We start from the raw sequence: 116,373 nt of genomic DNA on the forward strand, positions 1-116,373 counted from the left end.
GGGGCGTGGCCAACGAGAAGGGGCGGGGCCGGTGAGTAAAGGGGCGTGGTCTGAGCGCAAAGGGGCGTGGCCAGTGGGGAGGGGATGAGCGCAAAGGGGCGTGGCCAAGCGGGGATGGGCGTGGTCAACGAGTAAAGGGGCGTGGCCAAGCGAGGATGGGCGTGGTCAACGAGTGAAGGGGCGTGGCCAAAGGGGGTCCGCGTGTGATTTTGGGGAGGGGTCCCAAATCCAATTTGGGGTCCCAACCTCCATTTTGGGGAGGGGTCTCCGTGTGATTTTGGGGAGGGGTCCCAAACCCCATTTGGGATCCCAACCTCCATTTTGGGGAGGGGTCTCAGTGTGATTTTGGGGAGGGGTCCCGAACCCCATTCGGGGTCCCAAACCCCATTTGGGGAGGGGTCCCAAATCCAATTTGGGCTCCCAACCTCCATTTTGGGGAGGGGTCCCGGTGTGATTTTGGGGAGGGGTCCCAAACCCCATTCGGGGTCCCAAACCCCATTTGGGGAGGGGTCCCAATCCCAATTTGGGATCCCAAACCCCATTTTGTGAGGGGTCCCGGTGTGATTTTGGGGAGGGGTCCCAAATCCAATTTGGGGAGGGGTCCCAAAACCAATTTGGGATCCCAAACCCCATTTTGGGGAGGGGTCCCTGTGTGATTTTGGGGAGGGGTCCCAAACCCCATTCGATGTCCCAAACCCCATTTGGGGAGGGGTCCCAATCCCAATTTGGGATCCCAACCTCCATTTTGGGCAGGGGTCCCGGTGTGATTTTGGGGAGGGGTCCTAAACCCCATTTGGGAGGGGTCTCAAACCCCATTTGGGAGGGGTCTCAAATCCAATTTGGGGTCCCAAACCCCATTTTGGGGTCCCAAACCCCATTTTGGGGAGGGGTCCCGGTGTGATTTTGGGGAGGGGTCCCAAACCCCATTTGGGGTCCCTAACCCCATTTGGGGAGGGGTTCCCGTTTGATTTTGGAGAGGGGTCTCCGGGTGATTTTGGGGAGGGGTCCCAAACCCATTTTGGGAACTCAAACCCCATTTGGGGAGGGGTCCAGAACCCATTTTGGGGAGGGGTCCCGGTGTGATTTTGGGGAGGGGTCCCAAACCCCATTCGGAGTCCCAAACCCCATTTGGGGAGGGGTCCCAAACCCCATTCGAGGTCCCAAACCTCATTTTGGGAAGGGGTCCCTGTGTGATTTTGGGGAGGGGTCCCAAACCCCATTCAAGGTCCCAAACCCCATTTTGGGGAGGGGTCCCAAATCCAATTTGGGGTCCCAAACCCCATTTTGGGGAGGGGTCCCTGTGTAATTTTGGGGAGGGGTCCCAAACCCCATTCAAGGTCCCAAACCCCATTTTGGGGAGGGGTCCCCATGTGATTTTGGGGAGGGGTCCCAAACCCCATTTGGGAGGGGTCCCAAACCAAATTTGGGATCCCAACCTTCATTTTGGGGAGGGGTCCCTGTGTGATTTTGGGGAGGGGTCCCAAACCCCATTCGAGGTCCCAAACCTCATTTTGGGGAGGGGTCCCGGTGTAATTTTGGGGAGGGGTCCCAAATCCAATTTGGGATCCCAAACCCCATTTTGGGGAGGGGTCCTCACCCCTTTCCCCCCCTCCCCCTCCCCCGCCGCCCCCTCCCCAAAAACCGCAGTCCTGCTGACGTTGCAGTTTTTTTAATCTCGGCGCCATTTCCGGGCGGTTTCACCCCAAAATCCGCCCCCCCCTCCCCGAGCCGCCCGCGGCCCCCCCAAACCCCCCCGGGGGACCCCCAAAATGGGGGGGCGTGGGGACCCCCCCCCAAAAACGGGACCCCCAAAATGGGGGGGAGGGGGCGTGGGGACCACCCCCAAATACAGCCATGGGGGGGGGGGGCAAGGAGAGGTGGGGACCCCCAAAATTTGGGGGACAAAGACCCCCAAAATGGGGGGTCAAGGACACCCCAAGACCCCCAAATCCCCCCAAAACCCCTCGGGACCCCCAAAAACCCCCCGGGGACCCCAAAATCCCCCGGGGACCCCCAAAAAACCCTCGGGACCCCCAAATCCCCCCCAAAACCCCTCGGGACCCCCAAAAACCCCCCGGGGACCCCAAAATCCCCCGGGGACCCCCAAATCCCCCCCAAAACCCCTCGGGACCCCCCAAAACCCCTCAGGACCCCCAAAACCCCCCCGGGGACCCCCAAATCCTCACAAAGGCACTTCGGGACCCCCCAAAAAACCCAGGGACCCCCAAATTCTCCCAAAGGCACCTCGGAACCCCCAAAAACCCCTCGAGACCCCCAAAAACCCCCCGGGGATCCCCAAATCTTCACAAAGGCACTTCGGGACCCCCAAAAACACCTCGGGACCCCCAAAAACCCATCGAGACCCCCAAAAACACCACGGGGACCCCCAAAATCCCTCAAAGGTACCTCGGGACCCCCAAAAACCCCTCAGGACCCCCCAAATCCTCACAAAGGCACCTCGGGACCCCCAAAACCCCCTCGGGGACCCCCAAAAAACCACCGGGGACCCCCAAAACCCCCCAAAAACCCATCGGGACCCCCAAAAACCCCTCGGAGACCCCCAAAAACCCATCGGGACCCCCAAAAACACCACGGGGACCCCCAAATCCCCCCAAAGGCACCTCGGGACCCCCAAAAAAACACCGGGGACCCCCAAAAACCCCTCGGAGACCCCCAAAAACCCCTCAGGACCCCAAAATCCCCACAAAGGCACCACGGGACCCCCCAAAACCACAACACAAGGGGGGGACACCCCAAAACCCCCCCGGGACATCGGGGTGACCCCAAAACCCCCCGGGACATCGAGGTGACCCCAAAACTCCCCTGAACCCCGAGATTGGGGACAGGGACACCCCAAAACCACCCGGGACATCGGGGTGACCCCAAAACTCCCCTGAACCCCGAGACTGGGGACAGGGACACCCCAAAACCCCCCTGAGATATCGAGGTGACCCCAAAACCCCCTGAACCCCGAGATTGAGGACAGGGACACCCCAAAACCCCCCTGAGATATCGGGGTGACCCCAAAACCTCTCAGAGCTGCTCTGGGGGGGTTTTGGGGAGCACTGGGGAGGCAGGGGGGGATTTTGGGGGGCACTGGGAGATTTTGGGGGTGCTAGGGGGGATTTTGGGGGTCACAGGTGGATTTTGGGGGCCGCTAGGGGGGCACGGGGATTTCGGGGGGCACTGGGGAAATTTTGGGGGTCACAGGCAGATTTTGGGGGGTTTTAGGGGGGCAGGACCTGCTCCAGCAGCGCCCGCGAGGCCGGCAGGAGCACAGGGGGATTTCGGGGGGTTTTGGGGTCACAGGCAGATTTTGGGGGTCCCAGGCAGATTTCGGTGGTCCCTGGCTGGATTTCGGGGGTCCCTGGGTGGATTTCGGAGGTCCCTGGGTGGATTTTGGGGGTCCCTGGGTGGATTTTGGTGGTCCCTGGCTGGATTTCGGGGGTCCCTGGGGGGATTTTGGGGGTCACAGGCAGATTTCGGGGGTCCCTGGGTGGATTTCGGGGGTCCCTGGGTGGATTTCGGGGGTCCCTGGGTGGATTTTTGGGGGTCACAGGCAGATTTCGGGGCTCACAGGTGGATTTTTGGGGGTCACAGGCAGATTTTGGGGGTTTTAGGGGGGCAGGACCTGCTCCAGCAGCGCCTGCGAGGCCGGCGGGAGCACAGGGGGATTTTGGTGGTCCCTGGGTGGATTTTGGAGGTCACCAGGCAGATTTCGGGGCTCACAGGCAGATTTTTGGGGATCACAGGCAGATTTTGGGGATCACAGGCAGATTTTGGGGATCACAGGCAGATTTTGGGGGTTTTAGGGGGGCAGGACCTGCTCCAGCAGCGCCCGCGCGGCCGGCGGCAGCCGCTCGGGGAAGGCCACCTCGAACTCCAGCACCAGGTCCCCGCGGCGCTCCGGCGAGCGCGGCAGCGGCAGCCCCTGGCCCGGCACGCGGCGCCGCGCGCCCGGCCGCAGCACGTCCTGGAACTGCACGGGCACCGAGCGGCCGTCCAGCGTGGGCACGGACAGCGAGCAGCCGCACAGGGCCTGGAACACGCCAAGGACATGGGAGTGACATGGGAGTGACATGGGACATGTGATGGACACGGGGACATGGGGATGTGTCACGGGCACCAAGCGGCCGTCCAGCGTGGGCACGGACAGCGAGCAGCCGCAGAGAGCCTGGAACACGCCAAGGACATGGCAGTGACATGGGAGTGACATGGGAGTGACATGGGACATGTTAGTGACATGGGACACGTTAGTGACATGGGACATGTGATGGACATGGGGATGTGCCACGTCCTGGAACTGCATGGGCACCGAGCAGCCACACAGGGCCTGGAACACGCCAAGGACATGGGAGTGACATGGGAGTGACATGGGAGTGACATGGGACACGTTAGTGACATGGGACATGTGATGGACACAGGGACATGGGGATGTGCCACGGGCACCGAGCGGCTGTCCAGCGTGGGCACGGACAGCGAGCAGCCGCACAGGGCCTGGAACACGCCAAGGACATGGGAGTGACATGGGAGTGACATGTTAGTGACATGGGACATGTGATGGACACGGGGACATGGGGATGTTCCATGGGCACCGAGTGGCCGTCCAGCGTGGGCACGGACAGCGAGCAGCCGCACAGGGCCTGGAACACGCCAAGGACATGGGAGTGACATGGGAGTGACATGGGACATGTCAGTGACATGGGGATACACGGATGTGCCACGTCCTGGAACCGCACGGGCACCGAGCGGCCGCACAGAGCCTGGGGACACGGCAGGGACACGTCAAGGACATGGGAGTGACATGGGAGTGACATGGGAGTGACATGGGACATGGGGACATGGGGATATGTCAGTGACATGGGGATACACGGATGTACCACGTCCTGGAACTGCACGGGCACCGAGCGGCCACAGAGCCTGGAACACGCCAAGGACATGGGAGTGACATGGGAGTGACATGGGACACGTTAGTGACATGGGACACATTAGTGACACGGGGACATGGGGATGTGCCATGGGCACCGAGCGGCCGTCCAGCGTGGGCACGGACAGCGAGCAGCCACACAGGGCCTGGAACACGCCAAGGACATGGGAGTGACATGGGAGTGACATGGGAGTGACATAGGACATGTGATGGACACGGGGACATGGGGATGTGCCACGGGCACCGAGCGGCCGTCCAGCGTGGGCACGGACAGCGAGCAGCCACACAGGGCCTGGAACACGCCAAGGACATGGGAGTGACATGGGAGTGACATGGCACATGTCAGTGACATGGGGATACACGGATGTGCCACGTCCTGGAACCGCACGGGCACCGAGCGGCCGCACAGAGCCTGGGGACACGGCAGGGACACGTCAAGGACATGGGACACGTGATGAACACGGGACACGTCAGGGACACGGGGACATGTCAGGGACACATCAGGGACAGGGACAGGTCAGTGACCCCAGAGTGACCCACCCATCCTGATGTCCCCAACCCATCCCTGATGTCCCCAAGACGATCCATCTGTGATATCCCCATGAAGCCCACCCATCCTGATGTCCCCACCAAACCCACCCATCCCTGATGTCCCCCCACCCACCCTGATGTCCCCTCACCCATCCCTGACGTCCCCCAGCCCACCCAGCCCTGATGTTCCCACCAAGACCACCCCATCTCCAACATCCTCACCAAGCCCACCCACCCTGATGTCCCCCCAACCCATCCTGATGTCCCCAAGATGATCCATCTGTGATGTCCCCATGATGCCCACCCACCCTGATGTCCCCCACCCATCCTGATGTCCCCAAGCCCACCCACTCAGCTATCCCCAAGCCCACCCATCTTGATGTCACCATGATGCCCACCAGGCCCTGATGTCCCCATGAAGTCCACCCACCCTGATGTCCCCCACCCACCCTGATGTCCCCAACCCATCCTGATGTCCTCAAGCCCACCCATCCTGATGTCCCCATGAAGCCCACCCATCCTAACGTCCCCCCACCCATCCTGATGTCCCCACACCCATCCTGATGTCCCCAACCCATCCTGACGTCCCCAACCCATCCCTGATGTCCCCAAGACGATCCATCTGTGATGTCCCCATGATGCCCACCCATCCTAATGTCCCCAACCCATCCTGATGTCCCCAAGATGATCCATCTGTGATGTCCCCATGATGCCCACCCATCCTGATGTCCCCAACCCATCCTGATGTCCCCAAGCCCACCCACTCAGCTATCCCCAAGCCCACCCATCTTGATGTCACCATGATGCCCAGCAAGACCTGATGTCCTCAAGCCCACCCATCCCTGATGTCCCCAATCCACCCTGATGTCCCCAAGCCCATCCCTGATGTCCCCAAGACGATCCATCTGTGATGTCCCCATGATGCCCACCCATCCTGATGTCCCCATGAAGCCCACCCATCCTAACGTCCCCCCACCCATCCTGATGTCCCCACACCCATCCTGATGTCCCCCCACCCATCCTGATGTCCCCAACCCATCCTGACGTCCCCAACCCATCCCTGATGTCCCCAAGACGATCCATCTGTGATGTCCCCATGATGCCCACCCATCCTGATGTCCCCAAGCCCACCCACCCTGACCTCTCACCACCCCCATCCCACCACCACCACCACCACCACCGACCTGCCTCAGGCTGATCTTGGCCGGGTAGACGATGTCGGAGCCGTCGCGGCGGAAGACGTCGTGCGGCTTGTCCTTCAGCACGAACACCACGTCGGCCGGGATGTTGGTGGCCGTCTGGTCGCCCTCTTTGGGGAAGGTGATCTTGGTGCCCTCCTTCCACCCTCGCTTCACCTCGATGGTCAAGATCTTGTCCTCGTTCCTCACCGTCTTCCCGTCGGGGCCCAGGCGCTTGTGGGAGATCTTCATCTTCTTGGTGCAACCGCTGTAGATCTCCTCCAAGGAGACGCGCAGCTCGTAGAGCACCGGCGGGTCCTGCCGGCGACCCTCGGCGCCCCGGGCCCGCGGGAAGCTGACGCTGCCGAAGCCGCCCAGGTGGAAGGTGCTGAAGGCCTCGTCTCCATCCTCGTCGTCGCCGTTGCGTTGCGCGAAGAAGGTGTCGAAGGGGTTGCGCCCGTCGAAGAACTCGGCGAACATGGCGTGCGGGTCGCCGCGGAAGGTGTAGGTGAACGTCGGACCGGTGCCGCCACCCGGTCCGGGGGTCGGGGCTCCCCCTTTCAGCCCTGAAGGTTTTTGGGGGGTGATGGGTTGGAGGGTGGTGAGGGATGGATGAAGGCACCCCAGGCACCCATCAGACCCCACCCCGGGGTGAGCCGCGGGCAGGGCGTGGAGCGGACGAGGGCGTGGGGGAACCGGTTCTGCCCGCGCCGCCGACGCCGCTGACGGGTCCCGGACGGGCTCCGACAGGCCCGGCCGGCTCGGCTCCCCCCGGCACGCCCCGGCGCCCCGGCGGCCACCCCCGGGCGGCTGGCCCGGCGCCGGGGCCGCCACGCGGGACACCGAGCCCGGAGACCCCGGGGACACCGAGCCCGGAGACCCCGGGGACACCGAGCCCGGAGACCCCGGGGACACCGAGCCCGGAGACCCCGGGGGATACCGAGCCCGGAGACCCCAGGGGATACCGAGCCCGGAGACCCCCACGGGATACACCGAGCCTGGAGACCCCGGGGACACCGAGCCCGGAGACCCCGGGGACACCGAGCCCCGGAGCTCCCCCCGTGGGACACCGAGCCCGGAGTCCCCCGTGGGACACCGAGCCCGGAGACCCCGGGGACACCAAGCCTGGAGACCCCGGGGGATACCGAGCCCGGAGACCCCGGGGGATACCGAGCCCAGAGACCCCCGGGGGATACTGAGCCCGAAGCCCCCCCCACGGGATACACCGAGCCCGGAGACCCCCGGGGGATCCACCGAGCCCGGAGACCCCCGTGGGATACACCGATCCCGGAGCCCCCCCCACGGGATACACCGAGCCCGGAGACCCCGGGGGATACCGAGCCCGGAGATCCCGGGGACACCAAGCCCGGAGCCCCCCGTGGGACACCGAGCCCGGAGACCCCGGGGGATACCGAGCCCGGAGATCCCGGGGACACCAAGCCCGGAGCCCCCCGTGGGACACCGAGCCCGGATACCCCCGTGGGATACACCGAGCCAGGAGCCCCCCGTGGGACACCGAGCCCGGAGCCCCCCCCGTGGGATACACCGAGCCCGGAGACCCCGGGGACACCGAGCCCGGAGACCCCGGGGACACCGAGCCCGGAGACCCCGGGGACACCGAGCCCGGAGACCCCCGTGGGACACCGAGCCCGGAGACCCCGGGGACACCGAGCCCAGAGACCCCGGGGACACCGAGCCCGGAGACCCCGGGGACACCGAGCCCGGAGACCCCGGGGGATACTGAGCCCGGAGACCCCGGGGGATACCGGCCCCGGAGACCTCGGGGACACCGAGCCCCGAGCCCCCCGTAGGATACACCGAGCCCGGAGACCCCGGGGGATACCGGCCCCGGAGACCCCCGTGGGATACCGGCCCCGGAGCCCCCCGCCCGCCCGGTGCGTGTCACACCTGCCCTGGCCATGCCCGCGCCCCCCGACCCACGGGCCCGGCCCTGGCACCTGGCCCTGGCACCTGTCCCCTCACCTGTCCCCTCACCTGTCCCCTCACCTGTCCCCCTCACCTGTCCCCCTCACCTGTCCCCCTTACCTGTCCTTGTCACCTGTCCTTGTCACCTGTCCCCCTCACCTGTCCCCATCACCTGTCCCTTTCCGATCCCCCAAATCCCCTCCCATGTCCCCCAGCCCCCCGACCCGAACCCCCGCCGACCCTCTGACCCCCCAAATTCCCTCCCGTGCCCGGACCCCCCGACCCCCTGACCCCCCAAATCCCCTCCGGTGTCCCCCAACCCCCTGGCCGGGACCTCCCCCGACCCTCCGACCCCCCAAATCCCTTCCCGTGCCCGGACCCCCCGACCCCCTGACCCCCCAAATCCCCTCCGGTGTCCCCCAACCCCCCGGTCCGGACCCCCCCCGACCCTCCGACCCCCCAAATCCCCTCCGGTGTCCCCCAGCCCCCCGGCCCGGACCTCCCCAGACCCCCCAAATCCCCTCCGGTCCCGGACCCCCCGAGCCCCGCTCCCCTCCCCGCCCCTGCCGTGCCCCCCGTCCCGGCCGCCCCCGTCCCGCCGGTGCCGCCGCTCACCCTCCTCCCCGTACTTGTCGAAGATCTCCCGTTTTTTGGGGTCGCTGAGCACGTCGTAGGCCTCGGCCACCTCCTTGAAGCGCTGCTCGGCGCCGGGCGAGCGGTCCTTGTCGGGGTGGCAGCGCAGCGCCTGCCGCCGGTAGGCGCGGCGGATGTCGGCGGCGGAGGCGCCCCGGGACAGCCCCAGCGTGCGGTAATAATCCTTGCCCATGGCCGGCCCCGCTGCTCTGGCACCGGGCACGGCGAGAGACTCCGCGGGACGGGCACGGCGAGGGAGCCCCGAGGGGCGGGGGGGCGGGGAGGGACCGGGAGGGAACGGGGAGGGATGGGGGAGGGATGGGGAGGGACCGGGAGGGACCAGGTGGGACCGGGGAGGGATGGGGAGGGACGGGGAGGGACCAGGTGGGACCGGGGAGGGATGGGGGAGGGATGGGGAGGGAACGGGAGGGACCGGGAGGGATGGGGAGGGACGGGGAGGGACCAGGTGGGAACGGGAGGGATGGGGGAGGGATGGGGAGGGACCGGGAGGGATGGGGGAGGGATGGGGAGGGACCGGGAGGGACCAGGTGGGACCGGGGAGGGACCGGGAGGGACGGGGAGGGAACGGGAGGGATGGGGAGGGATGGGGAGGGATGGGGGAGGGATGGGGAGGGAACGGGAGGGATGGGGGAGGGATGGGGAGGGATGGGGACGGACGGGGAGGGACCGGGAGGGACGGGGAGGGAACGGGGAGGGATGGAAATGGAGCGGGGAGGGACCAGGAGGGACGGGGAGGGATGGGGAGGGACCGGGGAGGGATGGGGAGGGACGGGGAGGGACCAGGTGGGACCGGGGAGGGACGGGGAGGGACCAGGTGGGACCGGGGAGGAACAGGGAGGGAACGGGAGGGACGGGGATGGATGGGGAGGGACCGGGGGTAGACCGGGGAGAGACCGAGGAATGGATGGGGATGGGGTTGGGACCGGGAATGGACCGAGGGATGGAGCGGGAATGGAACGGGAATGGACCGAGGGATGGAGCGGGAATGGAACGGGAATGGACCGAGGGATGGAGCGGGAATGGAACGGGAATGGACCGAGGGATGGAGTGCGAGAGAGCTGGACCGGGAATAGACCGGGAATGGACCGGGGAGGGAGCGGGGAGGGACCAGGGAAGGACCGAGGGATGGAGAGTCCGAGGGCTGGACCGGGGAGGGACCGCGAATGGACCGGGGAGAGACCGGGGAAGGACCGAGGGATGGAGAGACCGAGGGCTGGACCAGGAATGGACCGGGGAAGGACCGAGGGATGGAGCAGGAGAGGGCTGGACCGGGAATGGACCGGGGAAGGACCGAGGGATGGAGGAGAACAGAGCTGGACCGGGAATGGACCGGGAATGGAAGTGAACCGGAGGAAGGACCGGGGATGGGTCGAGGAGGGGCTGGACCGGAGACGGGACCGGGGAAGGAGCGGGGGGGACGAGGAGGGGTCGGGAAAGGGGCGGGAGAGGGAGCGGGGAGAGATCGGCGGAGGAACCGGGAGAGGGAACGGGGCGGGAGCCGGGGAGGGACCGGCGGAGGTGCCGGGAGGGACCGGGACGGGAACGGGACGGGAACGGGAACGGGGATGGGAACGGGGAGGATATGAGGACATGGGGACATTGGGGACATTGGGGACATTGGGGACACTGGGGACAGGGACACGGGCACACGGGGACACAGGGAGGGACAGGTCCCTCCACGCCGTTGTCCCCGTGGCCCCGCGGTCACCGTGTCCCAGAGTGTCCCCATGGTGTCCCCACGGTGTCCCCACGGTGTCCCCACGGTGTCCCCACGGTGTCCCCGCGTGTCCTCGGGACCCCCCAGCCTGCCACGACCACCCCAGCTCCCCCAGCCCCCCTGTGACCCTTCGGACCCCTGGAACCCCCCAGACCCCTCAGATCCCCCAAAACCCGCAGCCCCCCCAGTTCCCTCGGACCCCCCAGTCCCTGAGACCCCCCCAGTTCCTGAGACCCCCCCAGACCACCCCAAACCTCTCGGACCCCCCCAAGCCCCGCAGCCCCCCAGTCCCTGTGAACCCCCAGTCCCCATGACCCCCCCAGTCCCTGAGACCCCCCCAGACCCCCCCAAACCTCTCGGACCCCCCCAAGCCCCGCAGCCCCCCAGTCCCTGTGAACCCCCAGTCCCCATGACCCCCCCAGAACCCCCATGGCCCCCCAGACCCTTCAGGCCTCCCAGCCCCCCCAAACCTCTCAGATCTCCCAGATCCCCCCAGTCCCTGTGACCCTTCCCCTCCCCATGGCCCCCCAGACCCCCCAAAACCTCTCGGACCCCGCCAAACCTCTCGGACCCCCCCAAACCCCGCAGCCCCCCAGTCCCTGAGACCCCCCCAGCCCCTCTGACCCCTCCATTCCCCATGGCCACCCTGACCCCCCATGACCCCCCAGACCCCCCATGACCCCCCAGACCCCTCAGACCCCTCTAGACCCGCCCCCATGCGCTGCTTGCCCCTCCCACTCCCCGCCCCTCCCGCGAGCCCATTGGCCGAGCAGGCCATCACTCCACCCTCAGCCCCACCCCCTCCGCGATCCCATTGGCTGCCGCGGCCGTCACTCCACGCCCCGCCCCCGCCTCCCATTGGCGGAGTCCCCCTCGGGCGTTCGCGTCGCCCCGGCAACCGCCGAGGCGGGAAGGGGCGAGCGCGCGGGCGGGGCCGCTGCCTCCTGATTGGCCGCGCCCAGCCACGCGAGCGCCGCCGATTGGCCGAGCCGCGGGCCCCGCCCCCCCGCCGGCGTGAGGGGCGGGTCACGTGGGGGCGGCGGGGGCGGCGGGAGCGGCGGAGCGCAGCGGCCATGAAGCACTACGAGGTGAGGCGGCCGCGCCGCCCGCGGCCCGGCCCGGACACCGCCACCGGAGCGGCCCCCAGCGCCGCCGCCGCCGGCCCCGCACGGCGGCAGCGCGGCGGCGCCGCGGAACCCGCGCGTTCCACCCCGGGGCGCCCGGGACGCGCTGCGCGCATGTGCGGTGGGCGTCGTGATGTGCGCATGCGCGGCGGGAGGGCGAGCTGGCTATGGGCGGGGCTATGGAGGGCGTGGCGTTTGTCAAGGGGGCGTGGCTATTAAGGGGGCGTGGCTTGGGCTCCCGGGACTCCCGGTGGTCCCGGAGGGTCCCGGAAGGTCCCGGAGGGTCCCGGAAGGTTCTGGAAGGTCCCGGAGGGTCCCGGGCAGGTGCAGAGCCCGGAGGGGCCGCGGTGACCCCGGGACGGGTCCCGCTGTCCCCCCTCACTGAGCGCCACCGGCGCTGCCACCGTCACCGCTCCGGTGGCTCCTCCAGGGCCACCCCGGGGTCACCTCCAGGGCCACCCCGGGGTCACCTCGGAGCCACCTCCAGGGCCGCCTTGGGGCCACCACGAGGCCACCTCCAGGGACACCCCGGGGCCACCTCCAGGGCCATCTCCAGGGCTACCCCAGGGCCACCTCCAAGGACACCTTGGGGCCACCTCCAGGGCCACCCCATGGCCACCTCCAGGGCCACCTCAGGGCCACCTCGGGACCACCACGGGGCCACCTCCAGGGCCACCTCCAGGGCCACCACGGGGCCACCTCCAGGGCCACCCCGGGGCCACCACGGGGCCACTTCCAGGGCCACCCTGGGACCACCACGGGGCCTGCCCGGGGCCACCTCCAGGGCCACCACAGGGCCAGCCCGGGACCACCTCCGGGGCCACCTCGGAGCCACCTCGTGGCCATTTCCAGGGCCACCTCAGAGCCAATTCCAGGGCCAGCCCGGGGCCACCTCCAGGGCCACCTCCAGGACCACCCCGGGGCCACCTCCAGGGCCACCTCGGGGCCACCACGGGGCCACCTCCAGGGCCACCCCGGGACCACCACGGGGCCTGCCCGGGGCCACCTCCAGGGCCACCACAGGGCCAGCCCGGGGCCACCTCGGAGCCACCTCGTGGCCATTTCCAGGGCCACCTCAGAGCCAATTCCAGGGCCAGCCCGGGGCCACCTCCAGGGCCACCTCGGAGCCAATTCCAGGGCCACCTCATGGCCACCTCGGGGCCACCTCGGGCCACCTTGGGGCCACCAAGGGGGGGCGGGTTATATTTAGCGCTGGCGGGGCCGCTCGGGTTTCGGTGGCATGGAGGTGGCGGTGGCACCCGAGGGTGGCCCGGCGCTGTGGCCGGCGGTGGCCCCCGGCAAGCGGCCCAAGAAATCGGCCGTGCTCTTCTTCGAGGTGGAGATCCTGGACGCCCGCAGCCGGGAGAAGCTCTGCTTCCTCGACAAGGTGAGGGGACAGCGGGGGACAGGGGGACATGGGGGGATATTGGGGACATGGGGGGACAGGAGGACATGGGGACATCGGGGATATTGGGGACATGGGGGGACAGGGGGACATGGGGACATGGGGGGATATTGGGGACATGGGGGGACATTGGGACAGGAGGGGACATGGGGACATGGGGGGATATGGGGACATGGGGGGACAGGAGGACATGGGGACATCGGGGATATTGGGGACATGGGGGGACACGGGGGGACAGGAGGACATGGGGACATGGGGGGATATTGGGGACATGGGGGGACATTGGGACAGGAGGGGACATGGGGGGATATGGGGACATGGGGGGACATTGAGACATGGGGGACACAGGGACATGGGGGGATATTGGGGACATGGGGGGACAGGAGGACATGGGGACATGGGGACATGAGGGGACATTGGGACATGAGCGGGTATGGGGGGACAGGGGGACACAGGGACATGGGGGGACAGGGGGACATGGGGGGATATGGGGGGACAGGAGGACGGGGGGACACAGGGACATGCGGGGACAGGGGGACATGGAGGGACAGGGGGAAATGGGGGGATATGGAGGGACAGGAGGACATGGGGACATGAGGGAACATGGGGACATGAGCGGGTATGGGGGGACAGGGGGACATGGGGGGACAGGGGGATGTGGGGGGACAGGGGGACATGGGGACATGGGGACACAGGGGGATGTGGGGACATGGGGACATGGAGGGACATGGGGGGACAGGAGGACATGGGGACATGGGGGGACATTGGGACATGAGAGGACAGGGGGACATGGGGACATGAGGGGACATGGGGACACAGGGGGACTTGGGGACATGGGGACATGGAGGGACACGCAGCGACATGGAAGGACAGGAGGGGACATGGGGACATGGGTGAACATGAGGGGACATTGGGACATGAGGGGACAGGGGGACATGGGGACATGAGGGGACATGGGGACACTGGGGGACATGGGGACATGGAGGGACATGCAGCGACATGGGGGGACAGGGGGACATGGGGACATGAGGACAGCATGGGGGGACATGGGGATATGGGGGGACATGGGGACATGAGGAGATTTGGGGACAAGGGGGTGCAGAAGGACATGGGGACATGGGGGGATGTGGAGAGGCTCGGGGACACGGGGGGACATGGGGACAGCACAGGGGGACATGGGGACATGGGGGGACACGCAGTGACATTGGGACATGGGGGGACATGAGGGGATATGGGGGGACATGAGGACAGGGGGACATGGGGACACAGGGTACATGGGGACATGAGGGGACTTTGGGACATGAGCGGGTATGAGGGGACATGGGAACATGGGGACACGGGGACAGTGTGTGAGGGGACAGGGGTGGCCTGGGAGGGGACACAGGGACAGGGTGGCCTGGGAGGGGACAGGGGGACAGGGGGGTGGCCTGGCGCTGTCCCCGTGTCCCCTGACCGCCCTCGCTGTCCCCAGGTGGAGCCTCAGGCCACGGTGGCCGACATCAAAAACCTGTTCAGCAAAAGCCGTGAGTGGGGACAGGGACACGAGGACATTGGGGACAGGGGGACATTGGGGACACGGGGACATTGGGGACACTGGGGACAGGGGGACATTGGGGACATGGGGACATTGGGGACACTGGGGACAGGGGGACATTGGGGACACGGGGACATTGGGGACAGGGGGACATTGGGGACACGGGGACATTGGGGACACTGGGGACAGTGGGGACACTGGGGACACTGGGGACATTGGGGACATGGGGGACATTGGGGACACTGGGGACAGGGGGACATTGGGGACACTGGGGACAGGGGGACACTGGGGACACTGGGGACATTGGGACATTGGGGACATTGGGGGGACATTGGGGACATGGGGACATGGGGACATTGGGGACACTGGGGACACTGGGGACATGGGGGACATTGGGGACATTGGGGACAGTGGGGACATTGGGGACACTGGGGACACTGGGGACAGTGGGGACACTGGGGACACTGGGGACATTGGGACATTGGGGACATTGGGGGGACACTGGGGACAGGGGGACAGGGACACTGGGGACATTGGGGACACTGGGGACAGGGGGACAGGGGGACAGGGACAGGGACAGAGAGGACAAGGGAGGGACAGGGGTGGGGACTCTCCATGGGGCCTTGGGGACCTTCATGTGGCTGGCACGTGTCACCAAACCATGGGAAGTGTCACCAAACCATGGGGACGTGTCACCAAACCGTGGGGGCATGTCCCCACAGTGCCACCACCGCTGTCCCCTCTGTGGCCGTGTCCCCGCAGTGCCACCACCACCGTCCCCACAGTGTCACTGTCACTGTCCCCACAGTGCCACCGTCCCTGTCCCCACAGTGTCACCACTGCTGTCCCCATGGGGCCTTGTCCCTGTGGTGCCACCACCGCTGTCCCCACAATGCCACCACAGTTGTCCCCACAGTGCCACCATCCGTGTCCCCACAGTGCCACCACAGCTGTGCCCTCTGTGGCCGTGTCCCCACAGTGCCACTGTCACTGTCCCCACAGTGCCACCACCACCGTCCCCACAGTGTCACCATCCCTGTCCTGGCAGTGCCACCATCCCTGTCCCCACAGTGCCACCACCACTGTCCCCACAGTGTCACCACCACTGTCCCCTCAGTGCCACCATCCCTGTCCCCACAGTGCCACCACCGCTGTCCCCGCAGTGCCACCACCACTGTCCCCACAGTGCCACCATCCCTGTCCCCTCAGTGCCACCATCCCTGTCCCCACAGTGCCACCATCCCTGTCCCCTCTGTCCCACAGATCCCCAGTGGTACCCGGCGAGGCAGTCCCTGCGCCTGGACCCCAGTGAGTGCCACCACTGTCCCCAAAGTGTCCCCAGGGTGTCCCCAGGGTGTCCCCAGCTGTCCCCAGGGTGTCCCCAGCTGTCCCCAGCTGTCCCCAGGGTGTCCCCAGCTGTCCCCAGGGTGTCCCCAGCTGTCCCCAGGGTGTCCCCAGGGTGTCCCCAGCTGTCCCCAGCTGTCCCCAGGGTGTCCCCAGCTGTCCCCAGGGTGTCCCCAGGGTGTCCCCAGGGTGTCCCCAGCTGTCCCCAGGGTGTCCCCAGCTGTCCCCAGGGTGTCCCCAGGGTGTCCCCAGCTGTCCCCAGCTGTCCCCAGGGTGTCCCCAGGGTGTCCCCAGCTGTCCCCAGCTGTCCCCAGGGTGTCCCCAGCTGTCCCCAGGGTGTCCCCAGGGTGTCCCCAGGGTGTCCCCAGGGTGTCCCCAGCTGTCCCCAGGTTGTCCCCAGCTGTCCCCAGGGTGTCCCCAGGGTGTCCCCAGCTGTCCCCAGGGTGTCCCCAGCTGTCCCCAGCTGTCCCCAGGGTGTCCCCAGCTGTCCCCAGGGTGTCCCCAGGGTGTCCCCAGCTGTCCCCAGGGTGTCCCCAAGATGTCCCCAGGGTGTCCCCAGGGTGTCCCCAGCTGTCCCCAGGGTGTCCCCAGGGTGTCCCCAGGGTGTCCCCAGCTGTCCCCAGGGTGTCCCCAGGGTGTCCCCAGCTGTCCCCAGGGTGTCCCCAAGATGTCCCCAGGGTGTCCCCAGGGTGTCCCCAGCTGTCCCCAGGGTGTCCCCAGGGTGTTCCCAGGTGTCCCCGAGGTGTCCCCAGGTGTCCCCAGGGATGTCCCCAGGTAACCCCCAGCTGTGCCAGCTGTGTGCTGGCCGTGCCAGGTGTGTGTCAGGTGTGCCCAGACACCCCCCTAGGTGTGTGCCAGGTGTGTACCAGGTGTGTGTGAGCCGTGCCAGCTGTGTGTGAGCTGTGCCAGGTGTGTGTGAGCTGTGCCAGGTGTGTGTGAGCTGTGCCAGGTGTGTACCAGGTGTGTGTGAACTGTGCCAGGTGTGTGTGAGCTGTGCCAGGTGTGTACCAGGTGTGTGTGAACTGTGCCAGGTGTGTGTGAGCCGTGCCAGGTGTGTGTGAGCCGTGCCAGGTGTGTGCCAGGTGTGTGCCACATGATTCCAGGTATGCCCAGGTGTGTGCCAGGTGTGTGTGAGCCGTGCCAGGTGTGTGCCAGGTGTGTGTGAGCTGTGCCAGGTGTGTGTGAGCCGTGCCAGCCGTGCACCAGCCGTGTGCCAGCCATGCCAGGCACGCGCCAGGCATGTGTCGTGCACCAGCCGTGTGCCAGGCGTGTGCCAGGCGTGTGCCAGGCGTGTGCCAGGCGTGTGCCAGGCGTGCCGCTGCCCGCAGAGGGGCGCTCGCTGCGGGACGAGGACGCGCTGCAGGCGCTGCCCGTGGGCACCACGGCCACGCTCTACTTCCGGGACCTGGGGGCGCAGATCAGCTGGGTCACGGTGAGGGCACGCGTGTGTCATACGTGTGTGGCACGCGTGTGTCACCTGTGTGTCATTCCTGTGTCACCTGTGTGTCACCTTTGTGTCATACGTGTGTCATATGTGTGTCACCTGTGCCACCTGTGTCACCTGTGTGTCACCTGTGTCATTCCTGTGTCACCTGTGTCAGGTGCGTCATACGTGTGTCATGTGTGTCATATGTGTGTCACCAGTGTCAGGTGTGTCAGACATGTGTCATTTGTGTGTCACCTGTGTGTCACCTGTGTCACCTGTGTGTCATACGTGTGTCATATATGTGCCACCTGTGTCACCTGTGTGTCACCTGTCCCTGCTGTGTCTCTCCCATGTCCCTGACGTGTCGCTGGCGTGTCCCTGTCTCGTGTCTCTCCCATGTCCCTGACATGTTCTTGGCGTGTTCCTGGCGTGTTGCAGGTGTTCCTGACGGAGTACGCGGGGCCCTGCCGTATCCCTGTCCCGTGTCCCTGTCCCGTGTCCCTCCCATGTCCCTAACATGTCCCTGGCGTGTTCCTGGCGTGTTGCAGGTGTTCCTGACGGAGTACGCGGGGCCCTGCCGTGTCCCTGCCATGTCCCTGCCGTGTCTCTCCCATGTCCCTGTCCCATGTCCCTGTCCCGTGTCCCTCCCGTGTCCCTGACGTGTCCTTGGCGTGTTCCTGGCGTGTTGCAGGTGTTCCTGACGGAGTACGTGGGGCCCTGCCGTGTCCCTGTCCCGTGTCCCTGTCCCGTGTCCCTCCCATGTCCCTGACGTGTCCTTGGCGTGTTCCTGGCGTGTTGCAGGTGTTCCTGACGGAGTACACGGGGCCCTGCCGTGTCCCTGTCCCGTGTCCCTCCCATGTCCCTGACGTGTCCTTGGCGTGTTCCTGGCGTGTTGCAGGTGTTCCTGACGGAGTACGCGGGGCCCTGCCGTGTCCCTGTCCCGTGTCCCTGTCCCGTGTCCCTGTCCCGTGTCCCTGACATGTTCTTGGCGTGTTCCTGGCGTGTTGCAGGTGTTCCTGACGGAGTACGCGGGGCCCTGCCGTGTCCCTGTCCCGTGTCCCTGTCCCGTGTCCCTCCCACGTCCCTGACATGTTCTTGGCGTGTTCCTGGCGTGTTGCAGGTGTTCCTGATGGAGTACGCGGGGCCCTGCCATGTCCCTGCCATGTCCCTGCCGTGTCTCTCCCATGTCCCTGTCCCGTGTCCCTGTCCCGTGTCCCTGTCCCGTGTCCCTGACATGTTCTTGGCGTGTTCCTGGCGTGTTGCAGGTGTTCCTGACGGAGTACGCGGGGCCCCTGCTCATTTACCTGCTCTTCTACTTCCGGGTTCCCTTCCTGTACGGGCCCCGCTACGACTTCACGGCGAGCCGGCACCGCGTGGTGCAGTGAGAACACGGGACGGGGAACACGGGACACGGGACACGGGACATGGGACATGGGACATGGGATACGGGACAGGGACACGGGACATGGGAGAGGGACATGGGATATGGGACATGGGACAGGGAACAGGGGACACGGGAGAGAGACACGGGACACGGGACATGGGACATGGGAGAGGGACACGGAACATGGGACACAGACACGGGACAGGGACACGGACACGGGACACGGGACATGGGAGTGGGACACGGACACGGGACAGGGACACGGACGCGGGAGAGGGACACGGGACATGGGAGAGGGGAGAGGGACATGGGAGGGGGACATGGGACATGGGACAGGGACACGGAACATGGGACATGGGAGAGGGACATGGACACGGGACACGGAACACAGGACAGGGACATGGGACACGGGACACGGGATATGGGACATGGGACACGGGAGAGGGACACGGGTCATGGGACACTGGGGACACTGGGGGGACATTGGGGGGATTGGGGACATGGGGGGCTATGGGGGGACAACGGTGGGGGAGGTGTCCCCACCGCTGTCCCCGTGTCCCCAATGATGTCCCCGTGTCCCCATGTCCCTGTGTCCCCATGTCCCCACCGCTGTCCCCATGTCCCCACCGTGTCCCCATGTCCCCATGTCCCCGTGTCCCCGTGTCCCCATGTCCCCACGTCCCCGTGTCCCCGTGTCCCCATGTCCCCATGTCCCCGTGTCCCCGTGTCCCCATGTCCCTGTGTCCCCGTGTCCCCGTGTCCCCATGTCCCCATGTCCCCGTGTCCCCCCCGTGTCCCCATGTCCCCGTGTCCCCGTGTCCCCATGTCCCTGTGTCCCCGTGTCCCCCCCGTGTCCCCATGTCCCCGTGTCCCCGTGTCCCCATGTCCCTGTGTCCCCGTGTCCCCGTGTCCCCATGTCCCCGTGTCCCCGTGTCCCCATGTCCCTGTGTCCCCGTGTCCCCGTGTCCCCATGTCCCCACGTCCCCGTGTCCCCACGTCCCCGTGTCCCCGTGTCCCCGTGTCCCCGTGTTCCCGTGTCCCCACGTCCCCGTGTCCCCGTGTCCCCGTGTCCCCGTGTCCCCAGCCTGGCGTGCTGCTGTCACTCGTTCCACTACGTCAAGCGCCTGCTGGAGACGCTCTTCGTGCACCGCTTCTCGCACGGCACCATGCCCCTGCGCAACATCTTCAAGGTGACACTGCCACCTGTGCCACCACCCTGCCACCTGTGCCACCACCCTGTCACCTGTGTGTCACCTGTGTCACCTGTGTGTCACCTGTCACCTGTGTCACACCCCCAGCACCGCCCTGTCCCCTCCTGTCCCCTCCCTGTCCCCTCCCTTCTCGCACGGCACCGTGCCCCTGCGCAACATCTTCAAGGTGACACTGCCACCTGTGCCACCACCCTGTCACCTGTGCCACCTGAGTGTCACCTGTGCCACCTCTGCACCGCCCCGGTATCAGTGTCACCGCCCTGTCCCCTCCCTGTCCCCTCCCTTCTCGCATGGCACCGTGCCGCTGCGCAACATCTTCAAGGTGACACTGCCACCTGTGTGCCACCACCCTGTCACCTGTGTGTCACCTGTGCCACCTGAGTGTCACCTGTGTCACCTCTGCACCGCCCTGGCACCGGTGTCACTGCCCTGTCCCCTCCCTGTCCCTTCCCTGGCAGCGGCCGCACACTCGGCTGTCCCCAGGTGTCCCCTGCCGGCCACTGCTGCGTCCCCAACGTGTCCCCAACTGTCCCCAACTGTCCCCAAATGTCCCCAATGTCCCCAACTGTCCCAAATGTCCCCAACCCCCCCAATGTCCTCAATGTCCCCAATGTCCCCAACCCCCCAATGTCCTCAATGTCCCCAGTGTCCCCAATGTCCCCTGGTGTCCCCATTGTCCCCAATGTCCCCACTGTCCCCAATGTCCCCAATGTCCCCAATGTCCCCAGAACTGCACCTACTACTGGGGCTTCGCTGCCTGGATGGCGTACTACATCAACCACCCGCTGTACACCCCGCCAGGTGAGTGTCACCGTCACTGTCACTGTGTCACTGTCATTGTGTCACTGTGTCACTGTCACTGTCACTGTGTCACTGTCGCTGTCACTGTGTCACTGTCACTGTGTCACTGTCACTGTGTCACTGTCCCTGTGTCCCCCTGATGTCCCTGTCCCCATCCCTGTCCCCTCTGCTGGGGACACTGGGGCTGTCCCTGTCCCTGTGTCCCTGTCCCCATGTCCCTGTCCCCATGTCCCTGTCCCCATGTCCCCCTGTGTCCCCCTGTCCCCATGTCCCCATGTCCCCATGTCCTCCTGTCCCTGTGTCCCTGTCCCCCTGTCCCCATCCCTGTCGCCATGTCCCCCTGTCCCTGTCCCCAATGTCCCCAATGTCCCCCTGTCCCTGTCCCCATGTCCCCAGTGTCCCCAGTGTCCCCATGTCCCCAATGTCCCCAATGTCCCCTGTCCCTGTCCCCATCCCTGACCCCGGTGTCCCCCCAGCCTACGGTGACGAGCAGGTGAAGCTGGCGCTGGCCGTGTTCCTGGTGGGTGCCCACGGGGGGGACACGGGGGGATTTGGGGGGGTCTTGGGGGGTCTTGGGGGGCTGGGATGGGGATTTGGGGCATTTGGAAGGGTTTGGGGGGGTCTTGAGGGGATCTTGGGGGGTTTGGGGGGGTCCATGGGGGTTTGGGGGGCTGGAATGGGGGGTTTGGGGGGATTTGGGAGGGTTTGGGGGGGGTCTTGAGGGGGTTTGGGGGGGTTTGGGGGGAGGGAATGGGGGAATTGGGGGGGTTTGGGGGGATTTGGGGGGTTTGGGGGGGTCTTGAGGGGATCTTGGGGGGTTTGGGGGGAGGGAATGGAGGGATTGGGGGATTTGGGAGGGGTCTTGGGGGGGTTTGGGGGTGTCCCAGTGGGGGCTGGGGGTGTTTGGGGGGCTGGAATGGGGGGATTTGGGGGGTTTGGGGGGGTCTTGAGGGGGTCTTGGGGGGGTTTGGGGGAATCCCAGTGGGGGTTTGGGGGGGGGGGGGGCTGGGGTGGGGAATTTGGGGGGGGTCTTTGGGGGAATTTGGGGGGTCCCAGTGGGGGCTGAGGGGGTTTGAGAGGCTTTGGGGGGGTCTTTGGGGGTTTGGGGGGTCCCAGTGGGGGTTTGGGGGGGGGTGGTGAGAAGGTTGAGGGGGTTTGGGGGAATTTGGGGGGTCCCAGTGGGGGCTGAGGGGGTTTGGGGGAATTTGGGGGGTCCTGGGGGGGGGGTTGAGGAGGTTTGAGGGGGCTGGAGGGGTTTGGGGGGTTCCCAGGGGGGGGTTGGGGGGCTGGGAAGGTTTGGGGGGTCCCTGGGGGGGTCCCTGGGGGTCCCTGTGACCCCTCCCCCCCAGTTCTGCCAGCTCGGGAACTTCTCCATCCACGTGGCCCTGAGGAACCTGCGGCCAGCGGGTGAGGGACAGGGGACAGAGATGGGGACAGCGGGGACACTGGGGACACTGGGGACATTGGGGACAGTGGGGACAGTGGGGACAGTGGGGACAGTGGGGACATTGGGGGACACTGGGGACACTGGGGACACTGGGGGCACTGGGGACACTGGGGACAGTGGGGACACTGGGGACAGTGGGGACACTGGGGACACTGGGGACAGTGGGGACAGTGGGGACACTGGGGACATTGGGGACACTGGGGACAGTGGGGACATTGGGGACATTGGGGACACTGGGGACAGTGGGGACAGTGGGGACACTGGGGACATTGGGGACACTGGGGACACTGGGGACACTGGGGACACTGGGGACACTGGGGGGATTGGGGACACTGGGGACATTGGGGGAACACTGGGGACATTGGGGACATTGGGGGACACTGGGGACATTGGGGACACTGGGGACACTGGGGACACTGGGGGGATTGGGGACACTGGGGACATTGGGGACACTGGGGACATTGGGGACACTGGGGGAACACTGGGGACATTGGGGACATTGGGGATACTGGGGACATTGGGGACACTGGGGACACTGGGGACACTGGGGACATTTGGGACATTGGGGACACTGGGGACATTTGGGACAATGGGGTCAATGGGGTCAATGGGGACATTGGGGACACTGGGGACAGGTGGGGACAGGAGGGTGGCACCTGTCCGGGGGGTGGCCTCGGGGGTGACGCTTGTCCTGAGGGTGTCACCAGTGTGTGAGCCGTGTCACCCATGTGTCCCCATGTCCTCCCATGTGTCACCATGTCCCTGGTGTGTCCCCATGTCCCCATGTGTCCTGGTGTCCCTGTGTGTCCCTGTGTGTCCCCGTGTGTCTCTGTGTCACTGTGTCCCCCCGTGTGTCCACATGTGTCCCGGTGTCCCCGTGTGTCCCCGCGTGTCCTGTGTGTCCCTGTGTGTGTCCTGGTGTGTCTCAGCGTCCCCACGTGTGTCCCCGTGTGTGTCCCCGCATGTCTCAGTGTCCCCGTTTGTCCCTGCGTGTCCCCGTGTGTCACCATGTCCCTGTGTCCCGGTGCCCCTGTGTGTCACCGTGTCTCCCCGGTGTGTCACCATGTCACGGTGTCCCTGCGTGTCCCCGTGTGTAAGCGTGTGTGGTGTCCTGGTGTGTCCCTGCGTGTCCCCGCGTGTCCCTGTGTCCCGGTGTCCCCGTGTGTCACTGTGTGTCCTTGTGTGTTCCTGTGTGTGCTGGTGTGTCCCCATGGGTCCTGGTGTCCCCGCGTGTCCCCGTGTGTCAGCGCATGCGGTGTCCCTGTGAGTCCCTGTGTGTCACCGTGTCCCCGCGTGTCCCTGTGTGTGTCCCCGTGTCCTGTGTCCCTGTATCCCGTGTCCTGATGTCCCCGTGTGTCCCACGTGTCCCGGTGTCGTGCATGTCCCTGTGTCCCATGTCCCCATGTGTCCCCGCGTGTGTCCCCGCGTGTCCGTGGTGTGTCACACGTGTCCCATGTCCCGGTGTCACGCGTGTTGCCCGCAGGCTCGAAGGCGCGCAAGATCCCGTACCCGACACGGAACCCGTTCACCTGGCTGTTCCTGCTGGTGTCCTGCCCCAACTACACCTACGAGGTCACCGGGACACTGGGGACACTGGGGACACTGGGGACACTGGGGACATTGGGGACATTGGGGACACTGGGGACAGTGGGGACAGTGGGTACATTGGGGACACTGGGGACATTGGGGACATTGGGGACATTGGGGACACTGGGGACATTGGGGACACTGGGGGACATTGGGGACACTGGGGACATTGGGGACACTGGGGACATTGGGGACATTGGGGACACTGGGGACACTGGGGACACTGGGGGACATTGGGGACACTGGGGACACTGGGGACACTGGGGACATTGGGGACACTGGGGGACACTGGGGACATTGGGGACACTGGGGGACATTGGGGACACTGGGGACACTGGGGACACTGGGGACATTGGGGACACTGGGGGACATTGGGGACACTGGGGACAGTGGGGACAGTGGGGACATTGGGGACACTGGGGACACTGGGGACATTGGGGACACTGGGGGACATTGGGGACACTGGGGACAGTGGGGACAGTGGGGACATTGGGGACACTGGGGACACTGGGGGACATTGGGGACACTGGGGACACTGGGGACACTGGGGACATTGGGGACACTGGGGGACACTGGGGACACTGGGGGACATTGGGGACACTGGGGACATTGGGGACACTGGGGGACATTGGGGACACTGGGGACAGTGGGGACAGTGGGGACATTGGGGACACTGGGGACATTGGGGACACTGGGGGACATTGGGGACACTGGGGACAGTGGGGACAGTGGGGACATTGGGGACACTGGGGACACTGGGGGACATTGGGGACACTGGGGACACTGGGGACACTGGGGACATTGGGGACACTGGGGGACACTGGGGACACTGGGGGACATTGGGGACACTGGGGACATTGGGGACACTGGGGGACATTGGGGACACTGGGGACAGTGGGGACACTGGGGACACTGGGGACATTGGGGACACTGGGGGACATTGGGGACACTGGGGACATTGGGGACATTGGGGACACCCGGGGACACATGGGGACAGTTGGGGACAGATGGGGACAGAAGGGGACAGTGGGGGCAAATGGGGACACTTGGGGACACCTGGGCACAGCTGGCACAGCTGGGGACACTTGGGGACATTGGGGACAGCTGGGGACACACCTGGGACACCTGGGGACATTTTGGGGATACTTTGGGGACACCCTGGGGACACCTGGGGACATCGGGGCCACCTGGGGAGAGCTGGGGATACCCCTGGGGACAGTTGGGGACACTTTGGGGACACTCTGGGGACACCCTGGGACATTCTGGGGACACACCTGGGGACATCGGGGACAGCTGGGGACACTTGGGGACACCTGGGGACATTGGGGACAGATGGGGACACCTGGGGATACCTGGGAACACACCTGGGGACACTTTGGGGACAGCTGGGGACACTCTGGGGACACTTTGGGGACAGTTGGGGACACTGAGGCTGTGCCAGCCCTGGGGACACCGGGAGGGGGGTGGGCACCTGTGGGACGTCACCGAGCCGGGTGTCACCACAGGGGAGGAGGGCGGCACCCATGGGTGACACCCCCAAAGTGACACCCCATGGGTGACACCCCCATGGTGACACCCCAAAAGTGACACCCCGAAAGTGACACCCCAAATGTGACACCTCTAAAGTGACACCTCCATGGGTGACACCCCATGGGTGACACCCCAGAAGTGGCACCCATGGGTGACACCCCTGTCCCCGGCTGCCCCCCAGGTCGGCTCCTGGATCGGTTTCACCATCATGACCCAGTGCCTGCCCGGTGAGGGGACAGGGGACATTGGGGACATTGGGGACACCGGATTTTGGGGGGATTTGGGGGGGATTTGGGGGGATTTGGGTGGATTTTGGGTAGATTTGGGTGGATTTTGGGTAGATTTGGGGTGGATTTTGGGGGGTTTCAGGTGGTTTAGGTGGATTTGGGGTGAATTTAGGAGTAATTTGGGTGGATTTTGGGGGGATTTGGGATGGATTTTGGGAGGATTTGGGTGTATTTTGGGGGGATTTGGGTGGATTTGGGTTGGATTTTGGGGTGATATGGGTTGGATTTTAGGGGGATTTAGGAAGGATTTTGGGGGGATTTGGGTGGATTTTGGGGTGACTTGGGGGGATTTGGGGTGGATTTTGGGGGGATTTGGGGGATTTTGGGTGGAGTTTTGGGGATTCAGGTGGATTTGGGGTGGAATTTGGGGGGATTTCAGGTGGTTTAGGTGGATTTGGGGTGAATTTAGGAGTAATTTGGGTGGATTTTGGGGGGATTTGGTTGGATTTTGGGGTGATATGGGTTGGATTTTGGGGGGATTTAGGAAGGATTTTGGGGGGATTTGGGTCGGATTTTGGGGTGATTTGGGTGGATTTTGGGTAGATTTGGGGTGGATTTTGGGATTTGGGTGGATTTTGGGGGGATTTCAGGTGGTTTAGGTGGATTTGGGATGAATTTAGGAGTAATTTGGGTGGATTTTGGGAGGATTTCACTTGGATTTGGGGTGGATTTGGATGGATTTTGGGGGGATTTGGGGTGACTTGGGGGGATTTGGGGGGGATTTTGGGGGGATTTGGGGGATTTTGGGTGGAGTTTTGGGGATTCAGGTGGATTTGGGGTGGAATTTGGGGGGATTTCAGGTGGTTTAGGTGGATTTGGGGTGAATTTAGGAGTAATTTGGGTGGATTTTGGGAGGATTTCACTTGGATTTGGGGTGGATTTTGGGGAGATTTGGGTGGATTTTAGGGTGGATTTTGGGGGGATTTGGGGTGATTTTGGATGGATTTGGGGTGGATTTGGGATGGATTTTGGGGGGATTTTGGGGAGATTTGGGGTGGATTTTGGGGGGATTTGGATGGATTTGGGGGGGATTTTGGGGGATTTCAAGTGGAGTTTTGGGGATTCAGGTGGATTTGGGGTGGATTTTGGGAGGATTTAGGGGTGATTTAGAATGGATTTTGGGGGCATTTGGTGTGGATTTTGGGGGGATTTGGGTGGATTTTGGGATTTTGGGGTGATTTGGGTGGATTTGGGTGGATTCGGGGTTGTTTTGGGGGGATTCGGGGTAGATTTTGGGGGGATTTCGGGTGGATTTGGGATGGATTTTGGGGTTGATTTTGGGGTGGATTTGGGTGAATTTAGGGGTGATTTGGGGTGAATTTTAGGGGGATTTTTGGTCTCCCCGCCGTGTCCCCGCTGTCCCTGTTGTGTCCCCACTGTCCCTGCTGTCCCCTGAGTGCCACCCTGTCCCACAGTGGCACTGTCCCCACTGTGTCCCCGCTGTGTCCCCACTGTGTTCCCGCTGTCTCCTGAGTGCCACCGTGTCCCGCAGTGGCACTGTCCCCATTTTGTCCCCGCTGTGTCCCCACTGTCCCCTGAGTGCCACCGTGTCCCGCAGTGGCACTGTCCCCACTGTGTCCCCACTGTGTCCCCGCTGTCCCCTGAGTGCCACCGTGTCCCGCAGTGGCACTGTCCCCACTGTGTCCCCACTGTGTCCCCGCTGTCCCCTGAGTGCCACCGTGTCCCGCAGTGGCGCTCTTCTCGCTGGTGGGCTTCGTGCAGATGGCGATCTGGGCCCAGGGCAAGCACCGCAGTTACCTGCGCGAGTTCCGCGACTACCCGCCGCTGCGCTCGCCCATCGTGCCCTTCCTGCTGTGACACCCTGGGGACACCCCTGGGACATCCCCTGGGACACCCCCCAGTGTCCCCTTCCTGCTGTGACACCCTGGGGACACCCCCCCGGTGTCCCCTTCCTGCTGGGACACCGCAGGGACATCCCGGGGACATCCCCTGGGACATCCCCCATCGTGCCCTTCCTGCTGTGACACCGCGGGGACACCGTGGGGACATCCCCTGGGACACCCCCCAGTGTCCCCTTCCTGCTGGGACACCCTGGGGACATCCCTGGGACATCCCCTGGTGTCCCCTTCCTGCTGTGACACCCTGGGGACATCCCTGGGACATCCCCTGGTGTCACCTTCCTGCTGGGACACCGTGGGGACACCGTGGGGACATCCCGGGGACATCCCCTGGGACACCCCCCAGCGTCCCCTTCCTGCTGTGACACCGCGGGGACACCCCCCCGGTGTCACCTTCCTGCTGTGACACTGCGGGGACGTCCCCCCGGTGTCCCCTTCCTGCTGTGACACCACGGGGACATCCCTGGACACAGCCATCCCCGGTGTCCCCTCCCTGGTGATAGTGTCACCTCCCTGGTGCCAGTGTCACCTGCAGGGTGCCATCCCCGGTGTCCCCTCCCTGGTGCTGGTGTCCCCTCCATGGTGGCAGTGTCCCCTCCCTGCTGGCAGTGTCACCACTGTGGTGGCAGTGTCACCTCCCCTGTGCCATCCCCAGTGTCCCCTCTGTGGTGGCAGTGTCACCTCCAGGGTGTCATTCCCGGTGGCAGTGTCACCTCCCTGCTGGCAGTGTCACCTCCAGGTGCCATCCCCGGTGTCCCCTCCCCGCCGGCAGTGTCCCCAGCAGCGCTGTCACCCGCGGCCACCCCGGGTGTCACCGCGGTGCCACCCCCACCTGGCCCTGCCCGGTGCCACCCCTCGCCCTGTCCCCGCGGGTGACAATAAATGCCATCCCCCCCCCGGCGCGTGGCCTGTCCTTGTCCCCTCGCGGGGACACCGGGGGTCACTCACAGCCACCCCTGGGGACAATCCCGGTGGCGTCACAATGTCCCCAGGAGCAGTGACGGGCCAGCGCCGCTCATGTCACTCGGGGCTTTACTGAGTGGGGGGCTCGTGTCACCGTCACCACGGTGTCACCGGTGTCACTCGGGGGTCCTCGTGTCACCGTCACCGCGGTGTCACTCGGGGGTCCTCGTGTCACCGTCACCGCGGTGTCACCGGTGTCACTCGGGGCTTTATTGAGCAGGGGGGCTCGTGTCACCGTCACCGCGGTGTCACTCGGGGGTCCTCGTGTCACCGTCACCGCGGTGTCACCAGTGTCACTCGTTGTCACCGGGTGTCACTCGGGGCTTTATTGAGCGGGGGTCTCATGTCACCATCACCGCGGTGTCACCGGTGTCACTCGGGGCTTTATTGAGCGGGAGTCTTCATGTCACCGTCACTGCGGTGTCACTCGGGGGTCCTCATGTCACTGTCACCACGGTGTCACTGGTGTCACCAGTGTCACTCTGTGTCACCGGTGTCACTTGGGGCTTTATTGTGCGGGGGTCCTTGTGTCACTGTCACCGCAGTGTCACCGGTGTCACTCGGGGGTCCTCGTGTCATTGTCACTGCGGTGTCACCGGGTGTCACTTGATGTCACTCTGTCACTGGGTGTCACTCGGGGGCTTTATTGAGCGGGGGTCCTTGTGTCACCGTCACCGCAGTGTCACTCGGTGTCACCACAGTGTCCCCAGTGTCACTCGGGGTCACCACGGTGTCCTCAGTGTCACTCAGGTGTCACCGTGGTGTTCTGGGTGTCACCCAGTGTCACTCAGTGTTGCTGGGTGTCACCCAGTGTCACTCGCTGTTCCTGCAGTGTCACCAGGTGTCACTGGGTGTCACCGGGTGTCCCTCGCTGTCCCCGTCACCGTCCCCGCGGTGTCACCGGGTGTCACTGGGTGTCACCGGGTGTCCCTCGCTGTCACTCGCTGTCCCCGTCACCGTCCCCGTGGTGTCACCGGGTGTCCCTCGCTGTCACTTGCTGCCCCTGTCACCGTCCCCGTGGTGTCACCGGGTGTCACTCGCTGTCCCCGTCACCGTCCCCGCGCCGTCTCAGCCGTTGTTGCCGCAGCCGCAGGCGCCGCTCGCGCTCGAACTCCTTCATGCGCATCACGTAGCTGGGGACACGGGGGACACGTGTGTCACCGTGTGACACCATGGGACACCACTGTGTCACCGTATGTCACCACTGTGTGACACCATGGGACCCCACTGTGTCCCTGTGTCACTCATTGTGTCACTGTGTGTCACCACCATGTCCCTGTGTCACTGTCGCCATCTCCACGGTGTCACCGTGTGTCACCACCGTGTCCCTGTGTCACCGTGTGTCACCACAGTGCTCCTGTGTCACTCATTGTCACCACGTCTCACCATGTGTCACCACACGTCACCACGTGTCACTGTGTCACCGTGTAACTGCGCGTCACCACCGTGTCACCACCGTGTCACTGTGTCACCCTGCCACGGTGTCGCCATGTGTCACCATGTCACTGTGTCATGGTCACTGTGTGTCACCGTGTCACCGTGTCATTGTCACGGTGTGTCACTGTGTCATTGTCACCACAGCCACCGCGGGGTCACAGGCGGGTGGGGGCGGCACCGGGGTGGCCGTGGTGTCCCCGTCACCCCCCGGCACGTCCCCAGTGTCCCTGTGTCCCCCCCTGATGTCCCCAATGTCCCCAGTGTCCCCATGATGTCCCCAATGTCCCCAGTGTCCCCAGTGTCCCCAATGTCCCCAATGTCCCCACTGTCCCCATTGTCCCCAATCCCCCCAATGTCCCCAATGTCCCCAGTGTCCCCAATATCCCCAATATCCCCAGTGTCCCCAATGTCCCCACTGTCCCCAATGTCCCCACTGTCCCCAATGTCCCCAATATCCCCAGTGTCCCCAATATCCCCAGTGTCCCCAAATGTCCCCATGTCCCCAATGTCCCCATGATGTCCCCACTGTCCCCATTGTCCCCAATCCCCCCAATGTCCCCAATGTCCCCAGTGTCCCCATGTCCCCAATCCCCCCAGTGTCCCCATGTCCCCGTGTCCTTACTCCTCGTGCTGGCAGCCGTCCCAGGCGTGGCGCAGCGCGTGGCACCGCCATGGCACGGGGAAGTTGTCGCGCTGGCAGCGCAGCAGCCGCAGCAGGTGGTGCCCACAGAAGTCGCGCTGCTCCAGCGGCACGCGGGCCTGCGCCAGCTGCGCCGCCGAGGCCACCATGGCTGTGACAGGGGACAAAAAGGGACAAAGGGACAGAGGGGACAGTGAGGGACACTCAGGGACAGAGGGGACACTCAGGGACAGAGGGGACACAGGCCTGCGCCAGCTGCACCACCGAGGCCACCATGGCTGTCACCAAAAGGGACAAAAAGGGACAGAGGGGACACTCAGGGACAGAGGGGACACCCAGGGACAGAGGGGACACAGGCCTGTGCCAGCTGCACCGCCGAGGCCACCATGGCTGTGACAGGGGACAAAAAGGGACAAAGGGACAGTCAGGGACAGAGGGGACACCCAGGGACAGAGGGGACACTCAGGGACAGAGGGAACACTCAGGGACACGCAGGCCTGCGCCAGCTCCGCCGCTGAGGCCACCATGGCTGTGACAGGGGACAAAAAGGGACACTCAGGGACAGAGGGGACACAGGCCTGCACCAGCTGCACCGCCGAGGCCACCATGGCTGTCACCAAAAGGGACAAAAAGGGACAGAGGGGACAGTGAGGGACACTCAGGGACAGAGGGGACAAAGGGACAGTGAAGGACAGAGGGGACACTTGAGGAGAGAAGGGACAGAGAGGACACAGACATTTGGGGACACTCAGGGACACGCGGGCCTGCGCCAGCTGTGCTGCCGAGGCCACCATGGCTGTGACAGTGGACAAAAAGGGACAGTCAGGGACACTCAGGGACAGAGGGGACACGCAGCCCTGTGCCAGCTGTGCTGCTGAGGCCACCGTGGCTGTGACACGGGGCACAAAAAGGGACAGAGGGGACAATGAGGGACAGAGGGGACACTCAGGGACAGAGGGGACACAGGCCTGCGCCAGCTGCGCCGCCGAGGCCACCATGGCTGTCACCAAAAGGGACAAAAAGGGACAAAGGGACAGTGAGGGACACTCAGGGACAGAGGGGACAAAGGGACAGTGAAGGACAGAGGGGACACTTGAGGAGAGAAGGGACAGAGAGGACACAGACATTTGGGGACACTCAGGGACACGCGGCCCTGCGCCAGCTGCGCCGCCGAGGCCACCATGGCTGTGACATGGGGGACAAAAAGGGACAGAGGGGACAGTGAGGGACACTCAGGGACAGAGGGGACACGCGGACCTGTGCCACCATGGCTGTGACATGGAGAACAAAGGGACAGTCTGGGACAGAGGGGACACTCAGCCTTGTGCCAGCTGTGCCACCGAGGCCACCGCAGCTGTGACAGGGGACAAAGGGACAGTCAGGGACAGAGGGGACATGCGGCCCTGTGCCAGCTGTGCCACCGAGGCCACCATGGCTGTCACCAAAAGGGACAAAAAGGGACAAAGGGACACTTGGCGACAGAGGGGACACTTGGGGACAGAGAAGACACTCAAGGACACTCAGGGACACTGAGGAACACTCAGGGACACTCGGGGACACTCAAGGACACTTGGGGACACCCAGGGAACACTTGGGGACCCCCAGGGACACTCGGGGACACCCAGGGAACACTTGGGGACCCTCGGGGACACTCAACGACACTTGGGGACCCCCAGGGACACTCGGGGTGGCAACTGCAGAGACAGCGACACACGGGTGGCACCTGGGGACACGCGGCGGGGGAGGGGACAGGGGAGGGGACACCGGAGGGGACAGGGGGTGGCACCGACGGGGGGAGGGAGGGGCGCTGCGGGAGGTCACCGGGGTCACGCGAGGGCGGGGACGCCCCAAAGCCACCGCGCCCCGCCATCCCCGTGTCCCCTCCCGTGTCCCCTCCCATGTCCCCGTGTCCCCTCCGGTGTCCCCGTCTCCCCTCCCGTGTCCCCTCCCGGTGTCCCCTCCCTGTCCCCGTGTCCCCTCCCGGTGTCCCCGTGTCCCCTCCCGGTGTCCCCTCCCTGTCCCCGAGTCCCCTCCCGTGTCCCTCCCGTGTCCCCTCCCGTGTCCCCTCCCGTGTCCCTCCCGTGTCCCCTCCCGGTGTCCCCTCCCGTGTCCCCTCCCTGTCCCCGTGTCCCCGGCGCTGTCCCCGCACTGACCGCGCGGCTGGCGGCGCGGCAGGCCCAGCTCGGCGGGGAAGGACGGCATGCGCAGCGGGTCGGGCTCGGCCTCGGCGTCCCACAGGTAGCGGCGGCCCAGGTGAGCGCCCATGGCGGCGGCGGGACGGCGGCGCCGGAAGCGGAAGTGGCGGGGCGGCGGAAGCGGAAGTGGCGGAGGAGCTGCGGAGGGTGTGAGGGGGGAGCTGTCAGAGCGCCCCCTGGCGGAGGGGAGGAGCAGAAAGGAGCGCCACGAAAACGCAAAAAAACGGGGGAAAAAAAATATAAAACGAAACAAAACAAAAAAGCAGCCAAAAACTCCTCAAACAAACAAAATACCAAATTTAAAAAATTAAATTAAAAAAAAAAAACGCAAAAAAAGCTGCCATCAAAAAAACCTAAAAAAGTCCCAAAAACGACAAAGAAACATCAGAATCAACCAAAACTCGTCCAAAAATACCCCAAAAAACCCTAAAAAAAGCCCCAAAAACAACAATATAAAACACCCCAAGCCAATCAACCAAAATACACCCAAAAATACCCCAAAAAACCCTAAAAAAGACCCAAAACCAATAAAAAACATCCCAAACCAACCAAAACTCATCCAAAAATACCCCAAAAACCCCTAAAAAAGCCCCCAAACCAACAATTAAAAACCACCCCAAACCGATCAACCAAAACACATTCAAAAATGCCCAAAAAACCCTAAAAAAGCCCCCAAAACAACAATAAAAAATACCCCAAACCAACCAACCAAAACTCATCCAAAAATACCCCAAAAAACCCTAAAAAAAGCCCCAAAACCCAGCCAACCAAAAACATCAAAAAACCCCTAAAAAACCCAGAACCAAAAAAGCCCCCCAAAAAACCCAAAAAAACCAAATAAAACCAAAAAAAACCCAAAAAACCCCCAAAAAAGCACAAAAATCCCACAAAAAAACCCAAACAACGAAATAAAACCCAAAAAAACAAACAAAAAAAAAACAAAAAAAAAGAACAAAAAACCACAAAAAAACAAAAAAAACCAAATAAAAACCAGAAAAAAACAAAAAAAAAGAATCTGTAAAAAAGAACAAAAAACCCACCAAGAAAAAACAAAAAAAAAACCCAAATAAACCCCCCAAAAAAACCCCAAAAAAGAACAAAAAACCCACCCAAAAAAACCCCCAAAAAAACCCAAAAAAACCCCAAATTAAAAAAAAAAAAACAAAAAAAGAACAAAAACCCCACAAAAAAACCCAAAACCCCCAGATATTAAAAAAAAAACCAAACAAAAAAACAAACAAAAACCAAAAAAACATCAAGGCCACCCCGATGTCCCCAAGGCCACCCCAAAATGTCCCCAAGGCGAAGAAGAGCCGAGGCCACGGGAGGGACAAAGACGTTTATGGTGACACCGATGTCCCCAAGGCCACCCTGGGGACAGTGAGGGACACGGGACTGTGATGTCCCCAAGGCCACCTTGTCACATGTGGTGACACTGGATGTGGCCCTGAGGGAGGTGACAATGTCCTCTGGTGGCCTCGTCACACACGGTGACACCGAGCAGGGACACGGAGGACATCCTGCGAGGGATGGCGAGTGACACACGGCCAGGCTGTCCCCATCCCTGTCCCTGTCCCGTGTCCCTGTCCCATGTCCCTGTCCCATGTCCCCGTGTGACACGTCCCTGTCCCTCTCCAGGCTGTCCCCACCCCGTGTCCCCATGTCCCCCCGCGTCTCATCGCCCCTCCAGGCTCTTGTCCCCGTGTCCCCATGTCCCCGCCACCCCTCCAGCCTGTCCCCACCCCTTGTCACCATGTCCCCAACCTTTTCCAGCCTGTCCCCACCCCATGTCCCCTCATCTCCATGTCCCCACCCATTTCCAGGCCGCGTCCCAGTGCCCCTCCAGGCTCTTGTCCCTGTGTCCCCATGTCCCCACTCTTTTCCAACCTGTCCCCACCCCGTGTCCCCATGTCCCTGTGTCTCATCACCCCTCCAGGCTCTTGTCCCCGTGTCCCCACGCCCTGTCCCCATGTCCCCCCCCTTTTCCAGCCTGTCCCCACCCCATGTCCCCTTCTCCCCGTGCCTCATCGCCCCTCCAGGCTCTTGTCCCCATGTCCCCACCCTTTTCCAGGCTGTCCCCAGCCTGTGTCCCCGTGTCCCCACCCGTTTCCAGGCTTCGTCTCAATGCCCCTCCAGGCTCTTGTCCCAATGTCCCCACCCTGTGTCCCCATGTCCCCACCCCATGTCCTCGTGTCCCCAACCCTTTTCCAGCCCCTGTCTCATCACCCCTCCAGGCTCTTGTCCCTGTGTCCCCATGTCCCCACCCTTTTCCAGCCTGTCCCCACCCCGTGTCCTTCTCCCCGCGTCTCATCGCCCCTCCAGGCTCTTGTCCCCATGTCCCCACTCTTTTCCAACCTGTCCCCACCCTGTGTCCCCCTGTCCCCCCACGTCTCATCGCCCCTCCAGGCTCTTGTCCCTGTGTCCCCGTGTCCCCACCCCATGTCCCCATGTCCCCCGGCGCCTCATCGCCCTCCAGGCTCTTGTCCCTGTGTCCCCATGTCCCCACCCTTTTCCAGCCTGTCCCCTTCTCCCCGCGCCTCATCGCCCCTCCAGGCTCTTGTCCCCATGTCCCCACCCTTTTCCAGCCTGTCCCCATGTCCCCGTGCCCCTCCAGCCTGTCCCCACCCTTTTCCAGCCTGTCCCCACCCCGTGTCCCCATGTCCCCACATCTCATCGCCCCTCCAGGCTCTTGTCCCCATGTCTCCCCCCTTTTCCAGCCTGTCCCCACCCCGTGTCCCCTTCTCCCCGCGTCTCATCGCCCCTCCAGGCTCTTGTGCCCATGTCCCCCCCCTTTTCCAGCCTGTCCCCACCCTGTGTCCCCATGTCCCCACGTCTCATCGCCCCTCCAGGCTCTTGTGCCCATGTCCCCACCCTTTTCCAGCCTGTCCCCACCCCGTGTCCCCATGTCCCCATGTCTCATCGCCCCTCCAGGCTCTTGTCCCCATGTCCCCACCCTTTTCCAGCCTGTCCCCTTCTCCCCGCGCCTCATCGCCCCTCCAGGCTCTTGTCGCGGGCGATGACGGCCTCGTCGAACTTGATCATGAGGGTGGTGCCCTTGTGCCAGTGGGCGCTGACGCGGGCGGGGAAGCCGGCGGCGCCCAGCACGGCCTCCAGCAGGCCGGCGGCGAAGGCGGCGCAGTTCAGGGAGCTGTTCTCGCGCGGCACCGACACGAAGGTGTTCACCAGCGGCTCCCGCTCGATCACGTAAAACGTGCGCTCGTCGTCGTTGGCCTGCTCCAGCTTGTCGGCCTCGCGCCCGAACAGCGCCCGCCACAGCGGCCCCTTGACGAACAGCAGCACCCCCAGCACCTTGGTCTCGCGCCTCCCGGGCCTCTCGCGGGCCACCAGAGCGTCCAGGGCCCGCAGCCCCACGTGCTGGCCCAGCTGGGCCAGCCGGGCCTGCAGCTCGGCCACCGAGGCCACGCGGCGCTGGCAGTACTGCACCAGCTCCGAGAAGAGCAGCGCGAAGGCGGCCAGGGAGAGCTCGGAGCGCGGCCGGCCCAGCGCCCGCTCCAGCACCGGGGACTTGCCGCGGGTGAAACGGGAGTCCATGGCGGCCTGGGGGGGACAGGAGGGGACACGGGGGTCAGGGGGACACAGGAGACACGGGGGACATGGATGGGACACGGGGGATTTTGGGGATTTTGGGCAGGGAGAGCTCGGAGTGCAGCCGGCCCAGCGCCCGCTCCAGCACCGGGGACTTGCCGCGGGTGAAACGGGAGTCCATGGCGGCCTGGGGGGGACAGGAGGGGACACGGGGGTCAGGGGGCCACGGGGGATTTTGGGGATTTTGGGGATTTTGGGCAGGGAGAGCTCGGAGCGCGGCCGGCCCAGCGCCCGCTCCAGCACCGGGGACTTGCCGCGGGTGAAACGGGAGTCCATGGCGGCCTGGGGTGGACAGGAGGGGACACGGGGGTCAGGGGGACACGGGGGGACATTGGGGGACACCAAGGATTTTGGGCCAGCCCAGCGCCCGCTCCAGCACCAGGGACTTGCCGCGGGTGAAACGGGAGTCCGTGGCGGCCTGGGGGGAGGTTTGAGGGGGATTGAAGGAGCTGAGGGGGTTTTGGGAGGGTCTGAGGGGGTTTAGGGAGGGTCTGAGGGGGTTTTGAGAGAGTTTAGAGAGGGTTTGGGGAGGGTCTGAGGGGGTTTGAGAGAGTTTAGAGAGGGTTTTGGGAGGGTCTGAGGGGGTTTGAGAGAGTTTAGAGAGGGTTTTGGGAGGGTCTGAGGGGGTTTGAGAGACTTTAGAGAGGGTTTTGGGAGGGTCTGAGGGGGTTTGAGAGAGTTTAGAGAGGGTTTTGGGAGGGTCTGAGGGAGTTTTGGGAGGGTCTGAGGGGGTTTGAGAGAGTTTAGAGAGGGTTTTGGGAGGGTCTGAGGGGGTTTTGGGAGGGTCTGAGGGGGTTTTGGGAGGGTCTGAGGGGGTTTGAGAGAGTTTAGAGAGGGTTTTGGGAGGGTCTGAGGGGGTTTTGGGAGGGTCTGAGGGGGTTTTGGGAGGGTCTGAGGGGGTTTGAGAGAGTTTAGAGAGGGTTTTGGGAGGGTCTGAGGGGGTTTTGGGAAGGTCTGAGGGGGTTTGAGAGAGTTTAGAGAGGGTTTTGGGAGGGATCTGAGGGAGTTTTGGGAGGGTCTGAGGGGGTTTAGGAAGGGTCTCAGGGGGTTTAAGGAGGGTTTTGGGGGGGTCTGGGGGAGTTCTGGTGAGGCCTGAGGGTTTTAGGAAAGGTCTGAGGGATCTGAGGGGGTTTAGGGAGGGTCTGAGGAGGTTTAAGGAGGGTCTGGGGGAATCTGGGGGGGTTTAGGGAGGGTCTGAGAGGGATTTGAGGGGGTTTTGAGAGGGTCTCAAGGGTTTAAGGCATGTCTGGAGGGATCTGAGGGAATTTTGGGGAGGCCTGAGGGGGTTTAGGAAGGGTCTCAGGGGGTTTAAGGAGGGTTTTGGGGGGTCTGGGGGAGTTCTGGTGAGGCCTGAGGGGTTTAGGAAAGGTCTGAGGGATTTGAGGGCGTTTAGGAAGGGTCTGAGGAGGTTTAAGGAGGGTCTGGGGGAACCTGGGGGGATTTAGGGAGGGTCTGAGGGGGTTTAGGGAGGGTCCGAGAGGGATTTGAGGGGGTTTTGAGAGGGTCTCAAGGGTTTAAGGCATGTCTGGAAGGATCTGAGGGAATTTTGGGGAGGCCTGAGGGGGTTTAGGAAGGGTCTCAGGGGGTTTAAGGAGGGGTTTGGGGGGTCTGGGGGAGTTCTGGTGAGGCCTGAGGGGTTTAGGAAAGGTCTGAGGGATCTGAGGGGGTTTAGGAAGGGTCTGAGGAGGTTTAAGGAGGGTCTGGGGGTTTAGGCAGGGTCTGGGGGGGGATTTGGGGAGGGTCTGAGGGGGTTTTGGAAGGGTCTGAGGGGGTCTGAGGGTGTTTGGGGAAGGTGTTGGGGGGTCTCTGATGGGACCCGGGTATTTGGGGGGGGTCTCTGAGGTGTCCCGGGTATTTAGGGGGGGTCCCTGAGGGGTCCCGGGTATTTGGGGGGGTCCCGGGGGGTCTCTGACGGGTCCCGGGTATTTGGGGGGGGTCCCTGAGGGGTCCCGGGTATTTGGGGGGTCTCAGGGTTCCCGGGCATTTGGGGGGGTCCCGGGGGGTCGCTGAGGGGTCCCGGGTATTTGGGGGGGTCCCGGGGGGGTCTCTGAGGGGTCCCGGGTATCTGGGGGGGGTCCCGGGGGGTCTCTGAGGGGTCCCGGGTATTTGGGGGGGGTCTCTGACGGGTCCCGGGTATTTGGGGGGGTCTCAGGGTTCCCGGGCATTTGGGGGGGTCCCGGGGGGTCTCTGAGGGGTCCCGGGTATTGGGGGGGGTCCCGGGGGGTCTCTGACGGGTCCCGGGTATTTAGGGGGGGTCCCTGAGGGGTCCCGGGTATTGGGGGGGGTCCCGGGGGGTCTCTGACGGGTCCCGGGTATTTGGGGGGGGGTCCCTGAGGGGTCCCGGGTATTGGGGGGGGTCCCGGGGGTCTCTGAGGGGTCCCGGCCCCTCCGCAGCGCTGGGGCGGCGCGGGCCCGCGGCAGCGCCCTGAGGAGCAGCGGGAGGCGGCGGGACGGGCCCGGGAGCACAGAGGGAGGGACGGGAGGGACGGGAGCCCCAAAAACCCTCCCGGGACCCCCCCGGGACCCCCGGGACCGACCTGGCAGCCACCGGCCCGCTCTGCCGTAAAGCGCCGCCGGACGCCGCAAAGCGCCGCGAGGCGGCCGCAAAGCGCGGCGGGGGGCGGGGCTGGGTGTGTGACCACGCCCCTTCCATGGCAGGCCACGCCCATCTCCGCGAGACCACGCCCCTCGCCAGCTTCTCAATGAGGCCACGCCCCTTACCCGTGGGGCCACGCCCCCGGGACACGGGGGGGACATTGGGGGGGACACGGGGGGACACGGGGGGATATTTGGGGACAGTGGGGACATTTGGGGACACTGGGGACACTGAGGGGATTGGGGACATTGGGGACACTGGAGACAGTGGGGACACTGGGGGGATTTGGGACATTGGGGACATTGGGGACACTGGGGACATTTGGGGACACTGGGGACACTGGGGACATTGGGGACATTGGGGACATTGGGGACACTGGGGACATTTGGGGACATTGGGGACACTGGGGACACTGGGGACACTGGGGACACTGGGGACATTGGGGACACTGGGGATACTGGGGGATTGGGGACATCAGGGACATTGGGCACATGGGGACATTGGGGACATTGGGGACACTGGGGACACGGGGGACATTGGGGACATTGGGGACATTGGAGACACGGGGGGACATAGGAGACAGTGGGGACATCGGAGACATTGGGGACACTGGGGACACTGGGGGGATTGGGGACATTGGGGACACTGGGGACACGGGGGACATTGGGGACACTGGGGACACTGGGGACACTGGGGACATTGGGGACACTGGGGACATTTGGGGACACTGGGGACACTGGGGACACTGGGGACACTGGGGACATTGGGGACAGGGGGACACTGGGGACACGGGGGGACATAGGAGACAGTGGGGACATCGGAGACATTGGGGACACTGGGGACACTGGGGGGATTGGGGACATTGGGGACACGGGGGACATTGGGGACACTGGGGACACTGGGGACACTGGGGACATTGGGGACAGTGGGGACACTGGGGACACTGGGGGATTGGGGACACTGGGGACACGGGGGGACATTTGGGGACATTTGGGGACATCTGGTGGCACCAGGGCCCCCCGCCCCTCCCCCCCCGGGGCCAGCTGGGCTGGGGGAGGGGCGCGGGCCAGCGGTGACGTCACGGCCGTCGCTGACGTCACTGCCGTGCCACCCCCCCACCCCCCTTCCCAGGGGGACACCCGGGACAAGGGGGGGGACAGAGGGACAGGGCCACCCGTGATGTCCCCCAGTGTCCCCCCAGTGTCCCCAATGTCCCCTAGTGTCCCTCAGTGTCCCCAAATGTCCCCTAGTGTCCCTCCAATGTCCCTAATGTCCCCTCAGTGTCCCCAGTGCCACCCCAGTGTCCCCCCAATGTCCCCCAGTGTCTGCTCAGTGTCCCCTCAGTGTCACCCAGTGTCACCCCAGTGCCCCCAGTGTCTCCCAGTGTCACCCAGTGCCACCCCAGTGCCACCCCAATGTCCCAAATGTCCCCCAGTGTCCCCAGTGTCCCGTCAGTGTCCCCCAGTGTCACCTCAGTGCCCCCAGTGTCCCCTCAGTGTCACCCAGTGCCACCCCAGTGTCCCCAGTGCCACCCCAGTACCACCCAGTGTCCCTCCAGTGTCCCCAACTGTCCCCCCAGTGCCACCCCAGTGTCCCCCCCAATGTCCCCAGGGTGCCCCCAATGTCCCCAATGCCCCCAGTGTCCCAAGTGTCCCCTCAGTGTCACCCAGTGCCACCCCAGTGCCCCCAGTGTCCCCCAGTGTCCCCTCAGTGTCACCCCAGTGTCCCCTCAGTGTCACCCAGTGCCACCCCAGTGCCCCCAGTGTCCCCCAGTGTCCCCTCAGTGTCACCCCAGTGTCCCCTCAGTGTCACCCAGTGCCACCCCAGTGCCACCCCAGTGTCACCCACTGCGCCCCCAGTGTCCCCTCAGTGTCACCCAATGCCACCGCAGTGCCACCCCAATGTCCCTCAGTGTCCCCCCAGTGTCTCCCAGTGCCACCCCAGTGTCCCCAGTGTCCCTCAGTGTCCCCTCAGTGTCACCCAGTGCCACTCCAGTGTCCCCCAGTGTCCCCCAATGTCCCCCAGTGTCCCCCAGTGTCACCCAGTGTCCCCAGTGTCCCCTCAGTGTCCCCCAGTGTCACCCAATGCCACCTCAGTGCCACCCCAATGTCCCCCAGTGTCCCCTCAGTGTCACCCAGTGCCACCCCAGTGTCCCCAGTGTCCCCCCAGTGTCCCCAGTGTCCCCTCAGTGTCCCCCAGTGTCACCCATTGCCACCGCAGTGCCACCCCAATGTCCCTCAGTGTCCCCTCAGTGTCACCCAGTGCCACCCCAGTGTCCCCAGTGTCCCCCCAGTGTCCCCCAGTGTCACCCATTGCCACCGCAGTGCCACCCCAATGTCCCTCAGTGTCCCCTCAGTGTCACCCAGTGCCACCCCAGTGTCCCCAGTGTCCCCTCAGTGTCACCCCAGTGTCCCCAGTGTCCCCCCAGTGTCCCCTCAGTGTCACCCAATGCCACCGCAGTGCCACCCCAATGTCCCCCAGTTTCCCCTCAATGTCACCCAGTGCCACCCCAGTGTCCCCAGTGTCCCCAGTGTCCCCCCAATGTCCCCAGTGTCCCCAGTGTCCCCCCAGTGTCCCCAGTGTCCCCAGTGTCCCCAGTGTCCCCCCAGTGTCCCCAGTGTCCCCAGTGTCCCCCGGTGCCACCAATGTCCTTCTCAATGTCCCCCCGATGTCCCCAATGTCCTCGCGGGGGGGGGGGGGGGTTGATGGGTGTAATTAATTAACGGCCGTGGTGGATGGGTGTAATTAATTAACGGCCGTGGTGGATGGGTGTAATTAATTAAGAGCTACCGTTGATGGGTGTAATTCGTTAATGGGCACCGCTGACGCGTGTAATTCATTAAGAGCCATTTCGTTAATTGCGCGCGGCTGCCAGGGAGGATTGGGGACACGGGGGGGACACGGGGGGGACACGGGGGGGACACGGGGGGCCCACAGCACCCACGGGAACCTCGTGGAGACCCCACAGCACCCACGGGGACCCCACAGAACCCACAGCACCCACGGGGACCCCACAGCACCCACGGGAACCCCATAGCACCCATGGTGACCCCACAGAACCCACGGGAACCCCACAGCACCCACGGGAACCGTACATCACCCACAGCACCCATGGAGACCCCACAGCACCCACGGGGACCCCACAGCACCCACGGGAACCCCATAGCACCCACGGGGACCCATAGCACCCACGGGGACCCCACAGAACCCACAGCACCCACGGGGACCCCACAGCACCCACGGGAACCCCACAGCACCCACGGAGACCCCACAGCACCTATGGGAACCCTACAGCACCCACAGCATCCACGGGAACCTCATAGCACCCACGGAGACCCCACAGCACCCACGGGAACCCCAGCACCCACGGGGACCCCACAGCACCCACGGGAACCTCACAGCCCCTATGGAGACTCCACAGCACCCACGGGGTCCCTAGAGCACCCACAGCACCCACGGGAACCTCATAGCACCCACGGGGACCCCACAGCACCCACGGGAACCCCATAGCACCCATGGTGACCCCACAGAACCCACGGGAACCTCACAGAACCCACAGCACCCACGGGAACCCCACAGCACCCACGGGAACCGTACAGCACCCACAGCACCCATGGAGACCCCACAGTACCCACGGGAACCCCACAGCACCCACGGGAAGCTCACAGCCCCTATGGAGACCCCACAGCACCCACGGGAACCCCACAGCACCCACAGAGACCCCACAGCACCCACGGGAACCCCATGGAGACCCCACAGCACCCACGGGAACCTCATAGAACCCACGGGAACCCCACAGCACCCACGGGAACCCCGTGGAGACCCCACAGCACCCATGGTGACCCCACTGCACCCACGGGAACCTTAGAGAACCCACGGGAAGCTCACAGCCCCTATGGAGACCCCACAGCACCCATGGAGACCCCACAGTACCCACGGGAACCCCCAGCACCCACGGGGACCCCACAGCACCCACGGGGTCCCTATAGCACCCACAGCACCCACGGGAACCTCATAGCACCTACGGAGACCCCACAGCACCCACGGGGTCCCTATAGCACCCACAGCACCCATGGGAACCTCATAGCACCCACGTAGACCCCACAGCACCCACGGGAATGCTACACCACCCACAGCACCCACGGGAACCCTACAGCACCCACAGCACCCACGGGAACCCCATGGAGACCCCACAGCACCCATGGTGACCCCACTGCACCCACGGGAACCTCATAGAACCCACGGGAACCCCACAGCACCCACGGGGTCCCCATGGCGACCCCACAGCACCCACGGGGACCCCACAGCACCCACAGCCCCTATGGAGACCCCACAGCGCCCACGGGAACCCCACAGCACCCACGGGGTCCCCGTGGAGACCCCACAGCACCCACGGTGACCCCACAGCACCCACGGGGACCCCACAGCACCCACGGGGACCCCACAGCACCCACAGCCCCTATGGAGACCCCACAGCACCCACGGGGTCCCTAGAGCACCCACAGCACCCGTGGAACCCCACAGCACCCACGGGAACCTCAAAGCCCCTATGAAGACACCACAGCACCCACAGGAACCTCATAGAACCCACGGGAACCCCACAGCACCCACGGGAACCCCGTGGAGACCCCACAGCACCCACGCGAACCCCATGGAGACCCCACAGCACCCATGGTGACCCCACAGCACCCACGGGAACCTCATAGAACCCACGGGAACCCCACAGCACCCACGGGGTCCCCATGGTGACCCCACAGCACCCACGGGGACCCCACAGCACCCACGGGGTCCCCATGGTGACCCCACAGCACCCACGGGGACCCCACAGCACCCACAGCCCCTATGGAGACCCCACAGCACCCACGGGGTCCCTAGAGCACCCACAGCACCCGTGGAACCCCACAGCACCACGGGAACCCCACAGCACCCACGGGAACACCACGGGGACACCACAGCACCCATGGAGACCCACAGCACCCACGGGAACCCCGTGGAGACCCCACAGCACCCACGGGAACCTCATGGACACCACACAGCACCCACGGAACCCCCTCCCTCCCCGGCCGCTGTTGCACACACGCAGCACCCATGGGTGCCCTCCCCGTGCTCCCATCATCCCTGTGTCCCCACCCGTGTCCCCTCCCCAAAATCCCCGGGCCCCGTGTCCCCCCCGTGTCACCGAATGTCCATTTCGTGTCCCCCCTTGTCCCCACCCGTGTCCCCCCCGTGTCCCCCCCTGTCCCCGTGTCCCCCAATGTCCCCCTCGTGTCTCTCCCCGTGTCCCCCCCGCCCACCCGTGTCCATCCCCGTGTCCCCTTCCCGTGTCCCCCTCCAAAATCCCCCGTGACCCCTCCTCGAAACTCCCCTGTCCCCGTGTCCCCCCGTGTCCCCCCCGTGTCTCCCCCCGTGTCTCTCCCGTGTCCCCCCGTGTCCCCTCCCGTGTCCCCTCCCGTGTCCCCTCCCGTGTCCCCTCCCGTGTCCCCCCGTGTCCCCTCCCTGTCCGTGTCCCCCCGTGTCCCCCCCGTGTCCCCCCGTGTCCCCCCCGTGTCCCCATCCCTGTCTCTCCCGTGTCCCCCCGTGTCCCCCCCCGTGTCTCTCCCGTGTCCCCCCCCGTGTCCCCCCCCGTGCCCCCCCGTGTCCCCCCCGTGTCCCCTCCCGTGTCCCCTCCCGTGTCCCCTCCCGTGTCCCCTCCCGTGTCCCCCGTGTCCCCTCCCTGTCCGTGTCCCCCCGTGTCCCCCCCGTGTCCCCCCGTGTCCCCCCCGTGTCCCCATCCCTGTCTCTCCCGTGTCCCCCCGTGTCCCCCCCCGTGTCTCTCCCGTGTCCCCCCCCGTGTCCCCCCGTGCCCCCCCGTGTCCCCCCCGTGTCCGTGTCCCCGCCGGGATAAGAAGCCCCGCGTGGCCGCTGCCCCCACCCGCCATGGCGGCCCCGGGGGGCACCGAGCCCGAGCGCGCCGCGGTGAGGGGGGGACACGGGTGGGGCGCGGGGGCACCCACGGGTGGGGCGCGGGGGGACCCCCGGGTGGGGTTTCGGGGTCCGGGGGGGCACAGGGGGACCCACGGGTGGGGTTTGGGGGGGCACAGGGGGGCACAGGGGGACCCACGGGTGGGGTTTGGGGGGTCAGGGGGACCCACGGGTGGGGTTTGGGGGATCCGGGGGAGCACAGGGGGACCCACGGGTGGGGTTTGGGGGGTCCGGGGGGACCCCTGGGGGGGTTTGGGGGGTTCGGGGGTATCCCCGGGGGATTTTTGGGGTATCCCGTGGGGGTTTTGGGGGTCCCGGGAGGGTTTTGGGGTACCCTGGAGAGGTTTTGGGGTACCCCGGGGGGGTTTTGGGGGTATCCCGGGGGGATTTTTGGGGCCGGGGGGATTTTTGGGGTATCCCGGGGGGGTTTTGGGGTATCTCCGCGGGGTTTTCGGGGTGCAGGGGGGGCCCTTGGGGGTGGGGGTCCCCCGAGCAGGGGGGGACCCCCGAGCAGGAGGGGTTCCCCGTTTTTGGGGGGGTTCTCAGTTTTGGGGGGCTTCCCTGTTTTGGGGGGGTTTTACAGTTTCGGGGGTTTCTCTGTTTCGGGGTTCCCCGTTTTCGGGGTTCCCCGTTTTTGGGGTCCCTGTTTTTGGGGTGTCCCTGACCCTGTGTCCCGCAGGGGGGGTCCCCAGAGGGGGGGTCCCCAGAGGGGGGGTCCCCACAGGGGGGGTTCCCCGAAAAGGAGGGGTTCCCCGTTTTTGGGGGGGTTCCCCGTTTTGGGGGGATTTTCAGTTTCGGGGGTTTCTCTGTTTCGGGGTTCCCCGTTTTGGGGTCCCTGTTTTTGGGGGGTCCTTGACCCTGTGTCCCGCAGGGGGGGTCCCCACAGGGGGTGTCCCCCGAACAGGAGGGGTTCCCCGTTTTGGGGTCCCCGTTTTGGGGGGGTTTATCAGTTTCGGGGGTTTCTCTGTTTCGGGGTTCCCCGTTTTGGGGTCCCTGTTTTTGGGGTGTCCCTGACCCTGTGTCCCGCAGGGGGGGTCCCCAGAGGGGGGGTCCCCAGAGGGGGGGTCCCCACAGGGGGGGTTCCCCGAAAAGGAGGGGTTCCCCGTTTTTGGGGGGGTTCCCCGTTTTGGGGGGATTTTCAGTTTCGGGGGTTTCTCTGTTTCGGGGTTCCCCGTTTTGGGGTCCCTGTTTTTGGGGGGTCCTTGACCCTGTGTCCCGCAGGGGGGGTCCCCACAGGGGGTGTCCCCCGAACAGGAGGGGTTCCCCGTTTTGGGGTCCCCGTTTTGGGGGGGTTTATCAGTTTCGGGGGTTTCTCCGTTTCGGGGTTCCCCGTTTTGGGGTCCCTGTTTTTGGGGTGTCCCTGACCCTGTGTCCCGCAGGGGGGGTCCCCTGAGGGGGGGTCCCCACAGGGGGGGTCCCCCGAGCAGGAGGGGTTCCCCGTTTTTGGGGGGGATTCTCAGTTTTGGGGGCTTCCCTGTTTTGGGGGGGTTTTACAGTTTCGGGGGTTTCTCTGTTTCGGGGTTCCCCGTTTTTGGGGGGTTCCTCGTTTTGGGGTTCCCCGTTTTGGGGGGGTTCTCAGTTTTGGGGGGGTTCTCTGTTTCGGGGTTCCCCGTTTTGGGGGGGTTCCTCGTTTTGGGGTTCCCCGTTTTTGGGGGGGATTCTCAGTTTTGGGGGGCTTCCCTGTTTTGGGGGGGTTTTACAGTTTCGGGGGTTTCTCTGTTTCGGGGTTCCCCGTTTTGGGGTTCCCCGTTTTTGGGGAGATTCTCAGTTTCGGGGGTTTCTCCGTTTCGGGGTTCCCCGTTTTTGGGGTCCCTGTTTCTGGGGTGTCCCTGACCCTGTGTCCCGCAGGGGGGGTCCCCACAGGGGGGGTCCCCCGAACAGGAGGGGTTCTTCTCGCTGCTGAGCTCCGTGCAGGGCACGCGCATGGACGAGCAGCGCTGCAGCCTCGGCGGGGGCGGCGGTGAGCGGCACCGGGACACCGGGACACCGGGGGGACACCGGGACACCGGGACACCGGGGGGACAGCGGGACACCGGGACACCGGGGGGACAGTGGGATACGGGGGGGACACCGGGGGGACACCGGGACACCAGGGGGACACAGGGACAGCGGGGGGACAGCGGGACACCGGGGGGACACCCGGACACCGGGACACCGGGGGGACACCGGGGGGACACCCGGACACCGGGACACCGGGGGGACACCGGGACACGGGGGGGACACGGGGGGACACGGGGACAGCGGGGGGACACAGGGACAGCGGGGGGACAGCGGGACACTGGGGGGACAGCGGGACACCGGGGGGCACCGGGGGGACACCCGGACACCGGGACACCGGGGGGACACGGGGGGACACCGGGACACCGGGGGACACCGGGACACCGGGACACCGGGGGGACACCCGGACACCGGGACACCGGGGGGACACCGGGGGACACCGGGACACCGGGGGGACAGCGGGACACCGGGACACCGGGGGGACACGGGGGGACACCGGGACACCAGGGGGACACCAGGACACCGGGACACCGGGGGGACAGTGGGACACGGGGGGGACACGGGGACAGCGGGGGGACAGCGGGACACCGGGGGGACACCGGGACACCGGGGGGACAGCGGGGGACACCGGGACACTGGGGGGACACCGGGACACCGGGACACCGGGGGGACACGGGGGGACACCGGGACACCGGGGGGACACCGGGACACCGGGGGGACAGTGGGACACGGGGGGGACACGGGGGGACACGGGGACAGCGGGGGGACACAGGGACAGCGGGGGGACAGCGGGACACTGGGGGGACAGCGGGACACCGGGGGGACACGGGGGGACACCGGGGGGACACCGGGGGGACATCGGGACAGCGGGACACCGGGGGACACCGGGACAGGGGGGACACTGGGACACCGGGACACCGGGACACGGGGGGGACAGCCGGACACCGGGGGGTGGCACGGGTGAGGGACACGGGGGGAAATGCGGGCACGGGGGGGACACGAGGCACGGGTGGCACGGGTGGCACGGGGGACACGAGTTTGGGAACACGAGGGGGGCGGGGCAGGGGCTGGGTGGGTGCTGGGGACACCCTCGGTGCCCCCGGTGACCCGAGGTGCCCCCGGCGATCCCCCGGTGCCCATGGGTGCCCCTGGCACCCCCGGTACCCCCGGTGCCCATGGGTGCCCCCGGCACCCCAATGCCCCCCGGCACCCCAATGCCCCTGTCACCTCCGTCACCCCTGGTGCCCCCGGCGCCCATGGGTGCCCCTGTCACCCCCGGTGCCCCGGCACCTCGGTGACCGCGGCGCCCATGGGTGCCCCTGTCACCCCGGCACCCCGGTGCCCCTGTCTCCCCTGTCACCCCGATGCCCCCGTCTCCCCTGTCACCCCCGGTGCCCCTGGTGTCCCCGATGCCCCCGGTGCCCATAGGTGCCCCCGGCACCCCCGTCACCCCCGGTGCCCATGGGTGCCCCCATCACCCCCGGTGCCCCTGTCACCCCCGGTGCCCCCGGTGACCGCGGTGCCCATGGGTGCCCTGTCACCCCCGGTGCCCCTGTCACCCCCGGTGCCCATGGGTGCCCTGTCACCCCCGGTGCCCCTGTCACCCCCGGTACCCATGGGTGCCCCCATCACCCCCGGTGCCCCTGTCACCCCCGGTGCCCCTGTCACCCCCGGTGCCCATGGGTGCCCCTGTCACCCCCGGTGCCCGCGGTGCCCATGGGTGCCCTGTCACCCCCGGTGCCCCCGGTGCCCATGGGTGCCCTGTCACCCCCGGAGCCCCCGGTGACGGCGGTGCCCGCAGGCGCGGGGGGCACGGTGCCGCCCCCCGAGCTGGCCTCGCTGCTGGACATGGTGGCCAGCTCGCAGGGCCGCAGGATGGACGAGCAGCGGCTGCCGGTGCCCCGCCTGCCCGGCTTCGGCTCGGGGGGCACGCAGGTGGGCACCGGGCACCGGGGGTACCGGGGTACCGGGATACCGGGGGGTACAGGGACACCGGGGTATCGGGGGGCTTCGGCTCGGGGGGCACGCAGGTGGGCACCGGGCACCGGGGGCACCGGGGGGTACAGGGATACTGGGGGGCTTGAGCTCGGGGGGCACGCAGGTGGGCACCGGTAAGGTACCGGGGGTTACTGGGGGGCACCGGGCGGGTACCGGGGGGGCTTCGTCTCGAGGGGGGCATTGGGCACCGGGGGTACCGGGGGGCACCGGGAGGGCACTGGGGGGGTTTCGGCTCGGGGCGGGGGGCACGCAGGTGGGCTTTGGTCAGGGGGGGCACAGGGTGGGCACGGGGGTGGGCACCGGGTGCTCTGTGAGACCCCCCAGGAGTTTGGGGAGGGGGCTCAGGGGGGCACCCAGGGTGGGCACCGGGGGCACCCCCAGGGCTGGGAGCACCCCGCGAGTGCCCCTCCCCCCTCTGCCCGCAGGACTGAAAGTCCCGGGACCACCCTGGACCCCCTGGCACCCCCCCAGGACCCCCTGGCACCCCCAAATACACCCCAGACCCCCTGGCACCCCCCCAGGACCCCCAAATACCCCCCGGGATCCCCTGGCACCCCCCCAGGACTCCCCCCAGGACCCCCTGGCACCCCCAAATACACCCCAGGACCCCCTGGCACCTCCAAATACCCCCCAGGACCCCCTGGCACTCCCAAATACCCCCTGGGACCCCCAAATACCCCCCGGGATCCCCTGGCACCCCCCCAGGCCCCCTTGGCACCCCCTCGGGACCCCCAAATACCCCCCGGACCCCCAAATACCCCCCGGACCCCCTGGCACCCTCCTGGACCCCCTGGCACCCCCAAATACCCCCCGGACCCCCTGGCACCCTCCTGGACCCCCTGGCACCCCCAAATACCCCCCGGACCCCCTGGCACCCTCCCGGACCCCCCTGGCACCCCGTGCCCGCCCCTCGCCCGCTGTGTCCCCAATAAACCCCGAGCAATGGGCCTGGCACAGCGTGGGGACACGGGGGGACACCGGGGGGGACCTTGGGGACACGGAGGTGGCACCGAGGGTGGCACCAGGCAGGGGGTGACACTGGGGATGGCACCAGGGTGACACTGACACATCTCGGGGTGATACTAAGGGTGGCACCAGGCAGGGGAGGTGACACCAACACCTCTGGGGGTGGCACCGGGCAGGAGGTGACACTGGGGGTGGCACTGACACCTCTGGGGGTGGCACCAAGGGTGGCACTGGGCAGGGGAGGTGGCACTGACACCTCTGGGGGTGGCACTGAGGGTGGCACCAGGCAGGGGGGTGACACCGGGGGTGGCACCGACACCTCTGGGGGTGGCACCAGGGGTGGCACCTCTGGGGACCTTGGGTACACGGGGGTGGCACTGGGCAGGGGGTGACACTGGGGATGGCACCAGGGTGACACTGACACCTCTGGGGGTGGCACTGAGGGTGGCACAGGGCAGGGGGTGACACTGGGGGTGGCACCGACACCTCTGGGGGTGGCATCAGGGGGCACCTGTGGGGACCTTGGGGACATGGGGGTGGCACTGAGGGTGGCACCGGGCGGGGGGGGTGACACGGACATCTCTGGGGGTGGCACTGAGGGTGGCACCGAGAGACGCTGGCAGCACTCAGGTGACATTAAAGGACACTGGACGCCCGTGGGGGTGGCACCAGGGGACACCGAGAGACACAGGGGTGGCACTGAGGGGTGGCACTGAGGGGTGGCAGTGCCCCCCTGGGGACACCCCGGGAACACTTTGGGGACACCCCGGGGACACTTTGGGGACACCCTGGGGACACCCCGGGGACACTTTGGGGACACCCCGGGGACACTTTGGGGACACCTTGGGGACACCCCGTGGGCGGTGCCAGCGCTGTTTATTGGGGTGGGGACAGCTGGGAGTGCCACGTGTCCCCTGGCACGTCACACACGTGTCACACACACGTGTCACGCGTGTCACCGACGGTCACAGTGGTGACACCGGGGCTGTCACTGTCACTGAGGTCACAGCGGTGACACCAGGGCTGTCACTGTCACCAAAGTCACAGCAGTGACACCAGTGCTGTCACCATCACCGAGGTCACAGCGGTGACACCAGGGCTGTCACTGTCACCAACAATCACAGCGGTGACACCGGGGCTGTCACTGTCCCCTCTGTCACCAGCGCGTGCCTGGCACCGGTGTCACCGTGTGCCCACGGTGACAGGGTAGCGCCAGGCGTGTCCCGTGTCACCGCCACGGCGCCGGTGTCACAGCAATGCCACGTCCCTGCTGCCGCCGCCGTGTCCTCGCTGCCACCGCTGTGTCCTTGTTGTCACCGCTGTGTCCTCGGTGTCACCGCCGTGTCCTTGGTGTCACCGCCGTGTCCCTGTTGTCACCGCTGTGTCCTCGTTGTCACCGTGTCCCTGTTGCCACCACCATGTCCCCGCTGCCACCGCCGTGTCCTTGTTGTCACTGCCATGTCCTCACTGTCACCGCCGTGTCCTCGCTGCCACCGTGTCCTCGCTGTCACTGCTGCATCCTGCAGGTGGCCGTGTGTCCTGCAGGTGGCCGTGTCCCTGCTGTCACCGTGTCCCCGTTGTCACCGCCGTGTCCCATGGGTGGCCGTGTGTCCCGTGGGTGGCCATGTGTCCCTGCTGTCACCATGTCCCAGTTGTCACCGCCGTGTCCCATGGGTGGCCGTGTGTCCCGCGGGTGGCCGTGTGTCCCGCAGGTGGCCGTGTGTCCCTGCTGTCACCGTGTCCCCGTTGTCACCGCCGTGTCCCGCGGGTGGCCGTGTGTCCCCTCTGTCCCCTCACGCCTGTGTCCCTCTCCTCTCCTGCAGCCGCTGCTTCAGCTCAGCCATGGCCTGGCGCTGAGGGGACAGGGACAGGGAGGGGACAGGGACAGGGACACTGAGGGGACAGGGACAGGGAGGGGACACTGAGGGGACAGGGACAGGGAGGGGACAGGGACAGGGACACTGAGGGGGACATTGGGGACACTGACAGGGACATTTGGGGACATTTGGGGACGCTGTGCTCTCACCCGTTCCGGCGTGTCCGGCGGGAAAATCTCCCTCTGCAAAGAGAGCGGCTCAGGGGAGGGGACAGCGAGGACAGCGAGGACAGCGTGTGCCCAGGTGTGTCCCCAGCTGTCCCCAGGTGTGTCCCAGCTGTCCCCAGGTGACCCAGGTGTGTCCCAGCTGTCCCCAGGTGTGTCCCAGCTGTCCCCAGGTGACCCAGGTGTGTCCCAGCTGTCCCCAGGTGTGTCCCCAGCTGTCCCCAGGTGACCCAGGTGTGTCCCCAGCTGTCCCCAGGTGTGTCCCAGCTGTCCCCAGGTGACCCAGGTGTGTCCCAGCTGTCCCCAGGTGTGTCCCCAGCTGTCCCCAGGTGACCCAGGTGTGTCCCAGCTGTCCCCAGGTGTGTCCCAGCTGTCCCCAGGTGTGTCCCCAGCTGTCCCCAGGTGACCCAGGTGTGTCCCCAGCTGTCCCCAGGTGTGTCCCAGCTGTCCCCAGGTGACCCAGGTGTGTCCCAGCTGTACCCAGGTGTGTCTCCAGCTGTCCCCAGGTGTGTCCCAGCTGTCCCCAGGTGACCCAGGTGTGTCCCAGCTGTACCCAGGTGTGCCCAGCTGTCCCCAGCTGTCCCCAGGTGACCCAGGTGTGTCCCAGCTGTACCAGGTGTGTCCCCAGCTGTCCCCAGGTGTGTCTCAGCTGTCCCCAGGTGTGTCCCAGCTGTACCCAGGTGTGTCTCAGCTGTCCCCAGGTGTGCCCAGCTGTCCCCAGGTGTGTCCCAGCTGTCCCCAGGTATGTCCCAGGTGTGTCCCAGCTGTCCCCAGGTGTCCCCAGGTGTCCCCAGGTGTCCCCAGGGGTCCGTGCCCACCTTCCTGTCGATCACGTGCCGCTGGAAGAGCTCGGCCTGGTTGGAGACCCAGAACACGGCGACGGGGAAGGACAGGTACACGCACATCTGGGGGAGCACAGCTGGGTCACCCGAGTGTCACCCCTGTGTCACCTGTGTCACCTGTTCCTATTCCCATATTCCTGTTCCCATCCCCATCCCCATCCCCATTCCCATTTTCCCATTCCCATCCCCATTTTCCCATTCCCATCCCCATTTTCCCATTCCCATCCCCATCCCCATTCCCATTTTCCCATCCCCATTCCCATTCCCATTTTCCCATTCCCATTCCCATTTTCCCATCCCCACCCCCATCCCCATTCCCATTTTCCCATCCCCATTCCCATTTTCCCATCCCCATCCCCATTCCCATTTTCCCATCCCCATTCCCATTCCCATTCCCATTCCCATTCCCATTTTCCCATCCCCATCCCCCATTCCCATCCCCATTCCCATTTTCCCATCCCCATCCCCATTTTCCCATTCCCATTCCCATTTTCCCATTCCCATTCCCATTTTCCCATCCCCATTTTCCCATCCCCATCCCCATTTTTCCATCCCCATTCCCGTTTCCCATCCCCATTTTCCCCTCCCCCCTCACCCTCAGGATCTCCAGCTTCACCCCCATGACTCCTCCAGGCCCCCCGCGCTTCCGGCTCCGCCAACCCCGCAGCACCGCTGACACCCATTGGCCACACCTCCAGCACCGCCGCATTCTATTGGCTGACAGCGCCGCTGCGAGGGGCGGACCCAAAGCGAGCCGCACCAATCAGAAGGGAGGGCGGGAAGGAGTGCGGCAGAGCCGCCGGAAGTGAGGGCGGCGCGCCGGAAGTGAGGCGGCGCGCGGGAAGATGGCGGCAGCTGAGGCGGAGATGGCGGCGCGGGAGGAGCCGCCGGGAGAGGCGGCGGGAGAGAGACCGGGAGAGGCACCGGGAGAGAGACCGGGAGAGAGACCGGGAGCGGGGCCCGGCCCGGAGCAGCCGCCGGCAGCGCTGGAGGAAGCGGCAGCGCTGGAGGAAGCGGCAGCGCTGGAGGAAGCGGCAGCCATGGCGGAACCGGCAGCGCGGGAGGAAGCGGGGCCCGCAGCGATGGCGGATCCCGGAGCGGGGCCGGGCCCGGCGCGGCCCGAGTTGTGCTTCGTGAGTGCGGGGCTGTCCCCTGCTGTCCCCTGGTGTCTCCTGCTGTCCCCTGCTGTCCCCTGGTGTCACATGCTGTCCCCTGGTGTCGCCTGCTGTCCCCTGGTGTCCCCTGCTGTGCCCTGCTGTCCCCTGGTGTCGCCTGCTGTCCCCTGGTGTCCCCTGCTGTCCCCTGCTGTCCCCTGGTGTCACATGCTGTCCCCTGGTGTCGCCTGCTGTCCCCTGGTGTCCCCTGCTGTGCCCTGCTGTCCCCTGGTGTCACCTGCTGTCCCCTGGTGTCGCCTGCTGTCCCCTGGTGTCGCCTGCTGTCCCCTGCTGTCCCCTGCTGTCCCCTGGTGTCTCCTGCTGTCCCCTGCTGTCCCCTGCTGTCCCCTGGTGTCAATTGCTGTCCCCTGCTGTCCCCTGCTGTCCCCTGGTGTCCCCTGCTGTCCCCTGGTGTGTCCTGCTGTCCCCTGGTGTCACCTGCTGTCCCCTCCTGTCCCCTGCTGTCATCTCCTGTCTCTTTCTGTCCCCTCCTGTCCCTTTCTGTCCCCTCGTGTCCCCTCAAGTTCCCATCCCTGTCCCCATCTCTGTTCCTGCGCCTTGCTGTCCCTTTTTGTCCCGTTTTGTCCTCTCCAGTTCTCATTCCTGTCCCCATCTCTATCTTTGTCCCCTCCTGTCCCCTCGTGTCCCTTTCTGTCCTCTCCTGTCCCCTCCCGTCACCTCGTGTCCCCTCCTGTCCCTTTCTGTCCCCTCCTGTCCCTTTCTGTCCCCTTCTGTCCCCTCCAGTTCCCATCCCTGTCCCCACATCTGTCCCTGTCCCTGTGTCCCCTCAGGAGGAGCCGGAGCTGTCCTCTGTCCCCTGAGAGTCCCCTCAGTGTCCCCAGTGTCCTCTCAGGAGGAAGAGGAGGAGAAGGAACTCCTCAGGAACCCGTTCTGGGTGTCCCCAGTGTCCCCAGTGTCCCCTCAGGAGGAAGAGGAGGAGGAACTCCTCAGGAACCCGTTCTGGGTGTCCCCAATGTCCCCAGTGTCCCCTCAGGAGGAAGAGGAGGTCCAGCACGAGGAGGAACTCCTCAGGAACCCGTTCTGGGTGTCCCCAGTGTCCCCTCAGGAGGAAGAGGAGGTCCAGCACGAGGAGGAACTCCTCAGGAACCCGTTCTGGGTGTCCCCAATGTCCCCAATGTCCCCTCAGGAGGAAGAGGAGGTCCAGCACGAGGAGGAACTCCTCAGGAACCCGTTCTGGGTGTCCCCAGTGTCCCCAGTGTCCCCTCAGGAGGAAGAGGAGGAGGAGGAACTCCTCAGGAACCCGTTCTGGGTGTCCCCAATGTCCCCTCAGGAGGAAGAGGAGGAGGAGGAACTCCTCAGGAACCCGTTCTGGGTGTCCCCAATGTCCCCAATGTCCCCTCAGGAGGAAGAGGAGGTCCAGCACGAGGAGGAGCTCCTCAGGAACCCGTTCTGGGTGTCCCCAATGTCCCCTCAGGAGGAAGAGGAGGAGGAGGAACTCCTCAGGAACCCGTTCTGGGTGTCCCCAATGTCCCCAATGTCCCCTCAGGAGGAAGAGGAGGTCCAGCACGAGGAGGAGCTCCTCAGGAACCCGTTCTCCGTGCGGGGCTGGCTCCGCTATGCCCAGGCCCGGCAGCGCGGGCCCCGCGCCCGCCTCAACCAGATCTACGAGAGAGCCCTGAGGGAGCTGCCCGGCAGGTACGGGCACCTGGGGGGCACCTGGGGAGAGCTGGGGGGCACCTGAGGGCACCTGGGGGGAGCTGGGGGGCACCTGAGGGCACCTGGGGGGAGCTGGGGGGCACCTGAGGGCACCTGGGGGGAGCTGGGGGGCACCTGGGGGGCACCTGGGGGGAGCTGGGAGGTGCTGGGGGCACCTGAGGGCACCTGGAGGGAGCTGGGGGGCACCTGGGGGGCACCTGAGGGGAGCTGGGGGGGCTGGGGGCACCTGGGGGGCACCTGGGGCATGTGGGGGAGGGCTGGGGGCACCTGGGGGGCACCTGGGGGACACCTGAGGGGAGCTGGGGGGGCACCTGAGGGCACCTGGGGGGCACCTGAGGGCATCTGAGGGGAGCTGGGGGCACCTGGGGTACACCTGAGGGCATCTGGGCGGGGCTGGGGTTACCAGGGGTACACGTCAGGGCACCTGGGGTACACCTGAGGGCATCTGGGGTGCTTGGGGGTGGGGCTAGGTGGCTCAGGTGGCAGGAGCAACATGGGTGACACAGGTGGCACCGGTGCCAGCTGTGCCACCTGTGCCAGCTGTGCCAGCTGTGCCAGCTGTGCCCTCTCCCCAGCTACAAGCTGTGGTACCAGTACCTGTGCCAGGTGTCACAGGGGTGCCGGGTGACCCAGGTGCCAGGTGTGCCAGGTGTGTTAGGAGTGTCAGGGGTGCCAGCTGTGCCAGCTGTGCCAGCTGTGCCCTCTCCCCAGCTACAAGCTGTGGTACCAGTACCTGTGCCAGGTGTCACAGGTGTGTCAGGGGTGTCAGGTGACCCAGGTGCCAGGTGTGCCAGGTGTGTTAGGAGTGTCGGGGGTGGCAGCTGTGCCAGCTGTGCCAGCTGTGCCCTCTCCCCAGCTACAAGCTGTGGTACCAGTACCTGCGGCAGCGGCGGGCACAGGTCAAAGGTCGCTGCCCCTCGGACCCGGCCTTCGAGGAGGCCAACGCCGTCCACGAGAGGGCGCTGGTGTTCATGCACAAGGTGAGAGGGGACACCTGGGACACCTGGGGACACTGGGGACACCTGGGGACACCTGGGGACACCTGGGGACACCTGGGGACATGGGGGACACCTGGGGACATTGGGGACACCTGGGGGACACTGGGGACACTGGGACACTGGGGACATGGGGACACCTGGGGACACGGGGGACACCTGGGGACACTGGGGACACCTGGGGACACCGGGGACACCTGGGGACACGGGGGACACCTGGGGACACCTGGGGACACGGGGACACCTGGGGACACGGGGGACACCTGGGGACATGGGGGACATGGGGACAGATGGGGACATGGAGGGACACACCTGGGGTCAGCTGGGGACACACCTGGGGACAGCTGGGACACACCTGGGGACACCTGGGCACAGCTGGGGACATGGGGGACACCTGGGACATTGGGGACATGGGGACAGATGGGGACATGGGAGACATTGGGGACACCTGGGGACATGGGGACACCTGGGGACACCTGGGGACATTGGGGACACCTGGGGACAGCTGGGGACATAGGAGACATTGGGGACACCTGGGACATGGGGGACACCTGGGGACACTGGGGACACGTGGGACACCTGGGGACATGGAGGGACACCTGGGGACACCTGGGGACATGGGGGACACCTGGGGACATGGAGGGACACCTGGGGACACCTGGGGACACCTGGGGACATTGGGGACACCTGGGACATTGGGGACACCTGGGGACATTGGGGACACCTGGGGACATTGGGAACAGCTGGGGACAGCTGGGGACATGGGGACAGATGGGGACACCTGGGACATTGGGGACACCTGGGGACACCTGGGGACATGGGTCCCCAATCTGCCCAATGTCCCCAGCTGTCCCTCCATGTCCCCATGTCCCCCATGTCCCCAATGTCCTCACTGTCCCCAGTGTCCCCAATGTCCCCAATGTCCCCTCAATGTCCCCAATGTCCCCAATCCCCCAATGTCCCCAACATCCCCAGTGTCCCCAATCCCCCGATGTCCCCGGTGTCCCCTCACTGTCCCCACGTCCCCTGTGCAGATGCCGCGGATCTGGCTGGATTACTGCCACTTCCTGGCCGAGCAGGGCCGGGTGACGCGGACGCGCCGCGCCTTCGACCGGGCACTGCGGGCGCTGCCCGTGACGCAGCACCGGCGCCTCTGGCCGCCATACCTGAGCTTCGTGCGGCGGCACCCGCTGCCCGAGACCGCCGTGCGCGTCTTCCGCCGCTTCCTCAAGGTATGGCACACACCTGGGCACAGCCGGGCACACCTGGGCACAGCTGGGATACACCTGGGTACTCACACACACACACACAGACACAGACACACACACACAGCCGCTGCCCGAGACCGCCGTGCGCGTCTTCTGCCACTTCCTCAAGGTACCCGGGCACAGCTGGGCACACCTGGGCACACCTGGGCACACCTGGGCACACCTGGGATACACCTGGGCACACCTGGGATACACCTGGGCACACCTGGGCACACCTGGGTACTCACACGCACACACACAGACACACACACACACACACAGCCACTGCCCGAGACCGCCGTGCGCGTCTTCCGCCGCTTCCTCAAGGTACCCGGGCACACCTGGGCACACCTGGGGGCACCTGGGCACACCTGGGGGCACCTGGGCACACCTGGGGGCACCTGGGACACGGCTCTTACACGCCTAGCACACACCTAGGCACACCTGGGCACAGCTGGGCACACGTGGGCACAGCTGGGCACAGCTGGGGCACACCTGGCACTGAAGTGACACAGGTGACACTGAGATGACAGAGGTGACACAGGTGACACGCACGTGACTCATGTGTGTGCACCTGTGTCCCGAGGAGGCCGAGCAGCGCGGGGGGGCTCAGGTGACTCACATGTAACACACATGACACACGCGTGTGCAGCTGTGTCCCGAGGAGGCCGAGCAGTGCGGGGGGGCTCAGGTGACTCACATGTAACACACATGACACACGCGTGTGCAGCTGTGTCCCGAGGAGGCCGAGCGGCGTGGGGGGGTTCTGTGACACACATGTAACACGCGTGACACACGCGTGTGCAGCTGTGTCCCAAGGAGGCCGAGCAGCATGGGGGGGGGTACTGTGACACACGTAACACGCGTGACACACGCGTGTGCAGCTGTGTCCCGAGGAGGCCGAGCAGCACGGGGGGGTTCCAATGACACATGTAACACGCGTGACACACGCGTGTGCAGCTGTGTCCCGAGGAGGCCGAGCAGTTCGTGGCGTACCTGCGCTCCGTCGGCCGCCTGGACGAGGCCGCCCAGCTCCTCGCCCGCCTGGTCAACGACGAGCGCTTCGTGTCCCGCCACGGCAAGTCCAACTACCAGGTGAGGGCACCTGGGCACAGGGGTGGGCACCTGGGGGCACCTGGGGGCACCTGGGGGCACCTGGAGGGCACCTGGGGGTATCTGGGGGCACCTGGGGGCACCTGGGCACAGGTGAGGGCACCTGGGGACAGGTGGGGACAGGTGAGGGTACCTGGGGCACCCGGGAGCACCTGGAGGCACCTGGAGGGTACCTGGGGGCACCTGAGGACAGGTGAGGGCATCTGGGCACAGGTGAGGGCACCTGGGGGCACCTGGAGGGTACCTGGGGGCACTTGGGGGTACCTGGGGACAGGTGAGAGCACCTGGGGCACCTGGGGACAGGTGAGAGCACCTGGGGACAGGTGAGAGCACCTGGGGACAGGTGAGGGCACCTGGGGACAGGTGAGGGCACCTGGGGCACCTGGGAACCACCTGGAGGGTACCTGGGGATAGGTGAGGGCACCTGGAGGGTACCTGGGTACAGGTGAGAGCACCTGGGGACAGGTGAGGGCACCTGGAGGCACCTGAAGGTGGCCCAGGGCACCTGGGGACACCTGAGAAGGGCAGAGGGCACCTGGGGACAGGGGAGGGCACCTGGGACACCTGAGGAGGCACCTGGACACAGGTGAGGGCACCTGGGAACCACCTGAGCGCACCTGAGGGGGGCACAGGGCACCCACGGACAGGTGAGGGCACCCCGGGGTGATTCGGGATGGATTTTGGGTGGATTTTGGGTGGATTTTGGGCGGTTTTGGGTGGATTTTGGGTGGATTTTGGGTGGATTTTGGGCAGTTTTGGGGTCTCTCACCCCGTTTTTCCCAGCTCTGGCAGGAGCTGTGCGAGCTGCTGTCCCAGCACCCCGGGGTGATTCGGGATGGATTTTGGGTGGATTTTGGGCGGTTTTGGGTGGATTTTGGGTGGATTTGGGGTGGATTTTGGGTGGATTTTGGGTGGATTTTGGGCAGTTTTGGGTGGATTTTGGGCGGATTTTGGGCGGTTTTGGGGTCTCTCACCCCGTTTTCCCAGCTCTGGCAGGAGCTGTGCGAGCTGCTGTCCCAGCACCCCGGGGTGATTCGGGATGGATTTTGGGTGGATTTTGGGTGGATTTTGGGCGGTTTTGGGGTCTCTCACCCCGTTTTTCCCAGCTCTGGCAGGAGCTGTGCGAGCTGCTGTCCCAGCACCCCGGGGTGATTCGGGATGGATTTTGGGTGGATTTTGGGTGGATTTTGGGCGGTTTTGGGTGGATTTTGGGTGGATTTGGGGCAGTTTTGGGGTCTCTCACCCCGTTTTTCCAGCTCTGGCAGGAGCTGTGCGAGCTGCTGTCCCAGCACCCCGGGGTGATTCGGGATGGATTTTGGGTGGATTTTGGGTGGATTTGGGTGGATTTTGGGTGGATTTTGGGCGGTTTTGGGCGGTTTTGGGTGGATTTTGGGCGGTTTTGGGGTCTCTCACCCCGTTTTTCCCAGCTCTGGCAGGAGCTGTGCGAGCTGCTGTCCCAGCACCCCGGGGTGATTCGGGATGGATTTTGGGTGGATTTGGGGTGGATTTTGGGCAGTTTTGGGGTCTCTCACCCCGTTTTCCCAGCTCTGGCAGGAGCTGTGCGAGCTGCTGTCCCAGCACCCTGGGGTGATTCGGGATGGATTTTGGGTGGATTTGGGGTGGATTTTGGGCGGTTTTGGTGTCTCTCACCCCGTTTTCCCAGCTCTGGCAGGAGCTGTGCGAGCTGCTGTCCCAGCACCCCGAGCGCGTGCGCTCGCTGGACGCCGGCGGGATCATCCGCGGGGGCCTGACGCGCTTCACGGACCAGCGGGGCCGGCTCTGGGGCGCCCTGGCCGACTGCTACGTGCGCTGCGGGCACCTGGAGAAGGTGACACACCTGGGACAGACAGACTGACACACCTGGGCACACCTGGGACAGACTGACACACCTGGGACAGACTGACTGACACACCTGGGATTGACTGACACACCTGGGCACGGCTGGGACAGACTGACACACCTGGGCACGGCTGGGGGCACCTGGGCACACCTGGACTGACTGACATACCTGGGACAGACTGACGACTGACACACCTGGACTGACTGATACAGCTGGGACGGACTGACTGACACACCTGGACTGACTGATACAGCTGGGCACCGCTGGGACAGACTGACTGACACACCTGGGACAGACAGACTGACACACCTGGGCACGGCTGGGGGCACCTGGGCACACCTTGGACAGACTGACTGACACACCTGGGACAGACAGACTGACACACCTGGTCTGACTGACACACCTGGGCACGGCCGGGACTGACTGACACACCTGAGCACAGCTGGGGGCACGGCTGGGACAGACGGACTGACACACCTGGGACAGACTGACTGACACACCTGGACTGACTGACACACCTGGGATTGACTGACACACCTGGGACAGACTGAGTGACACACCTGGACTGATTGACACACCTGGGACTGACTGACACACCTGGGACACACCTGGGACAGACTGACACACCTGGGACAGACTGACTGACACACCTGGGGACTGACTGATACAGCTGGGCACAGCTGGGGCACCTGGGACAGACTGACTGACACACCTGGACACACCTGGGACAGACTGACACACCTGGGACAGACTGACACACCTGGGACTGACTGACACACCTGGGCACTGCTGGGTGCACCTGGGGAGGGACTGACTGACACACCTGGACACACCTGGGACAGACTGACACACCTGGGACAGACTGACTGACAAACCTGGGCACACCTGGGAGGGACTGACACAGCTGGGACAGACTGACTGACACACCTGGGGACTGACTGACACACCTGGGACACAGCTGGGACAGACTGACTGACACACCCGGGCACACCTGGGAGGGACTGACTGACACACCTGGGACACAGCTGGGGGCACCTGGGACAGACTGACACACCTGGGCACACCTGGAACACAGCTCGGCACAGCTGGGACTGACTGACACACCTGGACTGACTGACACACCTGGGACTGACTGACACACCTGGACTGGGTTTATCCTGTTCCAGGCCCGGGATGTGTACGAGGAGGCCGTGCAGACCGTGCTGACCGTGCTGGTTATCCCGGTTAAATTAATCCGGTTTATCCCGTTCCAGGCCCGGGATGTGTACGAGGAGGCCGTGCAGACCGTGATGACCGTGCTGGTTATCCCGGTTAACCCGGTTTATCCCGTTCCAGGCCCGGGATGTGTATGAAGAAGCCGTGCAGACGGTGCTGACCGTGCTGGTTAACCCCGGTTAAATTAACCCGGTTTATCCCGTTCCAGGCCTGGGATGTCTATGAGGAAGCCGTGCAGACTGTGCTGGTTAACCCGGTTAACCCGGTTAACCCGGTTTATCCCGTTCCAGGCCTGGGATGTCTATGAGGAAGCCGTGCAGACTGTGCTGGTTAACCCGGTTAACCCGGTTAACCCGGTTTATCCCGTTCCAGGCCTGGGATGTCTATGAGGAAGCCGTGCAGACTGTGCTGGTTAACCCGGTTAACCCGGTTAACCCGGTTTATCCCGTTCCAGGCCCGGGATGTCTATGAGGAAGCCGTGCAGACCGTGATGACCGTGCGGGATTTCACGCAGGTCTTCGACAGCTACGCGCGCTTCGAGGAGAGCGTCATCGCCGCGCTGCTCGACACGCAGGCCCAGCTCGGCCGCGGCCACGACGGTCAGGGGACCCCGAAATCGGGCAGGGGACCCCGAAATCGGGCAGGGGGACCCCGAAAATGGGCAGGGGGACCCTGAAAATGGGCAGGGGACCCCAGAAATGGGCAGGGGATCCCAAAAAATGGGCAGGGGATCCCAAAAAATGGGGAGGGGACCCCAAAAAATGGGCAGGGGATCCCAAAAAATGGGGAGGGGACCCCAAAAATGGGGAGGGGACCCCGAAATCGGGCAGGGGGACCCCGAAATCGGGCAGGGGGACCCTGAAAATGGGCAGGGGACCCCAGAAATGGGCAGGGGACCCTGAAAATGGGGAGGGGGACCTCGAAAATGGGGAGGGGGACCCAAAAATGGGAAGGGGGACCCCGAAAATGGGGAGGGGGACCCCAAAAATGGGCAGGGGGACCCCGAAATCGGGCAGGGGGACCTCGAAAATGGGGAGGGGGACCCCGAAAATGGGCAGGGGACCCCAGAAATGGGCAGGGGGACCCTGAAAATGGGCAGGGGGACCCCGAAATCGGGCAGGGGGACCCCGAAATCGGGCAGGGGGACCCCGAAAATGGGCAGGGGACCCCGAAAATGGGCAGGGGACCCCAGAAATGGGCAGGGGGACCCTGAAAATGGGCAGGGGGACCCCGAAAATGGGCAGGGGGACCCTGAAAATGGGCAGGGGGACCCCGAAAATGGGCAGGGGGACCCCGAAAATGGGCAGGGGACCCCGAAATCGGACAGGGGGACCCCGAAATCGGGCAGGGGGACCCCGAAAATGGGCAGGGGACCCTGAAAATGGGCAGGGGACACCAGAAATGGGGAGGGGACCCTGAAAATGGGCAGGGGACCCCAGAAATGGGCAGGGGACCCTGAAAATGGGCAGGGGGACCTCGAAAATGGGGAGGGGACCCCAGAAATGGGGAGGGGGACCCCGAAAATGAGCGGGGGACCCCGAAAATGGGGAGGGGGACCCCAAAAATGGGGAGGGCACCCCCGAAAATAAAGGGGGGGAACCCAAAAATGGGGAGAGATCCCAAAAACGGGCAGGGCACTGTCACCCCGTGTCACCCCGTGTCACCCTGTGTCACCCTGTGTCACCCTGTGTCACCCTGTGGCCCTGTGTGTCCCCTGTGTCACCCATGTCACCCTATGTCATCCTGTGTGTCCTGTGTCACTCGTGTCACCCTGTGTCACCCTGTTTGATCTCTGCGTCACCCTTGTCACCCTGTGTCACACTGTGTCACCCGTGTCAGCCCTGGGTCACCCTGTGTGTCCTGTGTCACTCTTGTCACCGTGTCACCCTGCGTCACCCTGTGTGACCCTGTGTGTCCCCTGTGTCGCCCCTGGGTCACCTGTGTGTTTTGTGTCACTTGTGTCACCCTGTGTGTCCTGTGTCACCCCGTGTGTCACCCGTGTCCGTGTCACCCGTGTCACTGTGTGTCACCGTGTCACTGTGTGTCACCCGTGTCATTCCGTGTGTCACCCGTGTCACTGTGTCACCTGTGTCACTGTGTGTCACCCGTGTCACTGTGTGTCACCCGTGTCACCGTGTCACCCCGTGTGTCACCCATGTCACCCGTGTCCGTGTGTCCCCGCAGGGGAGGTGGAGCTGGAGCTGCGCCTGGCGCGTTTCGAGCGGCTGATGGCGCTGTGCCCGCGGTGTCCCGTGTCCCGTCACCGTGTGTCACCCGTGTCACTGTGTGTCACCCGTGTCACCCCGTGTGTCACCCGTGTCACCGTGTCACCCGTGTCCGTGTCACCCCGCAGGGGAGGTGGAGCTGGAGCTGCGCCTGGCGCGCTTCGAGCGGCTGATGGCGCTGTGCCCGCGGTGTCACCCGTGTCACCGTGTGTCACTGTGTCACTGTGTGTCACCCGTGTCACCCCGTGTGTCACCGTGTCACCCGTGTCCGTGTCACCCCGCAGGGGAGGTGGAGCTGGAGCTGCGCCTGGCGCGTTTCGAGCGGCTGATGGCGCGGCGGCCGCTGCTGCTCAACAGCGTCCTGCTGCGCCAGAACCCCCACAACGTGCACGAGTGGCACAAGCGCGTGGCCCTGCACCAGGGACAGCCCGACAAGGTCCGGGGACACCGGGGACAGTGGGACACTGGGGACACTGGGGGGATTGGGGACATTTGGGGACAGTGGGGACATTGGGACATTGGGGACACTGGGGACATTTGGGGACAGTGGGGACACTGGGACATTGGGGACACTGGGGACACTGAGGACACTGGGGACATTGGGGACACTGGGGACATTGGGGACAGTGGGGACAGTGGGGACAGTGGGGACAGTGGGGACATGGGGACACTGGAGACATTGGGGACATTGGGGACATTTGGGACACTGGGGACACGGGGGACACTGGGGACGTGGCTGTTGGGTGCCGGGTGCGCCCGGGGGTTGTGGCTGGGATGGTCTGGGGGGTTGGGTGGCGGCTGTTGTGGCGGCTGTGCTGTCCCCGTGTCCCCAATGTCCTCCTGTGTCCCTGCTGTCCCTCTGTGCCGTGTCCCCTCTGTCCCCATGTCCCTCTGTCCCAGTGTCCCTGTGTCCCCTCTGTCCCTCTGTCCCGTGTCCTTGTGTCCCCATGTCCCTCTGTGCCGTGTCCTCTCTGTCCTTGTGTCCCCAGTGTCCCCTCTGTCCCTCGGTCCCTCTGTCCCATGTCCCCAACGTCCCCATGTCCCGTGTCCCGTGTCCCCATGTCCCCAACGTCCCCTGATGTCCCCATGTCCCTCTGTCCCATGTGTCCCTCTGTCCCGTGTCCCCAATGTCCCCCAATGTCCCCCGATGTCCCCGTGTCCCCAACATCCCCCGATGTCCCCCGTGTCCCCGATGTCCCTGATGTCCCCGATGTCCCCGTGTCCCCCGATGTCCCCGTGTCCCCGATGTCCCCGATGTCCCCCGATGTCCCCCGATGTCCCCGTGTCCCCGATGTCCCCGATGTCCCCCGATGTCCCTGTGTCCCCGTGTCTCCTGATGTCCCCGTGTCCCTCTGTCCCTCTGTCCCGTGTCCCCGATGTCCCTGATGTCCCCGATGTCCCCGATGTCCCCGATGTCCCTGATGTCCCCGTGTCCCTCTGTCCCTCTGTCCCGTGTCCCCAATGTCCCCTGATGTTCCCCGTGTCCCCAATGTCCCCCGATGTCCCCCGATGTCCCCATGTCCCCGTGTCCCCCGATGTCCCCATGTCCCCGTGTCCCCTGATGTCCCCGTGTCCCCGTGTCCCCAATGTCCCCTGATGTCCCCCGATGTCCCCCAATGTCCCCCGATGTCCCTGATGTACCCTGATGTCCCCGTGTCCCCGTCCCAGATCATCCAGACCTTCACGGAGGCCGTGCGCACGGTGGATCCCCAGCGCGCCACCGGCCGCCCCCACGAGCTCTGGGTGGCCTTCGCCCGCTTCTACGAGGACAACGGGCAGCTGGACGACGTGAGGGGCACCCCGAAACTGGGCACCCCGAAACCCTGAGGGGCACCCCGAAACTGGGCACCCCGAAACTGGGACACCCCGAAACCCTGAGGGACGCCCCAAAACCGGGGCACCCCGAAACCCGGGACACCCCAAAACCCTGGGCACCCCGAAACCCTGAGGGGCACCCCGAAACCCGGGGGGCACCCCGAAACTGGGACACCCTGAAACCCGGGGGGCACCCCGAAACCTGGGCACCCCGAAACCCTGGGGAACACCCCGAAACCCTGGGGAACACCCCGAAACCCGGGCAACCCGAAACTGGGACACCCCGAAACCCTGAGGGACGCCCCAAAACCGGGGCACCCCGAAACTGGGACACCCTGAAACCCGGGGGGCACCCCGAAACTGGGACACCCTGAAACCCTGAGGGACGCCCCAAAACCGGGGCACCCCGAAACTGGGACACCCCGAAACCCTGAGGGACACCCCAAAACTGGGGCACCCTGAAATGGGGACACCCCGAAACCCTGGGGAGCACCCCAAAACCCTGAGGGGCACCCCGAAACTGGGGCACCCTGAAACCCTGAGGGACACCCCATAACCATGAGGGACACCCCAAAACTGGGACACCCCGAAACCGGGACACCCCAAAACCTGCAGGCACTGCAAACCTGCCTGGGATACCGAAACCGGTCTGGGCCCCCAAAACCTGTCCCAGTGTCCCCAATGTCACCAACTGTCCCCAATGTCCCCCAATCCCCCCAGTGTCCCCAGTGTCCCCAGTGTCCCCCAATGTCCCCAATGTCCCCAATGTCCCCAGTGTCCCCAGTGTCCCCAATGTCCCCGATGTCCCCGATGTCCCCAGTGTCCCCAGTGTCCCCAATGTCCCAAATCCCCCCAATGTCCCCAATGTCCCCAATGTCCCCAGTGTCCCCAGTGTCCCCAGTGTCCCCAATGTCCCCAGTGTCCCCAGTGTCCCCAGTGTCCCCAGTGTCCCCAATGTCCCCAATGTCCCCAATGTCCCCAATCCCCCCAGTGTCCCCAGTGTCCCCAATGTCCCCAGTGTCCCCACTGTCCCCAGTGTCCCAAATCCCCCCAATGTCCCCAATGTCCCCAATGTCCCCAGTGTCCCCAGTGTCCCCAGTGTCCCCAATCCCCCCAGTGTCCCCAGTGTCCCCACTGTCCCCAGTGTCCCCAGTGTCCCCAATGTCCCCAATGTCCCCAGTGTCCCCAGTGTCCCCAGTGTCCCCAATGTCACCAATGTCCCCAGTGTCCCCAGTGTCCCCAGTGTCCCCAGTGTCCCCCAATGTCCCCAGTGTCCCCAGTGTCCCCAGTGTCCCCAATGTCCCCAATGTCCCCACTGTCCCCAATGTCCCCAGTGTCCCCAGTGTCCCCAGTGTCCCCAGTGTCCCCAATGTCCCCAGTGTCCCCAATATCCCCAGTGTCCCCGATGTCCCCGATGTCCCCAGTGTCCCCAGTGTCCCCAGTGATGTCCCCTGTGTCCCCAGGCCCGCTCCATCCTGTCCCGTGCCACGCGGGTTCGGTTCCGCCGCGTGGAGGATCTGGCGGCGATCTGGTGCGAGTTCGGGGAGCTGGAGCTGCGCCACCAGCGGCACCAGGAGGCGCTGAGCGTGCTGCGGGTGAGGGGGCACCCCAAAAACGGGACCCCAAAAATGGGACCCCAAAAATGGGCACCACAAAAATGGGACCCCAGATGGGACCCCAAAAACGGGACCCCAAAAACGGGACCCCGAAACGGGACCCCAAAAATGGGTACCACAAAACGGGACCCCGAAATGGGACCCCAAAAACGGGACCCCAAAAACGGGACCCCAAAAATGGGCACCACAAAAATGGGACCCCAAAAATGGGACCCCAAAAATGGGCACCACAAAATGGGGCCCCGAAATGGGACCCCAAAAACAGGACCCTGAAATGGGACACCTCAAAAACGGGACCCCAAAAATGGGCACCACAAAATGGGACCCCAAAAATGGGCACCACAAAATGGGACGCCAAAAATGGGACCCCGAAACGGGACCCCAAAATGGGACCCCAAAAACGGGACCCCAAAAACGGGCACCACAAAAATGGGATCCCAAAAATGGGACCCTGAAATGGGACACCTCAAAAACGGGACCCCAAAAATGGGCACCACAAAACAGGACCCCGTTTTTTCCCATTTCCCCGTTCCCACTCCCGTTTTTTCCCATTTTTTCCCATTTTCCCCGTTCCCACTCCCGTTTTTTCCCGTTCCCACACCCGTTTTTTCCCGTTTTTTCCCATTTCCCCGTTCCCACTCCCGTTCTTCCCCATTTTCCCCGTTTTTTCCTGTTTTTTCCCATTTTCCCCATTCCCACTCCCGTTTTTTCCCGTTTTCCCCATTCCCACTCCCGTTTTTTCCCGTTTTTCCCCGTTCCCACTCCCGTTTTTCCCCGTTTTTCTCCGTTTTCCCCATTCCCACTCCCGTTTTTTCCCATTTTTTCCCGTTTTTTCCCGTTCCCACTCCCGTTTTTTCCCGTTTATTCCCATTTTCCCCATTCCCACGCCTGTTTTTTCCTGTTTTTCCCCATTTTCCCCATTCCCACTCCCGTTTTTTCCCATTTTTCCCCGTTTTCCCCGTTCCCATTCCTGTTTTTCCCCGTTTTTCCCGTTTTCCCCGTTCCCATTCCCGTTTTTCCCCGTTTTTCCCGTTTTCCCCATTCCCACTCCCATTTTTTTCCATTTCCCCATTCCCACTCCCGTTTTTCCCGTTTTCCCCATTCCCACTCCCATTTTTTTCCATTTCCCCATTCCCACTCCCGTTTTTCCCGTTTTCCCCATTCCCACTCCCATTTTTTTCCATTTCCCCATTCCCACTCCCGTTTTTTCCCGTTTTCCCCATTCCCACTCCCGTTTTTTCCCATTTTTCCCCGTTTTTCCCCGTTCCCACTCCCGTTTTTCCCCGTTTTTCCCGTTTTCCCGCGGTTTCTCCCCAGAGAGCCACGGCGCTGCCGGCGCGCCGGGCCGAGTTCTTCGACAGCTCGGAGCCGGTGCAGAACCGGCTCTACAAATCCCTGCGCGTCTGGGCCATGCTGGCCGACCTGGAGGAGAGCCTGGGCACCTTCCAGGTGGGCACCGGGCACACCTGGGCACACCTGGGCACACCTGGGGGGGCATGGACACCTTCCTGGTGGGCACTGGGAACACCTGGGCACACCTGGGCACACCTGGGGGGACATGGACACCTTCCTGGTGGGCACTGGGAACACCTGGGCACACCTGGGCACACCTGGGGGGCATAGACACCTTCCTGGTGGGCACTGGGCACAACTGGGCACACCTGGGCACACCTGGGGGGACATGGACACCTTCCAGGTGGGCACCAGGCTCACCTGGGCACACCTGGGCTCACCTGGACACACCTGGGGGGACATGGACACCTTCCTGTTGGGCACTGGGCACACCTGGGCACACCTGGGCACACCTGGGGGGCATGGGGACACCTGGAGGAGAGGCTGGGCACCTTCCAGGTGGGCACCGGGCACACCTGGGTACACCTGGGCACACCTGGGGGGACATGGGCACACCTGGGCACAGCTGGGGACAGCACTGTGTCCCCGTGCCCGGGGTGTGCTGGACCTGCCTGTGACCCTGCTGTCCCCACGTCCCCTGACCGTGTCCCTGTCCCCTGTCCATGTCCCCATGTCCTCTGTCCCCATCCCTGTGTCCCTGTCCCTGTCCCCTTGTTCCTGTCCCCATGTCCCCATGTCCCCATCCCATGTCCCCATCCATGTCCCTATCCCTGTCCCCATCCCGTGTCCCCGTCCCGTGTTCCCATGTCCCCTTGTTCCCCATCCCATGTCCCCATGTCCCCATCCATGTCCTCATCCCCTGTCCCCATGTCCCCATGCCCTGTCCCCATCCTGTGTCCCATGTCCCATGTCCCGTGTCCCCATCCCGTGTCCGTGTCCGTGTCCGTGTCCGTGTCCGTGTCCGTGTCGGTGTCCCGCAGTCGACGCGGGCGGTGTACGAGCGCATCCTGGACCTGCGCATCGCCACCCCCCAGATCGTCATCAACTACGCGCTGCTGCTGGAGGAGCACGGCCGCTTCGAGGACAGCTTCAAGGTGACACGGGACGGGGACAGGGGACACTGGGGACACTGGGGACACTGGGGACAGCTGCAAGGTGACACGGGACAGGGGACAGGGAACAGCTTCAAGGTGACACGGGATGGGGACAGGGGACACTGGGGACACTGGGGACAGCTGCAAGGCGACACGGGACAGGGGACAGGGGGACAGCTTCAAGGTGACACGGGACAGGGGACACTGGGGACAGCTTCAAGGTGACACTGGGACCTGGGGACAGGGACACTGGGGACAGATGGGGACACAGGGGGATGGCTGGGGACAGCTGGGACAGCTTCAAGATGGCACCGGGACACTGGGGACAGCGGGGACAGTTGGGGACAGCTGGGGATGGCTGGGGACAGATGGGGACAGCTGGGACACTGTGGGGACAGTGCAGCACAGGGCTGGGGTCACCCAGAGAGGTTGGGGACATCCAGAGAGGGGTTGGGGACATCCAGAGGGGTGTTGGGGACAGCCAGAGGGGTTGGGGACACCCCAGGAGGGTGTTGGGGACACCCCAGTCACCCTGTGGCTCACAGAGGTGTCCCCGTGGGTGCACATGAGCGGTGTCCTGCTGTCCTGGTGGTGGCACTGTGTCCCCATGCCAATGTCCCCAGTGTCCCCAGTGTCCCCAGTGTCCCCAGTGTCCCCAATGTCCCCAATGTCCCCAATGTCCCCAGTGCCCCCAATGTCCCAATGACCCCCCCATGTCCCCAGTGTCCCCAATCCCCCCAGTGTCCCCAATCCCCCCAAATGTCCCCAATGTCCCCAATGTACCCAGTGTCCCCAATCCCCCCAGTGTCCCCAGTGTCTCCAATGTCCCCAATCCCCCCAGTGTCCCCAGTATCCCCAATGTCCCCAATCCCCCCCAATGTCCCCAATGTCCCCAATGTCCCAATGACCCCCCCATGTCCCCAATCCCCCCCAATGTCCCCAATCCCCCCCAATGTCCCCAGTATTCCCAGCATCCCCAATCCCCCCAGTGTCCCCAGTATCCCCAGTGTCCCCAGTGTCCCCAATGTCCCCAATGTCCCCAGTGTCCCCAATGTCCCCAGTATCCCCAATGTCCCCAGTGTCCCCAATGTCCCCAGTATCCCCAGCATCCCCAATCCCCCCAGTATCCCCAGTGTCCCCAGTGTCCCCAATGTCCCCGTGTCCCGCAGGCCTACGAGCGTGGCATCGCGCTGTTCCGCTGGCCGCACGTCGGGGACCTGTGGCTCACGTACCTCTCCAAGTTCGTGGCTCGTTACGGCGGCCGGAAGCTGGAGCGGGCCCGGGACCTCTTCGAGCAGGCGCTGGACGGGTGTCCCCCACAGCACGCCAAGAGTAGGGACAGGGACATGGGGACATGGGGACATGGGGGCACTGGGGACACTGGGGACATTGGGGACACTGGGGACACTGGGAACATGGGGGACATTGGGGGGGCATTTGGGACATTGGGGACATTGGGGACATGGGGACACTGGGGATTTTGGGGGGACATTGAGGACACGGGACGGGGGGACACTGGGGACATTGGGGGCACTGGGGGGATTGGGGACATTGGGGACATTGGGGACACTGGGGACACTGGGGACACTGGGGACATTGGGGACACTGGGGACACTGGGGACATTGGGGATATTGGGGACATTGGGGACATTGGGGACATTGGTGGCATTTGGGACACTGGGGACACTGGGGACACTGGGGACACTGGGGACAGTGGTGGCATTGGGGACATGGCAGGTAGAGGGGAGCGGGGGGTGCCAGGACAGGTGTCCCTGTCTCTGTCCCCTCACTGTCCCCATGTGTCCCCTCCCTGTCCCTCCATGTCCCCGTGTGTCTCCCCTGTGTCCCCTGCATGTCCCCTTGTCCCCTCACTGTCCCTGTCCATGTCCCCTCCGTGTCCCCATGTGTCCTCTCCTTGTCCTTGTGTGTCCCATGTTCCTGTGTGTCCCCTCTGTGTCCCCACATGTCCCCATATCTGTCGTCATGTCTCCCCTGTGTCCCCATGTCCATGTCCCCGTGTCCCCCACATGTTCCCTCCATGTCCCCATGCCCTCCCATGTCCCCGTGTCCCCCCGTGTCTCTCACCTCAATGTGTCTTCACATGTCCCCGTGTCCCCCCATGTCCTCCCATGTCCCCGTGTGTCCCCGTGTCCCCACATGTCCCTGTGTCCCCTCCATGTCCTCATGTCCCTGTGTCCCCCTGTCCCCATGTCCCCATGTCCTTGTGTACCCCCGTGTCCCCCTGTCCCCCCGTGTCCCCATGTCCCCACATGTCCCCTCATGTCCCTGTGTGCCCGTGTCCCCCCCTGTCCCCCCATGTCCCTGTGTCTCTCACGTGCCGTGTCCTCCCGTGTCCCCGTGTCCCCCGCGTATCCCCGTGTCCCTCACATCCCCATGTCCCCGTGTCCCTCACGTGCCGTGTCCTCCCGCATGTCCCCGTGTCCCTCACGTCCCCATGTCCCCCTGTGTGTCCCCGTGTCCCTCACGTGCCGTGTCTCCCTGCGTGTCCCTGTGTCCCCCCACACGTCCCCATGTCCCTCACGTGCCGTGTCCCCCCGTGTCTCGTGTCCCCCCCGTGTCCCCGTGTCCCGTGTCCCCCCGCGTGTCCCGTGTCCTCCCGTGTCCCCGTGTCCCCCTGTGTGTCCCCGTGTCCCTCACGTCCCCGTGTCCCCCCATGTCCCCATGTCCCCCTGTGTGTCCCTGTGTCCCTCACGTGCCGTGTCCCCCCGTGTCCCATGTCCCCCCCCGTGTCCCATGTCCCCCCGCGTGTCCCGTGTCCCCGCGTGTCCCGTGTCCCATGTCCCCCCCCGTGTCCCCCCGTGTCCCCGTGTCCCGTGTCCCCCGCGTGTCCCCGTGTCCGTGTCCCGTGTCCCCGTGCCCGCAGCCATCTTCCTGCTGTACGCGCGGCTGGAGGAGCGCTTCGGGCTGGCGCGCCGGGCCATGGCGGTGTACGAGCGCGGCACGCGGGCGGTGCCGCCGGCGCAGCAGGCCGACATGTTCCACATCTACATCCGCCGCGCCGCCGAGCTCTTCGGCGTCACCCACACGCGCCCCATCTACCAGAGAGCCATCGAGGTGGGCACCTGGGGGCACCTGGGGGCACCTGGGCACACCTGGGGGCACCTGGCACACCTGGGCGCACCTGGGGGCACCTGGGCACACCTGGGCACACCTGGGGGCTGGGCACCCTGGGGCTATGGGGCACTGAGGGGTACCCAGAGCTCTTCAGCGTCACCCACACGCGCCCCATCTACCAGAGAGCCATCGAGGTGGGCACCTGGGCACACCTGGGGCACCTGGGCACACCTGGGGGCACCTGGCACACCTGGGGGCACCTGGCACACCTGGGCACACCTGGGGGCACCTGGGGCACCTGGGGGCATGGGGGTACCTGGGGACTGGGCACACCTGGGGGCCTGGGGGCACTGAGGGGTCACCCACATGCGCCCCATCTACCAGAGAGCCATCGAGGTGGGCACCTGGGCACACCTGGGCACACCTGGGGGCACCTGGGCACACCTGGGGGCTGGGCACACCTCGGGCACTGAGGGGTCACCCACATGCGCCCCATCTACCAGAGAGCCATCGAGGTGGGCACCTGGGCACACCTGGCACACCTGGCACACCTGGGGGCACCTGGCACACCTGGGCACACCTGGCACACCTGGGCACACCTGGGACACATCTGGACCACCTGGGGGCACTCTGGGGCTGGGCACAGCTGCCCACACCTGGGGGGCTGGGGACACTGAGATGGGGACAGGTGGGCACTGGGAGACACGGGTGGCACAGGTGGGCACAGGTGGCAGAGGTGGCACAGGTGGGCATAGCTGGGCACAGGTGCCCCAGGTGTCACTGGTGGGTACAGGTGGCACAGGTGGGCACTGGTGGCCCAGTGTCACCAGTGGCCCAGGTGTCCGAGGTGTCCCAGTGTCACGGGTGGCACCGTGACCAGGTGGCACAGGTGGCACAGGTGGGCACTGGTGTCACAGGTGTCACAGGTGTCCTGGGTGTCAGTGCCATGCCACGCCCAGGTGGGTACAGGTTTCCCAGGTAGACACAGGTGTCACCACTGTCCCGTGCCAAGGTGGGCACAGGTGGGCACGGGTGTCCTGGGTGGGCACAGGTGGGCACAGGTGTCCTGGCTGTCCCAGGTGGGCACAGGTGTCCTGGGTGGGCACAGGTGGCACAGGTGTCCTGGGTGGGCACAGGTGTCCTGGGTGGGCACAGGTGGGCACAGCTGGGCCCAGGTGGGCCCAGGTGGCACAGGTGTCCTGGGTGGGCACAGCTGGGCCCAGGTGGCACAGGCGTCCCGGGTGGGCACAGATGTCCTGGGTGGGCACAGGTGGGCACAGGTGGGCCCAGGTGGCACAGGCGTCCCAGGTGTGCCATCTGTCCCAGGTGGACACAGGTGTCCCGGGTGGGCACAGGTGTCCCAGGTGTTACAGGTGGGCCCAGGTGACACAGGTGTCTCAGGTGGGCACAGGTGTCCTGGGTGGGCACAGCTGGGCACAGCGGGGCCCAGGTGGCACAGGTGTCCTGGGTGGGCACAGGTGTCCCAGGTGTTACAGGTGGGCCCAGGTGACACAGGCGTCCCGGGTGGGCACAGGTGTCCTGGGTGGGCACAGCTGGGCACAGCTGGGCCCAGGTGGCACAGGTGTCCTGGGTGGGCACAGGTGTCCCGGGTGGGCACAGCTGGGCTCAGGTGGGCCCAGGTGGCACAGGCGTCCCGGGTGGGCCCAGCTGTGCCCAGCTGTGCCAGCTGTGCCAGCTGTGCCAGCTGTGCCAGGTGTGGCAGGCGTGGCAGCGTCCCGGCCGCCCGCGGCAGGTGCTGGGCGACGAGGCGGCGCGGGAGCTGTGCCTGCGCTTCGCCGACATGGAGTGCAAGCTGGGCGAGGTGGATCGGGCACGCGCCATCTACACCTACTGCTCCCAGATCTGCGACCCGCGGGTGAGCGGGCACGGGGCACGGGGCTGGGGGACTGGGGGGACTGGGGGGACTGGGAGGGACTGGGAGGGACTGGGAGGACTGGGGGGGATTGGGAGGGGATTGGGAGGGACTGGGATGGGATTGGGAGGGACTGGGATGGGATTGGGGGGGATTGGGAGGGGATTGGGAGGGACTGGGATGGACTGGGAGGGGACTGGGAGGGAACTGGGAGGGAACTGGGGGGGACTGGGGGGACTGGGATGGACTGGGATGGACTGGGAGGGACTGGGATGGGATTGGGAGGGACTGGGAGGGGACTGGGATGGACTGGGATGGACTGGGAGGGACTGGGAGGAACTGGGATGGACTGGGATGGACTGGGATGGGACTGGGGGACACTGGCGGCACCCTCTGCTCCCAGATCTGCGACCCACGGGTGAGGTGGCACCCGGCCAGGAGTGTCCCCATGTCCCTGACAGTGTCCCTGCATTGTCCCCATGTCCCTCATGATGTCCCCATGTCCCTGACACTGTCCCCATGTCCCCATGTCCCCATGTCCCCAGATCACGGGCAGCTTCTGGCAGACGTGGAAGGAGTTTGAGATGTGACAGTGTCCCCGTGTCCCCATGTCTCTCATGATGTCCCCATGTTCCTGTCCCAGATCACGGGCAGCTTCTGGCAGACGTGGAAGGAGTTTGAGATGTGACCCTGTCCCCGTGTCCCCATGTCCCTGATGATGTCCCCATGTCCCTGTCCCTGTCCCAGATCACGGGCAGCTTCTGGCAGACGTGGAAGGAGTTTGAGATGTGACCCTGTCCCCATGTCCCTCATGATGTCCCCATGTCCATGTCCCAGATCACGGGCAGCTTCTGGCAGACGTGGAAGGAGTTTGAGATCCGCCACGGCAACGAGGACACCATCCGGGAGATGCTGCGCATCAAGCGCAGCGTCCAGGCCACCTACAACACCCAGGTGAACTTCATGGCCTCGCAGATGCTCAAAGTGTCCGGCAGCGCCACCGGAACGGGTACGGCACCGGGACCCGGGCACGGGGGCACGGGGGGTACGGGCGTGGCACCGGGGGCACGGGTACGGCACCGGGCATGGGGGCACGGGGAGCGTGGGGGGTCCCGGATGTCCCGGGGGGTCCTGGGGGATCCCTGGAGGTGTCCCAGGGGGTCCATGGGGGGGTCTCGGATGTCCCGGGGGGTCCTGGGGGGTCCCAGGGCATCCATGGGGGGGTCCTGGGGGGTCCCTGGGGGATCCCTGGAGGTGTCCCAGGGGGTCCATGGGGGGGGGTCCCAGATTTCCCTGGGGGTCCTGGGGGGTCCCTGGAGGTGTCCCAGGGGGCCCATGGGGGGTCCTGGATGTCCCGGGGGGTCCTGGGGGGTCCCGGGGCATCCATGGGGGGGTCCTGGGGGGTTCCTGGGGGATACCCAGGGAGTCCATGGGGGGGATCCATGGGGGTCCATGGGGGGGTCAATGGGTGATCCCTTGGGGGGTCCATGGGGGTCCTGGGTGTCCCAGGGGATCCCTGGGGGATCCCTGGGGGGTCCCTGGGGGGGTGGATGGGGGATCCCTGGGGGGGTCCATGGGGGGGTCCTGGGGGGGTCCTGGGACCCCAGGGGTTCCATGGGGGGGTCCATGGGGGTCACAGGGTGCCATGGGGAGACCCAAGCTACCATGGGGGGTCCTGGGGGATCCCTGGGGGGGTCCATGGGGGTGCTCCAGGGGGTCCCTGGGGGTGCCCCAGGGGTCCCGGTGCCCACGCTGACCCTGGGCAGTGTCGGACCTGGAACTGGGGGGGTCCCGGGGGGTCCCTGGGGGGGTCCATGGGGGTGCTCCGGAGGGTCCATGGGGGTCCCTGGGGGTGCCCTGGAGGGGGTCCCGGTGCCCACGCTGACCCTGGAGGGTCCTGGGGGGTCCCTGGGTGATCCCCGGGGGTCCCGGTGCCCACGCTGACCCTGGGCAGTGTTGGACCTGGAACAGGGGGGACCATGGGGGTCCCTGGGGTGCCCGGGGTGCCGGTGCCCACGCTGACGGTGCTGTGGGTAGTGTCAGACCTGGCACTGGGGGGTCCCGGGGGGTCCCTGGGGTGCCCGGGGGTCCCGGTGCCCACGCTGACCCTGGGGGGTGCCCGGGGGTCCCGGTGCCCACGCTGACGGTGCTGTGGGCAGTGTCGGACCTGGCACCGGGGGGTCCCGGGGGTGCCCGGGGGGTCCCTGGGGTGCCCGGGGTCCCAGCGCCCACGCTGACGGTGCTGTGGGCAGTGTCGGACCTGGCACCGGGGGGTCCCGGGGGGTCCCGGGGGGTCCCGGGGGGTCCCTGGGGTGCCCGGGGGTCCCTGGGGTGCCGGGGTGCCGGCGCCCACGCTGACGGTGCTGTGGGCAGTGTCGGACCTGGCGCCGGGGCAGAGCGGGCTGGACGAGATGAAGCTGCTGGAGCAGCGCGCCGAGGCGCTGGCGGCCGAGGCCCAGCGGGACGCGCCGCGCCCGCCCCAGCGCCTGCTCTTCGTCAGGTGAGCCCGCGGCGCCGGCCCTGGCACGCACACCCAACCCTGGCACACCCCTGGCACACCCCTGACACGCCCCTGACACAGCCACAGAACCCTGGCACGGCCCTGGCACGGCCCTGGCACGCCGCCCAACCCTGACACGGCCCTGACATGCCAATGACACGCCCACCCAACCCTGACACGCCACTGACACGCCCACGGAACCCTGGCACGCACACGGAACCCTGACACGGCCCTGGAACACCCCTGACACGCCCACCCAACCCTGACACGGCCCTGACACGGCCCTGACACGCCCCTGACACGCCCACCCAACCCTGACACGCCACTGACACGCCCCTGGCACACCCACGGAACCCTGGCACACCCAATGAACCCTGACACACCCAATGAACCCTGACATGCCCCTGGCACACCCCTGACACGCCCATGGAACCCTGACACGCCCACAGAACCCTGACATGCCCCTGGCACGCCCCTGACACGCCCACGGAACCCTGACACACCCACGGAACCCTGACATGACCCTGGCACGCCCCTGACACACCCCTGACACACCCACGGAACCCTGACACGCCCACGGAACCCTGACACGCCCCTGACACACCCCTGACACACCCACAGAACCCTGACACGCCCACAGAACCCTGACACACCCACGGAACCCTGACACGCCCCTGACACACCCCTGACACACCCACAGAACCCTGACACACCCACGGAACCCTGACAAGCCCCTGACACATCCCTGACACACCCACAGAACCCTGGCACGCCCCTGACACACCCCTGACACGCCCACGGAACCCTGACACGCCCCTGGCACGCCCACCCAACCCTGACACGCCCCTGACACGCCACCCAACCCTGACACGCCACCCAACCCTGACACGCCACCCAACCCTGACACGCCCACCCAACGCTGACATGCCCCTGACACGCCCCTGACACACCCATGGAACCCTGACACACCCCTGACACGCCCACCCAACCCTGACACGCCCAATGAACCCTGACACGCCCCTAACACACCCAATGAACCCTGACACGCCTCTGACACGCCCATGGAACCCTGCCACGCCTCTGACACTCCCACGGAACCCTGACATGCCCACAGAACCCTGACACGCCCCTGACACACCCAAGGAACCCTGCCACGCCCCATGAACCCTGACACACCCAATTCACCATGCCACACCCCTGCCACGCCCCTGCAACGCCCACCAAACCCTGCCACACCCGCTGCCACACCCATCAATCCCTGCCACTCCCAATGAACCCTGGCACGCCCAATGAACCCTGCCACGCCTACTACCACACCCACCGAACCCTGCCATGCCCACCGAACCCTGCCACGCCCAATGAACCCTGTCATGCCCGTTACCACACTCACCGAACCCTGCCATGCCCCTGCCATGCCCACGGAACCTTGCCACGCCCCTGCCACGCTCACTTTGCACTGGCACACCCATTGAACCATGCCACACCCATCAAACCAGGCCACGCCCCTGCCACACCCATCAAACCGTGCCGTGGCTGTCTAACCCTGCCACGCCCCGTGCCACGCCCACCCAACCCTGCCACGCCCATCAAACCTTGCCACGCCCACCCAACCCTGCCACACCCACTTGACTGTGCCACGCCCACGTCACACCGCCACGCCCGCCCAGCCCTGCCACACCCATCAAACCATGCCGTGGCCGTCTAACCCTGCCATGCCCCGTGCCACGCCCACCCAACCATGCCACGCCCCATGCCACGCCTGTCTAACCATACCACGGCCATGGAATCCTGCCACGCCCAGTGCCACGCCCACCAAACCTTGCCACGCCCACTTAAGTGTGCCACCCGCACCTGGTGGTGCCGTGCCCAGTGCCACGCCCACCAAATCCTGCCACGCCCCGTGCCACGCCCACTTACCTGTGTCACGCCCACCTGGGGGCGCCACGCCACGTGCCACGCCCACCTAACCCTGCCATGCCCACCCACCTGTGCCATGCCCACCTGTGCCACACCCAACTAACAGTGCCACACCCACCTGACCCTGCCACGCCCACCCACCTGTGGCAAGCCCACCTAAACCTGCCACGCCCACCCAGCTGTGCCACGCCCACCCAGCTGTGCCACACTCACCTGACACTGCCACACCCACCCACCTGTGCCACGCCCACCTAACCCTGCTACACCCACCCAACTGTGCCACGCCCACCTGACCCTGCCACGCCCACCCACCTGTGGCAAGCCCACCTAAACCTGCCACGCCCACCCAGCTGTGCCACTCACCTGACACTGCCACACCCACCTGTGCCACACCCACCTAAACCTGCCACGCCCACCTGACCCTGCCACACCCACCCAAATGTCCCACGCCCACCTAAACCTGCCACGCCCACCCACCTGTGCCACGCCCACCCACCTGTGCCACGCCCACCCGATGCTGCCACGCCCACCCGATGCTGCCACGCCCACTGCCACACTCACAGCCTCCCCCATCTCCCCTGTGGGTGCAGAGTTTGGGGTCTCGGTGCCATTTTGGGTCTCTGGGTGCCGCTTTTGGGGTCCCCCTGGGTTCCAACGGGTTTTGGGGTCCCAATCCTGATTTTGGGGTCTCCCCTGCCAACGGGTTTTGGGGATCCCTGGTGCTAATTCGGGGTCCCCACGTGCCGATTTTGGGGTGCCCTGGGGTCGTGATGGATTCTGGGGGCTCTGGGTGGTGATTTTGGGTTGTCCTCGGGGTTGTGATTTTGGGGTCCCGATGTTGGTTTTGGGGTCCCAGTGCCCATTTTGGGGTGCCCCGGGGTTGTGATGGATTTTGGGGGCTCTGGGTGTCAATTCTGGGGTGCCCCTGGGTAAAAACGGGTTTTGGGGTCCTGATGTCAATTTTGGGGTTCTAGTGCTGATTTTGGGGTGTCCCGAGGTCGCGATGGATTTTGGGGCACCCCAGGGGGTCGTGATGGATTTTGGGGTGCCAGTGCCGATTTTGGGGTTCTAGTGCCCATTTTGGGGTGCCCCGGGGTCGCGATAGATTTTGGGGCACCCCGGGGTTGCGATGGATTTTGGGAGCTCTGGGTGCCGATTTTGGGTTCTCCCCGGGGTTGCGATGGATTTTGGGGTGCCGGTGCCGATTTTGGGGTGCCCCGGGGGGGTCGCAATGGATTTTGGGGTGCCGGTGCCGATTTTGGGGTGCCCCGGGGGGGTCGCGATGGATTTTGGGGTGCCGGTGCCGGTTTTGGGGCGCCCCCAGGGGTCACGATGGATTTTGGGGTTCTTGTGCCGGTTTTGGGGTGCCCCCGGTGCTGACGTGGGGTCGGGGCAGGGCCGAGGCCCCCCGGGGGCTGAGCCCCCCCTGTCCCTGCAGGGGAACCCCGAGGAGATCGAGCTGGACGAGGAGGGGGAGGAGCCCGACGGTACCGGGGGAGGGGCTGGGGGAGGGGCACACGGGGAGGGGGAGGGGCTGGGGGAGGGGCACACGGGGAGGGGGAGGGGCTGGGGGAGGGGCTGGGGAGGAGGGGGAGGGGGTGGGGGAGGGGCACAGGGGGAGGGGGAGGGGATGGGGAGGGGGAGGGGCTGTGGGGAGAGGCTGGGGAGGAGGGGGAAGGGCTGGGGGGAGGGGGAGGGGCCCGATGGTGCCAGGGGGAGGGGAAGGGAAGGGGCTGGGGGGAGGGGAAGGGGCACAGAGGGAGGGGGAGGGGCTGGGGGGAGGAGCCTGACAATACCGTGGGGGGGAGGGGCACGAGGGGGGAGGGGCAGTGGGATTTGGGGTGGGGGGGGAGGGGTCCTGGGCACAGCCCTGTTTGGGGATGGGTGAGCGCCCCTCCCCCACCCTGACCCTCCCCCTCCCCTCCCCTCCCCCAGAGGTGCAGCTGGAGCAGCGCCAGGTCCCGGCCTCGGTTTTTGGGGGGCTCAAGGACGACTGAGACCCCCAGGGGCGCCCCTCCCCCCCCAATAAAAACCCCCTTTGGACACGGCCCGGCTGCTCTCGTTTTGGGGGTCCCCCTCCGGTTTTGGGGTCCCCTCCCCCTCCCCGAGTGACAGAGACCCCTGAGGGTGGGGGAGGGGCAGGGCTGCCCCCCCCACTTCAGCTTTTATTGCCCTGGGGAGGTTTTGGGGGGCCCGGGGGGGGTTTGGGGGTCCCCGGGGGTGTTTTGGGGGTCCCCGGGGGGGGTTTGGGGGTCCCCGGGGGTGTTTTGGGGGTCCCCGAGGGTGTTTTGGGGGTCCCCGGGGGTCCCGAGGCTGTCCAGGAGCCGCTGGGCGAAGGCCTGCTCCATCTGGGGGGAGGGGAAAGGGGGGAGACCCCTGAGAGACCCCCCCCAAAATCCCCTCTCCCCACTGAGGGACCCCAGACCCAAAACCCCAGAGCCTGGGGGACCCCCCAAAATCCCCCAAGGCCCCCCAAAACCCCTCAGGGACCCCCCCCAACATCCCCAGGATCCCCCCAGAGCCCCCCAAGACGTCCTCAGGGACCCCCAACACCCCCCAGGAGCCCCCAAAACACCCAAGGACCCCCAAGATCCCTTAAGTACCCCCCAAAACCCCCCAGGACCCCTCAGGGACCCCCAAAACCCCCCAGGACTCCCCCAGAACCCCTCAGGAGCCCTCCAAGGGCTCCCCCAAAATCTCCCAGCACCCCTAAAACCCCTCAGGAGCCCCCTAAGGGCTCCCCGGACCCCCCAACCCCTCATGACCTTCCCAGGACCCCCCCAAACCCCTCAGGGACCCCCCAGCATCCCCAGGGACCCCCCCCAGGACCCCTTAGGGACCCCCCAAACCCCCCAGGACCCCTTAGGGACCCCCAACATCCCCAGGGACCCCCGCAGGACCCCCCAACATCCCCAGGATCCCCCCAGGATGCCCCAAACCCTACAGGGACTCCCCCCAGGACCCCCAAAACCACCCTGGACCCTTTAGGGACCCCTTTGGGACCCCCAAAACCCCCCAGGGACCACCCCCAGGACCCATTAAGGACCCCCAACATCCCCAGGGACCCCCCCAGGATGTCCCAAACCCTCCAGGGACTCCCCCCAGGACCCCCAAAACCCCCCGGGACCCCTTAGGGACCCCCAGCATCCCCAGGGACCCCCCCCAGGACACCCCAACATCCCCCAGGACCCCTTAGGGGCCCCCAGCATCCCCAGGGACCCCCCCCAGGACACCCCAACATCCCCAGGGACCCCCCCAGGACCCCCAAACCCCCCAAAACCCCTCAGGACCCCTTAGGGACCCCCAACATCCCCAGGGACCCCCCGAGGATGCCCCAAAACCCCCCAGGACCCCCCCAGGACCCCCAACATCCCCAGGGACCCCCCCCAGGACACCCCAACATCCCCCAGGACCCTCCCCAGGACCCCTTAGGGACCCCCAACATCCCCAGGGACCCCCCGAGGATGCCCCAAAACCCCCCAGGACCCCCCCAGGACCCCCAACATCCCCAGGGACCCCCCAGGATGCCCCAAACCCTACAGGGACTCCCCCCAGGACCCCCAAAACCCCCGGGACCCCCCCAGGACCCCTTAGGGCCCCCAACATCCCCAGGGACCCCCCGAGGATGCCCCAAAATCCCCCAGGACCCCCAACATCCCCCAGGACCCTTTAGGGACCCCTTAGGGACCCCCAACGTTCCCAGGGACCCCCCGGACCCCTTCGGGACCCCCGGCCCTCGCCCACCTCCAGCCGCAGCCCCTCCCCGCCGGGGCCGCCGCGCAGCTCCAGCGTCACCCGGTGCGGGGGGCGGGGCCCGAGCCCGGCCCGGTGCCGCGCCAGCTCTGGGGGGGGAGGGGGATGGGGGCGGGGCCGGGCGGGCCCCTCCCCCACCCCGCGCCTCGGGGCCCTCCCCATCCCGGAAGTGTCCATCTTCGCATCCCAGAAGTGCCCCTCCCCATCCCGGAAGTGCCCATCTTCCAATCCCGGAAGTGCCCCTCCCCATCCCGGAAAGTGCCCCTCCCCATCCCGGAAGTGTCCATCTTCGCATCCCGGAAATGCCCTTACCCATCCCGAAAGTGCCCTTACCGATCCCGGAAGTGCCCCTCCCCATCCCGGAAATGCCCTTACCCATCCCGAAAGTGCCCTTACCCATCCCGGAAAGTGCCCCTCCCCATCCCGGAAGTTCCTCTCCCCATCCCGGAAATGCCCTTACCCATCCCGGAAAGTGCCCCTCCCCATCCCGGAAGTGCCCTTACCCATCCCGGAAGTCCTCTTATCCATCCCGGAAATGCCCTTACCCATCCCGGAAGTGCCCCTCCTCATGCCGGAAGTGCCCCTCCCCATCCTGGAAAGTGCCCTTACCCATCCCGGAAGTCCCCTTATCCATCCCGGAAGTCCCCTCCTCCATCCCGGAAGCCCCCTTATCCATCCCGGAAGTCCCCTTATCCATCCCGGAAGTCCCCTCCCCAATCCCGGAAGTCCCCTTATCCATCCCGGAAGTCCCCTCCCCAATCCCGGAACTCCCCTCCCCCCACCGGAAGCGCCCCTCACCCTCCCGGAAGCGGCGTGCGTCGAAGGGCTGCAGCAGCTCCCCCGGGGGGAGGGGCCCGTGGGGGGCGTGGGGGGCGCGGAGGGCGCCGGGGCCGGGCCCGGGGCCGAGCCGGAGGCGCAGGAAGAGCCCGCGGGGGGCGCTGCTGAGCAGCAGCTCCGGGCCCGTCCCCCCCGGCAGCCGCAGGCGCGGCAGCGGCGGAGGAAGCGCCCCCTGGCGGCCGGGAGGACTCGGCGGGTGCCCCCCCGTGGGCAGCGCCCCCTGGCGGCCGGGAGGACTCAGCAGGTATTCCCCCGCGGGCAGCGCCCCCTGGCGGCCCGGAGGACTCAGCAGGTATTCCCCTGCGGGCAGCGCCCCCTGCCACGCCACGGCCCGGCCCCGGCGCAGCCGCAGCAGCAGCGCCGCGTCCCCTGCGGGGGAGGGTCAATGGGGGCGGGGCCCAAGGAAGGGGGAGGAGCCACGATTGGGCGGGGTTAGGGTTGGGGGCGTGGTTCAGTTTGGGGGAGGAGCCAGGATGGGGTGGGGTTAGGGCTGGGGGCGTGGCTCAGTTTGGGGGAGGAGCCACGACTGGGCGGGGTTAGGTTTGGGGGCGTGGCTCAGTTTGGGGGAGGAGCCAGGACGGGGTGGGGTCAATGGGGGTGTGGCTCAGTTTTTGGGTGGAGCCACGATTGGGTGGGGTCAATTTTGGGGGCGTGGCTCAGTTTTGGGGGAGGAGCCAGGATTGGGCGAGGTCAGTGTTGGGGGCATGTTTCAGTTCTGGGGAAGGAGCCATGATTGGGTGGGGTTAGGTTTGGGGGCGTGGCTCAGTTTAGGGGAGGAGCCACGATTGGGCGGGATAAGGGTTGGGGGCGTGGCTCATTTTGGGGGAGGAGCCAGGACGGGGTGGGGTCAATGGGGGTGTGACTTCGTTTTTGGGTGCAGCCACGATTGGGTGGGGTCAATTTTGGGGGCGTCACTCAGTTTTTGGGTGGAGCCAGGACTGGGTGGGGTCAATGTTGGGGGCGGGGCTCAGTTTTGGGGAGGAGCCACGATTGGGTGGGGTCAGTCTTGTGGGCGTGGCTCAATTTGGGGGCGGAGCCATGATTGGGTGGGGTCAATTTTGGGGGCGTGGCTCAGTTTTGGGGGAGGAGCCACGATTGGGCGGGGTCAGTGTGGGGGCGTGGCTTGGTTTTGGGGGAGGAGCCAGCACAGGGCGGGGGTGTTGCCGCGCTGTGATTGGCCAGGCTTGGCTCCTCCCCCTTGTGGGCGTGGCTTACCGGTCGCCGGGGGGAGGGGCTCGGCGCTCTCCACCTCGATCCGCAGCGGCGCTTCCGGGGGCGGGGCCTCGGCTGAAGGGGCGGGGTCAGGCGGCGGCCACGCCCCCCGCCCCGCCCCCAAGGCCGCCCCAGCCCCTCCCCCGCTCTCACCGGGCTTCTCGTCGTCCTCCGGGGCTCCGTCCCGGCTCTCGGGGGGCGGCGTCGGGGGGAGGGGCTCGGTGGGGCTCAGCCCCGCCTCCCCCCGGCCCTGCCGCCCCTTGGGGGCTTTGGGCTCTGGGTGGGGGGGGGGCACCGGGTCGGTCAATCCGGCCCCGGCCCCATTCGGCTCCTCCCTTTGGCCTCCCCCGCCTCAGGACCCTCCCCCACCCGCGCCCCTCCTGATTTGGGGGTTCCCCACCCTGCCCGGGCCCACCCCGGTGCCGGTGTGTCCCCCCAAAATTCCATCCCTGGTGTGTCCCCCCCAAGTTCCATCCCCGGTGTCCCCCCCACATTCCATCCCCTCACCCCATTTCCAGTATGTCCCCCCCAAATTCCATCCTCTTTCCCCTTTTCCGGTGTGTCCCCTGTGTTTAGTTCCTATTCCCTATGTGACCCCCCCCCCATACTCTGCACCCATTTCCCGTGTGCCCCCCCATATTCCGTCCCCCCACCCCCCATTTCCCGTGTCCCCCCAATCTCCCTCTCCGCCTCGCTGTGCGTCCCATTCCCAGTGCCCCGGCTCGGTTCCCAGTCCCCGTTCCCATTCCCTGTTCCTGTTCCCATTCTTGGTTCCCGTTCCCATTCCCGTTCCCATTCGCATTCCCATCCCTGTTCCCATTTCCCCATTCCCATTTCCCCATTTCCTATTCCCATTCCTGGTGCCCAGTTCCCATTCCCATTCCCATTCCCCATTCCCGTCCCCATTCCCATTCCCGTTCCCGTCTCACCGCGGGCGGGCAGCAGCCGGTACACGTGGTAGGGCCGGGCTCCGTTTCCCATTCCCCATTCCCGTTCCCATTCCTGATCCCATTCCCATTCCCATTCCCCATTCCCGTTCCCATTCCCCGTCCCGTTCCCATTCCCGTTCCCGTCTCACCGCGGGCGGGCAGCAGCCGGTACACGCGGTAGGGCCGGGCTCCGTTTCCCATTCCCCGTTCCCGTTCCCATTCCTGTTCCCATTCCCATTCCCATTCCCGTCCCCATTCCCCATTCCCATTCCCCATTCCCATTCCCCGTTCCCATTCCCGTTCCCGTCTCACCGCGGGCGGGCAGCAGTCGGTACACGCGGTAGGGCCGGGCTCCGTTCCCGTTCCCATTCCCCATTCCCCATTCCCATTCCCATTCCCCATTCCCGTTCCCATTCCAGTCCCCATTCCCATTCCCATTCCCCGTTCCCCGTTCCCGTCTCACCGCGGGCGGGCAGCAGCCGGTACACGCGGTAGGGCCGGGCTCCGTTTCCCATTCCCATTCCCCATTCCCCATTCCCATTCCCGTTCCCATTCCCGTTCCCGTCTCACCGCGGGCGGGCAGCAGCCGGTACACGCGGTAGGGCCGGGCTCCGTCGGCGCGGCCGCGCCCGGGCAGCGCCTGGAACTCGGGGCTGCGGTTCAGGGCGCAGCGCAGCCGCGTCTTCCAGCCCGCGGGGTCCGGGGGGTCCCCGGGCCGCAGCCGCCCCTTGAACTCCGCCCACGCCTGCCGACACGCCCACCTCATTAGCATAGTGCGGACACGCCCACCTCATTAGCATAGCCCCGCCCATACGACCCCGCTCGGCCCCGCCCCCTGCTCGGAGCCCCACCCGCGGTTTCCTGGCCACGCCCCTCTTGGCCCCGCCCCCTCACAAAGCCCCGCCCCCGATTGGCTCCTCCCCCAGAGGGGGCGTGGCCCAATCAGCTCCTCCTCCCCTATGGCTCCGCCCCCTCTTTGGCCCCTCCCACTTTCTCGGCCCCGCCTCTCAAGCAGGCCCCGCCCATTGGCGCGCAGAGTCCCGCCCCTCCCATAGCCCTGCCCTCGGTGCAGCCAATCACCTTTCAGAGCCGCCCCAGGCCCCGCCCCTCATCTGGCCGGATCCCCTTGGCCCCGCCCCTCACCCTGCAGGCCCCGCCCCTTTCTCAGCCCCTCACCCTTCAGAACCTGCCCCTCACCCTTCAGGCCCCGCCCCTGTCTCAGACCCCGCCCCTCACCCTGCAGGCCCCGCCCCTGACCCCGCAGGCCCCGCCCCTTTCTCAGCCCCCGCCCCTTTCTCAGCCCCTCACCCTTCAGGCCCCGCCCCTCTCTCAGCCCCTCACCCTGCAGGCCCCGCCCCTCCCCAGCCCCCTCAGCCCCTCACCCTGCAGGCCCCGCCCCTCTCTCAGCCCCTCACCCTGCAGGCCCCGCCCCTCCCCAGCCCCCTCAGCCCCTCACCCTGCAGAGCGCCGCCCCCGGCCCGTCGCGGGCCCCGCTGCGGCCGCCGTGGGCCCAGGGGATCCTGAGCGCCGTGCGGGCCGCGTCGTCCCACTGCAGCCCCGGGAAGCGGCCGCTCTGCAGCTGCGCCAGCAGCCACGGCCGCAGCCGCCGCGGGCCGCCCTCCGCCATGCCCGGGGCCGCCCGGGGGCTCCGCGGGTCCCGCGGGGCGATCCCGGGCTCGCGGCGACGCTTCCGGGAACCCACGTCACCGCGGCGGCCACGTGATCTCCGCCGCCAATCAGCGGGCGGCCGCGCGGCGCCGCCGCACGTGCGTGAAGGGGCGTGTCAAGGCTGCGCGGGTATTTGCATAAAGGGGCGGGGTTAGAGCGCACAGCACATCCCGTTATTTGCATAAAGGGGCGGGGTCACGGCTTACGGTACCGACTCTATTTGCATAAAGGGGCGGGGTTAGAGCGCACAGCACATCCCGTTATTTGCATAAAAGGGCGGGATCACGGCTTACAGTACCGACTCTATTTGCATAAAGGGGCGGGGTCACGGCTTACGGCACCGACTCTATTTGCATAAAGGGGCGGGGTCAGGGCGTACGCTACCGACTCTGTATTTGCATAAAGGGGCGGGGTCACGGCTTACGGTGCCGACTCTATTTGCATAAAGGGGCGGGGTTACTGCTTACGGTACCGACTCTATTTGCATAAAGGGGCGGGGTCACGGCTTACGGTGTTGACTCTATTTGCATAAAGAGGCGGGGTTACGGCTTACGGTACCGACTCTATTTGCATAAAGGGGCGTGGTTACAGAGCACAGCACTTCCCAGTTATTTGCATAAAGGGGCGTGGTTAGCACACACAGCACGTCGTTATTTGCATAAACATGGATATTGGTCGCGGTGTCCACTCTATTTGCATAAAGGGGCGTGGTCGCAGCTCACAGCACCGCCTTGTATTTGCATAAAGGGGCGTGGTCGTACCACGCGGCACCGTTCTGGTATTTGCATAAAGCAGTGTTATCTCCTATTTGCATAAATGGGCGTGGCCTTTCCTACAAGCCCCGCCCCCCATTCCCTGCCCCCCCCGGGCAGAGCCGAGGTTTTGGGGTCCCCCTGGAGCCCCAGGAGGTCCCCCCAGACTGGGCCTGCTCCCCACCTGGGGTCTCACCCGGATTTGGGGTCACACCCACATTTGGGGTCTCACAGCTTTGGGGTCTCACCGACATTTGGGGTCACACCTGGATTTGGGGTCTTACCCAGATTTGGGGTCACAGAAATTCGTGGTCTCACAGTTTTGGGGTCTCACAGCTTTGGGGTCTCACCGACATTTGGGGTCACACCTGGATTTGGGGTCTCACCAGGATTTGGGGTCTCACAGCTTTGGGGTTTCACCGACATTTGGGGGTCTCACCAGGATTTGGGGTCACACCCGGATTTGGGGTCACAGAAATTCGTGGTCCCACAGTTTTGGGGTCTCACCGACATTTGGGGGTCTCACCAGGATTTGGGGTCTCACCTGGATTTGGGGTCTCACCCGGATTTGGGGTCACACCCAGATTTGGGGTCACACCCACATTTGGGGTCTCACCCGGATTTGGGGTCTCACCGACATTTGGGGTCTCACCGGGATTTGGGGTCTCACCCAGATTTGGGGTCACACCCACATTTGGGGTCTCACTCGGATTTTGGTCTCACTGGGATTTGGGGTCACAGAAATTTGGGGTCTCACAGCTTTGGGGTCTCACCGACATTTGGGGGTCTCACCAGGATTTGGGGTCTCACCTGGATTTGGAGTCACAGAAATTTGGGGTCTCACAGTTTTGGGGTCTCACCTGGCTTTGGGGTCTCACCCAGATTTGGGGTCACAGAAATTCGTGGTCTCACAGTTTTGGGGTCTCACCTGGATTTGGGGTCTCACCTGGATTTGGGGTCTCACCGGGATTTGGGGTCTCACCCAGATTTGGGGTCTCACAGCTTTGGGGTCTCACCCGGATTTGGGGTCACACCCACATTTGGGGTCTCACTGGGATTTGGGGTCTCACCTGGATTTGGGGTCACAGAAGTTTGGGGTCACACCCGGATTTGGGGTCACAGAAGTTTGGGGTCTCACCCGGATTTGGGGTCACAGAAGTTTGGGGTCTCACAGCTTTGGGGTCTCACCCAGCTTTATTGCCCACCCCTCATGTGGGGCTCAGGGGGTCGGGGGGTGATTTTGGGGGGTCTCACCTGACCCCCGCCCCTCCCCCGCCCCCCGTGCCCCCCCCCTGCGCCCCCCCGGCGTCGGGGGCTCCGGACATCATGAGGAAGAGCACGATGGGGATGATGTACATCCACTGCGGGGAGAGGAGGGGTCACCCCAAAATCCACCCCGAAATCCATCCCAAATCACCCCAAAATCACCCCAGATCACCCACAAATCCACCCCCAAATCCACCCCAAAATCCATCCCAAATCACCCCAAAATCCACCTCGAATCACCCCAAAATACACACCAAAATCACCCCAAATCACCCACAAATCCACCCCAAAATCCACCCCGAAATACACACCAAAATACACACCAAAATCACCCACAAATCCACCCCAAAACACCCCAAGATCACCCCAAAATCCACCCCAAACCACCCCAAAATCCACCCCAAAATCACCCCAAAATACACAACAAAACCACCCCCAATTCCACCCCAAACCACCCCAAAATACACACCAAAATCACCCCAAAATCCATCCCAAAACAACCCCAAAAGTAACCCAAAATCCAATCCAAACCAGCCCCAAAATCCACCCCAAAATCTACCCCAAATCAGCCCAAATTCACCCCAAAATCCATTTCAAATCACCCCGAAATCCACCCCAAAATCACCCCAATATCACCCCAAAATCCACCCCAAACCACCCCAAAATACACACCAAAATCCATTTCAAATCACCCCAAAATCCAGCCCAAATCACCCCAAAATCCAGCACAAAATCACCCCCAAATCCACCCCAAAATCACCCCAAAATCCATCCCAAAATCCACCCCAAAATCCATCCCGAAATCCAATCCAAATCAGTACAAAAATCCACCACAAAACCACCCCAAAATCCAGCCCAAATCACCCCAAAATCCAATCCAAATCCATCTCAAAATCACCCCAAAATCCATCTCAAAATCACCCCAAAATCCGGCCCAAAATCACCCCAAAATCCGGCCCAAAATCACCCCCAAATCCACACCAAAATCCATTCCAAATCACAAAATCACCCCCAAATCACTACAAAATCCACCCAAAATCACCCCCAAATCCACCCCAAAATCACCCCAAAATGCACCCCAAAATCCATCAAAAATCACCCCAAAATCACCCCCAAATCACCCCCAAATCCACCCCAAAATCACCCCAAAATCCATCTCAAAATCACCCCAAAATCCATCCAAAATCACCCCAAACCACCCCAAAATCAGCCCCAAATCCCCCCAAAATCCATCCCAAATGGGAAATGGGGGTGGGTCACCCCAAAATCCCAATCCTGGGAGGTGCAGGGAGCCTTTGGGTGCTCAGGAGGGGTTTGGGGGGGGGTCACAGGATTTTGGGTGTCACAGGTGGTTTTTGGGGTGCCCCAGGTGGTTTTGGGGTGTCCCAGATGATTTTTGAGGTGTTCTGAATTATTTTTGGCGTGTCCCAGTTAATTTTTGGGGTGTCCTGGATGATTTTTGGGTTGTCCCAGTTAATTTTTGGGGTGTCCCAGTTAATTTTTGAGGTGTCCCAGTTAATTTTTGGGATGTCCCAGGGGGTTTTGGGCTGTCCCAGGTGATTTTTCGAGTGTCCTGGATGATTTTTGGGGTATCCCAGTTAATTTTTGGGGTGTCCCAGTTAATTTTTGGGCTGTGCCAGATGATTTTTGGGGTGTCCCAGTTAATTTTTGGGGTGTCCCAGATGATATTTGGGGTGTCCCATTTAATTTTTGGGATGTCCCAGTTAATTTTTGGGATGTCCCAGGGGGTTTTGGGGGGTCCCGGGAGATTTTGGGGTTCCCGGGGGGTTTTGAGGTATCCTAGTTGATTTTTGGGGTTTCCCAGCAGGTTTTGGGGTGTTCTGGATGTTTTTTGGTGTGTCCCAGTTAATTGTGGGGTGTCCCAGGGGGTTTTAGGGTGTCACGGATGATTTTTGGTGTGTCCCAGTTAATTTTTAGGGTGTCCCAGCTGTTTTTGGGGGGTCCCGGATGATTTTTGGGGGGGTTCCAGGGGGTTTTGGGGGATCCTGGAGGTTTTTGGGGGGGTCCCGAGAGGTTTTGGGGGGTCCCAGGGTTTTGGGGTGTCCCAGATGATTTTGGGGTGTCACAGTTAATTTTTGAGGTGTCCCAGCTGTTTTTGGGGTGTCCCGGGTGATTTTTGGTGTGTCCCGGTTAATTTTTGAGGGGTCGCAGTTAATTTTTGGGGTGTCCCAGTTAATTTTTGGGGGGTCCCGGGGGATTTTGGGGGGTCCCGGATTATTTTGGGGGTCCCGGGGTTTTTGGGGTCCCTCACGTATTTGGCGAAGAAGGATTTCTGCTCCTGCGGGTTCCGGGCGCGCTGGGCCTGCTCCTGCTCCAGGTGCCGGATGAAGGCGGCGGTCTCAGGGCTGGGGACAGTGGGGACGGTGGGGACAGTGGGGACACTGGGGACATTGGGGACACTGGGGACATTGGGGACACTGGGGACAGTGGGGACACTGGGGACACTGGGGACATTGGGGACATTGGGGACATTGGGGACATTGGGGACACTGGGGACACTGGGGACATTGGGGACACTGGGGACATTGGGGACATTGGGGACACTGGGGACATTGGGGACAGTGGGGACATTGGGGACACTGGGGACATTGGGGACACTGGGGACACTGGGGACAGTGGGGACATTGGGGACAGTGGGGACACTGGGGACACTGGGGACATTGGGGACAGTGGGGACACTGGGGACACTGGGGACATTGGGGACACTGGGGACATTGGGGACACTGGGGACACTGGGGACAGTGGGGACACTGGGGACAGTGGGGACAATGGGGACATTGGGGACATTGGGGACACTGGGGACACGGGGGGGGTCACGGCCTCCCCAAAACTTCCCCTTCTGCCCCCACAGGTAACCCCCAAAACTGAACCAGCCCCTAAATCCCACTAATGTCCCCAGTGTCCCCAGTGTCCCCATTCCCCATATCCCCTGGTCCCAATGTCCCCATGTCCCCCCCATCCCCATGTCCCCATATCCAATGTCCCCTGTTCCTGTCCCCATGTCCCCCCCATGTCCCCATGTCCCTGTGTCCCTGCTGTGTGCCCATGTCCCCATACCCCTCTCCATGTCCCCATGTCTCATTGTCCCTGTCCCTGTCCCCATGTCCCCAGTGTCCCTCACGTGGCAGCAGGCAGTGGCTGTCTCAGTGTCCCTGTCCCTGTCCCTGTCCCCGTGTCCCTGTCCCTGTGTCCCTGTCCCCGTGTCCCTGTCTCCATGTCCCAGTGCCCGTGTCCCTGTCCCCATGTCCCTGTCCCCATGTCCCCATGTCCCCATGTCCCTGTCCCTGTGTCCCTGTCCCTGTCCCAGTCCCAGTGTCCCTGTCCCCGTGTCCCTCTCCCTGTCCCCATGTCCCCATGTCCCCATGTTCCTGTCCCTGTCCCTGTCCCTGTCCCCATGTCCCCAGTGTCCCCAGTGTCCCTCACGTGGCAGCGGGCAGTGGCTGTCTCAGTGTCCCTGTCCCTGTCCCCATGTCCCCATGTCCCTGTCCCTGTCCCTGTCCCTGTCCCTGTCCCCATGTCCCCAGTGTCCCTCACGTGGCAGCGGGCAGTGGCTGTCCCCGTGTCCCTGTCCCTATGTCCCTGTCCCTGTCCCCGTGTCCCCCCGTGTCCCCAGTGTCCCTCACGTGGCAGCGGGCAGTGGCTGTCTCAGTGTCCCTGTCCCTGTCCCCGTGTCCCCCCGTGTCCCCAGTGTCCCTCACGTGGCAGCGGGCAGTGGCTGTCTCAGTGTCCCTGTCCCTGTTCCCGTGTCCCCCCGTGTCCCCAGTGTCCCTCACGTGGCAGCGGGCAGTGGCTGTCTCAGTGCCACCGAGGTGTTGAAGAGCTCCAGGTGCCCGTCGGGCACGGCGCTGCCCCGGCAGGTGCCCGGCGCTGCCACCACCCCCAGGGCCACCACGTGCCCGGCCACGTCCAGGTGCAGGGACAGCTGGTCCGACAGGTGAGACTCCAGCAGGGCACACTGCGGGGACATGGACATGTCAGGGGACACGTCAGGGGACATGGGGACACGTCAGGGGACAGCTGGTCCGACAGGTGAGACTCCAGCAGGGCACACTGCGGGGACACAGGGACAGGGGACACGTCAGGGGACACGTCAGGGGACACGAGGACACGTCAGGGGACATGGGGACACGTCAGGGGACAGCTGGTCCGACAGGTGAGACTCCAGCAGGGCACACTGCGGGGACACGGACACGTCAGGGGACACGTCAGGGGACACGTCAGGGGACATGGGGACACGTCAGGGGACACGTCAGGGGACATGGGGCCCGGTCAGGGGACACGTCAGGGGACACAGGGACAGGGACATGTCAGGGGACATGGGGACATGTGAGGGGACAGGGACATGGGGACAAGAGATGGGACATGAGGGGACATGTGAGATGACATGAGGGGACATGAGCGGAGAGGGACACAGGGACATGGGGACATGTAAGGGGACAGGGACACGGACACAGGGACATGTGAGGGGACATGTAAGGGGACAGGGACACGGGGACATGGGGACACATGAGGGGACAAGGACACAGGACATGGGGTGTCCCAAGACGTCCCAGGATGTCCCCAAGTGTCCCAGGGGTGCCCCCAGGATGTCCCAGGGGTGTCACAGAGGTGTCCCAGGATGTCCCCAGAGTGTCCCAGGGGTGTCCCAGGGGTGTCCCCAGAGTGCTCCAGGATGTCACAGGGTGTCACAGGGGTGTCTCAGAGGTGTCCCAAATGTCCCCAGGGGTGTCCCCAGGGTGTTCCAGGATGTCCCAGGGGTGTCCCCAGGGTGTCCCAGGCTGTCCCCAGGTGTCCCCAGGTGTCCCAGGGGTGTCCCCAGGATCTCCTGGGGTGTCCCCAGGGTGTCCCAGAGCTGTCCCCAGGTGTCCCCGGCGTGTCCCTGGGGTGTCCCTGTCACTCACCGCCCTCACGAAGGAGGTGACGAACTCAGAGCCGCCCTCCTCGCCCGGGCCCAGGGGCCTGCGGGGGACCCGCACCCGGTACAGCCCGTCCCGCGCTGCCACCTCCTGTGGGGACACCCGTGTCACCCAGTGTCACCCAGTGTCACCCTGACCCGCACCCGGTACAGCCCGTCCCGCGCTGCCACCTCCTGTGGGGACACCCGTGTCACCTCACGGTCACCCACTGCCACCCAGGGTCACCCCATTGTCACCCAAGTCACCCGGTGTCACCCCAGTGTCCCCCCAATGCCACCCTGCTGTCCCTCAGTGCCCCCCGTGTCCCCGTGTCCCCACTGTGTCCCCGTGTCCCTTCCATGTCCTGCTGTCCCCCCGTGTCCCCCCATGTCCCCCGTGTCCCCGGTGTCCCCCCGTGTCCCCCGGTGTCCCTGCTGTTCCCCCGTGTCCCCGGTGTCCCCCCGTGTCCCCCGGTGTCCCCCATGTCCCCACTGTCCCCCGTGTCCCCCCGTGTCCCCGCTGTTCCCCGGTGTCCCCGCTGTCCCCCCGTGTCCCCCGCTGTCCCTGCTGTCCCCCCGCTGTCCCCGCTGTCCCCGGTGTCCCCGCTGTCCCCCAGTGTCCCCGGCTGACCCGGAGCCGGGCCCGTTCCTCGTCCCCCAGCGGTTTCTGGGCCAGCGCCAGCGCGGGCTCGGGGCCCCAGCTCAGCGACAGCGTCCCCCGGCGGCGGAACCGCGGCGCCCCGTCTGCGGGACGGGGACAGGGACAGGGACAGGGATGGGGACATGGGGACAGAGGGACAGAGGGGACAGGGACAGGGACAGGGATGGGGACATGGGGACAGGGACAGGGATGGGACAGGGACGGGGACATGGGGACAGAGGGGACAGGGAGAGGGATGGGGACAGGGACATGGGGACAGCAGGGACATAGGGACACGGATGGGGACAGGGACACAGGGACATGGGGACAGGGATAGGGACAGAGACAGGTGGACATGGGGACACGGGGACAATGGGACAATGAGACATGGGGACAGGGGACATGAGGAAATGGGCACATGGGGACACAGTGCTGGCACTGGGGACAGCCTGGTCCCCGTGCCCCCAGTGCCACCCCATGCCCCCAGTGCCACCTCCAGCCCCGTGTCCCCAGTGCCACCCCCACCTGACATCCCCAGTGCCACCCCTGTCCCCATGTCTCAGTGCCACCCCATCTGTGTCCCCAGTGCCACCCCTGTCCCCTGTGCCACCCTTGTGTCCCCAGTGCCACCCCCACCCGACATCCCCAGTGCCACCCCTGTCCTCGTGTCCCCAGTGCCACTCCATCTCTGTGTCCCCAGTGCCACCTCTGTCCCCTGTGCCACCCTTGTGTCCCCAGTGCCACCCCATCCCTGTCCCCAATGCCACCCCCACCTGGTGTCCCCAGTGCCACCCATCCCCCTGTCCCCAGTGCCACCTCCATGTACCCATCCCATCACCCAGCTCAGCATCCCCATGTCCCATGTCCCCACAATGTCCCCAGTGTCCCCAGTGTCCCCCGTGTCCCCAATGTCCTCAGTGTCCCCAATGTCCCCAATGTCCCCGATGTCCCCACTGTCCCCAGTATCCCCAATGTCCCCACTGTCCCCAGTGTCCCCAATGTCCCCAGTGTCCCCAGTGTCCCCACAATGTCCCCACTGTCCCCAGTGTCCCCAGTGTCCCCCGTGTCCCCAATGTCCCCAATGTCCCCAGTGTCCCCCGTGTCCCCAATGTCCCCAATGTCCCCAGTGTTCCCCGTGTCCCCAATGTCCCCAGTGTCCCCAATGTCCCCAGTGTCCCCAACTGTCCCCAGTGTCCCCAGTGTCCCCAATGTCCCCAGTGTCCCCAGTGTCCCCGATGTCCCCAATGTCCCCAGTGTCCCCAGTGTCCCCAGTGTCCCCCAATCCCCCCAGTGTCCCCAGTGTCCCCCAATGTCCCCAGTGTCCCCAGTGTCCCCAATCCCCCCAATGTCCCCAGTGTCCCCAATGTCCCCAGTGTCCCCAGTGTCCCCAGTGTCCCCCGTGTCCCCAATGTCCCCAATGTCCCCAGTGTTCCCCGTGTCCCCAATGTCCCCAGTGTCCCCAATGTCCCCAGTGTCCCCAACTGTCCCCAGTGTCCCCAGTGTCCCCAGTGTCCCCAGTGTCCCCAGTGTCCCCAGTGTCCCCAATCCCCCCAATGTCCCCAGTGTCCCCAATGTCCCCAATCCCCCCAGTGTCCCCAATGTCCCCCAGTGTCCCCAGTGTCCCCAGTGTCCCCAGTGCCCCTGTCCCTCACCCAGCTCGAAGGAGTGCTCCAGGCTCAGGCTCACCCGGCAGCTCTCGGTGTCACCGGCCTGGGGGGACACAGGGGGACATCAGGGTGACACTGGGGTGACAGCAGGGGGACACGGGGGTGGCACCAGGACAGGGACACCAGGAGGTGACACCAGGGGGACATCAGGGTGACACGGGGGTGACATTGGGGTGACACCAGGGGGACACAGGGGTGACACGGGTGACACAGGGGTGACACAGGGGTGGCACCAGGACAGGGACACCAGGAGGTGACACCAGGGGGACACAGGGGTGACACGGGGGTGACACTGGGGTGACACCAGGACAGGGACACAGGGGTGACACAGGGGTGACACTGGGGTGACACCAGGGGGACACAGGGGTGACACGGGTGACACAGGGGTGACACAGGGGTGGCACCAGGACAGGGACACCAGGAGGTGACACCAGGGGGACACAGGGGTGACACGGGGGTGACACTGGGGTGACACCAGGACAGGGACACAGGGGTGACACAGGGGTGACACTGGGGTGACACCAGGGGGACACAGGGGTGACACGGGCGACACAGGGGTGACACGGGGGTGGCACCAGGACAGGGACACCAGGAGGTGACACCAGGGGGACACAGGGGTGACACGGGCGACACAGGGGTGACACGGGGGTGGCACCAGGACAGGGACACCAGGAGGTGACACCTGGCTGGGGCCACCCCCAGAGGGGGGGGGGGGCACCCCGCCGGCCTCATGAATATTAATGACCAGCCCCACACCCTCATTCATGCTAATGAGGTTCTGCAGCCTCAACTCCCTCATGAATATTAATCACCTGGAGGGAGCCAGACCCACCCGTCATTAGCATTAATGAGGTGGAGCAGGCTCATTACTTTCAACCACATTAATTAATATTAATGAGGGCAGCGAAAGGCCACGCCCCTCATACCTACAGGCAGTTTATAAACCCTTAATTAATATTAATGAAGGCGGCACACGGTATCGGTTGGTACATCCCTAATTAATATTAATGAGTGCAGCCCGCAGCCCTACCCCTCGCAGCAACAGCCTCTATTAGTTTATACACCCCTAATTAATATTAATGAGGGCAGCACACGGTATCGGTTGGTACACCCCTAATTAATATTAATGAGACAGTCACAAGGTCCCGCCCCTTGGGCTCCTGACAATTTACGCTCCCCCTAATTAATATTAATGAGGGCGGCACGCGGGGTCCCTGGGCTCTATGGTCAGACAGCCACGCCCCCTCATTAATATTAATGAGCCCCCATCCTGCACGGGGCCTCCCGAACACCGAGAACCGAACACCGAGAACCGAACACCGGTACCGGGAACCCCATGCCGGTACCGGAGCCTCTCCCATCCCGGTACCGGGAGCCCCATCCCGGTTCCCGGTTCCTGGTTCTCCCCCATCCCGGTTCTCCCGCTCTCCCCCATCCCGGTTCCCGGTTCTCCCTCTCTCTCCCATCCTGGTTCCCGGTTCTCCCGCTCTCCCCCGTCCCAGTTCCCGGTTCTCCCGCTCTCTCCCGTCCCGGTTCCCGGTTCTCTCCCGCTCTCTGCCATCCCGGTACCGGGGCTCTCCCCCATCCCGGTTCCCGGTTCTCTCCCGTGCCGGTTCCCGGTTCTCCCGCTCTCTCCCGTCCCGGTTCCCGGTTCTCCCGCTCTCTCCCGTCCCGGTTCCCGGTTCTCTCCCGTTCTCTCCCATCCCGGTTCCCGGTTCTCTCCCGCTCTCTCCCATCCCGGTGCCCGGTTCTCTCCCATCCCGGTTCTCCCGCTCTCTCCCATCCCGGTTCCCGGTTCTCCCGCTCTCTCCCATCCCGGTTCCCGGTTCTCTCCCATCCCGGTTCCCGGTTCTCTCCCATCCTGGTTCCCGGTTCTCCCGCTCTCTCCCGTGCCGGTTCCCGGTTCTCCCGCTCTCTCCCATCCCGGTTCCCGGTTCTCTCCCATCCCGGTACCGGGGCTCTCTCCCATCCCGGTTCTCCCGCTCTCTCCCATCCCGGTTCCCGGTTCTCTCCCATCCCGGTTCTCCCGCTCTCTCCCATCCCGGTTCCCGGTTCTCCCGCTCTCTCCCATCCCGGTTCTCCCGCTCTCTCCCGTCCCGGTTCCCGGTTCTCCCGCTCTCTCCCATCCCGGTTCCCGGTTCTCTCCCGTCCCGGTTCCCGGTTCTCCCGCTCTCTCCCGTCCCGGTACCGGGGCTCTCTCCCATCCCGGTTCCCGCTCTCTCCCATCCCGGTTCCCGGTTCTCCCGCTCTCTCCCGTCCCGGTTCCCGGTTCTCTCCCATCCCGGTACCGGGGCTCTCTCCCATCCCGGTTCCCGCTCTCTCCCATCCCGGTTCCCGGTTCTCTCCCATCCCGGTTCCCGGTTCTCTCCCGTCCCGGTTCCCGGTTCTCTCCCATCCCGGTTCCCGGTTCTCCCGCTCTCTCCCATCCCGGTTCCCGGTTCCCGGTTCTCTCCCGTGCCGGTTCCCGGTTCTCTCCCATCCCGGTTCCCGCTCTCTCCCGTCCCGGTTCCCGGTTCTCTCCCATCCCGGTTCCCGGTTCCCCGCCCCCCGGGCTCACCCGGGGCCCGGTGCCGGTGCCGGAGCCCCCCCGGCAGAGCGCCCCGGCCCGGCCCAGCGCCGCCCCCGCCGCCAGCAGCGCCAGCAGCGGCAGCGGCCACGGCGCCGCCATCTTGGAGCGCGGGGCACGGCGGGAACGGGGCGGGGCCTCGCGAGGGGGCGGGGCCAATCGGGAACGAGGCGGGGAACGGCGGGAACGGGGCGGGGCCAGGGCGGAGGGGGCGTGGCCAATGCGGGAACGAGGCGGGGCCAAGGCGGGAACGGGGCGGGACCAGGCCGAGGGGGCGTGGCCAATCGGGAACGAGGCGGGGCAGGGCGGCATGGGCGGGGCCAGGCGGGATGGGCGGAGCGTAAGCGGAGGGGGCGTGGTCATGGCGGAAAGGGGTGTGGTCAAGAGGGCGGGGCCTCGCGAGGGGGCGGGGCCAACAACGCTCCCCATTGGGTGTCCCCCCTCCCCCACCCGAAATCCAGCTCGGGAACCCCCGGATGGACAGAGGGACCCCCCCAGTGACCCTTGGGACCCCCCAGTGACCCCTGGGACCCCCCCCCAGTGACCCCCGAGTGCTCCCAGTAACCCCCGGGACCCTCCCAGTAACCCCTGGGACCCCCCAGTGACCCCTGGGACCCCCCAGTAATCCCTGGGACCCCCCCAGTGACCCCCCAGTGACCCCTGGGACCCCCCAGTGACCCCTGGGACCCCCCAGTGACCCCTGGGACCCCCCCAGTGACCCCCCAGTGACCCCCGGGACCCCCCAGTGACCCCTGGGACCCCCCAGTGACCCCTGGGACCCCCCCCCAGTGACCCCCGGGACCCCCCAGTGACCCCCGGGACCCCCCCAGTGACCCCCGGGACCCCCCAGTGACCCCTGGGACCCCCCAGTAACCCCCGGGACCCCCCAGTGACCCTTGGGACCCTTCCAGTGACCCCTGGGACCCCCCAGTGACCCCGGGGACCCCCCCAGTGACCCCGGGGACCCCCCAGTGACCCCGGGGACCCCCCCAGTGACCCCGGGGACCCCACAGTGACCCCTGAGTGCTCCCAGTAATCCCCAGGACTTTTCTTTTTTAAAAAGAAAAATTTTTTATTTGTACAAAAATACATTTTTCCATTTTTAAACGGGGGTAGGTTCTCAGCAGAGAATTTATTTTTTAATTTTTATTTTTATTTTTATTATTATTAAAATGCATTTTTTTTTCTTTGCAGGCTCTCAGCAGGGAATGTTTTAATTTTAATTTTAATTTTATTTTTTTCCAAATCCAGGGTTCTTTCAGGGTCCCTTTTTCAGGCTCTCCAGGAAGAGCCGCTCGCCCGCCAGGAAATCGTGGTCCTGGGGAGGGGGATGGGCTGAGCCCCTTCCAGAAGCTTCCGAGGCCCGGCCCAGCCCAGCTCCCAGAAAATCCCAAACCCATCCAGAAAATCCCAAACCCTTCCAGAGAATCCCAAACCCTTCCAGAGAATCCCAAACCCATCCCAGAGAATCCCAAACCCATCCAGAGATCCCAAACCCATCCAGAGAATCCCAAACCCTTCCAGAAAATCCCAAACCCATCCAAAAAATCCCAAACCCATCCCAGAGAATCCCAAACCCTTCCCAGAGAATTCCAAACCCTTCCAGACAATCCCAAACCCATCCCAGACAATCCCAAACCCATCCCAGAGAATTCCAAACCCTTCCCAGAGAATCCCAAACCCTTCCAGAGAATCCCAAACCCATCCCAGAAAATCCCAAACCCTTCCAGAGAATCCCAAACCCTTTCCCACAATCCCAAACCCTTCCAGAGAATCCCAAACCCTTCCAGAGAATCCCAAACCCTTTCCCACAATCCCAAACCCTTCCAGAGAATCCCAAACCCTTCCAGAGAATCCCAAACCCTTTCCCACAATCCCAAACCCTTCCAGAGAATCCCAAACCCTTCCAGAGATCCCAAACCCTTTCCCACAATCCCAAACCCATCCCAGAGAATCCCAAACGCATCCCAGAGAATCCCAAACCCATCCCAGAGAATCCCAAACCCTTTCCCACAATCCCAAACCCTTTCCCAGCCCAGTGTCCACTTTCCATTCCCAAGCCCATTTCCATTCCCACCATTCCCAAACCCATCCCAGTTCCCAGTTCCCATTTCCATTCCCAGTTTCCCCATTCCCAGTTCCCAATTCCCCCCAATCCATTCCCAGTTCCCCCAGCCCATTCCCAGTTCCCCCAGTCCATTCCCAGTTCCCCCAGCCCATTCCCAGTTCCCCCAGTCCATTCCCATCCCATTCCCAGTTCCCCCAGCCCATTCCCAGCCCGCTCCCAGTTCCCCCCAGTCCATTCCCAGTCCCCCCAGCCCATTCCCGTCCTGCCCCCAGTTCCCCCAGTCCATTCCCATCCCGCTCCCAGTTCCCCCAGTCCATTCCCAGCCCATTCCCAGTCCCCCCAGTCCATTCCCATTCCATTCCCAGTTCCCTCCAGTCCATTCCCATCCCGCTCCCAGTTCCCCCAGTCCATTCCCAGCCCATTCCCAGTCCCCCCAGTCCATTCCCATCCCATTCCCAGTTCCCTCCAGTCCATTCCCATTCCATTCCCAGTCCCCCCAGCCCATTCCCGTCCTGCTCCCAGTTCCCCCAGTCCATTCCCATCCCGCTCCCAGTTCCCCCAGTCCATTCCCATCCCATTCCCAGTCCCCCCAGTCCATTCCCATCCCATTCCCAGTTCCCCCAGTCCATTCCCATCCCACTCCCAGTCCCCCAGTCCATTCCCATCCCGTTCCCAGTTCCCCCAGTCCATTCCCATCCCACTCCCAGTCCCCCAGTCCATTCCCATCCCGCTCCCAGTTCCCCCAGTCCATTCCCATCCCGCTCCCAGTCCCCCCAGTCCATTCCCATCCCGTTCCCAGTTCCCTCCAGTCCATTCCCATCCCATTCCCAGTTCCCTCCAGTCCATTCCCATTCCATTCCCAGTCCCCCCAGTCCATTCCCATCCCATTCCCAGTTCCCCCCAGTCCATTCCCATCCCGCTCCCAGTTCCCCCAGTCCCCCCAGTCCATTCCCATCCCGTTCCCAGTTCCCCCAGTCCATTCCCATCCCGCTCCCAGTTCCCCCAGTCCATTCCCATCCCGTTCCCAGTTCCCCCAGTCCATTCCCATCCCATTCCCAGCCCGCTCCCAGTTCCCCCAGTCCATTCCCATCCCGCTCCCAGTTCCCCCAGTTCCCCCAGTCCATTCCCATCCCATTCCCAGTTCCCCCAGTCCATTCCCATCCCATTCCCAGTGCCCCCAGTCCATTCCCAGCCCATTCCCAGTTCCCCCAGTTCCCCCAGTCCATTTCCGTCCCGTTCCCAGTTCTCCCAGTTCCCCCAGTCCCCCCAGTCCATTCCCCTCCCGTTCCCAGTTCTCCCAGTTCCCCCAGTCCCACCCTGCGTGCGCGCTCCTTCAGCAGCAGGACGTGTCCGTAGAGCGCGGCCGCGCCCGCCCGCGCCCCGCTGTCCCCGAGGAGCGCCGCCAGCCCCGGCAGCAGCCCCGGGGCCACCGGGGACACCGGGGCCACCGGGGCCACCGGGGACACCAGGGACACCGGGGCCACCGGGGACACCAGGGACACCGGGGACACCGGAGCCACCGGAGACACCGGGGACACCGGGGCCACCGGAGCCGCTGGGGACACCAGGGACACCGGGGACACCGGGGACACCGGGGACACCGGGGCCACCGGGGACACCGGAGCTGCTGGGGACACTGGGGACACCGGAGCCGCCGGAGTCACCGGAGGGGCTGCAGGAGGGGACACCGGAGCGTCCCTGTCACCGCTGCCAGCGCCCCCCACCCTAAAACACCCACCCACCCCAGCCAGGCCAGGAGCGCTGGGATCCCAAAAACGGGACCCAAAAAACGGGATCCGAGAACGGGATCTGAGAATGGGATCTGAAAAAGGGAAACTAAAAACGGGATCAAAAAATGGGATCCAAAAACGGGATCCAAAAACAGGATCTGAGAATGGGATCTGAGAATGGGATCCGAAAAAGGGAAACTAAAAACGGGATCCAAAAACGGGATCCAAAAACGGGATCCAAAAACAGGATCCAAAAACGGGACCCTAAAAACGGGATCCAAAAACAGGATCCAAAAACGGGACCCTAAAAACGATATCCGAAAACGGGATCTGAGAATGGGATCCAAAATGGGATCCAAAAATGGGATCCTAAAAACAGGATCCAAAAAAGGGAAACTAAAAACGGGATCCAACAACGGGATCTGAAAACGGGATCCTAAAACTAGGATCCTAAAAACGGGATCCAAAAACAGGATCCTAAAAATGGGATTCTAAAAACGGGATCCAAAAACGGGATCCTAAAAACGGGATCCGAAAACAGGATCCAAAAACGGGATCCTAAAAATGGGATTCTAAAAACGGGATCCAAAAACAGGATCCCAAAAATGGGGGATCCCAAAACCAGGATCCTAACCAGTGTCCCTGTCCCCTCCCTGTCCCTGTCCCTGTCCCCAGTAGTGTCCCCTCAGTGTCCCCATACCCAGTTGTGTCCCCTCGGTGTCCCCTCCGTGTCCCTCAGTGTCCCCTCACTGTCCCTTCGGTGTCCCCTCGGTGTCCCTGTCCCTCGGTGTCCCCTCACTGTCCCCTTGGTGTCCCCTCGGAGTCCCTGTCCCCTCACTGTCCCCTCACTGTCCCCTCATTGTCCCTCACTGTCCCTGTCCCCTCGGTGTCCCTCACTGTCCCCTCACTGTCCCCTCCCTGTCCCCTCAGTGTCCCTCCCTGTCCCCTCAGTGTCCCCTCAGTGTCCCTCCCTGTCCCTCGGTGTCCCTCCCTGTCCCCTCCCTGTCCCCTTGGTGTCCCCTCCCTGTCCCTCACTGTCCCCTCAGTGTCCCCTCAGTGTCCCTCCCTGTCCCTCGGTGTCCCCTCCCTGTCCCCTCCCTGTCCCCTCGGTGTCCCTCGGTGTCCCTTGTTGTCCCCTCGGTGTCCCTCGGTGTCCTCACCCGGCCGTGTCCCCGTCCCCAGGCCGGGGCCCAGCTCCTGCCGCCGCTCCCGGAGCTGCTCCCGCTGCCGCTCCAGGCTCCGCCGCTCCTGCGGGAACGGCACATCCCGCCAGAAATTCCCATCAATAACTACATTCATGTTCATAATTCAGCATTAATAACAGGTCTGTTAATAACAATCACTAAGGATTCATTATTCATATTATTATAATTACAATTTTATCATATTAGAATTGTTATAATCACTATCATTCTATTATCAACGTTATTATATCCTTAATATCATTCTATTAACAATATTATTATTAATTTTTAATTACTAATTATTAATTATTAATTATTAAGTATTAAGTATTAATTATTAATAAATATTACTAAGATGGTGAAGGGTTTATAATGGAGGGGTGTGTATGGAGCAAGATGAGAATTAGGTAAAAGTAAAAAGAAAATTAAGAAAAAGCAAAATACGCCTTGTGGAAAGCGTCCTTTCAATTAGGAACTTAAATAATATTATACAATAATAAATATTAATATTATAATATTGTACATATTATATATTATAGTTTTTGATGTAATAAGTAATTATATGTATGTAATATATAATTATATATATGTAATCTATAATTGCATATATATATGTAATATATAATTATGTATAATATGTAACAATAATATAAAATATTATGCAATCTAATATAAATATATATAGCACATAATTATAATACATATAATATATAAGTTACAATATATATTACACCTATTATAATATATATTATATATACATATATAGATTATAATACATAACATATGTAAGATAAATATATATATAAAAAACACTATATAATATATAAGCTATATATCATATATATTGTACATAATATATGATAAAATAACTATGCATAATGAATATAATGCAAATATAGAAAACATACAATAAATATATAATATATAACATACATCTAAAGTATCTGTTATATATTTAATATCCATTGAAATATATTTTTATATATAAATAATATATATTTATCTTATATATATAAAATAAAATAATATATAGAAAAACTTATAATTAGATATTATTAGATATTAGATATTACTATTAGATATTATTATTTGATTTTCCGGGGGGATTTTTTGGGGGTTTTTCTGGGGGATTTCCCGGGGGGATTTTCTGGGAGGATTTTCCGGGGGGATTTTCTTGGGGATTTTCAGGGGGGATTTTCTGGGGGATTTTCAGGGGGGATTTTCCGGGGCATTTCCCGGGGGATTTTCCAGGGGATTTCCCGGGGGGATTTTCCGGGGGATTTTCCGGGGCATTTTCCGGGGGATTTTCCGGGGGATTTTCCAGGGGTTTTCCAGGGGATTTTCCGTGGGGATTTCCCGGGGGATTTCCCGGTGTTTTCCCGGTGTTTTCCCGGGGGATTTACCCGCTGCAGGCGCTGCTCCTGCAGCCGCAGCCGCTCCCGCTGCTCCTGCAGCCGCTGCAGCCGCCGCCGCTGCTCCTCCTGCGCCCGGCGCGCCTCCCGCAGCGCCCGCTGGCCGGCCTGCTGCTGCTGCGCCGCGCGCTGCGGGAACGGAACGGGAATGGAACGGGGATGGAATGGGGATGGGATGGAACGGGGATGGGGATGGGGATGGAATGGGGATGGGGATGGGGATGGGAATGGGGATGGGGATGGGAATGGGGATGGGAATGGAACGGGAACGGGGATGGGAACGGGAACGGGAACGGGAACGGGGATGGGAATGGGAATGGGAAGGGAACGGGAATGGGGATGGGAATGGGGATGGGGATGGGAATGGGGATGGGAATGGAACGGGAACGGGGATGGAACGGGAACGGGGACGGGAATGGGACGGGGATGGGAACGGGAATGGGGATGGGGATGGAATGGGGATGGAATGGGGATGGAATGGGGATGGGAATGGGGATGGGGATGGGAATGGGGATGGGGATGGGGATGGGAATGGGGAATGGGAAATGGGAATGGGAATGGGGATGGGAATGGGGATGGGGATGGAACGGGTACGGGAATGGAACGGGAACGGGGATGGGAATGGGGATGGGAATGGGAATGGGGACGGGAATGGGGATGGGGATGGGAATGGAACGGGGATGGGAATGGGGATGGGAATGGGGATGGGGATGGGAATGGAACGGGAACGGGAATGGAACGGGAACGGGGACGGGGATGGGAATGGAACGGGAACGGGAATGGAACGGGAACGGGGACGGGAATGGGACGGGGATGGGGATGGGATGGAACGGGGATGGGAATGGGGATGGGGATGGGGACGGGAACGGGAACGGGAACGGGAATGGGGATGGGGATGGAATGGGGATGGGAATGGGGATGGGAATGGGGATGGAATGGGGATGGAATGGGGAATGGGGATGGGGATGGGAATGGGGATGGAGATGGAATGGGGATGGGAATGGGGAATGGGAAATGGGGTTGGGGATGAGGAATGGGAACAGGAATGGGGAATGGGAATGGGAATTGGGTTGGGATTGGGATTGGGAATGGGGATGGGGAATGGGGATGGGAATGGGATTGATGTGGGGGGGATGATATCAGGGAATGCCAATGGGACTGGGAATGGCATTGGGACAGGGGAATGGGACTGGGACAGGGAATGGTACCGGGATGGGGAATGGGATCGGGATGAGGAATGGGACTGGGACTGAAACGGGGAATGGCACCGGGATGGGGAAAGGAACTGGGACAGGGAACGGCGCTGGGACTGGGAAGGCGACCAGGACTGGGAGAGGGATTGGGGAACAGCACTGGGGCTGGGACTGGGAACAGCACCAGGATGCGGGAACGGCACCGGGACTGGAATGACACCGGGCATGGCTCTGGGGGACGGGGAGCCCCAGATCCAGGAGATGGGGAGCCCCAAGGGAATGGGGAGCCCCAGCTCAGGGGGATGAGGAGCCCCAGCTCAGGGGGATGTGGAGCCCCAGCTCGGGGGGATGAGGAGCTCCAGCTCAGGGGGATGTGGAGCCCCAGCTCGGGGGGATGAGGAGCCCCAGCTCAGGGGGATGAGGAGCCCCAAGGGAATGTGGAGCCCCAGCTCAGGGGGATGTGGAGCCCCAGCTCAGGGGGATGTGGAGCCCCAAGGGAATGTGGAGCCCCAGCTCTGAGGCATGAGGAGCCCCAGCTCTGAGGGATGAGGAGCCCCAAGGGAATGAGGAGCCCCAGCTCTGAGGGATGAGGAGCCCCAGCTCTGAGGGATGTGGAGCCCCAGCTCTGAGGGATGTGGAGCCCCAGGTCAGGGGGATGAGGAGCCCCAGCTCTGAGGGATGTGGAGCCCCAGCTCAGGGGGATGTGGAGCCCCAGCTCGGGGGGATGTGGAGCCCCAGCTCAGGGGATGAGGAGCCCCAAGGGAATGTGGAGCCCCAGCTCTGAGGGATGTGGAGCCCCAGCTCAGGGGGATGTGGAGCCCCAGCTCGGGGGGATGTGGAGCCCCAGCTCAGGGGGATGAGGAGCTCCAGCTCAGGGGGATGAGGAGCCCCAAGGGAATGAGGAGCCCCAGCTCAGGGGGATGTGGAGCCCCAGCTCAGGGGGATGTGGAGCCCCAGCTCAGGGGGATGTGGAGCCCCAGCCCTGCTCCCGGCTGAGAATTCCCGCCTGGATGCTCCGTTTACCTCGGCCAGGTCACGAATCTCCTCCTCCCGCTCCTGCAGGCGCTGCTCGGCACGGAGAACCTTCTCCTTCTCCAGCCTCAGCTCCCGCCAGGCCTCGTCCAGCTCCTCCCTGTCTCTGACCAGCTGCTCCTCCTTGGATCTCAGCTCCCGGCTCCGGAACTTCAGCTCTGCCTGATCCTGGCCCGGGCACAGCGAGCGTCACCTGCTCGGTTCTTTGGAGCAGGGGGAGGTGGTTTGGGAGCCCGGGCAGCGCATCGGGGACCTTGGCCAGGCTCCTCAGCGCCGACTCCACGCCCAGGGCGCGCTCCTTGTCCTGCTCCTCCCGCTCCCGGCTCAGGCGCTCCCGGCTGCGGAGCTCGGCCCAGGCGGCCGCCAGCCGCCGCCGCTCCTCGGAGCGATCCCGCAGCTCCGCCCGCTGCTCCTCCAGCCACGCGTCCTGCGGGGCCCGGGGACAGCTCCGGGCGCCGCTTCCCGCAGGATTGGCCTCCTTCAGCCCGGCCCTGCCGCTTCCAGAGGCAACTTCCAGAGGCTGATGCCAGCCGGGGAGCTCCGGCTCCGTGTGGGCACCCAGCGGGCTCCTGAGCCCCCTCCAGCCCCGAGCCCTGCTCCCATCCTGGCTGGTCCTGAGCCCCCTCCAGCCCCGAGCCCTGCTCCCATCCTGGATGATCCTGAGCTCCTTCCAGCCCCGAGCCCTGCTCCCATCCTGGATGATCCTGAGCCCCCTCCAGCCCCGAGCCCTGCTCCCATCCTGGCTGGTCCTGAGCCCCCTCCAGCCCCGAGCCCTGCTCCCATCCTGGATGATCCTGAGCTCCTTCCAGCCCCGAGCCCTGCTCCCATCCTGGATGATCCTGAGCCCCCTCCAGCCCCGAGCCCTGCTCCCATCCTGGCTGGTCCTGAGCCCCCTCCAGCCCCGAGCCCTGCTCCCATCCTGGATGATCCTGAGCCCCCTCCAGCCCCGAGCCCTGCTCCCATCCTGGCTGGTCCTGAGCTCCTTCCAGCCCCGAGCCCTGCTCCCATCCTGGATGATCCTGAGCTCCTTCCAGCCCCGAGCCCTGCTCCCATCCTGGATGATCCTGGATGATCCTGAGCTCCTTCCAGCCCCGAGCCCTGCTCCCATCCTGGATGATCCTGAGCTCCTTCCAGCCCCGAGCCCTGCTCCCATCCTGGATGATCCTGAGCTCCTTCCAGCCCCGAGCCCTGCTCCCATCCTGGCTGGTCCTGAGCCCCTTCCAGCCCCAAGCCCGGCTCCCATCCTGGATGATCCTGAGCCCCCTCCAGCCCCAAGCCCGGCTCCCATCCTGGATGATCCTGAGCCCCTTCCAGCCCCGAGCCCTGCTCCCATCCTGGATGATCCTGAGCCCCCTCCAGCCCCGAGCCCTGCTCTCACCCAGCTTGTTCCGAGCCCTTTTTCCAGCCCTGCTCCAATCCCAGCTCATCCTGAGCCCCTTTCCCATTCCCACTCCCACCCTGACTGGTTCCGAGCCCCTTTCCCATTCCCACTCCCACCCTGACTGGTTCCGAGCCCCTTTCCCATTCCCACTCCCACCCTGGCTGGTTCCCAGCCCCTTTCCCATTCCCACTCCCACCCTGGCTGGTTCCCAGCCCTTTTCCAGTCCCACTCCCACCCTGGCTGGTTCCCAGCCCCTTTCCCAGTCCCACTCCCACCCTGGCTGTTTCCTCACCCCTTTCCCATTCCCACTCCCACCCTGGCTGGTTCCCATTCCCACTCCCACCCTGGCTGTTTCCTCACCCCTTTCCCATTCCCACTCCCACCCTGGCTGGTTCCCAGCCCCTTTCCCAGTCCCACTCCCACCCTGGCTGGTTCCTCACCCATTTCCCATTCCCACTCCCACCCTGACTGGTTCCCAGCGCTGTTCCCATTCCCACTCCCACTCTGGCTGGTTCCCAGCCCTTTCCCAGTCCCACTCCCACCCTGGCTGGTTCCGAGCCCCTTTCCCATTCCCACTCCCACCCTGGCTTGTTCCCAGCCCCGTTCCCATCCCAGTTCCCAAGCCCAGCCAGCTCCCAGCCCCATCCCAGTCACTCCCAGAGCGGCTCCAGGCCCTGCTCCGGCATTCCCCAGCGGATCCCCGGGGAAGCCGCAGCCCCTCCCTGCTCCGGGCTCACCTGGGGCCGCGTCCCCGCTCACCTTGGCCTCGTCCAGCGCCGCCCTGTCCATGGCCCGCAGCTGGGCCGAGAGCCGCCGCTGCTCCTCCAGCGCCTCCCGCAGCGAATCCGCCCGGCCGCGCTCGGCGGCGGCGCGGCGGCGCTCCTGCAGCGGCAGCGGGATCGGGAGCGGCCGGCACGGACCGGGCATGGACAGGGATGGGGACCGGGATGGGGACCGGGATGGGGACAGGGATGGGGATGGGGACAGGGATGGGGATGGGGACAGGGACAGGGATGGGGATGGAGACCGAGACAGGGATGGGGATGGGGACAGGGACAGGGACACGGACAGGGATGGGGACAGGGATGGGGATGGGGACCGGGACAGGGACAGGGATAGGAACAGGGTGGGGACACTGACAGGGATGGGGATGGGGACAAGGACATGGACAGGGACAGGGTGGGAACACGGACAGGAATGGGGATGGGGACAGGGATGGGGATGGGGACCGGGATGGGCATGGGGACAGGGTGGGGACGGGGACAGGGATGGGGACCGGGACGGGCATGGGGACAGGAATGGGGATGGGGTGGGGACAGGGATGGGGACGGGGACAGGGGGACAGGGTGGGGACAGGGATGGGGACCGGGATGGGGATGGGGTGGGGACAGGGATGGGGACCGGGATGGGGATGGTGACAGGGTGGGGACTGGGATGGGGACGGGGACCGTGATGGGGACAGGGTGGGGACAGGGACACGGACAGGGACAGGGATGGGGACCAGGATGGGGACTGGGATGGGGACAGGGTGGGGACACTGACAGGGATGGGGATGGGGACAGGGGGACAGGGATGGGGACAGGGATGGGGACAGGGATGGGGACATGGACAGGGATGGGGATGGGGATGGTGACAGGGTGGGGACAGGGATGGGGATGGGGACATGGACAGGGATGGGGACAGGGGATAAGGGACACGGACAAGGACAGGGGACGGGGACACCGGACAGGTACACAGGACATGGGACATAGACAGGGACTGAGGGACAAGGACAGAGGGATAGGCAGATAGGGACAGAGACAAGGACAGGGGACAGGAAAAAGGGGACAAGGACACGGGACACAGGGACAGGGATGAGGACAGAGACAGAGGGACATGGCACGGGGACATGGACACAGCTCCAGGAGGGGTCCCAGCAGGAAGCTCCTCCAGCCAGGCACAGACAGGGACACGGACACAGGACACGGGACACGGACACAGGACACGGGCAGGGACACAGGACACGGGACACGGACACAGGACACGGGCAGGGACGCAGCTTCAGGACAGCCACAGCTCTAGGATGGGGCCTCACCTGCTCCAGGAGCTGCTCCTGCTCTCCCAGCCTGGTCTCCAAGTCGGCCACGGCCTCCTGGAGCCGGCTCTGCTCCCGCTCCGCGTCCTGCTGCTGCTGGCACAGCCTGGCCTGGAGCGCTGCGAGGGGCACGGGGCAGCCCGGGATGCAGGAGGTGGGATCCACCCCCCATCCACAGGGAGATCCCACATGGAAATCCCCAAGCTCATGCTCCATCTCCCATCCCATCCCATCCCATCCCATCCCATCCCATCCCATCCCATCCCATCCCATCCCATCCCATCCCAGGGAGATCCCACAGCGGGATCTGCCCACGGGGGGCAGGACTCTGCCAACCTCAGCTCCTGGGGTCTGGCTCGCCAGGGACAACTTGAATTATGTGAATTTAGGTAATTCCCTGAATTCCGTGAATTCTGGGAATTATGCAAATTCTGTGAATTTGGAGAATTCTGTGAATCCTGTGAGTTTGGAGAATTCTGTGAATGTCCCAAATTCCATGAATTCTAAGAATTTTGCAAATTCGGTGAATTTTATTAGTTCGGGGAATTCTAATGAATTTCATGAATTCCGCGAATTCTGAGAAATCCGTGAATTTCGCAAATTCCGTTAATTTGGAGAATTCTGTGAATGTCCCGAATTCCATGAATTCTGAGAATTGTGCAAATTCGGTGAATTTTATTAATTCGGGGAATTCTAATGAATTTCATTAATTCCGCAAATTCTGAGAAATCCGTGAATTTCGCAAATTCCGTTAATTTGGAGAATTCTGTGAATATCCTGAATTCCATGAATTCTGAGAATTCTGCAAATTCTGCGAATTCTATGAATTTGGAGAATTCTGCGAATTCCGAGAATTCCACGGATTCTGTGAATTCCCTCAATTCCATGAGTTCTGAGAACCCTGTGAACTTCTGCAAATCCTGTGAATCCGGAAAATTCAGTGGATTCCACGAATTCTGTGAGTTCCGTGAATTCCGTGAACTCCTCCCGTTTCCCGAGGATCCGGTGGGATCCCGGAGGGAGCAGCCCCTGTTCGAGCGCCGCTGGAGCAGCAGAGCCTCTGGCCAGGAATCCCCAGGAGGGCTGGGACAGGGATCTCCAGGCCCAGGGATCCCCCCAGGACTCCAGGACTTGTCCCGGGACCGCCTGGATTCTGTGGGATCGGCTCCGAGCCGTTGGGATGGAGCAGAGGGTCCCACTGGAACGATGCACTTGGAGGGAATTTACCTGCGAGCTGCTCGTGCTGCTCCTGGGATCCGGGGTGATCCAGGGATCTGGGGTGATCATAGGATGTGGGGTGATCCCGGGATCCATGGTGATCCAGGGATCTGGGGTGATCCTGGGGTCTGAGGTTATCATAGGATCTGGGGTGATCCCGGGATCCGGGGTGATCCAGGGATGTGGGGTGATCCTGGGGTCTGGGGTGATCCAGGGGTCTGGGGTGGTCCTGGGATCTGGGGTGATCATGGGATATGGGGGGGTCCTGGGGTCTGGGGTGATCCTGGGATCCAGGTGATCCTGGGGTCTCGGGGATCCAGAGATCTGGAGTGATCCAGGGGTCTGGAGTGATCATGGGATGTGGGGTGATCCTGGGATGTGGGGTGATCCCGTGCCCCAGGGTGATCCCAGGATCTGGGGTGATCCTGGGTTGTGGGGTGATCCCATGCCCCAGGGTGATCCCGCGCCCCAGGGTGATCCCAGGATCTGGGGTGATCCCGGGTGATCCCGTGCCCCAGGGTGATCCCGTGCCCCAGGGTGATCCTGTGCCCCAGGATGATCCCAGGATCTGGGGTGATCCTGTGCCCCAGGGTGATCCCGGGATCTGGGGTGATCCCGTGTCCCAGGGTGATCCCGTGTCCCACGGTGATCCCAGGATCTGGGGTGATCCCGCGCCCCAGGGTGATCCCAGGATGTGGGCTGATCCCGGGTGATCCCGTGCCCCAGGGTGATCCCAGGATCTGGGGTGATCCCGCACCCCAGGGTGATCCCAGGATCTGGGGTGATCCCGTGCCCCAGGGTGATCCCAGGATCTGGGGTGATCCCGGGTGATCCCGCACCCCAGGGTGATCCCAGGTGATCCTGCGCCCCAGGGTGATCCCGGGATGTGGGGTGATCCCAGGATCTGGGGTGATCCCATGTCCCAGGGTGATCCCGTGCCCCAGGGTGATCCCGGGATGTGGGCTGATCCCGGGTGATCCCGCGCCCCAGGGTGATCCCGCGCCCCAGGGTGATCCCGGGGCCCGGAGCAGGGATTGGGGAGCCCAGGTGAGTCCCCGTTACCTGCGGCCGCTCTCCGGGAGGCGCCGCAGGACCGGGCCCCGCCCGTCCCGCTCCGGCTCCGGCGTCCGCACCTGCGGGAGCGGCACGGGCTCCAGGTGCCACCCTGCCGTGGCCCTGCCCCCAGGTGACCCCCCAGGTGACCCCCCAGGTGACCGCCCAGGTGACCCCCTCAGCCCCCACCTGCTTTTCCAGCTCCTCCAGCCGGGCCTGGAGGCTGCGCAGGGCGATCCCACAGCCGGGATGCTCCCGGCACGGGTGGGATTGGAGAGTTTGGGAATCCTGGTGGGACGGGAGAGCTCCCAAATCCTCCTGGTGGGGCTGGGACGGGAGAGGTCCCAAATCCTCCTGGTGGGGCTGGGATGGGAGAGGTCCCAAATCCTCCTGGTGGGGCTGGGATGGGAGAGGTCCCAAATCCTCCTGGTGGGGCTGGGATGGGAGAGGTCCCAAATCCTCCTGGTGGGGCTGGGATGGGAGAGGTCCTGGAGCCTCCTGGCGCCTCCGGGCCGGGAGAGCCGCGGGATGCTCCGGGAGAGCCGCGGGATGCTCCGGGAGAGCCGTGGGATGCTCCGGGCAGAGCCAGGACGGGAGAGCTCGGGGGTTCTCCAGGCGGGGTGGGGCTGGAGGAGCTGCTGGATCCTCCTGTGGGGACACAGGGATGCTCCAGGAGAGGCCTGGGAAGGGCAGCTCTGCTCTCCTGGGAATGCCGATCCATGGCCAGCCCCCCCCAGATCCCAGGGGATCCCCAGGGATCCTTTCCCGCTCCTGCCCCAGCACCCACCTGAGTGGGCGTGGCAGGACCCGGCACCTCCTGCACGGCTGGGGTGGAAAATGGGACAAATCCATCACTGGGACACACGGAAGGGAGGGAACCACCCCCCATCCCATGGATCCCATTGATCCCATAGATCCCTTAGATCCCATCCCATCCCATCCCAATCCCATCCCATTCTGTGGATCCCATCCCATGGATCCCATTATCCCATCCCATGGATCCCTTCCAATCCCATTGATCCCACCCCATCCGATGGATCCAATCCCACCCCATTATCCCATCCCATGGATCCTATCCCATCCAGCCCCATCCTGTTATCCCATTATCCCGTTATCCCACTATCCCGTTATCCCGATATCCCATTATCCCGTTATCCCACTATCCCGTTATCCCGTTATCCCACACCCCGTTCCCCCCGTCCCCCCCCGCCCCGGCTCCCCCAGGTGTGCCAGGCCAGGCCAGGTGAGCTCGGGGACACCTGGGGGGCCTCACCTGCCGCCCGCTGCCCGCGGGGCCGGGTCCCGCCGGGAGCCGCCGGCCTGGAGCGGGAACAGATCCCAGCGGGAATGAGCGGGAATGAGCGGGAACAGATCCCAGCGGGAATGAGCGGGAATGAGCGGGAACAGATCCCAGCGGGAATGAGCGGGAACAGATCCCAGCGGGAATGAGCGGGAACAGATCCCAGCGGGAATGAGCGGGAATGAGCAGGAATGAGCGGGAACAGATCCCAGCGGGAATGAGCGGGAATGAGCGGGAACAGATCCCAGCGGGAATGAGCGGGAACAGATCCCAGCGGGAATGAGCGGGAGAGGGGCAGGGCCCACCCCGCCCGGGCCACCTGCGCCTCGGTGCCGCCTCACCTGTGCCACCTGAGCCACCTGTGCCACCTGTGTCACCTCACCTGTGCTACCTGTGCCACCTGTGTCACCTCACCTGTGCCACCTGAGCCACCTGTGTCACCTGTGCCTTGTCACCTGGGCCACCTGTGTCACCTGTGTCACCTCACCTGTGCTACCTGTGCCACCTGGGCCACCTGTGCCTTGTCACCTGGGCCACCTGTGTCACCTGTGCTACCTGTGTCACCTGAGCCACCTCACCTGTGCCACCTGTGCCTTGTCACCTGTGTCACCTGAGCTACCTGCGCCATGGTGCCGCCTCACCTGAGCCACCTGTGCTACCTGAGTCACCTGAGCCACCTGTGCCATGTCACCTGTGTCA

At 64.5% G+C, this 116,373-nt stretch overlaps 9 protein-coding genes and 2 long non-coding RNA genes across 18 annotated transcripts; 3 read left to right on the forward strand and 8 right to left on the reverse strand.

The window, feature by feature from the left end:
• Nucleotides 1-3,716: 3,716 nt before the first annotated feature.
• DNAJB1 (DnaJ heat shock protein family (Hsp40) member B1) lies at nt 3,717-9,484 on the reverse strand. The gene is made up of 3 exons (XM_077787769.1): nt 9,178-9,484; nt 6,643-7,202; nt 3,717-4,039 (listed from the first exon to the last, which is right to left on the reverse strand). Exons 1-3 carry the CDS (start codon nt 9,386-9,388, stop codon nt 3,809-3,811), a joined length of 1,002 nt encoding a protein of 333 aa, XP_077643895.1. The 5' UTR covers nt 9,389-9,484; the 3' UTR covers nt 3,717-3,808.
• A 2,466-nt stretch (nt 9,485-11,950) lies between these two features.
• Nucleotides 11,951-28,161, forward strand: TECR (trans-2,3-enoyl-CoA reductase). Of its 7 annotated transcripts, XM_077787765.1 has the most exons (13): nt 11,951-12,021; nt 13,394-13,444; nt 14,934-14,985; nt 16,260-16,304; nt 17,669-17,772; nt 19,032-19,147; nt 20,235-20,340; nt 21,090-21,162; nt 21,639-21,682; nt 22,512-22,569; nt 24,093-24,181; nt 25,908-25,953; nt 27,704-28,015. In XM_077787765.1, exons 1-13 carry the CDS (start codon nt 12,007-12,009, stop codon nt 27,829-27,831), a joined length of 927 nt encoding a protein of 308 aa, XP_077643891.1. In that variant the 5' UTR covers nt 11,951-12,006; the 3' UTR covers nt 27,832-28,015. The 7 variants fall into 7 exon arrangements, with proteins under 7 accessions (XP_077643891.1, XP_077643886.1, XP_077643887.1 ...); XM_077787760.1 differs by lacking the exons at nt 11,951-12,021; nt 21,090-21,162 and adding an exon at nt 28,024-28,161 and having other exon boundaries at nt 13,193-13,444; nt 27,704-27,844; XM_077787761.1 differs by lacking the exons at nt 11,951-12,021; nt 21,090-21,162 and having other exon boundaries at nt 13,193-13,444; nt 27,704-27,816; nt 27,880-28,015.
• Nucleotides 28,162-29,028: 867 nt separating this feature from the next.
• On the reverse strand, nt 29,029-33,194 carry NDUFB7 (NADH:ubiquinone oxidoreductase subunit B7). Its single transcript, XM_077787772.1, has 3 exons — nt 33,066-33,194; nt 30,895-31,063; nt 29,029-29,968 (listed from the first exon to the last, which is right to left on the reverse strand). The coding sequence occupies exons 1-3, from the start codon at nt 33,175-33,177 to the stop codon at nt 29,869-29,871; spliced, it is 381 nt and encodes a 126-aa protein (XP_077643898.1). The 5' UTR covers nt 33,178-33,194; the 3' UTR covers nt 29,029-29,868.
• A 2,620-nt stretch (nt 33,195-35,814) lies between these two features.
• TRAPPC5 (trafficking protein particle complex subunit 5) lies at nt 35,815-36,663 on the reverse strand. Its single transcript, XM_021552675.3, has one exon. It carries the CDS (start codon nt 36,657-36,659, stop codon nt 36,093-36,095), a length of 567 nt encoding a protein of 188 aa, XP_021408350.2. The 5' UTR covers nt 36,660-36,663; the 3' UTR covers nt 35,815-36,092.
• An 8,562-nt stretch (nt 36,664-45,225) lies between these two features.
• Nucleotides 45,226-49,697, forward strand: PCP2 (Purkinje cell protein 2). Its single transcript, XM_077787683.1, has 4 exons — nt 45,226-45,264; nt 47,119-47,230; nt 49,070-49,203; nt 49,692-49,697. Exons 1-4 carry the CDS (start codon nt 45,226-45,228, stop codon nt 49,695-49,697), a joined length of 291 nt encoding a protein of 96 aa, XP_077643809.1.
• A 1,166-nt stretch (nt 49,698-50,863) lies between these two features.
• PET100 (PET100 cytochrome c oxidase chaperone) lies at nt 50,864-53,842 on the reverse strand. 2 transcript variants are annotated; one of them, XM_077787773.1, is made up of 5 exons: nt 53,711-53,842; nt 53,092-53,178; nt 52,259-52,291; nt 51,990-52,085; nt 50,864-51,785 (listed from the first exon to the last, which is right to left on the reverse strand). In XM_077787773.1, exons 1-4 carry the CDS (start codon nt 53,822-53,824, stop codon nt 52,026-52,028), a joined length of 294 nt encoding a protein of 97 aa, XP_077643899.1. In that variant the 5' UTR covers nt 53,825-53,842; the 3' UTR covers nt 50,864-51,785; nt 51,990-52,025. The 2 variants fall into 2 exon arrangements, with proteins under 2 accessions (XP_077643899.1, XP_077643900.1); XM_077787774.1 differs by lacking the exon at nt 50,864-51,785 and adding an exon at nt 51,896-51,914.
• A 113-nt stretch (nt 53,843-53,955) lies between these two features.
• Nucleotides 53,956-81,872, forward strand: XAB2 (XPA binding protein 2). Its single transcript, XM_077787684.1, has 20 exons — nt 53,956-54,248; nt 55,777-55,925; nt 56,803-56,926; nt 57,976-58,173; nt 59,149-59,283; nt 60,965-61,129; nt 62,811-62,955; nt 64,866-65,017; nt 66,250-66,369; nt 67,860-67,991; nt 69,330-69,461; nt 70,346-70,459; nt 71,629-71,791; nt 73,344-73,534; nt 75,288-75,410; nt 76,245-76,416; nt 77,781-77,907; nt 79,709-79,826; nt 81,221-81,311; nt 81,760-81,872. Exons 1-20 carry the CDS (start codon nt 53,961-53,963, stop codon nt 81,819-81,821), a joined length of 2,901 nt encoding a protein of 966 aa, XP_077643810.1. The 5' UTR covers nt 53,956-53,960; the 3' UTR covers nt 81,822-81,872.
• A 74-nt stretch (nt 81,873-81,946) lies between these two features.
• On the reverse strand, nt 81,947-83,667 carry LOC144247294 (uncharacterized). Its single transcript, XR_013341008.1, has 2 exons — nt 83,569-83,667; nt 81,947-82,172 (listed from the first exon to the last, which is right to left on the reverse strand). It is a non-coding gene; the product is annotated as an uncharacterized LOC144247294 (long non-coding RNA).
• Nucleotides 83,668-85,929: 2,262 nt separating this feature from the next.
• LOC116184785 (interferon regulatory factor 9-like) lies at nt 85,930-88,182 on the reverse strand. Its single transcript, XM_077787685.1, has 3 exons — nt 88,012-88,182; nt 87,126-87,300; nt 85,930-86,006 (listed from the first exon to the last, which is right to left on the reverse strand). Exons 1-3 carry the CDS (start codon nt 88,180-88,182, stop codon nt 85,930-85,932), a joined length of 423 nt encoding a protein of 140 aa, XP_077643811.1.
• Nucleotides 88,183-90,150: 1,968 nt separating this feature from the next.
• On the reverse strand, nt 90,151-100,392 carry EMC10 (ER membrane protein complex subunit 10). Its single transcript, XM_077787686.1, has 7 exons — nt 100,021-100,392; nt 97,449-97,506; nt 95,788-95,900; nt 95,164-95,268; nt 94,036-94,217; nt 92,514-92,607; nt 90,151-90,336 (listed from the first exon to the last, which is right to left on the reverse strand). The coding sequence occupies exons 1-7, from the start codon at nt 100,390-100,392 to the stop codon at nt 90,226-90,228; spliced, it is 1,035 nt and encodes a 344-aa protein (XP_077643812.1). The 3' UTR covers nt 90,151-90,225.
• Nucleotides 100,393-101,142: 750 nt separating this feature from the next.
• Nucleotides 101,143-103,576, reverse strand: LOC144247303 (uncharacterized). Its single transcript, XR_013341017.1, has 2 exons — nt 103,414-103,576; nt 101,143-101,347 (listed from the first exon to the last, which is right to left on the reverse strand). It is a non-coding gene; the product is annotated as an uncharacterized LOC144247303 (long non-coding RNA).
• Between the last annotated feature and the right edge of the window lie 12,797 nt (nt 103,577-116,373).

The sequence above is a fragment of the Lonchura striata genome, chromosome 21, assembly GCF_046129695.1.
Source record: "Lonchura striata isolate bLonStr1 chromosome 21, bLonStr1.mat, whole genome shotgun sequence".
NCBI classification, from domain to species: domain Eukaryota; kingdom Metazoa; phylum Chordata; class Aves; order Passeriformes; family Estrildidae; genus Lonchura; species Lonchura striata.

Bases quoted from the DNA above. Each gene is read 5' to 3' on its own strand.
- DNAJB1 (XM_077787769.1), bottom strand. From the start codon at position 9,388: ATGGGCAAGGATTATTACCGCACGCTGGGGCTGTCCCGGGGCGCCTCC. The intron at 7,203-9,177 runs GTGAGCGGCGGC...AAAAACCTTCAG, and splicing joins CGACAAGTACGGGGAGGAGG to GGCTGAAAGGGGGAGCCCCG. The intron at 4,040-6,642 runs GTCGGTGGTGGT...GGCGTGTTCCAG, and splicing joins CCAAGATCAGCCTGAGGCAG to GCCCTGTGCGGCTGCTCGCT.
- TECR (XM_077787760.1), top strand. From the start codon at position 13,204: ATGGCCACCTCGGGGCCACCTCGGGCCACCTTGGGGCCACCAAGGGGG. The intron at 13,445-14,933 runs GTGAGGGGACAG...CGCTGTCCCCAG, and splicing joins AGCTCTGCTTCCTCGACAAG to GTGGAGCCTCAGGCCACGGT. The intron at 25,954-27,703 runs GTGAGGGGACAG...CGTGTCCCGCAG, and splicing joins CATGACCCAGTGCCTGCCCG to TGGCGCTCTTCTCGCTGGTG.
- NDUFB7 (XM_077787772.1), bottom strand. From the start codon at position 33,177: ATGGGCGCTCACCTGGGCCGCCGCTACCTGTGGGACGCCGAGGCCGAG. The intron at 31,064-33,065 runs GTCAGTGCGGGG...CCCCTGTCACAG, and splicing joins GCCGCGCCGCCAGCCGCGCG to CCATGGTGGCCTCGGCGGCG. The intron at 29,969-30,894 runs GTAAGGACACGG...CCGTGTCCCCAG, and splicing joins GACGGCTGCCAGCACGAGGA to CTACGTGATGCGCATGAAGG.
- TRAPPC5 (XM_021552675.3), bottom strand. From the start codon at position 36,659: ATGGACTCCCGTTTCACCCGCGGCAAGTCCCCGGTGCTGGAGCGGGCG.
- PCP2 (XM_077787683.1), top strand. From the start codon at position 45,226: ATGGCGGCCCCGGGGGGCACCGAGCCCGAGCGCGCCGCG. The intron at 45,265-47,118 runs GTGAGGGGGGGA...TGTGTCCCGCAG, and splicing joins CCGAGCCCGAGCGCGCCGCG to GGGGGGTCCCCACAGGGGGG. The intron at 47,231-49,069 runs GTGAGCGGCACC...CGGTGCCCGCAG, and splicing joins CAGCCTCGGCGGGGGCGGCG to GCGCGGGGGGCACGGTGCCG.
- PET100 (XM_077787773.1), bottom strand. From the start codon at position 53,824: ATGCGGCGGTGCTGGAGGTGTGGCCAATGGGTGTCAGCGGTGCTGCGG. The intron at 53,179-53,710 runs GTGAGGGGGGAG...GTGCTCCCCCAG, and splicing joins TGAAGCTGGAGATCCTGAGG to ATGTGCGTGTACCTGTCCTT. The intron at 52,292-53,091 runs GTGGGCACGGAC...CTCTCTTTGCAG, and splicing joins GGCACGTGATCGACAGGAAG to AGGGAGATTTTCCCGCCGGA.
- XAB2 (XM_077787684.1), top strand. From the start codon at position 53,961: ATGGCGGCAGCTGAGGCGGAGATGGCGGCGCGGGAGGAGCCGCCGGGA. The intron at 58,174-59,148 runs GTATGGCACACA...ACGCGTGTGCAG, and splicing joins TCTTCCGCCGCTTCCTCAAG to CTGTGTCCCGAGGAGGCCGA. The intron at 76,417-77,780 runs GTACGGCACCGG...TGCTGTGGGCAG, and splicing joins CGGCAGCGCCACCGGAACGG to TGTCGGACCTGGCGCCGGGG.
- LOC116184785 (XM_077787685.1), bottom strand. From the start codon at position 88,182: ATGGCGGAGGGCGGCCCGCGGCGGCTGCGGCCGTGGCTGCTGGCGCAG. The intron at 87,301-88,011 runs GTGAGGGGCTGA...GCGTGTCGGCAG, and splicing joins CGGGGGCGGCGCTCTGCAGG to GCGTGGGCGGAGTTCAAGGG. The intron at 86,007-87,125 runs GTGAGACGGGAA...CCCCCAAATCAG, and splicing joins CCGGCTGCTGCCCGCCCGCG to GAGGGGCGCGGGTGGGGGAG.
- EMC10 (XM_077787686.1), bottom strand. From the start codon at position 100,392: ATGACCACGCCCCCTCCGCTTACGCTCCGCCCATCCCGCCTGGCCCCG. The intron at 95,901-97,448 runs GTGAGGGACAGG...CCCGTCCCGCAG, and splicing joins GGAGCACTCCTTCGAGCTGG to ACGGGGCGCCGCGGTTCCGC. The intron at 94,218-95,163 runs GTGAGTGACAGG...ATGTCCCCGCAG, and splicing joins TCACCTCCTTCGTGAGGGCG to TGTGCCCTGCTGGAGTCTCA.